This window comes from Pholcus phalangioides, unplaced genomic scaffold (genome assembly GCF_987345545.1).
Source record: "Pholcus phalangioides strain wild (caught in Gottingen) unplaced genomic scaffold, Ppha-v1.0 ptg000004l_1, whole genome shotgun sequence".
Taxonomy (NCBI): domain Eukaryota; kingdom Metazoa; phylum Arthropoda; class Arachnida; order Araneae; family Pholcidae; genus Pholcus; species Pholcus phalangioides.
Window position 1 is genome coordinate 47,112,167 of NW_028301597.1, and position 109,503 is coordinate 47,221,669.

Below are 109,503 nucleotides of genomic sequence, written 5' to 3' on the forward strand. Positions count from 1 at the left end.
GAGAATACTAATCTCCCACATTTGCCTTGGTGAACGTTTTCTTTTTCGTGGAATACATTTTAATCCACTGCAATTTGCAGTAATGTATCATTTCCCGCCATTGTGAATTATCCGTAATTTCAACAATATTTGCCAACTTTGTGTGGTTTTGGCGTCGTTTTTGGCGATAATTGGCGATGTCCCGTATTTTCCCGTATTTGGAATCCCAATGTCCCGTATTTCTCTCGAGGAAATATGGTCAGCCTAGTGTGCATACCCCTTTCTCCATAACCCTATTGTGATTTTTCCCTATTGCGGAGTGTAAAGTGTAAAGAAACCGGATTTTTCATTTCGCATGTAAACGGGGTTTAAAGAAGGGCTGAAAATCAAATTCTGAGAAGTCAAATCTTCGGATTGGGGCTCCCGGTGACGAGAAATAAGAAAAAAAACTTTGGATGATTCAAAAAAATATTCGTTTTTTCGAGGTTTTTTAATTGGTTAAGGGGCCGTTGAAGTATTACGTAAGCAAATTTTTAGCCATTTTTGCCCCCCCCCCCCCGTTTGTCAGCAGAAGTCAGCAGCAAAACTTTGATCCTCCCCCCCCCCCCGTCAGCAAATTTCCAGTTTCGTCATCAGCTCTGTCCCTCTGAATCCTAACGTATATAGGTGGGATCAGAGACGTACACTAGCGGGACATAAGGGGGGGGGGGGGCTCGTGTGACCCCTCTCCCACGATCAAAAATTTATTTTTTTATGCAAAAAAAATATTTTTTTTTAATCTGAAATTTCGGGATAGAATACCTTTATATGTTATTATAATCAATTTCTGTTAATTTAAATGCTATTTGAAGAACTTAAATTCCTTTTTAAGAAATTCATTGCAACCCACCCTCTAAGCCTCTCTGATGAGCCCTCTAATGATAAATCGCATAAATGCCCTTGGCCCACGGACCAAATATGGCCCTGGGGGGGTTATCTTATGCGGCCTGTCCTCCTCTCAAACCTAATTTTGTAAAAATTAACTAAGCGGCACATTTACAGATCGCTTAACAATCCCGTGGTACAATTCCAGAGCATTTAAGCAGCCTGTGGCACATTTTCAGGTCACTTAAATGGCCCTTACTCAAAACCATATTTGGAACAACAGACAGTAAAGACATGGCTTCAATTTCGAAAATTAAGAGAATCGGGAGTGGGGTGTAATCTTAGACTAAAGATATAAATAGACCGCGCACGCTATTCATAAAACTTGTCGAACGTGAAGAAAAGATGAGCAGTATTGTCGGGGGAAGAACAGGTTCTGCGCTATTACATTTGGCTCGTTTTCGCAGAACATAGTGATTTCGTGTTAATGCTAGGATGTTGCTGTAACGGAATTTGACTCGATCGAGTTGATGAAAACTTTCCTTCATTTGTTCAATGAATTTCATTCATTCTTTTGTAAAATGTTTAGGGAATGAGGGATTCGAAAAAAATCAATTCTATATAATATAAACAAATATTGAAAAAACGAATTTTTTTTATTTTCCGAAAGGGATAATTCCTAATAATTTAAGACTTTTGAGTTTTTAAATCTTATTATATAACCTATCTCTTATATATACAGCCAATTTCATTTATATTTTTAAATATTCTCTTCTCATTGACTTTGTCACTTTTAATTTCAAACATTTATTTTAACTAGGGATTATTAAAACATAAAAATTATCTTCCAAGAACATTAAAATTACTCTAATCGTACATTTATTTTGAGTATATAATTATAATGCATCATGTTATGTAATGTCACACATTCACACTCGTACCATATTCAGTCATGAAATATTTAAATAATAAGTAGAAGTTTCATTTCTAACATTTTCTTGAAAAACCTTTTATAACCTTATCACACAGAAATGTAAACACATAATATTTCAGGAATAAAATGAATTTTTCAAGAAAATTGCAAAACCTCATCATCAGTACTTTTCTAAATTATAAGAAATGAAATTTCGTGTAGCGTATAGATGTAATAATTTAGAGTACGTAAATGTATGTTACATGTCACATATGTGTAGCCTCTTCGCTCCAGAAGTATACATATGTGAATCTTCATTTTTTTTTAGGCATTAAGTAGTTTTTAGAATGATTCTTTCATTCAGTTAATATCTGAGGTACACATAGTGACTTCAGATCTTAACTCAGATGGTCCTAATGAAGATATTGACTGAAAATTAATTAATCAATTAATTAATTGATTTTTGTTATTTGAGGGCAATTTCACATACAACAAAAACAAATTAATCAATAAAAAAATTTCTTTTCTGTAATAGTTTTATCTCAGGTGTGAAGAGAGGTAAAAATACTATTTTTAGAGGTAGTTATACATGCCATTGCAAAACTGCCATTGTCTGGAGGGTGCGTTTTCATTACATTCTATTTAAATAAAATATTTGCCATAAATTCCTCATTCTGAAAAGCATATTTTTTCAAGTTGAGCGAAACTCGAATAAACTCACTAGCTCGCCAAATCTCGCAAAATCTTGCGGAAACGTATATTCAGTTAAAAGTTAATAAAACTCATTACTTCAGTCATTTATTGCCAAAAATGCTATTAAAACATTTAATAATGGCTCATGACATTTGAATTTTACCAAAACTTGGAACTTTAATTGAATTAAATCCAATAAGGAATCGTTAAAAACTGAGACTACGTCAGAAATCCATTGAATCGTCAATTTAGTATTCCAATTTTCAATTTATAAGAAGGGGAATCAGCAAAAATGTACCGTATATACTCGTGTATAAGCCGAGTTTTTTTGTGGAAAATTTCGTTCCTCAAGTGGGGGGGTCGGCTTATACTCGGGTCAGTTTTTGATAAGAAAATATCGATCCCCCGCAATCAGTAGTCATTTTTGTAGCAGTGTTTGAGAAACCGGTATTATTGGTATGGGGTATGTTCAAACTCCACAGAACCGATGATGTCAAAGCCAAGGCAAACAAATCGAAAACATCATTGACTTCGATACCAGGTGGGCTAACGTCAATTGTACAGCCTTTAGATGTGAGCATCAACAAGCCTTTAAAACAACGGTTCTCAACCTTTTTTGACTCGCGGAGCCCTTATAAGTAAAAAAATTCTATTGCGGAGCCCCGTAGGCCAATTTTGTAATTATTCATCAAAGTTACTCTGATTTATTTTTACTGTTTAAAAATATTTATAATTGTTTTTTTTTTAATTTCACTGTTTTTTTATATTTTCCTCGAGCGGCCGCGGAGCCCCTGGAGAGCACACAAGGAGACCCAAGGGCTCCGCGGAGCACCGGTTCAGAACCACTGCTCTAAAAGACTGTTTGAGGAATTTGTGGATCGAATGAATAAGTTCCGATGATAAAGAAACTACAAAAAAAAGTGGTGCCTTGAAGAAACCTGACATTGGGCTAGTGTGTCAATGGGTACATGAGGCGTAGAATTCGGTTTCCACCGAAATTATCATCAGATCCTTCAAAAAGTGTTGCATCAGCAATGCGATAGACGGATTTGAAGATGATATCCTCTTTGAAAGTGACAGTGGCGATGACAGCCCAGATGAAGATAAAAACGAAGATGCCGCACCCAGTGCCGTTTTAAGGCATGGGCCCGGAGGCCTCACAAAAATGGGATCTGGTTGAGATTTTCGAAAATTTGCCTGCTAGGGCCTCAGAAAAATCATTTGGCCCGTCGGCCCATGATGCTCTTAAGACGGCCCTGGACGCACCCCTATGATGATCTGATAGATTACGATGAGCTTGGAGACTCAGAAGAAACGGATTAAAAAGTGTAAATCATTTTCTATTGTAAATTTCCGTAAGCTATTCATATTGCATGAAAATATACGATTTTTTTTCCTCTGAAATGCACGGATTTTTTTGGGGTCGGCTTATACACGGGTTTCCAATTTATTGCGGTTTTGGTGGTCATGAAGTAGGGGGGTCGGCTTATATACGAGTCGGCTTATACACGAGTATATACGGTATTCCCTTGTGAAAGGATACTGGTCTCCCTTTCCTAAACCGTTCAGAACATCCGAAAGCTGCGGAAGTGTTGGCCATTCTAATCAAAAATAAGACAGCGCGTGTAGATCGTCATACGAATAGCCATAAGGAAAGCATTGAAAGCGAGATTCCCTGACCAGCCTTTTGACCGGAGTCACGTGACTCCGGATCTTTGCTTCACATTGTAACCCCTCGCGCGCTCTCTATATTATTCTTACTCTGTGGCCAATTCAGTGCTAATTTGGAAAACAAAAAACTTCATTTATTGTAGCATGTCGTCATTGATATATGTATTTTCGTAAAATCGCGCTATTAATTTGATCGCGCAATTAATTAATCACGCTATTAATTTGCTGCATTTTCGTTACCCTATAAACATAGGCATAGAACACATCAAGTCCTATTTCAATACATAACAATAAATAAATAAAAACAATAACTATTCTTTTTTTACTTTAATTTCTTAAATGAGCACTATCTCGAACTTTTTCAATTTATCGATGTATCGTATAAAAAAATATGAGTCTCACGCCTTATTGAATACAAGTAGTATTATGCTCCTGGAGGTGATCCGTTTGAGTTTTACTGTTAGATTTTGATTTCTGAATGAATTATGGGGGTGCTCACAGACTGGTGGCGCAGAATAACTTAGGTGCTCGAGCGACCCCACTGCACAGCCCCCCTCCCGGCTTCAACGCCACTGTCGATAGGCGTAAGCAGGATCAGGATACTCTCGGTGGGAGGAGGAGGGGGGAGGGGGCCTAATGTATTTTTCTCTCCAAGAGAGGATGGGGCTCATGGACTTATGCAAAGCAGTTTATTATGCAAGGGGCCAATGGAATGAGTTCTATCTCCCATCCTTATTTTTGCAAAAAAAGGCATTTTTTTAGGTGCCGACGTCACTTTACAAGTCTGAAAGCTGTCTAAGTGCTGTCAGTTCAATTATAACAACTTTATTGTTATATTTTCTCTTCAATGAAACATGAAAAAAATAATAACAATTTACAGCTATATGACGGAATAGTAGAAACACGCGATTGTAAGTGTCATTGTTGTTATTTCCTGAAGTAGGTCTCTTAAAGACATATTGAATGGAAAACAAAGATTTGCACTTTCTTTTGCCTTCTTTTTCTTTCTTCCTTCAAATTGCATTGAAATGAACAGAAATTGATTATAATAACATATAAAGGTATTTTCTTACGAATTGTTTTTAAATGTTTTTGCATCAAAAAAATAATTGTATGCCCCCCCCCCTCCGACGTACGTCTCTGATCCCAATATGCGCTAGGAGGTAGGAGGGCAGAACTGACGAAATTTTGCTGACAAGGGGGGAGGGGGATCCAAAAATGGCTAAAAATCTTCTGACGTAATACTTGAACGGCCCCTAAGAAGAGTGTTAGCGTAATTGGCGATTAAAAATTTTTTTCGACAATTCGATTTTGAATTTTGCCAATCTTTCAGCGCTTGTAGCTCGCCACTAAATCCTGATACTTCTATGAAAATGTTGTCTACTTATAGGTTTTGTTTCTGTTCTTTCCATACGAAAGCCTGAAACCAGTGTGTCTGAATGTGCTGTCAGTTCAATTATAACAACTTTATACTTTTCTCTTCAATGAAACATAAAAAAAATAATAACAATTTCCAGCTATAACGGAATAGTCGAAACACGCGATTGTAAGTGTCATTGTTGTTATTTCCTGAAGTAGGTGTCGTAACGACATATTGAATGGAAAACAAAGGCTTGCACTTTCTTTCGCCTTCTTTTTTCTTTCTTTTTCTTTCTTTCTTTTTTTGACACAACGTGGTGAAATAGAGTTTATTTTATCATTTCCTTCTCAAGATAAAAGATTAATGATGATGATGATGATACGGTCGGTTTAAGTTCTGATGTTTCTTTACCGGTTGTTTCACAATTACGAGCAAAACTCAATCGGACCGATTCCTTTTTGCGTCCGAAATGAGATTTTATTCATTATTTTCTCCACGCGGTAAAACTGAATATAATATAGTTGAATTACTTGAAGGAGATTTATATATATATATAAAAACAAGTTTTGTAATTGGAATTATTTGTGTATTATACAGTATAATTAATCAAAATGAATGAACGGTACGCTTTTTGCAAGGACGGCTTCTGGGTAAGTTTTTCTTCTCGTATTTTCAATTGCGAAAATTTCTTTTTTTTTAAGATTGCTGGGAAAAATGTTTGTCTTCTCTATTGAAGCGAATCACAGGGAATTATTATGTGCGAATTTTTAACTAGGCCGGATAGTACGGAGACCGGATAGTCGAGAGTCTATTGTTCCCTATTTGATTGTTATTCTCAAGGAGGAGGAGATTTTCAGTACAGAAAACAAAATTAGTTCAAATTTTAGTCGACAGAGGACGCTGCACGAAAGTCCGACAGGAGTGACTGAGCCTAAATCTTTTTGCAGTCTCTTCTTGCAAAACGTTCGTAAAGCTTTAGCAAATGATTCATGGCTGAGGTAAAACAACTTCACCTATAGTACTTTTTGCCCACTTATGTCAATATCGCAATGAAACCCTTACGTAAGGTTTTCCTAGGAGCAGGTTTTTCTGCGCCGCGTTAACCAAATAGGACCATTTCGCGTCGGCAGAAACGTATAACTTTATCACGCTACTTGTTTGTGTTTTCTTAGCAAGGTGCGTCTCAGCTGTTTTGTCTGCATAGGGAGACAAAAAAGAAGGGAAGGAAAAGAAAACACAACATATTAATGAAGAGAAGATCGACGAAACGCACGACGCATTTGACTCATCCAGAAGCAGTCGGTCAATCACGCCCGGTCTGAAGCATTTTGCACTCGGTAGGAGAACAGTCATGCTGCTTTTCCTGTTAGTGAGCGGACGGCGTGTCGCGCTGAACGATTCACCTTGCATGCGGTGCCAAAAAATCCTGCTTCTATAGGAAAACCCGGGTTAAACGTCAGTAACAAGAAAATTGCAATTGAGTGGCGCAGTGGTATGATGTAACCATAAAGGTTGCCGTCATGTCTGCGGATTCGATCCCGGGGAAGGACAACAAGAGATAATAATTTATTTCCCTATGGAACCTGAGGTGACCGCCCATAGATGGTGCCTTCATTGGCGCCACAACTTGATCGGTAGCAAATTGCTGTAGGGGAGGGTATATTGGTATATATATATATATAGGTCCGATATATGACACCGGAGTTCGTGCGCGGTAAATAGTAGTAGTAGTAACAGGAAAATTTTCCGGAATGAGCTGTTTTTAGGACTCTTATTTGTATATTTCCAGTGATTTGCTTAAAGATGAATATAACTGGTGTCATCTTTACTGAAGAAAAGTTGAACAAAATGAATTATTTCTACACAAAAAATACATATGTATATATATATATATATATATATATATATATATATATATACAGTGTGTTTCAAAGAGAATCACCCGATTTGAAATGCCTATATAACGAAAAATATTGAACACATAGACACTTGAGATTAATTGTATATTACACGGCTAATCATAAAATTTTTTTGCAAACCAAATTAAAGGTGCTCAATATGCCCACCTTGGGATGCACGGCATATCTCTATACGGTAGTCAAATTCGTCCCAAACGTTTGCGAGCATGTTTGCATCCACTGCTTCCACGGCTGCTGTTATGACTGTCTTCAGTTCGGCTAATGTAGCTGGAAGGGGGAAGCACATAAACGTAGTCTGTCATAAACCCCCTTAAGGAAAAATCGCACATTGTGAGATCCGGTGATCTTGGAGGCCAGTGATGTTTAACTGAATCGTCAGGTCCCGTACGACCGATCCATCGTTTAGGAATGCAATTGTTCAAAAATTGACAAATTTGACAAACACTGAAGTGGCGGCTGAAGGAAGAACGTTAGCGCCACCTGTCGGCAACTGCGTGAAAAACTCGAGATCCCCTCCCCCCCTCTTCCTATACATTAATCGAATAATCTATACATTATTAATAATAATAATAATAATCTATACATTATTCGATCAAAACGGATTAAAAGCTGAATAATTATGATTTTTTTTTAAATCGGATCATTATTTTTGAAACACCCTGTATATATCTCACTATTTATATATATTTTTTTCCAGGACAATGAGGTGACGTGGAATACGGATTTGCCAGATTTCACGAACTGTTTCCAGCAGAGCATTTTCGTTCTAGCTCCGTGTGGGGTCTTCGTCATAGCTGCTATAATATACGTCTTAGTCCGTTGGAAAAGTCCTAAAGAGCACCGTTTGCCGTGGTCGCTGCTGTGCATCTCCAAAATCGTAAAATTTTCAATCAAAAAATATATTATTTCTATTATTAACTACAATCAGATTTATTTATTTTACTTGATCGTAACGCTCTTGTTAAGCTGAAATATTTAAGATAAGATATGAGTCTGAAATTATCTATAATATTAATACTTCTAACTCATTATAGGATCTTTGAAATACTTGATATAATAGGCACGCATTGAAATGTACATGCATTTACTGTGTGAGTAATTTATTTATGTTTATGTTTTAAAATATTGCAGGTTACCGCTTCTGTTCTTCTTTCATGCAGTCTTCTGGAATTCGGTACAACTCTGTACGAAAGAAGGACGTACTCTTTGAGTGGAGAGATCGAAATTTATGCATCATGTGTCGAAAGCCTCGCTTATGTAAGTGTTACCACAATTTATTCTTTTTATATATATATATTCAAGACAGAATATATATTCAATTTATTCTGTCTTCAATTTTAAAGTTGTCTGTGTTTGTTCTTATAAAACACATGCTGAGTTCATAGTTTTAAGCCAGCGTTTCTCAACCTATGGTCCACGGACCAGAGGTGATCCGAGACAATGTCATAGGTGGTCAGCAGGCAGATTTGATAAAATTATTCATCCGTTGTAATTGATATTAATCACATCCAGCCGGGGCAAGCACGCATTCTGGCGTCTTATTGTAATGTTGAAGGAGAGGTTAAAGGGTGGAATTTGCGCCCTCCCTCCGGTTCGGTGCCCGGGGCACCAGATCCGACTGCTAACTCCAAGTTACGACCCTGGGTTCAAATAAAATTAAAACTTTCATATAAATAAATACAAAAGCCACAACACTTTCATCATACATCATCGAGAACAATGCACGACATCGTGATCCCAAATGAGGGCATATCACTAAATTTTGCCACAAAATTGCAATGTATTAAAAGCAACTTGCTAATTACTGCTAAAATTTCAGAAGGTTGTGGAAATGAAGGGGTGATAGAAATCGTTGTAAACGAAAATGTATTTCTGACGAAAAAATATTCCGATGATCGGATGACCATATTTCATTAAGAAAGATACGGTAAACTGAGATCTTAAATAGTAATTCGTAAGAGATACGGGACATCAAATTGAAGGACAAAACGTTAATCCTGACAAATATGTGAGATGAATATTTATAACTTTTGCCATAATTGACATAATTTTATTCATATTATGAATAAAATTATGTGTAAAAATTATAAAAATAATGAATCATTTAAAATAATAAAATTATAAGGCGCTATGTATTCAAGACTTTGGTAAATATTACAAATTCCAATGAGTATCGTTGAAAAAACGGGACAACGAAAATTAAAGGAATGTCCCGTAATACGAGACGCAAGTGATTCTTCAAATTCTTTCAGACATTTTACTGGCTCTTGTTCTCATAAAGGTTGGGAAACACGGTCTTGAGCGATTATAGAGCTTATAATTGAGTACCAATCAATAAATATTGTTATCCGCGGCATTGCGTGATATGATCGTAAGCATCGAATTTGTAGATTTCTTTCTTTTTTTATGTAGATAACTGTGATTTGCCTACTTATTTACGACCGTTCTCATGGAAGGAAATCCTCAAGTCTCATGTCAGTGTTCTGGTTCGTCTTGGTGGTTTGTGGCATCTTCACGTACAGGTCTGCACTCGTACGAGTGTTTATTAAGGTACGTCGTGAATAAACAATGAGAAAATATTGATGGAATGATTCAAATTATTATTTCTAAATGTTTTTAATCATGTTTATGCGACGGTAAATGTGGTAAATCCGGTCATTATGTGTAATAGCTGGGCTTTTATCACATTTAGAATATTATCATATTTTACAATATTACCGCATTTATCATACAAGAAGTCCGTAGAAAATTAAAAAATTCATAAAAACCGGAAAAATAACAGAAATAAAAAACGGTTTGCAGGGTTAGCATCACTAGGTCACGAGGATTTTTTCAAGACAGGAAAACAAGAAACTAAAAAAAGCAGCCGATAGGTGGCGCCGACGTACACCAGTCAAAGGAAAGATACGCAAATAACTAACAGAATGCATCCAAATCGTTTATTACAGCAGTGTGTGTTCCACATGACCACCACCACAGGGTAGAACACATTGCAGGCGAGTCACAAATCCAGCAAAGGCAGAGTGCAGCAGGTCCATATGCAGTCGAATCTCGTTTTAACGAACACTTTTCTAATTAAGTCCACTTTCTAATTTACACTTTTCTAATAACAAATAAGTTTACGTAGGAGAAATGCAAATACCTCGAATTCCTTTGTAACGAAATTTCGTTATAACGGAGTGAATTCTCCGGTCTCTTGGAGTTCTATTGTAGTATTGGAGTTCTCTAACGAGATTCTATTGTACATGGTTTACAACAGTGAATTGCTTTTGGATTAGGAGCGCAAGTTCTTATAACCCTCTCATTTGCATATTTCCACCGAAATCGCTCGTACCGATCTCCCTATTTGCTGGTTTTTTTTTAGTTATTTTTTCCTGTCAAAAAAATGCTAAACCTAGCAATGCTAACCCTGCAAACCGTTTTTTATTTCGGTTATTTTTCCGGTTTTTATTCATTTTTGAAGTTTCTACGGACTTTTTGCCCACCCTGTATTTTACCATATTACTACATTTGTCATATAATACATAATAACCGGTTATTATGCATAATCGCCGAGCATTTTGGTTTGGTCATTTCGTGATTTTTGTCGCACCACGGTCATTTTCTGCACCCGAGGGTAGGCCAGGACCTACAATTTATTGCCGATTCCGAACGGCATAATTTTTTATACTCATCGAGAGCTTAGTATGCTAACCCCTTGACGTGGGACTCCCTGCGGTAGCAATCTTTTTCTGTGGCCATGTCACCATTTCTGTTGTACCCCTGTGTCAGGAAAGTTTCTTACAAGGACGAACCGGGTATCGAACTCGCGACACCTCTAAACACCCTTTGGTACTTCAAGCGAGTATCTTATTGACTTAGGCTACCGCTCCCAGAAATTATTTATGACCGTGTGTCTGGGCTCGACGGGGGTTTGACCTCGGGACCTGTCGCACCCAAAGCAAGAATCATACCTTTAGACCACCAAGACCACCAGGGTGAGGTAGCCCAGGTCGATAAGATACTCGCCTAAAGTGCCAAGGGATGCCTAGAGGTGTCGCGAGTTCGATACCTGACTCATCCTCGTCAGAAACTTTCTTGACACAGGAGTACAACAGAAACGGCAACATGGCCACAGATAAAGCTTGCTACCGCAGGGAATCCCACCCCGGGGTGGGGTTAGCGCACCAACCTCTCGGTGAGTATAAAAAGCTGCAGTTCGGAATAGAAAATTAATTGTAGGTCCCGGTCTAATTAGCCTTCGTGGGCAGAAAATGACTGTGGTGCGACAAAAATGATAAAAAAAAGCATTTTGGTAAGTTTGATAAATTTCCCTAAATGTATCACTTTCACTGGCGATTATGCATAGTACGCAAGCGTAGAATTGGTGAATTTAATACGTACTAAGAATTATCACTTTTTCACACCGGTGATTATGCATAATACTCTAGTGTCGCACTACAGTATTATGCATAATCACAGATAGATAGGCGATAATTTTATAATATTTATCAAATTTACCAACGACACGCGGTCATTAGGCATAATCACCGGGAAAAAGGGTTAATGTATCCTGTATTTATCGAATTTACCGACGAGGCTTGGATAATAAAACGCTAATGAGAGTGATAAGTTTATCAAACTTACCAAGACGATTGGTAAGTATGCATAGTAACTGATTTATCGCATTTACCTTAACATCTACATGTTTTAACATTGCTTACAGGAACACTCAGGTTTGAGTTATCACAGGTACATTCTGGAATCGATCGGTTTTCCTCTAATACTTTGCCAGTTTTTCTTCACTTTGTTTTCCGAACCAGATGCTCTGAAGTCATCGGAGGTAATAGTCGATTTCAATTCATAACAAAACTGAATTTATAGCACCCTACAATTCTTTGCAAAACGAATTTTCCACGAATACAGGGATGAATAAATAAGTTTAGTCAGCGCATAATGCAATGGGGGGGGGGGGTGTCTTCAACCCATGGGGCCCCCGCCAAACATGTTTAAAAACAGTTACTTTACATAGAAAAACGATTGAATTCAATAAAGAAATGTTTAAAAAAAAAGCTATATAGACACTGAAATATCTGAACTGTGTGATATTTTCCAGACTCGATGGTAATGCTGTGCAGTTGATACATTAAAAGGGTCGTCGTAACGAATTCGGGGGGACCCTAAGCCAAAACAGTTTTTTGAGGCCTACGTGATTTCATATAGGGTACATATTTTAATAGAGGCCAAATCCAGTATCCAAAAGGTATATATAACTACAGAATTTACAGAAACGCTAAAAAACACCTTAATGAAAGAAATAAGTTCGGAATCATTGAAAAAAAATAATTTCAGAATCATTAAAAAAAATAATTTCAGAATCATTAAAAAAAATAATTTCAGAATCATTGAAAAAAAATAATTTCATAATTGATATGAAAATCTATAATTAATGAAAATTTAATTGCAGAATTACTGAAAGAAATTATTTCAGAATAATTGAGAGTTCTTTCAGAATTGCTAAAAGTATTTTCAGAATTGAAAAGTATTTTCAGAATTGAAAAGTATTTTCAGAATTGCTAAAAGTAATAGTTGATGAAAAAAATTGCAGATTTTTGAAAGAAATAATTTTATAATTAATGAAAGTTTGAAATTAATGAAAATATAACTTCAGAATTTTTTTTGGGCAAATTTTAGATTGAATAAAAGAAACAATTAATTAAAAAAATAATTAATGAACTAATGAAAGGAAGTTATTTGAAAAATGAATAAAAATTCAAATTTAATGAAAGAAATAGATTCAGAATAAATAAAAGTGTTCAATAATTTGGGAAACCCTGTTTATAACAACCGAGAATACCGCGGTGTGATATAGTGGTCCGCGGGCTCCCTGGAAAATTTTATTTTGTCCGCAGTGTCTGAAAGATCGAACACACCTGGCATGATGCAATTTCATGGCGTCATTGATTGAAAATGAAATTTGATTCAATTATTCTTTTGCATTAAAGCTTTTATACAGATAAATTATCGGCGAAAATCATGATTAGGATGCAAAAAACAGACTTAACTGGATTCGATCCGTTTGCAGAGCGGATTGCCTTTGCGAAATGTGGTTACCGCATTAGTTTATCTGGCCAGTTTGAAAAAAACAAACTTTCCTCAATTTTGATGATTTTTCTTCTTTTTTCTTTATTTTGTAAAGAATGAAAATATCATTGTCCGATTTTTTTTTCTCATTCGCAGGCGAAGAATCCAGTCGAAGAAGCACCATTTTTCTCTTTTGTGACATTTTCTTGGTTCAGTGGGTATGTTTCATCAAATTCGTTTCCATCAAGTTAAATTCTTATACGGGAGAATAACTCACAGGCAATTAAGTTCAGCATGTTTCTTTCCTAACATGGAGACAGAGATAGCTATATCTGCAACCGGGATGCAGAATTTTCATTTATTGTGAAATAGTATCTATCTTTCATTTATTGTGAAATAGCGTCTCTCATTTGTTTTCCGAAATAATGTCTTTCCCTTAGTCTAAAACAGTTTCTTTTTTTGTAAATTTTTGTTGGTCCTGAATAATAATAATTTCTTTCATTAATTCGTAAATTTTTATTTGTTCCGAAAAAGTTACTTTCATTAATTCGTTAGTTTCCATTATTTTTAGCCTGAGTTAATTTTTTACATAGATGTTTCTGAAGCATTTCTCTACATTCTGTATTAATCAGGGTTGGCAGGTTTTTGACACATGGCAGTTTTTGACGATTTAAACTGTCACGTCAAAAACCCTCCATCAAAAACCTAAAATATTGCTTTTCAATATAAAAATTCCCATTGGAAATGCACACGTTAATAGCGTGCAATGTTTAAAGTGACTATGTTATACAAAGAATAAATATTTAATACGATTCTAAAATAATGTTCTACGTTGTACAGAATTATTTTGGACAAAATATATATGGTTTTTTTTTTCTTATAAAATATACAATTTGAATAAAGCATAGCATAAACACTGGAAGGAAAACTATGGAATGATTTGACATTCTCTGATTCAAGATGATTCTTGACCTTCCAAAATTTCTTCAACTGCTTATATATGCGTGCATTGATATAAACCATCTGCTGTACTCTTTTTGCAGCAGATAAGTGTTTGAAAAAGTTTATTACATCATATATGTAATGTTGATTTCTGTTATTATAAAATTGTCTAGATATCCACTGATATACTTAAAACGATACTCATATTGTGCATAACATTGAAATATATCTAGCGATCAAATACTAAATTGTAGAACTAAAATGTCATTTAATTTGGCAATGCTAGCTTGTACATGATGCTTAAGAAACTCCTGTTACTTATCCTTAGTCAAACGTATTTATTCTTACTTCTACACTACGATATGGTATATTTACTAGCATTTATAATGCAATGGTTTTCGAATTGAAGCTGTATTTGATTTTAAATGTGCAAACAAATGCTTTGAGTATCAAGTCCTGTCGGCTTTGCTTTGGTTGAAAATACTCTTTAAAACTCTGTGAATTTATTCACCCTGAGCTCTAAGAAACTTTTAGATGAAAATAAATGAGTTTTTAATTAGTTTATTAACAGATTCTATGTGAGAATTTTTACATGGAATAAAATTTTGAGCAGATCAAGAAAATTTAAAATATCAAAATAGATTCTCAGTAATTATAATTCCGAATGTAAAACCCTTTAATCTGCATAAAAGTAAGGGTTTTTTATTGAGCATATCTATCAGTTTAAAAAATCTATTTGACAACATTGACAATAAGTTTTTGACTGTTTTAATACTGATTTATAGTTTCTGTAGTCTAAAACCTAACTCTGTGATGCCCCTATCATACATATTTTGAATAAGCAGCTCCATCCCACTTCGCAAATTGAATACAGGTAATCAGTAACTTAGATAAAATTAACCACAAAACTATATTTTATATGTTCTAGACTCATATGTTGAAAAATTCAAAATTACAAATTATAATTAATATTTTGCTTTAATTATTTCAATCAATCAATGTTAAAAAATAAAACTATGTAATATACAAAAAAGTACGTTTTTAATCATTTTATATACCTATTGTGTTCAAAACATTATCAAAAAGCATTCATTTTTGTTTTTGACGGTTTTTGACTGTTTAAAAGTTTTTGACGTGAAAAACCCAACCCTGGTATTATTGAATACCTTTTTAGATAAACTCCACTCCCATCAACGCCAAAAGAGTATTTTCCACATTTCAATTGAGAAATGGCATATGCATTGACTTTTTTTCTTGCGATTCTAATCATTTTCGTTGCGGTTGTGCCTGGCTTATGATGGTTTAGATCGTAAATTATTTGACAAAGCTAATTCTGATGCAAAAATATATAAACCAAAACGAAATTTAAGAAACATCAACTTTTTCCTTCATCCCTACATAAGGCATATTTCTTCGTTTCAAGTATTTTCTCCTTTACTAGATATAATTGAACTTATTTTGAAAATTTTTCTACAAAGTAGAAGTGCATAAAATTGAAACAACGCATCAATTAACTCTTATTTATTTCTCAGGCCTTTTAAAGATCCAATTTAGGTAATCCAACGTGTTATAAAAAAATAATCGTCAAATATTGATGAGACTACATAAATAAGACACTATAACTATTCATTAATCGATATTTAGCTAGTGTTGACCTTTTTTTCCCCATCCGTTAGATTCATGTATGAAGGAACGAAGACATTATTTACAATCAAAGACTTTCCACCGTTGCCGAATAAGTTGAAAGCACAGTACCTATGGAAAACGTTCCTGACTCAATGGCTGTGGTCAGATACCAGAGAAAGGTGATATAATCTTGCTTTTTTTCGTTTTGCAATCAACCAAATTTTATTACCGTTTTAATATATACGAATACAATACAACAACCGTATGTAATGGGACTCATATTCACAGTTCTGTCAATAGTCAAAAAAATGTCCAAATAGATCCTTCATCAAAAACAACTAGAAACCACACTTAAAACAACCAGAATTAATTTTAGTCATAATTTTGACGTCCAAACGTCCCGTATTTTGGCGAATACTGACACCGAAAATTTTTTGTAAAAGACCAGAAAAATAACTAGCAACTAGATGGTGGGTATTTTTTTCCAATTAAATCGTTGAAGAAAAAAAAAACCAGATCTAGTTGGAAAATAACCAAGTTGGTAACACTGCATATTGAGATAATATCGGGTAAGGTAAGGCTCGATAGGTCGCGCTGCGAGAAAATTTCCCAATTAACTGTCTTCGCCTTTGGCGACAGAAGCCCATTTCCTCTCTATTGTATTGTATCTCTTGTATTTTTACGTAACTGAAATCATAAAATAAGCAAGATCCCACCTATATTGACTATGGCATAATTTTCCATGAACCAATTTGTACTAGTAATAATTCGTGTGATTGTCAACCTTTAGAACAAATACCCTCTATAAAATACCTAGGCATTTATATTGATCAAAATCTAAAATGGATATCTCATTGTAATCATTTAAAATCAAATTTTATGATAAAGCACCCCCACCTGTGACCGTTGCATTATTGCTTTATATATATTTTACGTATTATATGTGTTTGTGTAATCGAATTTTTCCCCCTAACCCCCTCCCCCCCTCCTATTTTGATTTTTTTCATAATTTTCTGCTTTCACTCTCAAAAATTACTACAGTGACTTTTTATTTTACATTGTACGGTAATTGAAATGTTATTGAATTAACGTCGTTGTAACAACCAGTATGGTACCTTGTGCCCGAGTGGCATGGTGGTAAGATGCTCGTCTACCATCGTGAAGGTTGTTGTAAGGGTCCCGGGTTCGAACCCAAGGGAGGATATAGATAAGATATTTTCCCTAACGAACTCGAGGCGACCACCGATAGACAGCGCCTTCACTTCCAACCCATCTCACTAATGGCAGTAAATTGCAATATAGCGATATGGCCAGAGTTGGTGTTTGGTGAAGTAGTATAGTACCTTGGCGGTTTTCATTAACCTAATGTATTGTTATCATTCCCTTAACATATCAATTTAAAAAGTTAAGTTTTAAAAAACATGCCGAGTTTTTCGTGATACAGCGCCATCTGTGAGAGAAGTTTTGAACTATTTTTTAAATTCATTTAAAAAAAAACTCTACGCTATGATAAGTATTTCAGTGCAAACAGCTCATTTTTTGTCAACTGATTGGTTTTCTTTATTAATTTTTAAGACGCGTCATTGACTTCTAACTAACCCTGTATTTTATTGAGGAAACATGCTCGAGAAACTGAGGTCCATGGTGCAGTTAAATTTCTGATAAATTTTATTTAGGTTAGGTTGAGTTTTTGTTAAAAAAAAAAAACTTTTTGACAACAGAGGAAAAAGAATAATGAACGTGATTTTTATTGTATTAAATTCAAAGGTAATTTGCCGGAAACAAATTTCAAACTCTCAGAAGATCGTCAAATTACCGGAATTTTGAAGAGATTGTTAATATAAGAATCAGATTGATAGCATCATCTGCAGAAGTGATTATTTCTCCTCTGGTGTAAAGATCACAAAGATCACATTAATAAAATAGATAAAGGAAATTGTCCGAACACGGAGCACTGGTGAACACCTTGAAAAAATGTGTTTCAAAAACATATCCCACTTGTATAAATGAATTATAAATTTTTTTGCTCACAATTTAAACAAAATGCTAATTTAAAAATTCATTAGTTCATAAATCCAACTTTTTTGATATGGTTTTTAATTTCCGTTTTGATTGAAAACTGTCTCTCGTTGCAGTCGGTCTAAGGCCAATGATGGATTGATATCAGCAACTGGAGCCGAGAGTTCTCCGAAGTCTGAACAGAGCCTGACGAGAGCCCTGGTGAAATCGTTCTGGCCCTGGCTGGCATGGGCTGTTCTCTTGGGTCTGTACGATGTCTGTACTCTGTTCTTCCCAACTTTGCTGCTCGAGTGAGTTCTTGGTTTATACGTACCGATGATTATTGCGACATTAACATATTGGCCTAGTAGCCAGAAACGGATTTATGGTTTTGCCGCCCTTCCCCTATGATCTTGATCTATCGTCTTGATCACTAGTTCCTCGAATTCGCTGCCCTGGGCTATAGCTCACCTGCCCCACCCCATTCCTGTAAACACGCCGCTGTCTCTATGTCACTCTTTTGGTCACTCACATGATTGCGTACTTTTTTGGTAACACCCATGCTTGCGTACTTTTTTGGTAACACCCATGCTTGCGTACTCTTTTTCTCACTACTATGTTCACACACTCTTTCGGGTATTCACATGTTTGCGTACACTTTTGGTCACTCACATTCTTCGAACTTTTTTGCTCACTCTAATGTTCACACATTCTCTACGTCACTCTTTTGGTCATTCACATGCTTGCACACGCTCTGAGTCTCTCTTTTGCTCACTAACGTGTGCTCAAACGCTTTCTAGGTTTTAGTCCCTCGCTGACCTGTTGCCTTTCATTCACTGTTTTGGTCATTCACATGCTTGCACACGCTCTAGGTTACGCTTTTGATCGCTCACCGACCTGGTTCCTCACTCTCTAGGGATCCGTTTTACTAACACATATCGAATAAACATTTCTGCAAAAATTCAGAATTATTGGGGCAGTAGTTTTTTTTCTTTCTCAAATCTTACGGATGAGCTTAAAAACTGCAATCTGAGAAAATCGCGTTTAAAGTGTTTTTTCTTGTATACGTTAACTGATTGACACGAAATTTTTAGTATTTTATTTAAAATTCAATGAAATATTTTTTGGAGTCATTTTTGTGAAAATTAAACTTCAGGGGTCGTGACACCCCTTCTAGAAGACTTACTCGATTTGATTTTGTGCAGGTGGTGCTTCCCCTCCCCCAACCCCGAGAACAATAAACCCGTGAAGAGAAATACTCTAGCTCTCTATAGTTTTTCCATTATTTATTTATGCCAGTGTTTCTTAAAGTGTGCGTCGCAGTGAGCTGGAGATGTTGATTTGTGTGCCTATTCGTGCTTTGAAGTGGTATATAGGAAAATATGAGCCAAAATATTCTGAGAAGCAGCAGGTGAACCATGAATTGGGCAAGGGAGCCGCGGTTGACTAAAGTTTGAGAACCACTGATGATTTAGGCCGGTCGTCCACCGGAAGCGACAACATACTGCAAGCTACGCGAGCTACAACAGCCGATAGTGAGTCCGACGACGACTAAAGGCGTCTGCCCTCGTCCACTGAAAGCGGCCTTTATCAACACCATCTCTATAGTACATCCACTGTAGCTGGTGTTGTCTTTACGCACTACCTCAGTTCGCGACTTCACTCCATGCTGACGAATGTGTTCGTTAAATAATCTTGAAGAAATATTGAAAAACTAAAATTTTTGAGAAAATTTATCAAGTCCACACTCAATGAAATTCAACACACTCAATCTGACACAAACTTGGAGAGAGCGTCCGTGTTGTAAATAAATATTTTTAACAGATTACTAATACTTAACATCACAACCCATGAACGGAAATTATTAAATTACAGCTTCCATGTTCACGCATAGTCTTTAAAGCGAGGTTTTCTTAGCAGCAGGTTTCTACAGTGCGTGCAGCGTGAAAACTCTGATTGGTCAAAACCCTGAATTTCAAGTTTTTAACCAATCAGCATTTTCACGCTGCACACGGCGCAGAAATTCTACTCCTAGGAAAACCCGGCTTAAGGAGCTACTTTTGCTCAGTGCGTAGCGCATGCGCACTTCCTGTGAAATGGGATCAGTCATGCGAATAGACAGCTGCGCGGGATACCGACAACTGTTTATCGCTTCAAGTCGCTGCCAGTGGACGACCAGCTGTAAAGGGTGTATATACATTACTTCTAACACCGGCTTTCTCTTCTAATATCGAAATGAAAACAATAGCTAGCTTTGCCCATTGGCTGTTGATCGGCAGGTGGATTGTTGGAAAAACATGATTTTAGGGGAAGAGAACCTATAAAGTACGTGTTGTAATTAATTACAGCTGTAAATAATTCAAATTATTTGTATTTATTTGTCAGTCTCATCATCTCATTCATGTCAAATGATGATTACTTATGGAAGGGAATTCTGTACATATTGGCGCTTTGTGTCATCGTGACGCTCCGAATAGCAGCGCATGACATGTCGATGTTTTACGCAGAGTGCTTCTCTCTTCAGCTCAAGTCCACAATCATTTCAGCTATTTATCGAAAGGTAATTAAACAATTTTATGTCTATCGTTTACGAAAATAAGTGTATGTGATACTCCACAAAACTTGAATAGGTAAATATATATTCGGGCTTATACAGGATATCCCACAAAGGACTCCCTGGTTTTTTAAAATGAAATAACTCGGGAACGGTGATCGATAGAAGAATAAAGCAAATGGTATTCTTATTTTGAAAACAGTAAAAATCTGATACAGAAGTTTCAAAATTAGTTACAGATGTTGCCGATAGGTGGTGCTGTACGCTGTAGTTGCAGTACGGAGTTTGAGAAATTAGCAAAAAATGTACTTTGCAAATAGCCGTTGCAATCACATCATAATCGATTCAAAAATGTGCACCTTTGGCAGCACAGAGATGGCGCAAATGATCGCTACTGAACGGTACGTTGCAGTTTTGGAACAGTTTGTCTCCTGGGTTGGAGAATCGACAAGGCACTTTGTGATTCATTCAATATGGGGACCAACCGCAAATTTTTGAAAGATGGGGCCTTTCTTGAAGAACACTTCGGGAATAGTCATTGCATTGAACTGCTCCACATTTACTGGAACAGGCATGGATCCATATTCACCCGATCTTACCTCCTGGTACTACTTTCTGTAGGACAAATTGAAGAACACTGCTTTCCGGAACAGTCCTGTAAGGCTGGGACCTGACTACGGCGCGGTTGCACGCGGTTGAGGTTGGGGGGGGAGGCATCATCTATAGTTTTATTCTGTCAACGCACAGATACAACTGCAACCGCTGAGCGCGGTTTTTTCAACCGAGAAAATCCACATTTTTTGGGACGGTTGGGGTAACCGGAAAGCTGCCATCATGTATTGCAAAGGCTTGCGCTCCCTGATGACGGTTCGGCTGGACCTGCGGTTGCTCTCTTCCATTGTCTATTAAGTGGTTTGACAAGGAGGGTGATGCGATTTCGGATGCACTGGACAAAGGAATTGCTCTCCTTCTCAGGCTACCATAAAAAAATGAGAGGAGAAGACAAATTCGAGGAACTGTATGGTGAAGTTCCATGCGACGGAAACTAATTCTTTGTTTGGCGCTTTTGCACTGATAACAATAAAAAAAACCAATGAAGAAAAAATTAAATTTTTCTAACTAGTGAAATTTTTTTGCTTTCCTACATGAGCATACATTGAAACTCGGTTATAATGACATTCATAAACTAACGTGATTACGCTAAAACCGAGATGTATATTTTAGAACACTTGAATGAAATGCATTGGATCCCGATTATAACGTTTTAGCAAAAAACCAATTAGTTACCTCTTCCAAAAGAGTACAAATTACCACGGGGCCCAACCATTTATAATAAATTCATAAAAAATTAGAAGTAAAAATAATCAGACATCTGAAGGAAGATATTTTTATATTTGCAAATTCTCCATATCAAACTTTTGAAACATTTATTAAAAGCCTAAGTATGAACCGGGGATGAAATATGTCCCTAAGAGCTGCATTGTGTGTGTGTGTTTTGCTTTCATTATTGTCTTTTTGTTATTTACTTTTGTATCGTATATGAATGTGGCTGTCTATCTGTTGTTTTTGCAATGAAAAAAAAACCATCTAGTCCAGCGGTTCTCAACCGGTGCTCCGTGTGAACTCCCAAGGGCTCCGCGGCCCTCGAGGAAAATAAAAAAAGAACCAGTAAATTTGAAAAAAATAATTATTGATATTTTTGAATAAAAATAAATCGGTAACTTTGATGAATAAATAAAAAATAGGCCTACGGGGCTCCGCCATAGAAATTACATACTGGAAAGGGCTCCGTGGGTCAAAAAAGATTGAGAACCGCTGATTTAGACAAAACGTTGTATGCGGGTAATATCGAAGAGTGCACCAAGACAATTTTCACACCTACCGTTCTTTTCAAGCAGTTTTTAATTTACATACACACACAAAGCCACAACTAGGGAGAGCGGGTCCACTGTATCGAGTGCTGAACTAAAGGGGGCGCCGAATTGCCCCTTTAACACCACTCCTTCTAACCTTTCCTTACACGGGACGCCAAAAGCTTGCTAGCTCCAGTTAAAAAAGTATCCAGCTGCGGCCCTGTGTGCACCTTAAACCCTGCAACATACATACTGATGTACACGGCCACAACGACATGCGTGGTCAGCCGGGGCAAGCACGCATTTTGGCGCCCCCTTTTAATATTGAAGGAGAGATGAAAGGTTAACATTTGCGCTCCTGTCTGGCTCGGAGTTCGGGGCATCAGTCAGTGCCGTCTTAACGCATGGGCCCACCCGAGCACGGCCCGGGTGCCTCAAGAGAAGAGGGGCCTCCCAAAAATGAGATCCGATTGAAATTTTAAAGGATTTACCATGTAGGGCCTCCTAAAAACCACTTGGTCCGGGGGGCCCATAATACTCTTAAGACGACCCTTCATAATGTTGTATCATAATGTTTTTTAAAATGTGATTTTTTACAGTTTTTAAAACATTAAATTTTCAGAAATTTTATTTCGATTCCTATCTGAATTTTTTTTTCCTGACCATCAAAAGAAATATATATTTTTTTAAATAGGTGAAAATAATTTTTTTCTTGGTCATATGGGGTTTCCCAAAATTACAATTATTGTGCTTAATTTCCATTAATTAGAAATTTAATTAATTGGAAATTCACTTTAATTACAAAGAAAAACGTGCTAAATTCATGGCCAATTTTTTTAAACTTCAAAAATATGTTATTTAAATAGTTTTTAATATATGTTATTTAAATTAATTATGATGATTCCAGTCATGATATATAAAAAAATTTGAGCGATTTGGTCACGAATCGTAAAAGCATCAAAAATGGGTCAACTTGTAGGTTGTCTTTCTTCAACTTTGAATTAATTTCAAACGGCAAATATTGTTACAGAAAATTAAATTCCATTACATGAATATTTTTATTAGTATATACAGTAAAACCCCTCCTTCTTGTGAACACGGACAGGACAAAAAAATTAAATACATGTAAAATGGGTGACCGTTAAAAAGAGGTTTGAAATTCATACTTTTATATATTATACAACTAAATTATTATTTGTCCGTAAAAGAGGGAATATCCGTTAAGAGGGCGAGCACGAATTTGCATGCTAGCTGGAGCCAATTTCAGCTTGGCGAAAATAATTTAGCCAATCCCGAGATGTCACGTGACATTAAAAAATAAAAAAAACCCGGTTGCTAACAGCAGTGTGTGTTTCACGCGAAATTCCACGGTTGCTGATAAGATCAACCGCGCCAGCCGAACCGTAGTGTGCCGGCAGCCTAACACTGGGTTAGCTTCAAGATTAGATCTGTGAGGCATGTGCGTTCATTTCCGTTGATGTAATGCGGAGAGTAGGCTAACTGAAAATTTCATTCTTTGTTTGCACCTTCTCTGGGCTGCGAAAGGTGCACATTTTGGAATGAGTGAAATTGAATTGATTCAATTAAAGTGAATCTGTTATGATGCGATTGCAACGACTGCTAGCAAAACGACAGTTTATAACCTATTTCCCGGATTGCAAACTGCGATTACAGCATACAACGCTCCCTGTCAGAAATATTTGTAATTAATTTGAAACTACTGTATCAGGTTTTTACGACTTTCAGAATAAAAACATACCGCTTGTTTTACTCTTCTATCGATCAACGTTCCCGAATTATTTCATTTTAAAATCAGGGATTCGATTGTGGGACACGATGTACTATTATAGTCTATGAACTCTTCAGCTATGAAATCATTCGTTTCTGTGTGATACATCTAATATCTCCATGTTTACAGTCTCTGAAACTCGACAGTTCAACTCGCCAGGAATACACGAGTGGCGAGATCGTCAACTTGATGACTGCGGATACCGAGAAAGTGTGTATGTTCTTCTCGTTCTGCATAAATTTGGTCGGATCTCCGCTGAAGATCGTCATAGCGGTGTCATTGTTATGGTTGTACCTGGGTCCTTCATGCCTAGCCGGTTTCGTTGCTTTGTGCCTGCTTATCGGAATGAGTTCGTTCATAACCAAGAAGATTAATGCCATGCAGGTATGATTCATTCAGTGATATCGAGCTTGGATGAATAAACAAAAAATATTGTATTCCGAGGGAGAAAATACATATAAACTAAAAGGAAATGACACACTGACTTTCGTTTGTTTGCAGGTGAAGCAAATGGAAATGAAAGATAGCCGTTTGAAGTTTATAACCGAACTTTTGAATGGAATTAAGGTACACTATATGCACTCTAAGAACTATTTTGAGACTTTCTATATCATACACGCTCAACCAGTGGCCCTCGAAATCACTTGATGTGGCCCACGACCTCAGAACTGATTTTGTAAAAATGAACCAAGCGGCACGTAAACTTAAGTTATCCTAAAGTAAATATTTTCTCCTTTTTCTCAAGGTTTTGAAGCTGTACGCATGGGAAATACCGTTCATGAATAGGCTCAATGACATAAGGGATTCAGAAGTGTACTTCATAAGGACGTTCCAGTTATATTTCGCCACTGGTACTTTCGTTTGGGGCTTTGCACCCTTTCTGGTAATAAGAAAAATATCATTCTTGTTCAGACTTTTCATAAGGGTGATTAATAATCCTGTATACATAAGTGTTCTTCAACCGCTGGTCGGTGAAAAATTTCGCCGAATTCGTAAAGCCTCTACATCAGGCGTCTTCAACGCACGGGCCACATGCGGCCAAAGAAGCTTTTCGCCTGCTTCGATAAAAAAGACAAATATAACTTAGTTGCAGAATGTATAGCTATGATGTAAAAAATAGCCTCAATGAAAAAATTTAGTTTGCAAATTTTTAGTTTGCAAATTTAGTTTTACAAAACATTTCAGAACTAATAAGCGAAATAGTTTCAAAATTAATGAGAAATAATTTCAGAATCAATGAGAAGTAATTTCACAATCAAAGAAAAGTAATTTCACAATCAAAGAAAAGTAATTTCACAATCAAAGAAAAGTAATTTCACAATCAAAGAAAAGTAATTTCACAATCAAAGAAAAGTAATTTCACAATCAAAGAAAAGTAATTTCACAATCAAAGAAAAGTAATTTCACAATCAAAGAAAAGTAATTTCACAATCAAAGAAAAGTAATTTCACAATCAAAGAAAAGTAATTTCACAATCAAAGAAAAGTAATTTCACAATCAAAGAAAAGTAATTTCACAATCAAAGAAAAGTAATTTCACAATCAAAGAAAAGTAATTTCACAATCAAAGAAAAGTAATTTCACAATCAAAGAAAAGTAATTTCACAATCAAAGAAAAGTAATTTCACAATCAAAGAAAAGTAATTTCACAAGAAATCAGAAATAATTTCAAAATTAATGAGAAATAGTTTCAGAATCAATGAGAAATAGTTTCAGAATCAATGAGAAGTAATTTCAGAATCAATGAGAAGTAATTTCAGAATCAATGAGAAATAATTTCACAATCAAAGAAAAGTAATTTCACAATCAAAGAAAAGTAATTTCACAATCAAAGAAAAGTAATTTCACAATCAAAGAAAAGTAATTTCCCAATCAAAGAAAAGTAATTTCCGAATCAAAGAAAAGTAATTTCACAAGAAATGAGAAATAGTTTCAGAATTAATGAGAAATAGTTTCAGAATCAATGAGAAGTAATTTCAGAATCAATGACAAATATTTTCAGAATCAATGACAAATATTTTCAGAATCAATGACAAATATTTTCAGAATTAAAGGAAAGCAATTTCAGAATCAAAGAAAAGCAATTTCAGCATCAAAGAAAAGCAATTTCAGAATAAAAGAAAAGCAATTTCAGAATCAAACAAAAGCAATTTCAGAATCAAACAAAAGCAATTTCAGAATCAAACAAAAGCAATTTCAGAATCAAACAAAAGCAATTTCAGAATCAAACAAAAGCAATTTCAGAATCAAACAAAAGCAATTTCAAATAATTCAAATAATTTCAAAATTCATGAGAAATAGTTTCAAAATTCATGAGAAATAGTTTCAGAAATAATGAGAAGTAATTTCAGAAATAATGAGAAGTAATTTCAGAAATAATGAGAAGTAATTTCAGAAATAATGAGAAGTAATTTCAGAAATAATGAGAAGTAATTTCAGAAATAATGAGAAGTAATTTCAGAAATAATGAGAAGTAATTTCAGAAATAATGAGAAGTAATTTCAGAAATAATGAGAAGTAATTTCAGAAATAATGAGAAGTAATTTCAGAATCAATGAAAGAAAAATAATTTCATAACTAGTGAAAAAAAAAAGTATTTTGCAAACCATGAAAGTTAATAACAATTGAAAAATATTGAAAGAAATACTTTAAGAATTCATCAAGATTCATATTTTTAATGGAGATTCATATTAAATTTCCTAATTGATGGAAATAAATATTAAACAATGTATTTCAGGATTAATGAAAATTTATACATGCTGAGGAAATAAAACTTTAGAATTGATAAAAAAAATCTGAAAAAATAATCTCAGAATAAATGAAATGAAAATGGCGCACGAAATTTAAATCGATATACAGCGTGAAAATTAACAATCAATATATTGTTACTTTCATGCTACACACCGGTTTAAAAAAAAATTATAATAAATAGTTTTGTTCTTATTGGATAGATGGCAGCAGGTGGAGCCTAGCGTAAAGCTTCTTTTCTCTTGTGTATAATAACAGAGCATGTTATTGTTATGCAAGAACCCCTGCTACCATGTTAAATTTTAAAATAAAGATACACACCTTGGTTGTCGGCGACCAAATTCTTTCTTTCGTTTATGCCGGTCCGCAAAACTGTTCACCTAATTTCACCAGTTCCGCAAGAAGTATTAAAAAGGTTGAAGAACACTGCTCTATGTATTACTTTTAATTGATGGAATTTTGCATTCTAACAAAAGCATTGAATGAAATTGATTTATGAATTTTTATTCGACCCGCATAGATAGCCGTGGCCTGCTTCGTCACTTACATCCTAGTCGACCCGAAGAACATCCTGGATCCGAACACGGTATTCGTCTCCTTGAACCTCTTGAACATCCTCAGGTACGCCGTCATGCAAATGCCCGATATACTCGCTGTTTGTATTCAGGTAAGCGCAAGTGGAACAATTACCAATATTGTAGATTCGATAGCCATTATATTGTTTCCATTGTTTTACGGTACATTTTTGATTCATGAGGGAACGTTTTTGGTGTCTGCTTGCGGGATGTCCCTTAAGTTCGTAAACAGTAGAATTTCATGAAAATTGAAGTAATTGGTACATTTAAATTTGGTTGCCAAAAGTTATTCTCATGGAAGGGGGATTTTTTTGGTACAAAGAAAAAAAATTAGTTCAAATTTCTGTCTGTAGAGGGAGGAGTGATTTTGGACCTAAACCTTTCACCTTCTTTACGCCTGAAACGTTCATAAAGCTTCAGCCGGCACTTCGTGGCTGAGGTAATACAACTTTTCCAATAGTTAGAGATAGACAGCTTTTCTCAGCCCAATATATGGAGGAAACAGATATTTTCTGGATTTTATGACGAGGTGAACTCGGAAAGAAAAGTCATCTGGTGTCCACCGGGACTCGAACCCGGGCCCTCTTGCATTCCGGGGAAGCATGCTACCATCTGCACCTCTGGAGACACGACCTTGCTTTCCTTATTTCACGCGAAATAAGAAAGGCAAGGTCGTGTCTTGAGTGGTGTAGATGGTAGCATGCTTGCCAAGAATACTCTAGTCCCGGTGGAGACGAGGTGACTTTTCTTTCAGAGTTCACCTATGCATAAAATCCTGAAAATATCTGCTTCCTTCACCAATTATGCTTCATCCCCCAATGTCGACATTACAATGAAAACCTTATGCAAGCGCGAGGGAAATTGTGCCGTAGTGGTGCAATAGTAGGGGTGCTCCGTGCTCGTCTACCACCATGAAGGTTTCCGTCAGGTCCACGGGTTCGATCCTGGGAAACGACAGAAATAATAAGAGGGTTCATTTCCTAACTGAACCTGGCAAGACCACCGATAGATGGCGCCTTGATTTCCGACCAAACTCGATCGGTAGTAAACTGCTGTATGGGCGATATGACCGGTCGCGTATTAATAACAGGGAAAATGTGATATGAACTGATAATCCCACAACCTGCATTTTATAAAACTCTGATTTGCATATTTCCAGTGATGTTCTGTCGTGAAGCGCCCTCTGCGACAGAAATTGGAATCAATTTTTTTTTTCCTACAAATTTTTAGGAATTTTCTAAACTAGGGATTTATGGGATAACCTGTATTTCTCCCTCTCACATGTTTTCTTCTTCGAATTTAGGCTCTCGTATCACTGAAAAGACTGAGTGCCTTTTTGAATTCAGAAGAAAGAGACGAGGATCTTGTCGGAAATAACCCTGGTGAAGGTAGGTTAGCAATTATACACATTGTATCTAGAATGTTACGGGCAATAAATACCTTTCACGTGGTGAAACACTATGCTCTAATAGAAAAATCGTTAAAAATAGTATTTAACCATTGATTTATTTGAAAGTTTTTACACATATTCTTGATTGTATATACTGTCCTTTGCTGGTAAAAAGTTTTACATATCTTAGATACTTAGTGTTTTGTGAATTTAATAGAATGCTTGGTCTCATTTTCAAGAAGGTCACTTCGCGTTCTCCTAAAGTCATTCTTCCTCTTTTTCGAGGTTTAGTTCGTCCTGGACTGGAGTATGCTGTAAGGTTTTGGAGACCATACCTACAGAGGGACATAGACTTGGTTGTAGGGGTGCAGAGAAGAGCTACACGTGTCCTTATTGGAACACGGTGCTTGAGTTATGAAGAGAGACTTCATTTTTTGAATATGTTTAGATTGGATGAACGCAGATGTCGAGGAGATATGATCGAAGTGTTCAAAATTTTCAATGAGATGTATAGAATGGACCATGAACTTTTAGTACACCGCCAATCGACTGCTTTTACAAGGGGACGCCAGTATCGATTGTTAAGGGCCAATGCAAGGTTATGGTGTCGCAGGGAATTTTTCTCTAATAGGGTTGCCAATAAATGGAATAGCTCACCCCCGGAGGTTGTAAATTGTAACACAATTGACACGTTTAAAAAGAAATACGATAAACATGCTGGCGTAAATCGAGAAACTATCCATACTTAGAATAAGACAACCATAAGTATTCTTTATGAGCATTGTATAATATTTTGTCATGTGTATATATTGTTTATAATGTTTCTAATTACATTTTTAATTGGGTTGCTTTATTTTTGCAATACATGACATCCATATTTGTTATGGGCATCTTTTTCTCAGCCACCTCGCTGGGCATTTTGCCTGTTGTGGTGTTGTATTTGTATTTGTATAAAAAAAAGCATTAACAACAGCTTTTGCGCAGGATAAAATAGCATGACATCGCAATGTAATTGAATAAAAATTGATTCAAAATAAAGGCAACTCTTCAGTCCATGAAATGAAGCAAAAGAGTGATATTTTCATCGACTCAATCTTATTTCAGTTCATTTCATGGATTGAACAGTTGCCTTTATTTTGAATTAATTTTTATTCAATTATATTGATGTCATGCTATTTTTCCTGCACGCAAGCTGTTTTTAATGCATATTTTTAAAAATTTACAAAAAAATTAAGCATCCAAGTCATGTAAAACTTTCTACCAGCATAGGATAGCACATACAATCAAGAACATATGTAAAAAATTGCAAATAAATCAATGGTTAAATATTGTTTTTTTTAATGATTTTTCTATTACATCATAGTGTTAGTCCCCTTAAGGAAAAACATATGTTGGGGAAAATAATTGGGGGAAAACTCTGCAAACACATGTACATGTCTTGTGCGTTTCATAGATTTTATAAATGAAACGAATTATAAATATAGTGTATACAAGATTATTTTTGTCAAAAAATGCAATGATTTTTGACCGTCTCTCTTTTGTCCTTCGTGAGAGTGAGTGATTCACTTTTTGCAAGCAGAAAAATGAATCTGCTAAATTCTATTGCTAATTGCTAAATTCTATTACTAAATGTGGAATTCTATTACTGAATGCTAAATTATATCGCTAAATGCTATTTTTCAAATTCCTCTCATTCTCCAAAACTTCGATTTGAAGGAAGAAAACTTCGTGTTAGGGGAAAATTATAACACTAAAACACAGGAAAAGTTCTGGGGCCGAGTGAAAACTTCGACTTATACAGATATTCGAGATCTCGGTTTTCGACTTATCGCGAATTGATCGTACATGCTTGTCGACATGTTTTTTCTCAACATGAATAAAAAAAAATTCGTAGTAAGTTTTGTGGAAACATGTCTCTATCTTATCCTTTACGTGTCGAAATCGATTCAACCGTTTGTTTACATTTATTTAAACGGTGATACCTAGGGGCTAACGAAGACAATTCGTTCTGTACTTACGTTCGTTAGCCGAAATCTTCTAAGTCGAAAAGCGATTTCCCATAGCTTCCTATAGAAAGTCTTTTAGTTCGTTCGAGGTACTGCCCCAAATCTAAAGCTACGTTTTTGAAACACCAAGGAGCGTCACAGACTGACCGAAGTAATCAGAACTAACCGAGTAAAATGATCAGCTTCAAAATGAAATAAATGATAATTTACAGGAAGATGAAATAGTGAAGATCTTTTTATTTTACACACTACGATTTATTTTACACAACCCAGTCGAGTGCGATTCATTTGCGATTTGGTCAGCTCATTTCTGTGTCTGCTCATTCTGTCAGAGGAAAAATAATTAGCTCCTACAATGGCCAGACCATTCAGTTTGACGCTACGAAGTCTTGCACTGAAAGAACGCGTGTTTTGAAACACGGCTTTTTTTTAATGCATTTTTCATTAGCCGAATCTTTCATGAAATGATACAAAATCTTTCATAAAGAGAATCGGTACATCTTTAAAAAAGATTCCGAAGTGGGCATGGGTTAATCGGGTGCGTAACAGTAATTCAGATGATGATTGGAACTAAAATTCAGCTTACAGCGTTGCTTTTTATGTCAGCACATGCATCCATTATCAACGAAAATGTTCGTTAGCCGAACCCATATTCATTGTACAAGGCAGTAAAACTTTAAAAAAAAAAAATCTTCGTTAACCGAAAAATTCCTAAGCCAAGTCATTCGTTAGCCCAGGTATCACTGTGATTAGTTGGTTTTTTTTTTCCAACAGGGAAAGTAGTAAGTTTGAAACATGCGACATTCTCCTGGAGCTCTACGAAAGAAAATCCGATATTGAAAGACATAACAATGGATGTACCCAGAGGTAGCTTCGTAGCAATCATCGGTCCAGTTGGATCGGGAAAATCATCGCTGTTGTCGGCTATTCTTGGTGACATGTACAAGTCTTCGGGATCAGTTGACATTATGGTGATTTTCTTAGATTTTTTTCTTTGCCTTTCTCCTTAACTCTCCCTAACTTTACCCTACTTCTTCTAAAAGATACAAACCGCACTCGATGATTTTTCAATTTTCATTTTTATTTTAGCGATAAAGAGTTCTGTATAATTGTTGTTACAGTGCTAATACGGTATTGGTGAAATTGCAGTGCAGCGTTGAAAACATGTTTGTTCAAAAGCCAATTGGGATTAGCACATTTCAGCCCTCATCAGTCTGTTAAATCGAAAGTTTATTGTGCAATATAAAGTTTCCCGATGTACTTTTGTTTTACTATGACACAGGGATCGATGGCTTATGTACCCCAACAAGCTTGGATACTCAATCGTACAGTGAGGCAGAACATCCTCTTCGTTAAAAGTATGGAGAAAACGAAATACAACGCTGTGTTGGACAGTTGCTGTTTGAAACCCGATTTGGAAATTCTTCCTGGCGGAGATAACACCGAAATTGGCGAGAAGGTACGTCAATATAAATTGAAAATTAAATTATTAATTTCATTCTATCAAATAAGTTGATTTCTTAGACTAAAGAAACAAAACAAAAAAAAAGCCTAGAATGGCGTATATATTCAGTGGCGTAATCAATGTCTTTTTCATGTTGATCAGGGCGTGAATCTTAGTGGTGGTCAAAAGCAAAGAGTCAGTCTTGCACGAGCTGTCTACCACGACGCCGATGTCTATTTGCTCGACGATCCCCTGAGTGCCGTGGATGCTCACGTCGGTAAACATATATTCGAGCACATCATAGGAAAGAACGGGATGCTCCGAAACAAGGCAATCCTCACTCATTCATACTCGCTGTGACCATTTTTCTGAACATTCATCGTAAATCCCTCTTTCTTTCCTTTTCTTAATTGCCATTTCAAAATTTAAGTTGAAGCATAAACTGTGCCGCGTAATGAAAATTCTCACATTTGCCTTTTTTTTTTGCAGACTCGAATACTCGTCACTCACAGCATGTCCGTTCTACCAGAGGCGGATTGTATCTTCGTCATCAAAAACGGTGAAATCGCAGAGAGAGGAACTTACGAGGAATTGACGGCGAAGATCGGAGGAGTACTCGCAGAGATCATACAGGAGTATTCTAATCTTGCTGAGGCTGAAGTTGATGACGAATACATAGTGGCACCCATGCTGTACGTATTCAATTATGCATTGTGTTTCATGAAGGACTTCCTAACTTCTAAATTGCATAACTCGGGAACAGTGTCAGAAAGGAGAGATGGACAAGATATCATTTAATTAGCAGGCTTGTTGTTTCAAATAATGCGGATTTGTAAAAATTAATTACAAACTGGTTTTGGGGTGGGGGGACTACCATCTTCTAATGCTTATAAAGAATAATCGTAGAGACCGCCTCATCCGTGCTGCATAGGAAGAAAAGGATCATTTGATCACTTTTTTCGCACCAAATGTCATTTTTGTGTTTTCGCACGAAGGCTAATTAGACCGAGACCTACAATTTATTGCCGATTCCGAACAGCAGCGTTCGACATTTTGCTTTTTTTTCTATTCTCACTAAGGGGTTGATGCTCTAACCTCTCGGTGTGGGACTCCTTGCGGTAGCAATATTTTTCTGTGGCCATATCGTCACCGTATCTGTGGTACCGCCACGTCAGGAAAGTTTCCCACAAGGGCGAATTAAGTATCGAACTCGCGACACCTCTAAACATCCTTTGGTACTTCAGGGGAGGATCTTGTCAACCTGGGCGAGCGCCCGGGAGAAAAGGAAAATTTTGGTACCAGCTCTGTGCGTACGGAGAAAGACAAGGATTGAAGAGAACACCACTCCCTGAGATTCAGATTACGGTGTCGTATAATCGCCGTGGCGTTGCTTTTGTGAAAATGCGTTTCTTATTTTAAATAATCACAATACAATAACAACAATAAATGCTTTCATATTCTTCTACGAACAGTGATTTTTCTTACGAAAGAAACGGGGGATATTGACGCGTTTTCTCTCGCTGATTTTACAATCGATCGAACTCGATTTGAAATTCACAAATCTCTCAAAATGTACTCACATGAAAAACGTTATAAAACTGCTGCAGATGATTGTACGGCATATAGGTGTTAGGCAGGGTACACACGGGCACGATATGGCAAGCGATACTGCTCGACGCGGATTGGTTAAAATGCTCTTGCCTTATCGCGCCAGTGTAAACCCTGCCGGATCCTTCGCAGGACTTCTCTTCCGTTCAACTCTGCGCAAGCATGTCGATCATACAGGGTCGAAAATGATGAATTTTCAAAACTTTTGAGCGAAAAAACAAGGAAAAAAAGAATGTCATGTAAAACTTTTCATTGAAAAAACTCCCAAATGCTTTTTCTTTTGTTACAGTTCGGAAAATGAAGAAACGCCAATCAGTCCACGACCATTGGCCGAAAGATCGATCAGCGTTAGAGTTCTTAAGCGAAGGAATACGTCAGTATGTACCACGGCGAGCAGCGAACATGGGATGAGATTGATGGAAGAAGAGAGAATGGAAGTTGGCAAAGTAAGTGATGCGGAAAAAATATGTTAAATTTAAATAGTGCTTCCAGTGTTTCTCAACCACCGGGACGCGGGCTTTCAAAGGTTGAGAACCACTGTTCTAGAGAATACCTATTTTTATACTATGCTCCTTTAAAGACTCCTTACCCTTGAAGCCGAAAGTCCCTTTACCTCATAGCGCTACGCGGCGTCAACTCACGCAAAAACCGCTTTTTGAGGTGTGGCTAGTACGGCGCGCACTATTTAAATTTGCGATTCTGCGTAGTCAATCCCATAAAACTGGTTTTGCGAAACTGAGAATCGTGTAGCACGGTGGGTGTGTGGGTGTGTTTATCCAAAAATATAATCTTGAACAGTAATTCCACTCCTGCCCAAAATTTTAAGGGGTATTTTTTTTATCAGTGAGAAATAACTCTATTTGAAGTATTCAAATTTCAAGTGTCATTCCTTTACTTCACTTACACAGACGTGTTGTTTCTTTGTGCACAGAGTTTCGATATCTGTGCGGAATTACAAATAACATGCTACCTTATTTAATATAGGGAATTTTTTTTTCTGTGTACACAGAAGCATTCTCAGTCATTCTCCGGCTTTAAAACGGCCGCAGTTTGTAAACTCATTCTCCATGAAAAAAATGGTGCCTTCGCCAGTTACTTTTGTTCATAACCAATAAACGGGTGAAAATAAAATCTTATCAACAAAAATATGCCTTCCAGAAAATATTAAAAATAACTGTACAGTACAGTGTTCGTAGTGTTCGCTAATACGCCCTCTAGATGCGTGATTCACGAATTAAAGTTCAAGTTTACTCCTCCAAATTTCATTGAAGAATGAAAAAAGCTAAAGTCTGGGGTCATAGGCGGAGATAGACTTCGAAGTCTGGGGTGAGGACACGTTCATTATTGCTGGGAGGCACGATAATGATGATGTCAATTCATATATACATTAGATCAGTCGACTCCACCTTTGACGCTGAGGGGCTGGGGGGGGGGAGGGGCAATGTCCCATCCCGGTATCTCCGCTTATGAATCTGGTCAATCACCCGGAAATCACCTTGTCAATATGGAAAGTGGGAATATTCGGCTTATGGATTGGCCAACCAAATCTCCTGACCTAAACCCTATAGAACATGTCTGGGACGCTCTTGGGAGGGCAATTGCATCTCGCCATCCCCCTCCGAGAACCCATCCCGGAGCTGAAAACTGCGTTGCTGCAGGAGTGAGACCGATTGCCTCAGGGATTCCTCAACTGCCTCATGACCAGTATGCCGTCCGCGCTGTGCGACCTGTCTGACTGTGAGAGCGGACTATACCCCATATTAGACTCATTTTCTGTTCGATCTCGCAACGTGGATTTTGGACATTCCCACGGTGATGAACTTCACTCACAATTATGCGTGTGTACTATGACTTTGGTATGGTTTATCTCTTCTTGTTTTTTCTGTTATAACTGTATTCGTGCCAAGTTACATTAAAATCTGTCCATTTTGTCAGAAATTGGATATGATGTGCTAATTCCCTTAATTTTGCACACGAGTGTATTTTGACCCCCTTTGCGATCACGGGCGAAATATTTCGTCCAAACGCCAGTGCAATGAGTTTAGTCCAGTTCTCCGTGTTTTCTTTTTTTCTCTCCTCATCATCGCGAAGCTTTATCGTAACAATATGAACCGAGGTTTTTTTTTTTTCTGGCACGCCCACGATCTCACGATCAATGAGCTTATATCGCAAAAACGACAGAGCCTGGGAGTGCTCGGTTCTATACTATACTATATGAACCGAGGTTGCTTTTCCCCCCCTGTTCTTTTTATACTACTGTTAATGATTTTTTCCGTATCTTTCTACTTTGTACTTGTAAGAGCAATAGGTAGCACGTAGGGAGGGGTGAAAAGAGAAATCTACTGTGTACTCTCTCTCTCTCTCTCTCTCTCTCTCTCTCTCTCTCTCTCTTTTATCTATTTAACTTATTGTACTGGTTTTTCCTCTTTTCTATTCATTTTTTTCTTCCTTTTCGTCTATTTTCTTTCCTTTCCCCTATTCTTCCTTTTTTCCTAACGTTCGATTAGGTTAGAACAAGGTTACCAGATTTATTGCCGATAAGTCAAATAGAGATCATCCAATTTGTTGCCAAAATCCTGTACGTGAAGGGATTAATTTTTTTTTAATTTTTACTGCAAAACGAAGCACTGACTTCGAGAACATGTACATCGGTGAACGGTTTTCAACTTCTACAACCTTGATCGAAGATTTCCTGCGGGAAGCACTTCTTTTGCATATCGTTCATAATAGTATTATTATTATTGGTATATATAAGTAATTCTGTCTGCAATACTTACGTGACTCTATTACTTTTTCTCACGATTTATAGGTGAAGAAAGAGGCTTACCTCAGTTATGCAAAACACACTACTTATCCGATTCTTTTCTGCGCCATAATCGGGTATTTTGGATATCAGGCTTTAGAGGTATGTGTCCGAATCATGTTATACGACAGAATTTGAAAACATATTCTATGACGTGAATATAAGTTTCTATCTAAAACAGTGGTTCTTAATCAGGGGGGTCCACGGACCTCTTGCAGGTCCTTGAAGAGGTTTCGAGGGATCCGTGATCTTGAATGAGAAAAAAATTAACTTATTGTTTTTACATTGTTGTGCCTGCTTAATATTATTCCAAAAAGGGGTCCGTGGTCTTCATCTTATTCGCAACGAGAAGGGATCCCGGTTCCAAAGGATTTCTACACCCATAGCGTGCCGAAATGCATAAAAAGTTTTCGTAATTTCCTTTTATTAATTTTTCGTGGGTAACTTTTTTCGGAGTATTATTATCAGGCAAAGTTTACCTACTCTTCCATATATTCATCTTCGCATACACTTTTTTCCAGAATTTTATTGCCAAATTTATGTAATAAATCACACTTTTCCTGGAAGCACTTTTCCCCGGAAGCCACCTCAAAAAATCCTCTGAGTGTTCAACTTTAAGTGCTGCCCTCTAATAAAAGCCACCAAAGTTCATGTGCACCATTATTTCCAACTCAAAGCTTACACGATCCTTTAAGTCAGGGCTCAACTCCCCGAGGTCAAAAGAAAAAAAATTCTACAGCGAGAAAAAGCAACCCACACATTTGTGGTAAAAAAACTAAAATAGGTCTATTACCCTTATATCAGGGTCTGAAAACTTTTCAATGAAAAGGCTAAAGCATCAATACGTCTTGAATTTTTGTTTCTTAATCTTTGTAAACCAGAGTGTATGAACGTCCCACCAAGAACACCGTCACTAAAATAAACGTTGCGAAGGTGCTGGGTCATCACAAATTATTATTCATCTAACTCTGAGGCACGTGATACCCATGCTACTGAGTAGCACGAAAGCATGCCACTTCGGTTAGACCACCAAGGATATTATTGGTAACATTTGCACGAATGTTACCCTTATATCATGGTAGATAGATTATTGGTAACATTTGCACGAATGTTACCAATAATTTGGTTGCATATGCTCGAAAGTGGCATGTTTTCGTGTTGCTTAGTATCATGTGTGTCACCATCCTGATGAATCATTCGTTATCCAACCGAAAATCATTGTTCTTCAGCCACCTTTTTATTGTGCTTTTGCTCTACTCATCTTTTCTTTTCGCTTTGTTTAATGATTAATTAATAAACTAATAATTAATACTAACACTAGTATTAATTAATAGTATAATAATAAGCTGCCCATAAGAAAGGTTATGGTTGCCTTATCTAAGTACGGATAGCTTCACGATCTATCCCACTATGTTTATCATACTTCATTTTAAACATGTAAATTCACGATCCCCGGAAGTGAGCTATTCCATTTATTGATAACTCTTTAGAGGAAAAACTCCCTGCGACAGGAGGGAGGAATAACAACGTAACGATCAATACTAGCGTCTCCTGGTCAAAGCAGTTGATCGATGGTGTATTTTATCCATCCCGTTGAAAATTTTGACAGCTTCGATCATACCCCCCTCCCCCCGCGACACCTGTGTTCTTCCAATGTAAATATATTGAAGAAATCAAGTTTCTCTCCATAGCTCAAGTCTTGTGTGCACGCGTAGCTCTTCTCTGCACCCCCCTGAACCAAGTCTATGCCCCTCTGTAGGTATGACCTCCAAAACCTCACAGCATACTCCAGGCCAGGACGAACTAAGTCCCGAAAAAACGGAAGAATAACTTTGGGCGAACAACGACACCGCTTCTGAGATGTATCGCTGGCAGATCAAACTACATTAAAATTTGTACCCGGACGTAAAAACGTTGAGGAAACTTCATAAACAGTATGTTTCTGTCATTTCAGGTTGGTGGGAATATCTGGCTCAGCAAATGGAGCACCGATCCAGTTTTGCCGGATGGGACTCAGGACGTCCATCTACGAAACAAGAGGATTGGCGTATATACCACTTTTGGTTTTTGTCAAGGTAAGATTGATTGGTTTGTTTCAGACTTTCGATTCACCAAATTCAATTCATAAACGTTTTAGGTTTAATTTTTCAATTCGTTTTTAGTAGTAAAACCTTAGTGAAAAAAAATGTCCTGGTGTCCTAAGTCAGTGTTTCTTAACATTTTTAAGCCCATGCCCCCCCCGCCCTGGATCATATTTTATTCTCGTGCATCAGCACCTTCCCCCTCCCCACCCTCATCTGAGACTTTCCCCTACTTATTGAATTGAATTCAGTCAGAACTGAATTTATAATGAACGAAATTTCATAAGTATGGTCAATCTCTGGAACCCTAGGCCAAGCATGGATCTACTTTTCATTCCACTCAATAGGCGAATTATATGGGAAAAATAGACCTCTGTGTAAAATACGATCCAATAAACCTATGCAATAAATCAATCCTGCTTACCCGATGGGACCTCACCCTGGATCTGTGGCTACCCTGGGCTGGAGCTCAGTGAGTTTCCTTCATGCGGAGTTCTATGCATGGCAGTCTCAACATCATGGGTCCCCCCTATGCAGAGTGATGTTCTGGGGAAGCCCATACTTACACTAGAAAATCACAGCAACACCCATCATGTAGGTCCTATGAAGCCCCGGGCTCCGGTGGACACATATGTTGAGGTACCATGGACAGCTGTACTAGATTCTAAAAGTAGTAATATTTTTACCCATCATGTTTCAATTGACATCTTTATTTCTTCACACAGTTCTCCGTGGCCTTCTTCACCACTTACCGTGGATCCCCTTTCATCTGATTTGTACCCGTGCCCCCCCCCCCCCCAGAATATCCTAGGACTGCAAGGGAGGACATATGGCCCGAGGTTGAGAAACACTGTCCGAAAATCGATGGTAATTTTATTATTATTTTTTTCTTTTTGTTTCAAAAGGTTTGGCAATCCTATTCGGTGCCTTGGCTATTGCTATCGGCACATCAAAAGCGTCGACATTGTTTCACAAGCAGATGGTGCATTCCGTCATGAGAGCGCCGACGTCTTTTTTCGACACTACGCCACTTGGAAGAATTATAAATAGGTGAATGTGTCCCTATTTTATGAGAGTACAATGGATCCCGCTTATAATGGTTTTCAAAATACTCAGGAAAATACTCTGAAAGCGGGAAAATGCTTCAAACGGGAAATCTCGATGAGTATTAGCAAAAGTTAGGACCACGGAAATGAGTCGTATTCGTCGCGGCAAAATGTTCTAAGTGGGAACGTTATAAACGGGATCCACTGCATGTATAAACTTCCAAAAATCAGTACTTTCCTTAATGAAATGCATGTGTAGTTTAGTAACAGCACTATATTAACTTGGGGGCGAGGGGGGGGGTAAGTCCATATTTGCAAACGAACCTCCTCTGCAGTTCACACGTCACATGGGTCTTAAACAATTCCCAGCTTGAATTTTAACAACTAGAAAGGGGGGAATGTACGTGTGTTGATAGAGATCGAGGGTGCTCAACCTTTAGGAGAGTGTGTGGGCCACTTCATTGATTTAAAGACGTGTTGCGGGCCACTTAAGTGATCTGTAAATGTGCCACGGATCACTGAAGTGGTCTAGGAAGGTGTTGCTAGCCGCTTAAATGCTCTGGAACTGTGACGCGGGTCACTTGAATTATCTGGGAATGCGTCGCGGGCCACTTAGGTCGTATGGAAATGTGCCACGGGCAACTTGAGTGATCTATAACTGTGCCACGGGTCACTCAAGTGCTCTGTAAATGTAAATGCACCGATTAGTTCATTTTTACAAAATTAAGTTTGAGGTCGCGGACTACATCAGATGACTCCGAGGGCCACATTTGGCCCGAAGGCTGAGCATGCGTATGTTAGATCTTAATCTGATAGATTATGCACTGCTTCATTCTATGTGACATTTTACAGGCGCCAAGGCAAGCCTTAACTACGACTTCGGTATCTCATAGCACCATGTCACGCTCACGATCTCAACAGAAGGTAATACGGTGAAACCTGCCGAAGAACGGACACTATGAGACGGATCACTACCTCAAACAGAATAAAAAAAATAATCCCATCGATTATTAATGCTTTGGATGTACGCCTTTTAGCCCCTTAATTATCAGGGACGAGACATCTCTGCCCTGTGTAAATGAAAGGAATACATTTGAACTCTCTCTCCTTTCTTTCGTGACTCTCTTCATTTATCACCCTGTAAAAGAACAATTGTCTTTTTTCCTCTTCCTTAGCGCCTCAGCATTACATTTTTACCGTACAGTTTTTTTTTTTAGTACAGTCGAATCCCGTTATAACGAATGCCAAGAGACTGCAGGAATCACTTCGTTAAAACGAAATTTCGTTATAAAGGAATTCCAGGTTATTCCTTTGTTTCTATGTAAACTTATTTGGGGGATTAGAAAAAGTGTTCGTTAAAACGAGATTTTCGCTATAACAGCATTCGTTAAAACGAGATTTTCGCTATAACGGCATTTGTTAAAACGGGATTCGACTGCATAACATACATAGGGAAATAGTAGCTGGGAGAAGGAGAAAGAACGGGAAAAAGCATTTGCTTCCTCTCCTCTCATATTCTTTCTCATTTCCCACGTATAAACAATAATACTAGTTTTTGATATTTATATCAGTCTGTTCCTATCTTTATTACTAGTTCAACTGCAAATCGTTCATATTAGTTGCCAAAAAAGCCTATGCTACATAAAAGAGGATGGAAACGGGAAACCTGTCTCTAAAAATGAAATATTATTTCGGTCTCTTAACGTTCCGCGCTTCACGTAGGTTCCACTGTAACATAAAGTTAAGTGAACGTTTCGAATCTTTTGTCTCGTATCCCAATGCTATTCCCCACTAGAAATGCGAACTAATCATTTTCTACCATTACTTTTAGGTTCGGGAAAGACATAGATGATATAGACACTGGAATTCCAATGAATATCAAAGGTTTTTTTGCCTGCTTATGTTCCACTTTGGGGACTTTCGTGGTCATTGGAATGAGCACGCCGATTTTCCTCGCATGTCTCGTTCCTATGGGAATTCCCTACTACCTTATTCAGGTAAAATTAATTTAATACCACCCCTTACAGCTTCGAGTAAGGAAAACTATACACCGAATGGTCACTTTATTATGACCACCTGAAAGTTTTAAACAGCGTTCACACTGTTCTGTAATTTTGGGCATGTAAACATAATACTTTCACTCACACTTTCCAATGAAGATTACGTCACAATTTTTTTTTTTGGGGGGGGGGGGGGTGACAACAAATTTAAAAAAAATTATTTTGATAAACCTTATAAATTTCACGCTCTTTATAAAGACCTACCGTCATAGTGACTATTCCATTACAACGACCGGTAAGATAACTTATAGATGCACCACCAATAAGGTGCACGGGAAATTAGCAAATATGACTCTACAGCCTTGCTCAGCACGCAGGCTGGAAGGGCAAGACGGGATAAATCCCCAGTCGAGTGCCATAAAGGTCAGGTTCGAGTGAGGTTCCCCTCTCTTATGTCCGTCGTCTGGTTTCTAGCTATGGATACAGATATACAGCTTTGGACCAAGCACTGCATAACGGCAGCTCTATAGGCCAAATCTCGCCCTACAACGGTAGGGTAAAACTAATCTATCTCACGACGTTCACGATGGTGTTACGACCGGTAGGATAAGTCCCAAATGCTATATAATCCACCTTTGACGGAACAGTAGAGGGCGTTATAACGAGCGTTGATTAGTGTTCATCGTAAACTCTTGATATCATTATATCGTAAAAAGCTGAGAATGATTTGTAGCTTTCACAAAACATTTCACTTGTTTTGTGCAATACAAAATGTACCAATTCAGTATTCGATGAGGTATGAGCATTTTTTAAATAAATGATTTTTAACTACGCATGCATAGGTAATATCAGTTCCCTTTTTTTCATAATTTAGTCCCCAGACATGTAGTGGAACTTCGTATAAAAACTCCTGTTGAATGTCACGAAAATTCAGAAAAATGACAGCGATACAGTCAATAGTAATTTCAGTTACTTGCTGAAAGTTGCTTGATGATAAGTGATTTTTCACAGATCGATATCTTGATTATTTTTTCATTTGATTATTTCAAGAATAGGCCTGCAGCATTATGGGCATCGTGCTGGACTCTCGTCCTGGAGATTCAGGTTCGAACCAGGTTGACGGGTCGAGCGGTTTTCCAGATTCGAGGTGTGAATGCAAGCCGGTCTCCCATTTCAAAAAGTCTCTCCGCAGAGAGCAGGCAGACCTACAGCACGATACTGACATAACATGAAAATACAAACACTTCCATCTTTACTTCAGAAAATGGAAGGCAGATGGCAGCATGAACATTAATAAGCGCAACTCAACAACGTAAATACGTTAGGGGCCACGCATACGCGCATTCCGGCATGTGCCGATTCGTTAGAAATTCCGCAGAGGAATGTGTGCGAGGTACATGTACGGTTAAGAAGAAGCATTGTGCGTATGTGCGGAAACGCGTTTCTCATGCTATCTAACGCTAGAGCAAAACACATGCCAAAATGAAAAGAAATAATCTAATGACAGAAAATAATGTAAATATCAATTTGTGGCAAATCCCTTACCACCCAGCTACTTTCAGCAAGTAACTTAAATTGCTACTCACTGCATCGCTGACATCTTTCTGAATTTTCGTGACATTCAACAGTAATTTTTGCATAAAATTCCACTACATGTCTGAGAACCAAGTTATGAAAAAATTAAATTCATATTCCCTGCGCATACTTGACTAAAAACATATCTCACCGAATATTGAATCGTTATATTTTAAAAAAAAATTACGGTATATTTCATGTACAATGTCAAATTTTCTGTAAATTTCGTAAAAATTGGTTGAGCATTCGGTATGTTTTAACAAAAAACACGCGATGAAAATTTGGTTTTTTATAAGAAACATTTACATCTTGGTGCTGCATATACGTGTTATTTTCACGAAAATGCATACACAATATTGCACAAAAGCAAGTAAAACATTCTGTGAAAGTCACAAATCATTTATGGCTTTTTATGATACAGGGTTGATCAAAAACGTTTTTTCTTTTCTAATTTTTTGACGGTCCCTTAAAACATTAGTGACCGAATCTGTACTGAAAGTGTGAGTTCAAGCATCATGCTTACATGCCCGAAAAACAGAAATAAATTACAGCGTGACACCATAGCCCATTTGCTTAAAACTATCAGAGGATGATAATAAAGTGGCCACTCACAATCTGTGTAAATCTTTATAAGAAATTTTTTTTCACGTTAGAATTTCTTATCTCAATGTTCCTGTCGGGAAACTAGATGAAATACAAGATATATTTTATCAATGTGAATTCCCATTTATCTCCCAATTATTTTCCAGAAATTATACTTGATGACGTCACGTCAGTTGAAAAGATTGGTCTCGGTGACTCGTTCACCCATATACAGCCATTTGACGGAGACATTGCAGGGTTTATCATCAATTAAGGCTTACAGGGTATCCAGGGAATTCATATCGAAAGCCGAAGAAAAACTTGACCAGCATATCCTCTGCGAATTCTTCTGGAACATTAGCAGCAGGTGAGGTTCAAACGCCATTGAAATTCGAATCAAGTTCATCATTAAAACACTCAAATTTTGTGGATAATGTTTTTTTTTGTGTGTGGCTTTCTTCTTTTATTCTTTTATGGAAGATGGTTAGAGATACGTCTGAATTTCTTTGGTGTTCTGATTATATTGATTGCTGGCTTGCTGGCTGTTACGTCTAGAGGTACGGTATCAGGGGCCGTTGCTGGTCTGTCGCTGACCTACGCGTTAACCGTGAGTACGACATCGCTTGTTTTTTCAGCACAGCTTTATACTTCAACGTTCAAGACATTTAATGTTCCACAGAGTTCGAGATGTTAATTTTCACCGCATACTTTCAGGTTAACGATATTTTGAATTGGCTTGTCAGGACAGTTACTGAGCTAGAAAACAAATCAGTGGCTGTGGAAAGAGTGGACGAATACTCCAAACTTCCATCAGAAGTAAAATAAAATAGTTATTTACAATTTTAATTTATGAATTTTTAATCCTTTGTTGTCCTTTTGACGTGAATATGTCTTTTCAGGAAGTTTGGTACAAGCAAATCTGCCCAAAAGTACATTTTTGCATTTTTAAATGCTGTAAAATTTTCTTCATGTAACTGCGTTCGAGTTTTTTGTCCTACTGCGCTAGAAGTATTTTTACAGTATTTCAATATAAACCGCTGGCCGGCATTATATATACTGTTCTCCATTAAAATGCTTTCTCAAAAACTATGTTTTATTGTCAGATAAGGAACATTTTTTCAAACACCACTTGTTTAAATGTCTTGAAACTTTGTGTGTGTGTCTCAGCGCTGAATTGTTATGCACTCGAACGAGAGAATTTCTCGTTAAAACGATTTTTTAAAATTTTTATGGCACAAAATATGGGGGAACTTTGGTGATTTTTGAAAAAGTTGCATGATGTTGAAGTTAAAATTCAAAAAATAATATAAAAGTAATCTCAGCATCTAAAATCCCAAGAGCTCTCGTTGTATCAAAATATCCACAGAATTCGTGGAAAAAAATTGAGGAGCCCAAAGTGAACATAAAATTTTTATAAAGGTTCCTTAAAGGCATAAATTCTTCCCATATGAAAGCACAAGAAGCTAAAAGATCGTGTATGCCAACCTTATTAAATAAACTTTCAGATCAAACCCAGTGCATCTCCGAAAATTCGGCGTAACGAACATAACGAAACTACTTTAAACGCCCATACCTCAAGAAGTATATAAAGTACGCGAGCGTTTTTGGTGACTACGGAGGGATATCGCGGGTAAGAATCCAACGATGTCTTATTAATGGTAATGAAATAGTTAAAACTACTTTTGTAACGAAATTGTTTAACCCCTTCCTTCGCTTAGAAGGTATTGGTGAGAAATTCGGATGCTCCCTATTTGGCGAATGGGCAATAAATATGGTAACCTTGTCCTAACTTAACCGCACGTTAGAAAAAGGGAAAGAAGTTAAAGAGTAAAAACAAAAAAGAAAAGGAAGGAAGAAAAATAAATGAAAGGAAAACAGTATAATAGGTAAGTACAGAGAAGATAGAGCAGGTATACGATGTACATTTCTTTTTTCCCCCTCACCCAACCTCTTCTCTTTTGCTGTTACATGTATATTATATAGTGGAAGGATACATCGTATGTGGGGGTAAAAGTCACTAATTCAGTAATAATTGTATAGAAGTAAAAGGAAGGGGAAAAAAACAACTTCGTAGGGCTACAACAAAGCCTCGCGATGTAAAGGAAAGAAAACAGAGAGAGAGAGAACTTGTCTCTGAGTTTATTCCACAGGCGTTTGGACGCAATATTACGTCCTTGATCGTAAAGTGGTTAAGTGATACCTAGAAAAATAGGAAATGCAAACAGATGACAATGATGTCAGAAAGTAGATTTCATTAAGCGAAACGTTACGGTACCTTATTGGTATTCATACGCATCCTGGTTTTCGTACCAGGTGCGCGATACACTTCCATAACGAAATTGTTTCATACAGGAAGTATGTACAAGATGAAAATGAATCTCGTTGAGACATATCCCACAATACTCCACATTTAAGTAATAAAACCAACTCCATTTAGTCATGGCCACACTCGTGTCAAAGCTGGCCCAATAGTCATTCGCAAATATTTGGTTCCAATATTTTCCTTCCCCTGATGCAAAAAAACAGCAGCGGCATAGGCTGGCTACGCACTGGTCTAACTTGGCCCAATATTCCTTGGCGAATATTTGCCAAGAACAACAGAACCGATTTTTCCAGAACACTCTTCGTGTTGTGACTGTTGGCGTTCTTCGATTAATGTATGTGGCCAGACGAATTGGAAGATGGGGGAAGGAAGGCGGCTCCTTTGACTTATATTGGAAAGTACCAGACCAACCTTCCAATACCTTCTAGGCTCCAACATTTGACGATCATTGCCAACGGTGGAGCGGACACACTATTTGCCCGTGTAACGTATTGGGTCAGCTTTGAAACGAGTGTGGCCATGGCTTTATATGAAGTCTTCTCAAAACTCACTTGGTAGACCAAACAAATTGTATTGCAGCGTATTCACGTCAAAAACTGCGGCCATGTCGATGACACAGCCTCCATCCATTTTCTTTTTAATTAACGAGTTTGAAAACTCTGTCTTGTTTTTAGTTTTGATAAATGTCTATTTCAGCGAAAAAATTCCTGCGGTTAATATTTTAATACTCTCCACCCACAGGCAGAATGGGTGGTATCAGATCTTTATCCTTCAAAATCATGGCCCAACAAAGGAGTGATTAATTTCAAAGATTACAGCACCAGATATCGAGAAGGTTTGAATCTTGTTTTAAAGGACGTAAACGTTACGATTAAAGAAGGAGAAAAGGTGAGAGAGTTTTTTAGAATATTTTGCTGTTTTTTGGTTTTTTATAGAGTTCTAAAGAGAATGTTCCATGGTGAATATTCGAATTTAATTTCATTTTTTATAAACTCAGATGATGTGCACACCTAAAAAAGTGAATGTATGTTCTTTTTCGTTTCGTGCGTTTCTAATTAGGTTGGTATCGTTGGACGCACAGGTGCCGGTAAATCCTCATTCACCTTGGCTTTGTTCCGTATAATAGAGCCGGTGTCCGGTACTATAGACATCGATAGCGTCGATATTTCACAAATAGGTCTCCATCAGCTGAGATCAAAATTGACTATCATTCCTCAGGTAAGAGAAATAAAAAAGTTTCTCACTTATAATTCGCTATATAAACTCTTTGTATAGCAATGTGTGGAAAACGCTCATAATTATTTCTTAGAGATAAATAAAACTTTAAACAATATATGACAGTAGGATTGAAATGATCTTTGTATTATTGTTACTCTCAGCATTCCGTTCTATTCACTGATCCGTTGAGAATCAATCTGGATCCGAACGAAGAGTACACGGAGTTGTACCTCAGTATTCGAGTTTTGTACCTCGGTACATATACTGCCCCCCCCCTCCCCCAGTAATGAATAACATATCTGAAATGGGAACGTTATTTGGCTAATTTTTCCCCAATTGAAAGCCTGTTTCTTTCACCAGTGATTCAAAAGATAAATACTGTATAAAGCTACACCCTTACAATATATTGCCAATGGAATTTAAATAGTATTTGCGACATTGTTACTTCCAGGATCCTGTTCTGTTCACTGGCTTGTTGAGAACTAATCTGGATCCGAACGAAGAGTACACGGATGATGCGCTGTGGTGCAGCCTCGAACAAGCCAGCCTGAAGAGTTACGTGTCTTCGTTGCCCGATAAACTAGATCATGAAGTTGCGGAAGGAGGATCAAACTTGAGGTGAGGATCATTCAGTTCAGAAAATTATATCGAAAAAATCTGAATGATACATGTTGTCTGATTTTCGCCAAGTTCTAACGTACCTTATTGGAATCTCTGGTAGTGTTGGGCAGAGGCAACTCGTATGTCTGGCTCGTGCTCTCTTGAAGAAGACCAGGATTCTGGTGCTAGATGAGGCGACTGCGGCTGTGGACGTCGAGACCGATTCGTTTATACAGAATACTATCCGGGAGGAATTTAAAGCGAACACCGTCATCACGATCGCTCACAGGCTCAACACCATAATGGACTACGACACGTGAGTTTGATAAGTTTTTCTCTAGTTGTGACGTATAATTAATGACATTAATACATTTACCCTCATAACTTTTGCTTGAATGTTGTACTAGTAATACTTTCAGTTAGGCTGCAAACCTCCAGTCATTTCTAAAATTTTAGATGATTAAGTCCTATGAGTTCTTATTTTTTAAAGTTCGATTTAAAATAAAACCATTCAAGTGAATTTATTAGGAACAAAATGTTCAATGGTGAGGCAGAATATAACAGAGCAATTAGAATATATATATTTTTTTGTATTCTACAAATTTTTTTCGCTGAAAACCAATTTGGTTTACAAAAGGACGAGGTAATGAAAATGCCTTTAGCCTTTTCAAAATTTATTTATAAACTTGACAAGAGCAAATTTACTGTTGCAATGTTTTTAGATATTTCGAAGGCTTTTGACAATGTAAATCATTATATGTTCATTCAAAAACCAAAGTCAGCTGGTATTCGAGGTCGTATATTAGATTGGTTCACCTCATATTTATCAAATTAAAAACAAAGTCAAAATACAGGACGATTTGAGTAACTACATCCAAATAAATGGAGAAGTCCCATAAGGATCTATAATGGGTCCTTTGGTCTTTGTGATTTTCATAAATGATCTGCGTAATTTGGAATTTTACGGTTCAATGAGCACTTATGCCGAGGATTCTGTATTAATGTATTATTCATGTGTGATGATCTTGACGGTCTTAAGAATTATATTAACCACGATTTATATGAATTCAAAAAAATGGCTCTTAAAATTAAATTTATATACAAAAAAACAAAATATATTAATTTTAATCTTATACAAACTGATTGATAGCTTAATCTTAAATTTCACACCCTTGCTTAGGATTTGAGCCCTCCTTGGTTTATTTGCCAGTCAATTCAAGAAGTAAATAGTATTCGTTTTGTTTTATATATAATTTTTTATTATATAAGTAAGAAAGTTTCCGCAAAGGACCTGTACTATGCATGGTTTCATTCACCTATAAATTACGGTACAATTATATATGGGGTTGTGATTATAAAACTAATTTATTGCCTTTATTTTCAATCCGAAAAAAAAAGAGTTTTCAAAATTTTGAGTCTTGGCCAGTTTCATTCCTCAACAATTTTTTTGAAATCTTAATCTAATTCCTTTGCTCTCTTTTCTGTGCATTATTCTTTACTTATATCGTGATAAAGGCTTATGCGATTGAAAATATAATGTATCCGAGTGAAGACCTCATGTAATTTACCGAATTTCTACTTTTAGAAAAGAAATTTTCCGTAAACATTTTTATTATTTAGCTCCGAAATTATAGAAGAATTATATTCGTAGAAATACAGAATATACCCACACGCGCAGCATTTAAAAAATCATTATTTAAATTATTAATTTCAATAGACCTTATTATTTTGATCTTTAGAAGGAGCAATAACATTTATCAACTATAGCTTTGCCACTTTAATTGTATATATATATATTTTTAATAAATAACATATTTTCTCTTGTTTACTAATGTTTTGTTTATTTTACATTTCTCGTCATGCATTAAGAATTTTGTCTTTTTAGTGATTTTGTTTTTGTGTCTCTTTTGTGTGTATGTTTTTTCATTTTTTTTTTTAATCATTACGTTTTCATTTGCCGTTCATAATTTTGTCTTGTTTATGTTTTTTAAGTGTCTTCTTTTTATGTCTCTGTTCATGTCCTATTTTTTTATTTTACTTTATTATTAAGTTTTCGATCATCCGGCATCAGGGGCATCATAGCCTCTGGATGGTAAATATGTTATACGAAAATTAACTTTAATTCTTTCTGTATATGTGAAAATGAATAAATTTGATTTGAATTTATTAGAAGGCATGGTTCTTTTCTCAAGTTTCCTCATCTAATAAATTCACTGAAACTGGCTTTATTAGATATGCATTCATCCTTTAAATGTGATCATCATACTTACGATTTTAAAATTTTGCAGGGTTGTCGTAATGGAGTCCGGAACAGTTGTAGAAAGTGGCAACCCATCTGAGCTGCTGAAAAACCCCGGTTCAAAGTTCTATGAGATGGCGAAAGATGCTGGATATGTGAATTAGACGAACATTGTACATTATTCGTCCAAACTTGTGAAAATAAAAATCAGACTCTGATCTTTCTGCTGTCAAGTTGCAGGTGCCAACTCAGTACAAAAAGATCACTCATGCGCCAGGAACGATCAAATGCGATTGCATCATGTCAATCGCAATAAACTGCTGTAAAGATTAGTGTTTTGTATTCTCGTGCTGTATGTTTTACGATAAAAAAATGCAATAAAGTAACAAAAAATAGTGCCAACTTCATCTCTGTACAAAATTGTTGATTCGATAATTAGGAGAAATAATTTTTGTGGACCAAAAAAAAAATTAGTTTTAAAAATATCTCACCCAAAATGGAGCCCCTGAACTCCTCAGGGATCTTTTTCTTCCTGTAGTTACAAAAATATTATGAATAAAGTACATCGCAAAAAAATAAAAAGTGCGTCGTAAGTAAGGCATTGGACATGGATGAAATAAAGTGTGACCACACGGTTACATGCAGTACATATTGACTCAATAGTAACTTACTCTGACTTCAAAATCGATAGCATATCATTTCATATTGTGTCCTCACAATCGGCACTTCGGAGGAAGTATGAAAAAAGTGTTGCGTGTGTGAGAACACGTGTAGCCTTAACTTATTCATGATGTCAAAGTTATGCTTTTTCGTGTTTGAGAAGTGCTGTCATGTGTCTAATACATGGGAAGTAAAAATGGCAGATGCCTTAGTGTTTCGTGTTAATGTAAATACGCATCATATTGAACGTCTGCCTGCTCTCGAAGCAGACACCTTTTTTGTTAATTGAACACCGGCGAGCAATAGCACCACACAGTTACAAAATCAAAAGCGCCTGAGTGGTGCAGTGGTAAGATCTTCCACCATAGAGGTTGCCGTCAATGTCCACAGGTTCGAATCCGGGGGAAGAGCATTCGAATATAAATTCTCTACCCACCGAGCCTAGAGTGGCTACCTATAGATGGCGCCTTCATTTTTCACCCAACTCCACTTGTTGGAAATTACCGTATGGCGGGCGATGTATGACAGGAGTTTGTGCACGGCAAAGTAGTTGAAGAACCGCAAAAAAAGCTGCTCCAGCAGATCACCATCGTACCCACCTCCATCTCACGATTCGAGTCTATAATGATGACTAAGTGACCGCGTGGTGGCCAAAAATGAATATTGCAATCATCATAAACATCGAAGGAAGAGAGAGAATAGCATTTTTTTTTCCATTCAGAGAACTTCGTTACGGGCACTGGAGGAAAACGTGATCTTTCACACAGCCATGAATGATTGACCTTTGAGAGCAGAGTCATATTCAATAAACCCGCTTTGCGCAACAGGCTTAACACAAATGGTTTTTCCTTGAACCAAAAGAGATAAAAACTGCTTTTTGTTAAAGGTTATTTAAAAATTCAACTTTTTCATTTTGAAGTTTTTCGTCTTTATAACGTAGTCTTCTATTTGTCGGACGTAAGACGCCAGGAATTCTGAGCTTGCCCGAGTAAGATGCTCGTCTACCTCCGTGAAGGCTGCCGTCACGGGTCCCAGGTTCAAACCCGGGGGAAAATATAGATGAGATATTTAAATATCTTATTCTTTCACTAAATATCTTTATTTTTAGTTATTTATTTTATTTAAATAACTTATTCAAGCTCACTAAAGAGTTTGACGCGACCACCGATAGATGGCGCCTTCGTTTCCAAATCAATTCAGTAATGACAGTAAATTGCAATATATGGCCGGAGTTGATGTTTGGTGTAATAGGAATACCGAGCGGACTCATCGCCCTCCATCTAAGCTTCACAAAATCAGTCTAGCGTTCAAAGTGACGTCTAGCCATTAAAAAAAAAGAGCGGCATAAGTAATAGCAATTGGCTTCAGCGACAGTACTGACGTCACACGTCCCACAAATATGGTGGATAAGCCAGCCTAGTGTTTCCAGCAGCTCAACCATCCGCAGAAAGCAGGCAGACCTTCAACATGACACTTAAATAACCTGAAAACTCAAGCATTTATCATCTTCACTACAAAATATGAAAGACAGACGGTATCGCGAGCAGACACGAAACAATCGCAACTCTGACAGCATAAATGCGTTAAGGCCACGCTTATACAAACACAACACACGTTCATAGATGTACCAATTCGTGAGAAATTTCGCAGACGGATGATCACGAGATGCATGTACGGGTTAAGTAGTAGTAGTAGTGCTCCACCATAAAGCGGCAAGCGGTTCCCACAAACGATTTGTGACACAATTTCAGTCTAGAATGTCTCTTTTTTTTTTCTATAATTACTAGGCTGAGCATATTTGACCAATAAAAATACGGGAAATTGGGCTTTGAAATACGGGACCTAGCCAATTATCGCCAAAAGTAAACAAAGTAAAAAAACTCCCGCTAATATCACAGAAAAGTCGCCAATCGCGGAAAATGAAGTGCCACTTCTAATAGCAGTGAATTGAAAGAAAAACATGTCAAAAATATGTGAGATAAATATTATTATTTGCAGTCAGTTGTAGTTGGGAAAATAATTTTTTTTATTTATTTATTTATTTATACAATATTGATTGGCCGAGGCCTATACAAGAGGATGCTGAATTATATATGGCAAAAGTGTCGATTGATGGTACGAGAAAATTCGGAAATCGTAGTGCAATCTACAATATTTGATGTTAGGTTGTTCCAGTCGATAATAGGGAAAAAGCTAAATTTGTGACAATCGGAAGAGGCAAAAATGGGCTGTAATTTTTTGGAATGATTGAGTCTAACAGAGAAATGTGAAGGTTGGATTAGAATATTGGTTGTGTCAATATTAAAAACCCCATGAAGGAGTTTGTAAAGAAAAGTTAAACGAGAGATAAGTCGAAGAGAGGAGAGCGGTTGGATATTGAGTTGTCGCTTGAGTTCCGTTATGGAGACAGATGAAGACCAACAGTTAAGAATGAAACGAGTGGACTTATTTTGGATAGATTCTAATAATCGTTGATTTGAAGAATAAAAAAATCAAGTTGTCTTTTTAGAAAATACGTGAAAAACCGGGACATTCTAGCAAAAAAAAAAAGTCGGGACAGCCAGAAAAACAGAAAGAAATCGGGAAAATACCAGACGTATGGTCACCTCAACTATTACCGACGATGCAGGGAGAAAAGAAAAGAAAAAATAGGTATATTTTTTCTCCTTTTTTTTTCTCCTCTTTACTCTTTTTGTTTCCTTGCTCCCGCCCTTTTGCATTTCACAACCTTCGCAACCGAAGGAAATGCTTGCATAACATGTTGATAAGTGCCTTTGACAACACGTCTCTTCTGTACAATGAGAATCGAATTCTCTTGTTTTCTTTCTTTCCATGTGATTCCAAGATTATATTCCCCCCTCAAAGTCTTAGTCCATTCAAGTAGAAAGACAACTAATCAAATAGTATATATATTTTTCTCCTTCAAACCACTTGAATGCTGCAGTAGAATCGCTATCGTGGACGCCATTATTAGAATTATTATTTACTGAAGCATATTAACGAGATTTCCTATCGAGTTGAAGCGAATAATCAGGAAGAAAACTTGGTTTTTGGCACAAAAAAGACAAATTATACATGAAAATATAACATCCCCCTTTATCATGTATCTACTCCTACTGGGTAGCGTCGAATGTTTCTTCGGCTGCTTCACCCGTTGTTTTTCGTAATTGTAGGAAAGACGTAATCCGACCGAGTCCATTTTTTTCAGCGTGAGAGAATGAGATATTTCTCCCCCCCCCCTCGAGTGACGAAATGATATAATCTAGTCGAATTATATATACATTGACCAACAGGATATTCGGTGTATTCTGGGAAAAAAGAATTCGGATACTAACCAGGAAATGAAAGACCGCTACGGTTTTTGCAAGGACAGCTTCTGGGTGAGTTTTTTTTTACAAAAAATTGATATATTTGAGTGTAGTAGATCAATATTAAGGCAATAAAACGATTATGCAAGATATACGTACAGAAAACAGGATGTTGTGTGAAGATGCTGATCTTTTTTTGGAAAGATGTTTTTTTTTTCATCTCTGCTTCCACCAGAACGTGAACCCGGACTCCTCGTGGAATAGAGACATGGGCGGTGATACCCCAGAGTCAAACGTGGAGTCGACTGATCTAATGTATATATGTATAGAATAAATTGACATCATCATCAACGTGCCCCCCCCCCCAGACTTCCAAGTCAATCTCCGCCTATGAATAGAGATGAATTTTTCTTTCCGAAAAAAGATCAAAATTTTTGCCAAAAAAATCGGCACTTTCACACAGCATCCATTTTTCTGTGCGTATATCTTGCATAAACACGTGGAGAGCGACATCATGTCCCGTATACAATGACGGTTAGTTATTCAGGGTCGGCACAGTAGTGGTCGGCTGAAGTTGGTTTTCTGCTGTTTTCCAGCTTCGAGGTGCGAATGCGAGCCGACCTCCCATTTGGAAAAGTCTCTCCGCAGACCAAGAACTCGATACTGACATAACATGAAAATTCTAGAATTTTCATCTTTACTCCAGAAAGTGGAAGACGGATGGTAGCACGAACGCGAAACAAGCGCAGCTCGACAACATGAAAACGTTAGGGTAGGATCATGGCCCTCACATCCTGTAGCGGGGCCCCTAGGCTGGGATCTTTTGCGGGCCCCTCGGTCAGACTTTTAACGAGCCCCTTCTGCAGTTAATTTATAGCGTGAAAAAAGCAAAAAAAAATATGATAACCGTCCCGGGCCCCAGGGCTAGAGCCCTCTTACCCCTCCCCTATGGGGAGGCCATGGGTAGGGTTACCAACCGTCCTCTTTTTTGATGTCATTTCAATCGGCCTCCTACGTTTCGGTTAAATTCGTCCTTTTGTGTACTTTTTCATGTTTCCGGAGTTATTTTTCATTTTTTTCCCGTGGAAATTTTTTTTCCCTCCACTTTGAAACATGTAATTCTTCATTGATATGAGGGTTTTTGTATCCCCCCCCCCCACACGCATCCACAATAACCGTCAGAATTCCCAGAATTTTTTTCTGTTTCTGCTTGTTTTTAGTGGTTCTGTTTTAGAGTTCAGAAAATTACTGTTGCGGCCACCGAGCTTATATTACTGGAAGGGGCATCCAGCCGCCGCGACGGCATAGACATCAAATGCAAGGAAATCACGTGACTCGGTGAAAACAAAGTTCGTTTGCCCATAGAAATGTACAGTTCGATCTCTAAATAATTCGTTTTAAAGATTAGAAAAAGGATTGGGAACTCATCTAAAGATGAAAAAGATTAAATTATTTATTTCATTAATACTGAAATCCTTTCCTTCATTAATTCTGGAATTATTTCCTTTATCAATTATTATTTCTTTCATTACTTCTGGAGTAATTGCTTTCATCAATTCTGGATTTGTTTCTTTCATTAATGCTGAAATTATTTCTTTCATTGATTCTGAAATTATATCTTTCATTGATTCTGAAATTATATCTCATTAATTATGGAATTATCTTTCATTAATTTCGGAATTATCACTTTCATTAATTTTGAAATTATCACTTTCATTAATTTCGGAATTATCACTTTCATTAATTTCGGAATTATCACTTTCATTAATTTCGGAATTATCACTTTCATTAATTTCGGAATTATCACTTTCATTAATTTCGGAATTATCACTTTCATTAATTTCGGAATTATCACTTTCATTAATTTCGGAATTATCACTTTCATTAATTTCGGAATTATCACTTTCATTAATTTCGAAATTATCAATTTCGTCAATGCTGAAAGTTCCCATTTCGTTAATTCTGGAATTGTCTTTAATTAATTCTGGAATTATCTTTCGCTAATGCTGAAATTATCACTTTCATTTATTTTGGAACTGAAATTATTTCTTTCATTAATATTGGAATTATCTTTTATTAATTCTGAAACTATCACTTTCATTAATTTCGGAATTATCACTTTCATTAATTTCGGAATTATCACTTTCATTAATTTCGGAATTATCACTTTCATTAATTTCGGAATTATCACTTTCATTAATTTCGGAATTATCACTTTCATTAATTTCGGAATTATCACTTTCATTAATTTCGAAATTATCAATTTCGTCAATGCTGAAAGTTCCCATTTCGTTAATTCTGGAATTGTCTTTAATTAATTCTGGAATTATCTTTCGCTAATGCTGAAATTATCACTTTCATTTATTTTGGAACTGAAATTATTTCTTTCATTAATATTGGAATTATCTTTTATTAATTCTGAAACTATCACTTTCATTAATTTTGAAATTATCAATTCCGTCAATGCTGAAAGAGTATCTCTTTGCATTTTATTTTTACCTTTACCTTTAATTACTCTCATGAAAGGAATGCCACATGCGACTCATGAAAGGGACAAATCCAAATGAAAGAAACATAGAAATGAATCGATCTGCCCCTGTTTTTGCTTCAAAAAATGCTCGATTAAAGCTGCGGAATTTAATTTATATAGGCACATAATTAATTTCAAAACATCCTAAACTATATGGATTGATGCAATTGGATAGTATCAGACGCTTACGGAGACATTAGTTCTACTTTTCGTGCTCGAGAACATATAAATAAAAAGTTGAAATCAATGTTATTCCCTGGATATCCACCTCAAAAGTGGGTCTGGCTCATTATTTTATATTTAATTTTCTGGGCTTCGTATCTCTAGCGAATTCAATATTTCGAAAATCAAAAATTTAATTCAATTTTTAAAATTATTGATGTGGCGGGAAACCCCACTAAATTTTCGCTTTTCTGTACTAAAATCGGCAATTTTAACATTGATCTCTATGGGAATCGTGTTTGTTTTCACCGAGTCACGTGATTTTTCGACGGAGATGTTAGGGAACACCGTTCTCAGCACTGCCAAAGCAGAGACCGCTGACGTCATACTACCTCCAGTAATATAAGCTCGATATAAGCCGATTTTATTTATCAGAATAGTGACGCCATCTATTGGTAAAATTAGGGTAAGTGACGTCATTAAGCGCGCCTCCTTTCTCAGTTTTCGAATCTGATAACCGTACGTTAGGGCCACAAATATAGTCAGAACACTCGTTCCGGCATGTGCCGATTCGTTAGAAATTCCGTAGAGCAGCGGTTCTCAACCTTTTTTGACTCACAGAGCCCTTTTTAATAAAAAAATTCTATGACGGAGCCCCGTAGACCCATTTCTTAATTATTCATCAAAAGTTACTGATTTATTTTTACTATTTAAAAATATTTATAATTATTTTTTTAAATTTCCACTGGCTTTTTTTTATTTTCCTCGAGCGGTCGCGGAGCCCATGGACAGTGCACATGGAGCCCCAAGAGCTCCGCGGAGCACTGGTTGAGAACCTCTGCCGTAGAGGAATGTGTTCTAGGTGCATGTACGGTTAAGTAGTAGTAGTTACTCAGGGTGATTCAAATTGTTTGTCCGTAAGACAAACTCTGCAACCGTTGACTTTGGGTATAGTACTTCCAATTGCAAAAAGTTTTCAAATGACATGCGGTTTCTTTGAATGACGTAATTTCTTTGAGGGGTCGTACACATAATGGTTGGGGACACAGCACAGTAATGAAGGCGGATGGCTCGGAATGTTTTCGTTGGCCTCTTGCGGGCGATCCGCCCGGGCTCCTTGGCGGGGGTTTCCGGGGGGGTTTGATTTTTAGGGATGTGATTGCCGTGATTCGGAGGCGATGGGGGCCTCGGCGGGGTTGGGCCCTGTGGCTTATGGTGGTTTTTTTTTTTTTCTTTTCTTTTTCCAGCATGGCCCAGCCGCAAGGTAGCCAGCTTATATCCCACAAGGAACAGAGCGGGGGCCATTTTTGGTGTTTGCAGTACACATAATGCATGTTGAATGCGGTTTTCGACAGCCTGTCGACATTCCTCCTTGTTGCTTGATGCGTGCGTCGACAGAATGTTGGCATAGCAGTTATTGTTCTAAAACAGTCCGCACTCTTTAAGCACAGCTGAAGCAGGTTGTTCTTATTCTTACGCATAGAAGAAAGGTTTGTGAAAGAGTTTTCGCCGCCATCACCCCATTATTCCATTCTTTTTATTTTATCACTATTTATGACAATTATTAATAACTTTTACACGTGTCCTAAAGAATAGGTGCGACACAGTGTCGACATCACGAAAATATCGCCTTCTCTGTGGCGGCTGTCGACAACGTGTCGAAAGTTCCTATTTGCACGGAACGGACGTAAAAATAGATAAAATGCGTCGTAATACAATCGAATTAGTGAAAAAATGAGACGATTTTTCAAGTAAGTCGATTCAGCACATGGCAACGACCCGCAGTCAACGTGTTCACTTTTTATCACTTATTAAGTTGTTGTCCTCTCTCTCCTAAGGGTATAAAAAAGAATTCGACGTCTCTATATTCGCTGATATATTTGAATTCTAAAATGGATGAAAATCGCGAAAGGAGGAAAAAAAAACCTTAAATTGGGGGAAGGGGGCATTTTTTCCGTCAGTGATCATTGCCGCTGCGAGTGTTAAGGAAGGACATTACTTCTGGATATTAATGCCGAGATTACCTTAGAAAAGAAAAATTGTTCGTCTCCATCGGGAATCAAACCCGGATCCTCTCACAATCCGGGTAATCGCGCTGTCCAATACACCAGAGACACAACTGCTGCCGAATGAGCAAGCGTAGTAGCTTTATGCACTGAATAGAGACGTTGCAGCATGCCTTTCAACTTCAGAGAATACGTCCCAGATGGCGACAGTAGAGAAAGATGTTAATTTTTCGGCCTATAACATATCAAAGAAAGCGATTTTCTGTATAATATTTCTAAGATGAATTTCGGGAGAGAAAAAAAAGTATTTTGTCTTCACCGGGACTCGAACCCGGACCCTTTTCCACCATAAGAGATTGTTTTAATTATTCATAGCTTTTTTTAGTGATTTTTTTTCTCTTCGTTTCCTAGAACAATGACTTGACATGGAATACGGATTTGCCAGATTTCACGAACTGTTTCCAGCAGAGCATTTTCGTTCTATCTCCGTGTGGGATTTTCGTCATAGCTGCTGTAATATACGTTTTTGTCTATTGGAAAAGTCCCGCAGAAAACCGTTTGCCGTGGTCGTTGCTGTGCATCTCCAAAATTGTAAAATTTCTATTCACAATCTATTCTTATAATAACTTATATAGTGACATTTTTTATTCATTTTACTAGATGTAGTAACTCTGTTGTTAATCTGAAATATCAAGGGTGTGTTTGGAAGGATGTGCAGGGTGATTCCATAGTTCCTCTTGCCGCATTTTACTGGTCGAACCGTTAATCCTAGATGCATAATTCCAATTCGAAAAAGTATCCAAATAACGTGTATACCTCAGATATGTCATTAATGTTGATCATTTTTGTCTCCCCACGGTCTCAGCTGCACACGAGGGCGAATTAGACCGGGACCTACAATTTATTGACGATTCCGAATGGCAGCTTTTTTTGTTATGCTCATGGAGAGGTTGTTGCACTAACCCCTCGATGTGGAACTCTCTGCTGTAGTACCCTTTTCTTCTGGCCATGTCGCCGTTTCTGTTGTACCCCTGTGTCAGGAAAGTTTCTGACAAGGACGAACCGGGTATGACATTTATGTTGAAAGGGGCTGTGTAATTATTAAAATGAAAAATTAATTAATTTTTTTTTATACGGACACCCTGTTCTCAAAAACACAATTAGAAAATTACCCTGTCTCTCCTCAGTCCACCAAGAAAAAGTTCCATGTTTCTCAGAGAAATATTCACTGAGATATTTGAATTCAAAAAATCGGAGAAAAATTGGAAAATAACAGTAAAAAACGAAGAAATGAAGTACTGGTCGTTAGTTTATGCCATTCTTTAAGAATTTTTAATTCAAACGTCTTGGCGAATATTGCTCTTAGAAACGTGGGACTTTGTTTGTTGGACTCAGAAGAAACAAGACGACAACTTTCTAATTGGGCTTTTAAGGACAGAGTGCCAGTATAGAAAGTTATTTTTTATATTTCAATAACTATGTAACCCCTTGAAACTGCAACCATTCGTTTGGATAAAGGAAAAGCAAAGACTAAACTTGGGAAAGGAGTCAGACAGAGTGATGCTACCTCACCAAAACTCTTTACCGCTGTTTTAGAAGATGTATTCTGGAAACTGGATTGGGATAAGAAATTAATTAAAATAAATGGGAAATTTCTCAGCCATTTGCGTTTTGCCGACAGCATTCTTATTATCAGCAATAATCCAGATGAACTAAAAGAAATGATACAAGAACTGGCGAAGGCAAGTATTCAGGAGGGCTTGAAAATGAATCTGCAAAAGACTAAAGTTATGTTCAACTGCTCTGCGTTAAAGAGAACGATCTTGCTCAACACCACAGAGATAGAAGAAGCAGAAAGCTATGTATACCTGGGACAAGAAATTACTATTGACAACAGAATCATTAATGAAATAAACAGAAGGATCAGGATCGGAGATGGAGCACTTTTGGCCACAACCTGTGTAATTCTGAAGAGCCACATGCCATTATACTTGGGAAGAAAAGTGTTCAGCCAGTGTGTGCTACCAGCACCGACTTAAGGAGTTTAAACATGGATACTTACAAACAAGAAGATACAAAGACTACAGGCAACACAAAGGAGCCTGGAAAGATTCATGTTAGCCATCAAAAGGAGGGACAAATCACTTGGATAAGAAGCCACGCGTACGTATATGATACCATGGAAATAATTAAACGTTTAAAATGGAAACGGGCTGGACATATTGCAAGAAGACAGGACAACAGATGGACCACAAGTATCCTCCCCCTCCCTCCCGTGGTGATAAACGTCCGAGAAGGCGTCCCCACGCAAGATGGATCGAAAAGATCCCGAGAAGTGGCTGAAGAAGTGGATGGAAAAAGCATTAGACAGGGTAAAATGACAAAAATTTGGAGGAGACTTTCATCCAGCAGTGGATTGAGAATGGTTGATGATGATGGTGGTGATTGTGATGATAATGACGACGACGACGACAACATGAACCCTTTCCAACATGAATGACGTATCTGAGGTGCACGCGTTATTTGGATAATTTTTATAACTCGAAGTACGCTTTTAGGATCAACGATTCGCCAGTAAAATGCGGCAAGGCGAATTAAGTATCCAGCCTGTATATCCCCCTACTGAGATATTTCCGAATCCTTTGTATCCCCTATTCCGAATCTTTGAATTCTTGCATTTAGTGCATGCGTAATTTATTTATGTTCTAAAAATACTTTAGGCCATCACTTCAGTTCTCCTCTCGTGCAGTCTTCTAGAATTCGGTACAACCCTGTACGAAGGATGGACGTACTCCGTGAGTGGAGAGATCGATATTTATACATCTTGTGTCAGAAACCTTGCCTACGTAAGTGTTTGCGGGTGGATTTGAGCTCTCTTCAATTTTGAATCCCTCCGAATTTGTTTTCTCTACAACACGCTGAGTTTGCAGTTTTAAGAAATTTTAGAGTTATAATTGAATACGTATCAATCATTAATTCGCATAATATTATCATATATATGCAGCTAATATGTAAATTTGTTTTTCACCTAGATAACGGTGATTTGCCTACTCATTTATGACCGTTCTCACGGAAACAAATCCTCCAGTCTCATGTCAGTATTTTGGTTCGTTTTGATGGTTTGCGGTATCTTCACCTACAGCTCAACACTCATACGTGCCTTTAGTGAGGTATGTAGTAAATCACAGAAATGAATATATTAGGGGGTTATTTCCAAAAAAAGGAAGCATTTTCACAATTACTAAACTTACTGTAGAAGTAAAAAACTTTTTTTTTCTCAGGGATGGGCGGCTTTGAAGAAGAGGAAAATAGCCCAACAGGTACGATACGGAAGTGGTATAAGAGTATTTAAACACAGTCGACGCCGCTTATTATAATCGCGGATAATGTTGTCATTTGGGTATTGTTATCATTTTTGTAATGAACGGAACGGACAAATTTCATAACGTGGGAAAATTCGTTTATAATTATCAGGAGTTTGGATAATGTTATCATTTTTTGTCGTGTTTTTTAAGTATTCTGATTAAATCAAGCTTTTTTCCCCCTTGTCGACATCAGGCTGTGCAAGACTATGTAGGAGGCTAGAGAGTGCCTTCTTCTCCTTTGTTGACAAGCATTTAAGTACTTATACTTAATATCGTAATCGGTCCGTCGTATCCGCTGTGATCCATGTACGTGGGGAGCTGCTTTAGTAATAGGTATGTTATAGTGAAGGCAAGCGCGTGACTATAAAAAAAGTTCTTTCCCTCAGATCCGGATCAGTTTCTTTCAGTTGACCAGATTCAAATTTCTTTTCAGATTCAAAGAACTATCGTAATTCGAGATATACATTAGGCAGTTTCGTTCTAACGCCTCACAATGGCTACTACTAGTACTAAACAACACACATGCACCTCGTCCATAGAACGGGGAAAAGAATATAACGATTCATCATTTTGCAACCAATTACGCAGGAAAGAAAAACAAAGATGTGCGTTTTGTTAATACCCATTTACCATTAAGTCTCGTTCGATCAAACGGGATGTTCGGTCACCGTACTTGCAAAGGGGACTTTTCGGATATAGTTATCATTTGGTTTTTTGTTATCAGAAACCCCGAGTCCTGGTGTGATCACATTAAATGATGTTGGGTACATTAAATGATGTGTATAATGTTTCTTGATCCACATTCAAGGGAGTTATGTGCATTTAAATTTTGGAAATGTTCCGTTTTGAAAGGAAATAAGTGAAAATGTTGCCTTTTGATTAGAATTGGAGCTGGTCAAGTCTGGAAAATTGGAAATTTCTCCTCCACCTGTTCACTCCAGAAGGTTTCACCTAGTTAAGAAGATGGTACCCTTGCCACTCTTTCGCGAGTAACATGAGTAAAAGTATCATTCTACAGTGGAACATCCAAACACGGACACTTTTTCTGAAGTACGTCGATGGGAGTCAGTGTATTTTACTACCTATCAACGGACACTCCTCGTTAGCGGATATAATTTTCGGTCCCATGGATGTCCGTTATCGAGAGGTTCCATTGTAATTTGCGACTTTGAAAGCGGTCCTGAAAATGTGTCGTTTTTTGAAAAAAAAAAAAAATACACTCTTAACGCAAATAGGAAAACTGCATTGTTATGTTCCCTTTTGAATGAAAAATACCGAAGTGAATGAACAAGGTGGATATGTCCTCCTTTTGGTGGAAACCACACAACATTGTAATTTCTACCAAAAAATATTCCACTTCGAAAAAAATCCTGTTCCACAGCTCATCCCACAAACCATTGGGAAGTGAATAATTGAGTTACTCCTCAAATAGTGATGCAATAAATGATTGTGATTAAATAGTCCTAATGTTTTCTCCGTGTTTATTACGTTGCTTATAGGAACACTCGGATCTCAGTCACCACAAGTACATTCTGGAATCGATCTGTTTTCCTCTAATACTTTGCCAGTTTTTCTTCGCTTTGTTTTCTGAACCAGCCGCTCCGGGATCGACGGAGGTAAGGCTCAAGATGAATTCATTATAGCACTGAATTTTTGTAATATTTTAAACCAGTGTCTTTTAACCGCTGGTCCGCGAATCGGTGCCGATACTTGGTGTTTTCCTACACGTCCGCAAAAATTTTCGCCCAATCTATGTAGCCGCTACATAATTAATGATTTTAAAAAATAAAATATTGTTCCTAAATTTGTTTCAATTTCTGCTTTTGTCATCAGCCGGTCTGCCAAATATTTTTTTTTTAATTTTTATTTATTTATTTTTTGATGTCCGCAAATATTTCCAATTTATTTATTTATTTTTATTTATTTGTTTTTTGTTTTTTTTTGCCCCGAAAATTATTTTTATATTAATTGGGTTTTTTCTGGTTTGTAAAAATTATTCCTCCAATTTATTTTTCTCAACGTTGTCCGCAAATTAATTTTTCTTTCAAATAAAATTGTTTATTATTGGAGAGGAAAAATTTTTTTTTTCTCTATTTCAAGAAGAGAGTGATTATATGTACAGTCAAGATAATTACCTATTTTTAGGGAAACTTAAATTTTAATGAAATTAGTATGGACAACAAAATAATGAATGGATATAACTTAATATGAAGATTTTTAACAGCTGGCTGATGCGAAGATATATTTTGAAAAGGGAGAAGATTCAACTGCCCCTGCGGGGAATCGAACCCACGCCCTAGAGCCTAGACCACTAGACTACAATGAAAACGAATATCTGTCGTTGGAGCTCGTGAGTACTGAACGGGACCGTACATGGACAGTGCCGTCTTAAGGCATGGGCCCACCCGAACACGGCCCGGGGTCTTCAAGAGAAAAAAGGTCTTAAAAAAATGAGATCGGGTTGAAATTTTCGAGAATTAGCCTTGTTGGGCCTCAGAAAAATCATTTGGCCCGGGGGCCCACAATGCTCTTAAGACAACCCTGTATATGGACGGTCGGACCTAACCCATGCTAAAGCTCACAAATTTCTGACAATGCCACCAGCAGGGCAGTTGAATTTTCTCTCTTTTCAACATATATCTTCGCACCAACCAGCTGTTAAAAAGCTTCGTATGGATAGCGGAGAGTGACATCATCCTCGGATAAAACTTAAAAATATATAATTCTGGATCCATAAAAAATTTATGGCAACAGAGGAGCACAATTTCTAGAAACAAATTCACACGTTGCATCAAATGAAATTTTAAACATTTTATATGTTAGGAAAAAGAAACAAGATGCAGTATGTAAATAAAGTCAACTATTACGTTATATAAGAGTTACATGAGCAACACGGGAATATGTAATGTTTGATACGTTTTTTAAGAGATGCTAAATTAGTATTGTGAGTGACTTCTGGGAGTAATGTATTGTAAAATTTTTGAATAAGATAAGAGTAGGTAAAATGTTTCTTCAAAAGTGTTCTATGAGGTAATGTAAGTGAATATACATATTATACAGTCGACGTTTGTTATAATGATGCCCCCCGTTCCGTCGAACGGACGTTATATCGATCTATATAAAGCGTGATTCAGGAAAGACGGGAAAAACTCTTTAAGAGGTGATAGCACACACCGATACAATATATACAGTCAAGCCTCCTTAGTGCGTCACCCGGTTATCACGTCACTCCGCTTACCAGATCACTTTTTGGAAGTCCCGATTATCCTCATGCAGGAATTCGCACAGCTATGGCTTACTCCGTTTAACGAGTCACTCCGCTTATCAAGTCATATTTTTGCTCTCCCAAGAGTGACTCATTAACGAGGTTTGACTGTATATACTGTCATCAAGGAATGCATGGTCTAACATGAAGTGCTAACACGTTTCGAAACGGCCGCTCAGCAAACGTTAAAACGGCATTCCTGAAAAATTTAAATTCCTGTTAACATTCCTGTTGAAATTTATCGGGAGAAAAAGAACACCATGAATGCAAATGTAACCTGGGAAAGGAGAAGAAACCGTATGCAAATCTGCACCACAGTGAATAAAAGGCGCAGACGCCAGCCCTGTGAAGTTATGCCAGTGTGCAACCTCGTTCTAACAGTTGTAACGTACGAGATAATGGCATACTTTAGTATTACTGAAAAAACCAGACACCCATTTCATTTACGGAGCTTCAAACGGAAGTACCACAGTGGCAGCACGAATGTACGTTGAGTGTTTTCCCCACAGGCGGAAAATGCCCAATTCAGAAACATTTGCGTGCTTGCATCGGCAGCTGTGCGAAACGGGTCCTTTCTTCCTTCCCGGTCTGATGCACTGTGACGCAGATTTGCATACGGTTTCTTCTTCTTCTCCAGGTTACATTTTCATGCATGTGGTGTTCCTTTTCTCCCGATAAATTTCAACAGGAATGCCGTTTTAACGTATGCGGAGCGGCGGCCATTTCGAAACGCGCTGGTGCGTTTGCGTTTCATGTTAGACCATGCATTATTTGATGACAATTGTTTGTATTAATGTGTCCTCTTAAAGTTTTTCCCATGTTTTCCGAATCACCCTGTATATCACACTTGATAAAATGAACCACAATGCCCATAAAAAAACATTCATGGTTTTCTCATTCTAAGTATGCCAAGCAATTTCATTCTCTCAACCATTCAGAGGTTGTCGTACCTAGCTATATCCATGCAGGGATACAAAGGATTCCTGGTTTATTTAACAATTAATAATTCGACAAGGATTTGTAACAGCCTAAATTCTAGTCTGAACGACTCATTAACAATCACAGGGAGAAACTAATTAGTGAAATCACTGCATGACGTAATTATTAGCATAAAATCGTTTAAATTACTTAGTTGATTTTTATCTTCTTTCAGAAAAAAGTTATTTCCTAGTGTTATATAATATCTCTTTGTTTCGAACAATACGAGCAGAACTAGTACTAATTTGACAACTAGTGTTAATATACACAGAGTATAAAGAGTATTTGAATTATTTTTGTCGTATTTTCAGGTAAAGAACCCAGTCGAAGAAACACCATTTTTCTCTTTTGTAACGTTCACTTGGTTCAGTGCGTAAGTTATCAACTCAATTTTATTTTGTGACACTGTATTTTCTCTCTCAAAACTGATACAGGGTGATTTTTGAACACATTTTGAGCATTTTTTAAATTGGAATCATGCCTCTACGACGAATGGTTGATGAAATAAAGGCCGCATTAGGATTTACAGGACACCCTGTTTATCTTATTTGGCACTTTTATAAACAGTGAAGTACAGTGTCCTGTATACAGTGCATGGTGGATATATGTTACGGTTAATGTGATATGCATATTAGCCAGTTATTATGATTACTATACATAATAACCAATTATTATGCATACGTACCAATCGTCTTGGTAAGTTTGACAAATTTATCACTTTTACCGGCGAATTTGCATAATACTGAAGCGTCGTTGGTAAATTTGATAAATACCTGAAATTCATCGTCTTTATCTGTGATTATGCATAATACCCTAGTGTAATAGTGAATTTGATAAATATGAAAAAAAATTCCAAATGTGTATGGATGATGAATACAGTCGGATCCCAATATATGGCAACAAATTTTATAGTTCGTACCCCGATATAATGGTACATTACTATCATGTACAGTATATCATATACTACGATTTATTATGCTTGCCAACGACGCGACATTTTATATTATGCATAATCAACCGGTAAGAGTGATAATTTTTTTTAGTACCTAGTCAATTTACCAATAACGCTTGGGTGCTATACATAATCGCTAGTAACAGTGATTAATTTTGGGAAATTTATCAAACTTACTAACGCCGCTTGGGTAACTACGCATAATCACCGGTAAAAGTGGTCAATTTAGAGAGAATTCGTCAAACTTACCAAAATGCTTGGCGATTACGCATAATAACGGGCTATTATGTACAATAACGGGATTTATCGCATTTTCCGTTACATATACACTGAAGAGCCAAAAAAACTGGTACACCTACCTAATATCGTGTAGGGCCCCCGCGAGCACGCAGAAGGGCCGCAACACGACGTGGCATGGACTCGACTAATGTCTGAAGTAGTGCTGGAGGTAATTGACACCATGAATCCTGCAGGGCTGTCCATAAATCCGTAGGAGTAAGAGGGGAGTGGAGATCTCTTCTGAACAGCACGTTTCAAGGCATCCCAGATATGTTCAATAATGTTCATGTCTGGGGATTTTGGTGGCCAGCGGAAGTGTCTAAAGTCAGAAGAGTGTTTCTGGAGCCACTTTGTAGCAATTCTGGACGTTTGGGGTGTCGCATTGTCCTGCTGAAATTGTCCAAGTCCGTCGGAATGCACAATGGACATGAATGGGTGCAGGTGATCAGACAGGATGCTTACGTACCTGTCACCTGTCAGAGTCGTATCTAGACGTATCAGGGGTCCCATATCACGCCAACTGCACACGCCCCATACCATCACAGAGCCTCCACCAGCTTGAACAGTCCCCTGTTGACATGTAGGGTCCATGGATTCATGAGGTTGTCTCCATACCCGTACACGTCCATCAGCTCGAAGCAATTGGAACCGAGACTTGTCAGACCAGGCAACGTGTTTCCAGTCCTCAACAGTCCAATGCCGTTCTTGCATGATCTTTTTCCGGCCGCAGCGATGTCGTAGATTTAATTTTTTACCGGATTCCCGATATTCACGGTACACTCGTGAAATGGTCGTACGTGAAAATCCAAATTTCATCGCTACCTCGGAGTTGCTATGTCCCATCTCTCGTGCGCCGACTATAACACCACGTTCAAACTCCCTTAAATCTCGATAACCTGCCATTGTAGCAGCAGTAACCGATCTAACAATTATGCCAGACACTTGTGTTATATAGGCGTTGCCGACCGCAGCGCCGTACTCTGACTGGTTCCATATCTCTTTATTTGCATACGCATGCCTGTACCAGTTTTTTTTGGCTCTTCAGTTTACATAGTGTGTGCTATACAATAGGACAAGAACATCGGAACTTATCTGCTAATAAGCAAAAAAAAAGGAAAACGAGATGACGTTGAGGATGTGGTAAAGAATAATCTTGTCCTCGACAAGGTTGGATATTGTTCGCAACACTGGTGCAACATTGCACCTGTGATGAAAAGGTAAGGATTATGGCGGATTATGTCGGTCGAGGCCCGGGTTGCAAAAGAAAATATTAGGCCCCCTAAATTAGAAAAAAGTATGAAATTTGTGTTTTTAAAAGTCGTCCCTTTTCGAAGTCGGGGCCCCGGGCGTGCGCCCGGTGCGCCCTCCGTTAAATCCGCCTCTGATTACAGCTGAAATTCTCTCGTACAAGCCAAGCATACAACTTTTTTCTCTCGGATGTATCTCCCAAAACCTAGCAAATCACAGACGAAAACATTGAAAAATGATCAATTCCACAATTAGTTGAAGAAACGATTTGAAAACCGAATTGATGAAAGAAATAATTCCGGACACAAAACTGATGAAAACTCAAAATTAATCAAAGAAATAATTCCAGAATTCATGAGAAAATTCAGAATTACTGAAATATATAATTTTAGAATTTTTAAACAATTAATTTCAGAAATATTTTAAAAAAATGACTTGATAAATCAATGAGGGAAATAATGGCACGCTAAATAACTTCTACCAGAAATTATGAATTATTATTGCAATCGACAGAAATGACTTAGATGCGGTATTTCCCCCTCCCCCGAATTAGCCGGCATCCTGGAAAACTTGAATAGCACCAGCTTTTCGAATGGTCATTTCCGCTCCGAAGATATTTAAGAATTATCCGGAATTTGACTTTAATACCCTTTCATGCCGGAAAAAACGGGCTTTCAAAGTACGATAGACTCCATCGCTGTTTCCCGGCATGCCGGCTAAAAATGCGGAGGTAGAAGGTAACTATATCAATCGATGGATATTTTATTGAGAATGATTTATTTTTATTACAATTGACCCATTAGGTTCGTGTATAAAGGAGCGAGGACATTATTCACGGTCGAGGACTTCCCACCGTTGCCGAAGAAGATAAAAGCCCGATACCTATGGAAAAAGTTCCTGATTCAATGGCCGTGGTCAGACACCAGAGAAAGGTTATATACATTATTATACTTTGCATGTAATAATCTCATAAACGGCGATTCTTCATAATCTGAAAACATTCTTAGTTGAAAATAGAGGCTATTTATTTGATGTGAGGTATCATTCCTATATTATCATAATTAGAAGCCGGAGGGTTTAAGCACTAAAAATTATAAAAATAGGCAGGCAAAAAAGGACTAAAAATGCTTAAAATGGCACTAAAGAAAGGCATTTATAATTTGTGTAAAAAAGGAAAAATGAGTGAAAATCAAGATAATAAGAGTCCGAAAAATCACTAAAATGGCTAAAAAAATTACTCCGTCTGTATTTCCATATTAGTTTATAATAACTACATTATTAGCCTAACCAGGTTGATACTATCATGCCAGAAAGAGGTTATTGTGGTCCTTCAAGCTTAGGTCGGAGGCGATTTTATTCAACTAAGATATTTAATTAGCTTTCATGCAAAATATTGTTGGCTAGAAAATTGAAGAACAATAATTAATGAATAATTATAATAATTATGTTTTAATTGAAATCCGCTCCTACAATCGCGATGTGAATTTGATGGTATGTTGATTTCTATCTGAAAACTGTGTATAGCAGAGATGAAAATTCTTTGTCTCTCTTATGACTGGCGATATCGCAGGCATTTTTAGTCCTCTTTGCGTTTAAATGGGACTAGGGGGGGGAGCATTTCCTGATAAGAATTGATGCTAAGAATTTTAAAATTTTTATGAACAACAATTTCTTTGCGATTCGCGAAATCTAAAATATCCGAGTTTTACAAAAATTACCCCAAGATTCAGGACAAACATAAAACAATGTCGAAATAGGCATTTACGGCAGGAAAAATTCAAAAAAGCCACTTTTACAAAAAAAAACCTTCAAAAATAGGAAAAAATGCATTTCTAGCATTTTGCTTCCATTTCTAGCATTGAACTTCCGGGCTCCAGTCATAACTCGGTTTTTTCAACATCTGGTAAGTATATCCCGGTGAGTATGTGGCGACTGGTCATTCAAGGGTTCGCGAAAAATAATTATCAACGGCGTGAGAAACCAGTAAGGTTTTTGAAAAAATTCAGAGAAATAATCATGTGACAATATACGAGAGAATATGCATGATGAAGATTAACAGGCCTCCTACGCATTTCTATGAGTAAATAAGCATTCAACTCATTCCTAGGTGCGGGAGGTTCACAGGCATATCTGTTCTTTCAAGGGGGTATTTAAGCAAGCGACCTTCCCATATCTCTAGTGGTACGCAAGCATTCTAGGTATTTCTGAAGGATCCGGAAATTTTGCCTCCGACATTTCGCCCCCGACGTTCCGTTCCCCCTACATGTCGATCCAGACCTTTTTCCTGCCCTGCCTCTATGAGTGACCGAGTGAGAGAGAGACCAAGTTAGTGACCAAGTGAGTGTGCGACTCTCGGTGTTAGTGAGTTATGGTGAGTTAGTGAGTTACTCGGTTATCCAGTGAGTAGCCGTATGACTGATCAAGGTCACTCACCCATTCACTTGTCCACTCATACGGTCACCTACCCTTTCAACTGGCCACTCACGATTTCTCTTGGTCACTCACCCACTCATATCTCATATAGTCACTTACTTGGTCAATCACCCGCTCACTTGGTCACTCATATAGTCATTTGCTTGGTCACTCACCCACTTACTTTGTCACTCACACTGCCAGGGCAGATGAATTATGTGCGGAGCAAAATTTCTGGAGTGAAGTGTCAGGGGCCAAATATCAGAAGGGAAATGTGTGGGACGAAATGCCAGGAGTGAAATGTGTGGGGCGGAATGTCAGGAAAGAAATTTGTGGGGCGAAATGTGCGGGGACGAAATGTCAGAGGCGAAATTTCTGTAAACCATTTCTGAGTATATGAAGGCCTCCCTTGAAAAATTGAAGTTATGTCCAGGGCCTCCTCGTGTCCTACAGTAGGCTTCGGGGCCGAATTTTTTTGAAGGATATAAGAGACTTTCGAAAACTCCCCTTTTCACGAACTTTGAAAATATTTACACCCTCTTCTCTATGAAGAATTTTGCGGTGCATACTCCATTTCCCATCATCCTCTGCGATTTTTCCCTATTGCAGAGTGAAGGAAACCGGATTTTTCATTTCCAATGTAAACGGGGCTTAAGAGATTTATCCCATGTCCCCACGATTATGACTTCGTAATAACATACATTCGAAGATTTTTTTTAACTTTATCCGAGTCGATATATGTAATGACGAAAAGTTACTGGTTTTCATTTTAGTTTGTGCATAAATCGTCTTTTCTTTGCAGCCAGTCTAAAGCTAAGGATGCAACACCACCTTCCGGAGACGACAAGCCGCCGAAGTCGCAACAGAGCCTAACGAGAGCTCTGGTAAAATCATTCTGGCCCTGGTTGGCATGGGCCGTTCTATGGAATCTGTTCAGTGTCGCTACACAGTTTATTCCGCCTTTGCTACTCGAGTAAGTTTCGTTATTAAAGAGCCAATTGTGTAATCAACTGAAATCAAGCGCAGATCCATAAAGCCCCCCCCCCCCCTCTCAAGAGCCGAATAATTATAAGAGAAATTTGTCTGTCCCGTAAAACAATAAGTTGCTTCTCCGACACATCGCCTTGGATCCGTCCCATTCGCAGCTAAATATATCTGTCCCCGCTACATTCGCAGCTGAATATGACTGGGCTTCATTCACAGCTGAAAATATCTGCCTCGACTTCATTAGCAGTTGAAGAGGTCTGCAACCGTTTCATTAGCAGTTGAAGAGGTCTGCAACCGTTTCATTAGCAGTTGAAGAGGTCTGCAACCGTTTCATTCGCAGGTGAATATGTCTGCCTAGGCTCTCATTCGCAGCTTAAGATATGTATGCCCTTGCTCCATTCAAATCTAAAAAAAATTGTCTGCCTCCGCTCCATTCACAGCTAAAGAAATCTGCCTCAGCTTCATTCGCAGCTGAAGATGCCTGCCTTCTCTCAGGCATGGATCCAGAGGGAGAAACGATAGGAATGATCGCCACTCCCAAGACCAGAATAATATGGGAATAAACTTGTCTGTTCCGTATTATACACTGAATCCAATGCCCCTACACAATAAGTTGCTTCTCCGACACCGCCCTGGATCCGAGCCTGACTTAAATATCGGTATTTACCCCGTGCACGAATATGATTTTTTCTTTTCTTTTTTTAAACCAATTAGTAAAACAAAATCCTAATACACTTATTACGTGATAATTATCGGGTATTACCATAATAAATGATAAATAATCACTATTTGTGTAATTTTCCGTAACAGCATTTATTTCAATTCCCGTGTCTCCTTTTCAGTCTCATCATATCCTTCATGTCTAGTGATGATTATTTGTGGAAGGGAATTCTGTACGTATTGGTGCTTTGTATCGTCGTGATAGTCCAAATAATATCGTATAATGTGGCGATTTTTTACTCAGAGAGCTTGGCTCTTCAGTTGAAGTCAACCGTCATTTCAGCCGTTTATCGAAAAGTAATGTATGCATAGCATATCATTTATTTTAATCAGTACATAATTCCCCCCATTTGCAGCACCGTATCTCTTCGACGGTTAAACAAGTATACTGAAGCAGTTGCCACACTCATACATGTCCAGCTTGGTCCTATAGTCATTCGTAAATGTTTGTTTCTAATATTTGCCTCTCCCTGCTGCAATGAAGCACCAGCGGCTTAAGCTTAATGTTCCCTGGTCCAATTTTCATTGGCGAATATTGCTTCCAGAACACTCTCCGTGTTGTGGCTTTGCGCTCTTCGGCCAATGTGTGGCCAGACGAATTTAAGGATCGGGAAGAAAGGTGGCTCCGTTGACTTGGGATGAAGACTGGAAGGTCGCGGCCATTCTCTTCGACCAGCCGTCCAATACCTTCTAGTCCCCCACTACACTCCCACGACCAACCTTGGAACTTGCTGGGTGGGACAGGCTGGACATGAGTGTGGCCTCAGCCTTACATTAGCTTTATATCCATGCAAATAGATGTCTCAAATACAGTCCCCACCGCTTAATGTGATCACATCGGGACTCTGGATTTCTGATAAAAATGGCTGAGTGATAACTATATCCGAAAAAGTCCTGTTCGTAAGTGTAGTGACCATGCATCCCGTTTGGTAGAACGGGATGTATGGTAAACGAAGGTTGGTAAGACGGGACAACCGTTTTTCTTTCCCACATAATTGGTTGCAAAATGTTCAATCGTTCCATTTTTTTGTAAAACGGAACCATTTTTAGCTTCTTGATACGCAAAAAACAAAATGATACAATTATCCGAAGTTCCGATAATTATAAACGAGCTTTTTCCCATGTTATGGTATCGGTCGATTCCGTTACTTGAAAAGGTGCTAACAATACCCAAATGACCCAAACGACACTATCCGTGATACTAACAAGTGGCATCGACTGTATTAACTCCTGAAACCTGCCACAAGTACCAAGTGTTTAAGACTAACCTAGAAACATTAGTGTTTCCAAACAAATTGACCTTCACTACAAGGGATGTTAGGAAACACTGCTGTAGAGAAATAGGTGAATCGCCCTCCTATCAGATACTAGGCAACCATACAATATTTGATGCCTCATCTTATTTGATCGAGAAAAGTGATAGTACTACTCTTATATATATATATAAGAGTAGTACTCTATATATATATAAAGCTTCAATTCTACACATTCTTGCTCGATTCGAGTCGATATCTATGTTCAATCCATAGGCACCGGAATTTAGGAGCTGATGCCATTTGAGCCTTTCCCCCGCCCCCCCCCCTTCAATAAATTTTGAAGGGGGCTGAGCCCCACCCAACAATTTCTGAAAAAACAACGCAATGCACCCTTACTCTCTTGCATACGCAAGTCGTACTCAAGTACGTACTGAAGTGTGTCCCGTACGGGACGACCAGCAACTATCAGCACCCGTCCCCTTAATGTTTTATCCGTGTCCCCGTCTCTGGTTCAATCATTGAATTTCCGTCTATTTTCCATGTTTGCAGTCTCTGAAGCTGGGCAGTTCAGCCCGTCAGGACTACACGAGTGGCGAGATCGTCAACTTGATGGCTGTCGATGCCGAGAAAGTGTACACGTTCTTCTCTTTCTGCATAAATTTGGTCGGTGCCCCGCTGAAGATCATCATAGCGGTGTCTCTCTTGTGGTCGTACCTGGGCCCCTCTTGCTTGGCTGGTTTCGTGGTCTTGAGCCTGATGATCGCTCTGAGCATGTACATCTCCAAGAAGACTAACTCAGTTCAGGTATGATATCCTTGGTGTTATACCACACAAGATCAATAATCACGGTATTTTTAAGAAAGAAATGTAGGTATAAACAAAGGACGCTGTTCTGTTTACAGATAAAGCAAATGGAAATGAAAGATGCCCGTTTGAAGTTTATAACCGAGGTCTTGGATGGAATTAAGGTACGATGCATTAGGTCAGCATTACACTATAAAAGTTTGATAAAAATTAATTTATCAAACTTGAAAAATGCAACCAATTGGTTAATCAGTTAAGTTCGCTCGAATGTAACAAATGTGCTTATTAGTTACATTTTTCAAGTTTTATAAAAGAATTTTATCAAACTTTTATAGTGTAATACCGGCTTTAAAGTTAATTTAGCAATTTGTTAGTCCGTTTCGATTAATTAATTATCATCTTACTTAATAATCACCATGTAATTGATATAGTTATTAATTGCTCGTTGATTTATGAAATACTTCGGTAAATGTGTGATACATATTATACATAATAGCAGGTTATCATGTATGTTTACCAATCGTTTCGGTAAGTTTGTTAAATTTACTAAGCACATCGTTGGTAAATTTGGCAAATACTGGAAAACACTATCTCTTTTACCGGCGATTATGCATGATAACCAATTGCTGCTGATAAATTTGATAAATACTTGAAATTTATCACCTTTATCTGTGATAATGCATAATACCCTATTGTAATTGGTGTGAAGTTTTGATAAATATAAAAAAAATTCCAAAAGATTCTAGTGTGTGTGAGATGGATATATTCGGACCCCGATATAACGATAACAAGTTTTACGATCGTACCCCCCGATACCCTATATAATGATACAATACATGTATGAACTATCATGTATAGTATGTATCATATAGTACGATTATCATGTTTACCAACGATTCAAAGCTTGGATATTATGCATAACAGCCGTTAAAATAATTTTTTTAGTACTTATTAAATTTACCAACGACGCTTGGGTAACATGCATAATCGCAGGTGAAAGTGATAAATTAAGAGAAATTCATCAGACTTTCCAAAATGCTCGACGATATGGCATATGATTATAGCCGGATTTATCACATTTACAGTAGCTTATATACTCATTTGTGTGTACGAGCATTATAGAGAAGAGAAGAGAGTACTCGGGCTCTCGACTCGTAGAAATTTAATTTACCGGACCGCTGCGCTGTTTCAAAAGGATCGAGAACCACTGACTGGCATAAGGAGCCAATATTTGAGCTGTATAAATATTTGCTGTGTACCAATATTCATTTAAGTTTGCTTTATTCTTGCCCAGTATTGTTCAACCTCTAGTCCGCCGCGAAACATTTCGACCGATTCATGTGTAGCCACTACATAGTTTTAGATATTAAACTGAATATTATACTGGGTTTCTATTTCTGTTTAACGGCCGTATTCACCTTCACGCTCTATGAGTTGAGGAAAAACTCATAGTTTAAAAAGCTGAATGCAGAGGTCAGCACTACACATAACAAGCATTACACAGAAACAAACTTCACGGAAGGATCACTATACATACACCCACATTCCAACATCCAACATGTATCAATTCGTTAGAGGTTCCGCAGAGGAATATGGACGAGGTGCATGTCTGGTTTAGTAGTAGGCCGTATTCACCGACACAGTTTAAACTACATGTAGGTTAAAGGATTAGAAATCGACAAAGATTGGTTAAAATGCTGAATTTAACCAATCTGTTTCGATCTCACCTCCTTTCACTTGCGATTTGTATTATATACCCACGCTTAAGGCGCCTTGAAAAGGACCTTATTCTAGTGGCTATACCCACGCTATATACCTCAGATTCTTGAATAGGGCTTATAGCCTCCTTATCGAGTCGCCTTGCCCACGCTGAGATGGCTTCTGGCAACGGCATGAAACGTCACGATGGACGATTCCATTTATCTCCTTTCGGTAAAGGTCGCAGGGTAAAGGAGCAGGTTGGTATTTCCATTGGCGTCTTTTGTGCTATTTAAGTGAGTTTTCCCCCCTTTTCCCCCCGTTTTCCCTCCTTGGAAAATGAACTCTGCCTTCGCGCGTCAAGGTCAGAGGCCAACTCAGTATGGGCATACAATAGTTTAAACCAGTGATTCCCAACGTGGGCGTTAACGCCCCCAGGGGGTGATGGAATGTTACAGGGGGGCGGTAGAAGCTACGGGTATAATATAAGATTCTATGGGTTAAATTATGTTGGGGCGATGCTAGAAAAAAAATTCTGAAGAAGGGGCGAGATGGGACAAAAAAGGTTGGGAAACTATGGTTTAAACTGTGTCAGAGTAAAATACGACCGTTAGCCTGTCAGTTCAGTTTCGTCGTTTAATCTTTCATACTAAAGACGGTTGTGTTTATAGATTCTGATGGATTCTGATGACTGTAAAAACTGAAACTACAGTTGTATTCAAATAACACAGCTAATTTTGTTTCCTTTGAATTTTTCAAGGTTTTGAAGCTGTACGCATGGGAAATACCGTTCATGAATAAGCTTAATAACATTAGAGCTTCAGAAGTTCGCTTCATAAGGACGTTTCAGTTTTGTTTTGGTGCTGGTACTTTCGTTTGGAGCTGCGCACCCTTTATGGTAAAAATAACTAAGTATACGTACAGGCTTTTCATAAATTCGTAAATGTTTTAAAATCCATAAAAATTGAAGGAATTTGCATATTTGATTGTGGTTTGCGAAGAAGTTATTCTCACAAAGGAGGATTTTTTTAGTTCAGATTTTTTACGTGAATACGTCTTTTAAATACGAAATTCTTCAAACGCTCCTATATCATGAAGTACCTTCCAAACGCGCGTCAAAAGCAATGGTACCGTCTGATATACATGGCAAAGGTGCATCACTCCGGTTTCAATGCCTCTTCTCATCTGGGCACCACACCCATTGCCTTGATTCGTAACAAATTTTTTTTCACCATATCTCAAGCAGTTCACAACGAAAATAGACGACATTTGTATCGTTTGTTAGCTATTCCAAATATAAAGCCGATGGTGCTAACATAATTTCATTATGCCAGTACTTAACTCGGGATTAAAGCACGAAAAACGCATTCACGTCAGAACTTGTGGCCCTTATCTATGACACGGCCTACCCCAATTTTTTTCTATAGAAAGCGCTGCACGAAAGCAAACCACTGGAAATATGCAAATCAGTGTCCTATAAAATGCATTTCGGAATTTTTCTGTTACTAGCGCTTACACAAGATTTGCATTGGGGTGAGTAAAGCACTGTTGGTGAAGCTGAGTTGCCTCAGCCACGAATCACCGGCTGAAACTTTACGAACGTTTCGAAAACAGAAGAGATTCAAGAAAGGTTCGGGTACAATCACCTCTGTCTGATTACTTTACCTGCGTCCTCTATCGACAAAAATTTGAACTGGAATTTTTTGTACCGAAAAAATCCTTCGCGAGAATAACTTTTTTTTGCAAACGCATTCAAATATACCAATTCCTTCACATTTCATGAATTTAAAACTGTTTACGAATTTATGGGACACGCTATATATTATTCTTGACCCATTCACAACATTGATTAGTAAATCTTGACAAAAAAAACAATGAGTAGTAGTTTATGCATCTTAATTTTTCGTGTCTAATTTACACAGATCGCCGTGGCCTGCTTCGTCACTTACATATTAGTCGATCAGAGGAACATTTTGGATCCGAACACGGTATTCGTCTCCTTGAACCTCTTAAACATCCTCAGATATTCTGTCCTGGAGATGCCCGAAATAATCGCCGATTATATTCAGGTGATAACGTAACCTAATTTATTAGTCTCTATATAATAATTAAATTAATATTAAAACCTTTTACAAAAGCGATGAAAAATTACCCAACCACTTTATTTATGTAACGAATTCGAATCCTCATGCGCTCCATGTTTCAATGTAGGTCCACGTGTCTTTGAAGAGACTGCAAACCTTCTTGAATGCTGAAGAGAGAGATCAACACCTTGTTGGAAGTAACCCGAGTAAAGGTGAGGCTATAATAATCTCTCCCATTATTCTTAACAATCGATTCAATCGATACTGAATTTACATTCAGTAGGTTATTGCCGCATGAAATGTTAGATTTCCGGTTCTAGGAAGTTCGCATGTTCAACCCGCTACCATCATCCATGCTGATGAGCGTAGTAGCCTGCTCAATCATTCTGTGATGATTAGAATTTTTTTTAAGATGAATTTCTTTAAATGACTTATAGATGGCGTTTGCATATATATATATTAGTTTTTTTTTCTTTTTTTTTATTATATACTGTATATATATTTATTTATTTACTAATTTTTTATTATTTCTATATTCTCTTCTTTTTATTTTTTTCCCGCAGTGAAAGAACCATTTTTTCGGGTATTTCCGAAGACAAAGGGTTAACAACACCGCCAGATGGTGCTAGTGTTTTTGATAGGGAAAGTTGAATGTTCCTACCGATCGGCTTTTTATTATACAGGGTGTCCTGTAAGTGCTAGCCCTGCGTTTATCTCATCAACCGTCCGCCGTATGATTCCAATTTAAAAAATGTGCAACGGGTGTTCAAAAATTACTCTGTACCAGATTTGAGAGTGAAAACACAGTGTGTTAATTTTTATACGATCCTCCGTGCTCTAACTCCCGATTAGAAAGTTGTTGCCTTGTCTCTCCTCAGGCCAACAAAGAAAATTCCAAGTTTCTAAGTGCAATATTCATAGAGAAATTCGAATTCTAAAAACGGAGGAAATTTGGGAAAGAACAGCATTAAATACGGAAAACCTTTCTATATGCATTTAACGCTCTTCCTTTGGATTTTACGCAGAAATTCTATCGGATAATCAGCATAGGTCATCAGGAAGGAGAAGTCATGTGTAACTAACCTCCTGTGCCTCTATGATCACGTGACTAAGGCTTTGGGTAAGAATGTAGATGTTGTTTACCTTGATTTCCAGAGGGCCTTTGATTTGGTCCAACATGGTGAACTCTTATTGCGTTTACATGAGATTGGGATTGGAGGCAACTTGTTGTATTGGATAGAATGGAGGTTGAGAGATAGGTCACAACGGGTTATGGTGAACGGGACATTTTTGTATTGCACAGGTGTGAAAGTAGAGTCCCTCAAGGAAGCGTCCTCGGGACAATACTTTTTCACTTTTTATCGATAAACTCGATCAGGGTATCGATGGGATTATTAGCAGATTCACAGATGACGTGAAACTTATGGGTCTGGTTAGGAATCCAAGCGATAGCTATCGATTGTATCTGGGTGACTATCTAGATGTTACACACAAATTTGAATCTGATTGCAGGTGTTGATAATCGATGGTTCAAACAACCCACGTTTCACTCTTACGAATTTAATGGTATTACTACATCCAGAATGCAACTAGGGTCGCTGATTTGGGAATTGATGAGCGGTTTAGGTTTTCTAAACATTTTTCAGCGGTGATCAAAAATCAAATATATAATGCTCGGTTTCCTTCTTAAAAAGGTCTCTTCGAGTTCTCCCAAAGTCATTTTTTTGCTTTTCCGAGGCTTAGTTCGTCCTGCACTGGAGTATACCGTTAGGCTTTGGAGACCGTAACCTACAGAGTAACATAGACTTGATTTCCGGGGGTGCAGAGAAGAGCTATACGGGCTCTTGTTGGCACACAAGGCTTGAGCTATGGAGAAAGACTTGATTACTTGTATATATATTTACATTGTAAAAGCGCAGATGTCGGGTGGATATGATTGAAGTATTTAAAATTTTCAACGGAGTGGACGAGGTGGACCGTCAATCAACTGTTTCGACAAGGGGACACCAGTATCGTAAGGGACAATTCTAGGTTCGAAGAATATTTCTCACTAATAGCATTGCTGATACATCGAATAGCTGACTTCCGGGGGTAGTAAATTTTACACAATTGACAAGTTCAAAAAAGAAATACGATAAACATGGGGTAAATCGAGAAGCTAACCATATTTATTTATTTATGTAAATAATCATGTATAAATTTAACCATAATCTTTTTCATGGGCAGTGTATTATTATATATATTATCAATTATTATTTTATTTTTTATTTATTTTTTTTTGGTTGATATATGCTTTTATCTTTGGTATTTCGGTATATTTGGCATCCATTTTTTCATGTTCATAGTTTTTCAGCCACCTCATTCGGCAATTTGCCTGTTGTGGCCTTTGTATTTGTATAGTACAACCAGGAACGTACGCAGGGGGGTCAACCTTTCCTTTGGGGGAGGGGCACAATGAATTCTTTCCAGCGAATTACCAATCTTCAACTTTAAATCAATAGGAATTGATTAACACAGAATATGAAGGAATTTTCTTTCAATGCAGTATTTTTTAATTTTTTTACAAAAATATTAGAAAAAAGAATTAAATTTCTATTTCTTCCTGCGTACGATTCTGGCTACAACCTTGATGATTTACCAATGTGTTGAAATCTATTCAATCTATATATATGGAGGGATTATATTTATATTTATAATAATGTTTTCTTTTTTAGACGATGCAGTGAGTTTGAAAAACGCGACTTTCTCTTGGGATCCTACGAAAAGCAACCCGATATTGAAAGACATAACCATGAATGTGCCCAGAGGTAGCCTCGTAGCAATTATCGGTCCAGTTGGATCGGGAAAATCGTCATTGCTGTCGGCCATTCTTGGTGATATGTACAAGTCTTCGGGATCAGTTGATGTTGCGGTAATTTTCTTACCGGTTCTTCTTTGTCGTTAGGCGTCTTCTATTAACGCAATTTATAAATGAATCATTTAGAATGATTTTCAGTTTGTTTTGTTTTTTAAATGATGCAGTGCATTTTACTTTTGTACCGTGATCCAGTCATCTGGGCATGCGTGATGAGGTAGTGACAAGTCAACCTTCTACGTACTATATTTGTTTGTGTATTTTTTACTCGTAAATTATCACTTCAATATTATTCCTATATATATTACGGTTAAATTCACGAATTTTTCAAAAAAAGAAAGCACGGTGCTAAAACATACTCAATTCAGCCCTCTACACTCAAGTTAAACCTGTTTCCGACATGCTTCTGAAATTCCATGCAAGAGCATTTGTTACTTTTTTTTATTACTCGTGATTGCTTTTCTAATAACATCGTTATATATTAAGAATACAGTCAGAGTTAGGTTTTTGTTTTCAAAAATCGATTCAGAGCAATTGGTCAACTGACAACGGAAGGGTTTCAAGGTGTCGTCCTCAAAAAACTATGAAAAATTTGAGTGCATTCATCTCACCTACAAACACACGGGAAAAAAAAAAATTAGCGGCGGAGTGGTTATTAAAGCCAACAAGGAATTATTAAAAATCACAAAAGTTGGCTACTTATTACTTCTTGGCGACATCTATTAAAAAAAACTTCTTTTCACTCTCCCACACACTCTTTCACATTTTTGTTTTCTGTTCAACTAGTTGCACAGTATCTCTCTTCTTTTCACTGCCTTTTTGTATGTGCTGTACCTGATCCTGATTGTGTTGTTTGAATGACGTCACTCTAAGGTTCTAGGATTGCGAGATATTTTTACATTCAAATTCTTGATCTCTCTATTGAAGTTCAAAATATTAATATTTACATTTTTTTGGCTGATCCATAGTAAAATTCCGCTGGATTTTTAAAAATATTTTTGTGCATATTTAAATGAGTAGAATCAGTCTAAAGTTTACGTAACTTTTTGAAGACGTCACCTTGGGACCCTTTCCTTGTGAGATCTTCCCTATTTCAATTGGGTTCATCCGATCTTACGATAAACTACATAACAAAATTCTGCCATTCTGAAGCATCAAATTAGCATCATGACAACTGAAGAGCATTCTTCGTTATTCAACTATAGAGGACATTTGCATTGCTTCTACAATATATTTTGAAATTTTGAAATTTATTACACACACACACATATTACAACATATAATACAGACGCAATATACAAAAAAAACAAACAAAAAAAAAAAAACATATATATTACCATTTATATATTAGCCCAAGGGATTACATAATCCGTCCAGGGCATATTGATAGTGTAGTATATATTGGGGTTGACAACAGACCAATGGTGTATATAATTAAAATATAATATTGTCTTCACATTACATTCGTAAAGAGAGAAAAAAAGATGCATGTATTTGGGATTAATATTCAATTGTGTTGATTTTGTTTATGAGTAGTTTTCTGAATTTGTGCAGTGATTTTTCCGTCTTTATATGAAATCTTCAATTATAATTTTTAACAGTCGTGGCAATGAACCGAGGATCTGCGTGGTGTTAGGAAATTACACATGCCCCTTCTATCAAATAAGTTCTAACTGTATTTTATTAATGTCTCAGGGATCGATTGCTTACGTACCCCAACAAGCTTGGATACTTAATCGCACAATAAGGCAGAACATCCTCTTCGTTAAAAGCATGGACAAGACGAAATACAACGCTGTGTTGGACAGTTCTTGCTTGAAACCTGATTTGGAAATTCTTCCTGGCGGAGATAACACCGAAATTGGCGAAAAGGTAGGTCGATATGAATTGAAAATGAAATTATTGATTACATTCTGAAATCGATAATTTGACTTTTAAACTTAGACGAAACGAGAAAACTTTAAATATCGGATATTAATGACAGTATTCAGTGGCGTAATCCATCTGTTTGCATGCTTTATCAGGGTGTCAATCTCAGTGGCGGACAAAAACAAAGAGTCAGTCTGGCACGAGCTGTCTACCACGACGCCGATGTCTATTTGCTCGACGATCCCCTGAGTGCCGTTGATGCGCACGTCGGTAAACATATATTCGAGCACATCATAGGAAAGAACGGAATGCTCCGAAACAAGGCAATCCTCACTCATTAATATTTGCTTTAACCATTTCTGAACATTCATCCACGTTTGCGATTCGGATTTTTGAATTCAAAGCATGAACATTATCATGTACAGGATGTCCCACAAAGGACTTCCTGATTTCAAAATGAAATTACCCTGAAACGCTGATCGATTGAAGAATAAAACAAGTGTTATTCTTATTTTGGAAGCCGTAAAAATATGATGAAGTTTCAAAAATATTACAGATGTCGCGGATAGATGGTACGCTCTAGTCGCAGGATAGAGTCCTCCTCGTAACCATATCATGGCCCGCCGCTCTGTCTGAATAAAGAGATTTGAGCAGGTGATTAAAGGCTTGGGCCATGCTGAAAGCTGTGCGTGTATGTGTTTGAACCTTACGTGAAGTTTGTTTCTGCGTAAGGATTGTTATGTGTAGTGCTGCCATCTGCCGTCAATTTTTAAAACTATGAGTGAAGATTAATGATTGAATAATTGTACCGTTGTAGGTCTGTTGCTCTCTGCGGCGAGCCTTTTTAACGGGAAGATCGGCTCGTATTTAGGAACCACAGAAAACCCCCTTCAGCCCACTACCACTGTGGCAACGGAGGAGTTCGAATCCGGATCACTTTGCAAGATGTCGTTGTAATCACATCACGATCGATTCTAAATGCACACCTTTCATAGCGCAGAGAGAGAGCAAACGAACAATGGAACTTTCTGTTACCATCAATAATGTCTCAACGGAAATGGGTTCACATTCCTCACAGATCAAATATTGAAGCTTGCCCAATGTTGCGGGACTGTTCCGGGAAAACTGCGCCTTCAATTTTCCCCTACATAAAATAGTGTCGAAGAGTGAAAGATCGGGTGAGTATGGAGGCCAACCCACACACATGCCTATTCTAATAAATGTCGAATAGTTCAATGCACAATGACTTTATTCCCGAAGTGTTCCTCAAGAAAGTCGAAAACCGTTGCGGTACTATGTAGTTAGGTCTCATCTTACATGAACCACGTAGTGCCCCGTCGATCCTCCGTCCCGGGCGACAAACCGTTCCCTGGACGGATCATGCTGATCCCTTGGGAATACGTGAGGATCACGTTATTATTATATAAAAAAAAAAAAAAACTGCAACGTATCGTTCAGTATAGTGATCGTTTGCGCCCTCTCTGTGCTGCGAAAGGTGCACATTTTAAATCGATTATGAGATGGGATTGCAACGACTACTTGCGAAGTACAGTAAATATTCGATTGGCCGTCACTCGTTCAACCGTCAGTTTCTGTTATCCGTCATCATCCAAAAAAAAAAAAAATACGGAAAGAACAGTCCCAGGTTTTAATGTCCAAAAACATCGGATCACTGCTATGGTCTGTGCAAATACCACCGGCAATCATAGAGAACCTTTGCTTGTACTTGGTAAATCAAAAAACTCCGTGCTTGCAAATATGAACGCATTGCGTGTGAACTATCATGTGCTTGGATTGGACCAAACAATTTTTTTCAGAATGATCCACAACGCTTTCGTGCCTGAAGTTGGAGCTCATATGGCCGGAAAGCAGTTGCCACAGGAAGAACTGCTGTTAATGGACAATGCCCCTGACATACCCCACACAAAAGAACTCTTGCGAACTGAAAAGTGATGATGGCGAAATAACATGCCTCTTTCTTCAGTGAATACAACACTTATCCAGCCTATGGACCAGGTGCATGTCTGGTTTAGTAGTAATAGTAGTAGTACTAGTCTATGGACCAGAGCTTAATTGAAAATATGAAGCGACGTTTCAGAAAAGCTTTCATCTGATGATACCGTCACTGTCAAAGAATTTTGTAAGAGATAAAACAAAGGACGCTATTGTCAATGTGTCACCACTGCCTAGGCTGACCTTATATTGAAGTTTATATTGATCGTTTTGTGTAAAATTAAATACAATATGTATGTATTATTCACTTTTAATGGATTTTCATTTTCGTCCCAAGCACGGAGTGAAATCACGTTACTGTACGTGAATCACGGTACCTATTGAGAGATTTCTGTTATCGGTCTATTAGGTTATCCGTCGCAGCCATGGTTCGGACGGTGACGGTTATATGTACTGTACAATCGAAGTTTTACTGTACTTTTTTTACCTATTTCTCGAGCTCGGCACAGTGCCACCTATTGGCAACTGAACTGAACCTTTAATGATTTGCATAATCGTGCCTATCAATACACCAGTGGATGGCAAGTACAAATATTAGTAATTAGATTATTGGAGATACACACACAAAACAGAAACAAATGCATAAGGTTTAAACACAAAGATATGCATGCATAATATAGTCTCGAATCCAGATAAATAGATTGAAAAATAAAATAAAAATAAATAAAATGTGTTACCTGGGCGCATAGGCAGAGATGGGGAGCAAACGAAAATAGAAAGGGGGAGGGCATCAAAACTGCTGCCCCAAGAAAAATACAATTTTTGATTTATCCTCGATAAATCGAAAAAATGTAGACACATAGAAGGAGAGGGGTTGCTAAAAATTAGATAAAAGGTTGACCTATGGGCAACATCTGTAAGTAATTATTGAAACTTGTGTGAATCAGATTTTTGTGGCTTTCACATAATAAACATACCGCTTGCTTTATTGTTCTTCAATCACCGTTCCCGAGTAATTTCATTTCAAAAATTGCTGTCCTTTGTGGGGCATCCTGTATTAAAAATTCTCGCACATTTGTATTATGTTTATCGCAGACTCGAATACTCGTCACTCACAGCATGTCCGTTCTGCCCGAGGCTGACTGTATCTATGTCTTAAAAAACGGCGGTATCGCAGAGAGAGGAACTTACGAGAAATTGATGGCAAAAATCGGAGGAGTACTTGCAGAGATTGTTCAGGAGTACTCCAATGTCGCAGAGGCCGAAGTCGAAGATGAAGACATCCTGGCATCTGTGCTGTATGTGATCTATTATATTATTTAGCTTGGAATTATGGGAGGTAATGTGAATAGGCAGATACTAACGACAATGATCGAAAAGATAATATTGGAAATACTTCAGTAGAATGGGCAGAGATTGCAAACCATCGAAATTAACAGGGTAGCAAAGCGAGCGGAGTCGGTTCTGTTTGAGCAATGACGTCCCGCATGTTGTCAGCTTGTATGGTAAATTGATAAGGGGTCATTCAAGTATGAAGTCAGCATCGATGGGGAGGGGGGGTTTCCCATTTGCTGACTTTTGATGACAAGGGGGAGGGGGTTTGGATGATGCTTACGTCATCAACCACCCTTTATAAAAACATGAAATATTCTTAACTGCATCTTACTCGGTGCGCCAAAAACGAAAAACCTTTCGCTAGTTTGTTAAGCACCTGAACTTATATTCTCCCTATTAATAAGTCACCTACAGATCCTCTTTAGTGATCTCTAAATGTTTGGCGGATCCTTCAAGTGCTCTGGAACTGTGCCACACATCACTCAAATGATCCGTAATTATGCCACGGATCACTCAAGTAATTAGGGAATGTACCTTAGGGGTTAACTTCAGTGATGTAGAACTACATTGGGGGCCGCTTAAGTGATCTAAAACTATGCCACATGTCACTAAATGTGCCACGGATCGTTTAAGTGTTCTGGAACTGTATCGCGGGTTACTTCAGTGATCTGAAAATGCGCCACGCGCCGCTAAATGCTCAGGAATTGTGCCATGGGTCATTTAAGCGATCTGTAAATGCGCCGCTTAGTTCATTTTCACAAAATTAGTTTTTTGAGGGGGGGCAGACCACATCAGGTAACCTTTAGGGTCACATTTGGTCCGCCGGCTAAGGGTTTACCATATATGTATTAAAGGGTGGGCCACAATGAATTTCTTAAAAAGAAATTTCGAGTTGTTGGCCTACAAATAGCATTGAAATTAACAGAAATTGATTATAAGATTATGATTATACATACATATAAAGGTATATTTTCTTTCGAAATTTTAATTTTTTTTAAATAGTTTTTACATTAACATAAATTTTCGTCTGGGGGGTGCACAAGCTCCCCATGCACCCTCCCGCGTACTTCTCTGATCCCACCAATATGCTTTAGGAGGTAGGGGGCAGTGCTGACGAATTTTTACTGACGGGAAGATAGGGTCAAAAATGGCTAAAAATTTGCTGACGTAATATTTTAACGGCCCCTAAGACTATTTCTAGAGGCTATATCAGCGTGCGGAGGCCTTCTATATGTAGGAGGTGCTGTGCTGCTCCAGTGCGCCATGAAACAGCCCTTTATATATTGAAACAGCCTTGAGTTTTCCTCCCTTTAACTCTACGGTATGTCGACGATACAAGGCCGGTAATTGGCAGGTTTTCGAAATTTCGGGTGAAAAAATCCCAATGAAACCTTGAATTAATATTAGAGAATACAAATGTTCCCTAATTTTTTTTTTCCGTCATAGCTCGGAAAGTGAAGAAGTACCAACGAGCCCACGACCATCGACTGACAGGTAAGGATACGCTATTTTCGTATTTACGAAATTGATGTGATGTCAGGCGCGGATCTTTGGGCGGGCTGATCATCCCGATTACCCCCTCCTTAAGCGAAATGTGATTACCATAATATTGCATTTAATAAATCCATTGAAAATTACTTGTATCAATATTTTTCACTGAATAACAAATTTAAAAAAAATGAACTAAAAAACGGAAAAAACAGGCATTTTTTTCAAAAAAAAGTCGAAAAAAAAAGGAAACCGTGACTGTCCCGGAAAATACGGGACAATGTACCTGATTTTTACTACTTTTTGTAAATTATGATAATTTACACTTTTTGAAGCGAAAACAGGTAATAACTTTGTTAAGCGCTTTTGAATTTTAGAACTTTCAACTAAAAACTTAATAATAATGCAAAATAATGCAAAATTTTTCATTTGAAAAATATTTTTGCGGATGAAAACAAAACTTTCGATTAGAAAAATATTTTTGCGGATGAATGCCAAATTTTTAATTTGAAAATATTTTTGCGGATAAATGCAAAATTTTTAATTTGAAAATATTTTTGCCGATGAATGCAAAATTTTTGATTTTAAAATTTTTTTTGCAAATGAATGCAAAATTTTTAATTTGAAAATATTTTTGCGGATAAATGCAAAATTTTTAATTTGAAAATATTTTTGCCGATGAATGCAAAATTTTTTATTTTAAAATTTTTTTTGCAAATGAATGCAAAATTTTTAATTTGAAAATATTTTTGCGGATAAATGCAAAATTTTTAATTTGAAAATATTTTTGTGGATAAATGCAAAATTTTTTATTCGAAGATATTTGTGCCGATGAATGCAAAATTTTTGATTTTAAAATTCTTTTTGCAAATGAATGCAAGGTTTTTATTTAATTTTCTTTGCAATGAATAGAAAATGTTTTAATATGAAAAATATTCTTACGGATGAATGCCAAACTTTTGATCAAAAAATTGAAGATAAAATTCTTAACTTGAAAATTTTTATTTATTTTTTAATTTTTGCTAATGAATGCGAAATTTTTGATGTGGAATTTCTTTTTTTTTATGAAATTCGCGTATCTCTACCAATAGGTCTATCAGCGTGAAAGCCTTAAAAAGGAGGACTACGTCGGTATGCACTTCAGCGAGCAGCGAACCTGGAACCAAGTTGATGGAGGATGAGAAAATGCAAGTTGGAAAAGTAAGCAATTCCAGAACAAATAACTTTTTCTGTTACGTCAACATGCTGCTATCTTGAAGAGAATCAATGTTTTACATCTGTTTACTGTTTTATTTGTTTCACTTACGATTACAGGTGAAAAGAGAAGCTTACATAAATTATGCAAGACACATGACGTATCCCATTATTTTCTGTGTTGTAATCGGATTTTTTGCACATCAGGCTTTGGAGGTATGTGTTCGATACGTATTATCATAAGAAATGTTCTAGAATCTATAGGCAATTACTTCTTAAAGGGATGCTTTTTGTAGTAATTTTGGATAATTTTTGTAGTAGTTTGCTTTTAATAATGCTAAACAATGGTTCCAGAAACAGTGACTTTTGTCAATTTATTTTTTCAGAAACAATAACTTTTCTCAACATTTTTTTTCAGAAACGATGATTTTTCTCAGCAATTCTGTCGGAAACTATGGCTTCTCTCTACAACGTTTCTGAACAATACAAATACAAATATACAAATACAAATACAACGCCACAACAGACAAAATGCCCAACGAGGTGGCTGATAAAAAAATTCCCATAAAAAATATGGTTGTCATAATATGTTTACGGAAACAAATACTTTTCTCAACAATGCTTTCAGAAACAATAACTTTTCTCAACAATTTTTTCAGAGACACACACACAATGACTTCTCAAACATTTTTTCAGAAACAATGATTTTTCTCAACAATGCTTTCGGAAACAATGACTTTTCTCAAGACCGTTTAGAAAAATGACTTTTCTCAACATTGTTTTCAACAATAATGATTTCTTTCTGCAACGTTTGAAAAAAATGACTTTAACAATGGTTTTGGAAACAATGACTTTAACAATGGTTTTGGAAACAATGACTTTAACAATGGTTCTGGAAACAATGACTTTTCGGAACAATATTTTTGGAAACAATGACTTTTCTCAACAATGCTTTCGGAAACAATGACTTTTCTCAAGACCGTTTAGAAAAATGACTTTTCTCAACAATTTTTTCAGAAAAAAACGACTTTTCTCAACATTGTTTTCAACAATAATGATTTCTTTCTGCAACGTTTGAAAAAAATGACTTTAACAATGGTTTTGGAAACAATGACTTTAACAATGGTTTTGGAAACAATGACTTTAACAATGGTTTTGGAAACAATGACTTTAACAATGGTTTTGGAAACAATGACTTTAACAATGGTTTTGGAAACAATGACTTTAACAATGGTTTTGGAAACAATGACTTTAACAATGGTTTTGGAAACAATGACTTTAACAATGGTTTTGGAAACAATGACTTTAACAATGGTTTTGGAAACAATGACTTTTCGGAACAATATTTTTGGAAACAATGACTTTTCGAAACAATATTTCTGGAAACAATGACTATTCCCAATAATGCTCGTGGTAACAAAAACTATTTAAAAACCGCTCTCAGTCCGGCATAACACTATAAACGTTTTATAAAAGTTCTATTATAAAACTTGAAGAATGCAACCAATAAGCGCGTCGACCTCACCAATAAGGTTACATATTGGGTTTTTTTTTCCCCCCCAAATTTTGTAAAACATCTTTTATTACACTTTTATAGTGTAATCCCGGCATTAGTAACGATGACTTTATCAACACTTCTCTTCGTAACAACGTTGGTCGCGGTAACACAAATACCATCCAATACTTTTCTTCTGGTGGAAAATAACAAATGCATCTATCAACGTCATCCTGGTACCAAAACCTTTTTGTAAAACAAGATGCTCTTGATAGCACTGACTCTTTATCAATACTTCTTTCTCTTTGTAGGAATGTCTGTATCAGAATGATATAAAACAAACTATGTACTTTCATATATTATGCATAAATTCTACAAGGAGTCCTGTAAGTCCTAATTCGGCATTTATCTCATCAACTGTTTGTCAAAGAGGTATGGTTTTCGTTTAAAAAATTTTCAAAATGTGTTTAGGAATCACTCTGTTCCAGTTTCGAGAGTGAAAATACAGTGTTTCATAAAATACAAAATCTAAAACTTTTTTATGGTTCCCCCTGTTTTCTATGTTGCAGCTGTAAAGACGCTGCCCTGTCTTCTCCTGAGGCCAACAAAGAAAATTCCACTTTTCTAAGTGCTGAGATATTTGGATTCAAAAATCTGATAAAATTTCCAACAGCATAAATGAGGGAAAGAAGCATTGTCTGTTTACTTATGCTGTTCTTTCCAAATAATTTCTGCTTTTTTGAAATATCTCAGCAAATATTGCACTTAGAAACGTGGAATTTCCTTTGTTGGCCTCGGGAGAGACTGGGTAACAACTTTCTAACTAAGGGTTAGAGAACAGAAGGGCCGTATAGAAGTTTAGATTTTTTTTTCCTTTTTATAACACTATTTTTTCACTCTCAAAACTGGTACAGAGTGATTCCTAAACATATTTTGAGAATTTTTTTGAAATTAGAACAATACCTCTCTACGAAGAACGGTTGACGAGATAATGGCCTAATTAGGACTTGCAGGACACCCTGCATATTCACGCAAATCATGTTGCCAATTTCATTTTATCGTTAACTTTTTTTTATTAAAAAATCAAAATCGAAGTAACTGCTCACAAACACATTTAAATATATTTCACATATTATAAATTATAACTTATATAAAGGGTGATTCAAAACTCAACGTACAAACTTTTTGCGGAGGTAGAAAACACACAAAACAGAATCACATAGGAATGTATGATCGAAAACCCCAACCTGATCAGCTGGACGGTAAATGAAGACGCCGTCCGCGAAATGACGGGTATTTTTGAAAGGGTTCGGCAATCAATGCCTCGCCGTTGTGAAGCGTGCATAACTGTGAATGGTGAGAACTTTGAGCACTTATCGCGAAACTTAACGTGTACGCGTACTGTCCTCCGCGTCAAAATATCGCTAAATAAAGATTTTTGCCCACCCATTATTGGCTTGTCATTTCGGCATCTTCGTTCACCCTGCATTTGATCAGGTTGGGGTTTTCGGTCATACATTCCTATGTGTTTCTGTTTTGTTTTTGTGTTTTCTACCTTCCCTAAAAGTTTGTACGTTGACTTTTGAATCACCCTGTGTAAATGCTATACTATAAAGTGAATATTATTATTATTTTCTTTTTTCTTACCTGATTGCAAGATTTAAACCTATTTCACACATGCGTTTTTACCGCCTTTAGGTCGGTGGGAACATATGGCTCAGTAAATGGAGCAGCGATCCAGTTCTGCCGGATGGAACACAAGACGTTGATCTGCGGAACGAGAGGATCGGAGTATATGCAACTTTGGGTTTTTGTCAAGGTAAGAGTGTGTGTGTGTGTGCGTGTGCGTGCGTTCGCTTCATTATGTTTAATTCAGCAGGTCATTAAAAAGCTTGGTAGAAACCATACTGTTGCTAAATCATTCGTCGTTTTTGTCGTTTCCGAAGGTTTCGCAATCGTATTCGGTTCGCTGTGTGTTGCCGTCGGTGCGTCAAAAGCGTCGACGTCATTCCACAAGCAGATGCTACATTCCGTCATGAGAGCGCCAACTTGTTTCTTCGAGACTACACCACTGGGTAGAATTATAAATAGGTAGATTTATATCTCGCTAAAAATGCTATTAGAAGAATGAATAGTTTATAAGTGGTTACTCAGTTACTTAAATTAGCTACTAGTTAAACTGCTAAATAATTACCGTATTCCCTCCCATTAGCCGACATGTCGGAAAACAGCGAGGGAAACCAGCGTGCGTAGGATACACGTATTTTCCGCCATGCCAACGGATTTTCCGTAAAATTCTTAAATACTGTACTATATCTAGACTCAAAGAATTGATTGAACAGGTTGGTTTGAATCTGATGTGTTTCGCGCATTTTAGGATACTTTGTGTTTTACTAACTACGCGTTGGAAAAATTTGCTTTTTGGAACCAATTTGGAAACGATTTTTTGACTTATTTCCTTCTTAAAACAGACAATTCATTCGCTCTCTTTGAGCGAATTTTCCCATTTAACTCGAATGGAGCGCGCTCCATTCCCCCCCCCCTCCCCAACTTTGAAATTCGATAATTTTGTAATAATGCTCCGACCTAAAACTGCCGCCCCCTAAATTTTGGTGTCGGGGCAGTTGCCTCCGCCCCCTCTAGTTACTGCTCTGCGGAACGTGAAGTTTGTTTCTATGTGTAATGCTTGTTATGTATAGTGCTGCCATCAAATTTTCTAACTATCAGTAAAGTGTGATAATTGAATATTTATACCGTTGTAGAGAGGCCTGTTGCTCTCTGTTGCGAGACTTTTTAACAAGGATATCTGTTCGTATTTGCACCTCGAAGTCAGGAAAAGCAGAAAACCAATTTCAGCCGGTCACCACACTACTTTACCGCACACCAACTCCGGTCATATATCGTCATATTGCAATTTCCAACCATTGCAGTTGGGTGGGAAGTGAAGGTGCCATCTATATATCGGTGGTCACTCCATGCTCGGTAGGTAAAGAACTTGTATCCGATGTTCTTTTGGCTCGATTCGAACCCATAGGGCCTCTACGGTAACCTTCATAGTGGAAAACGATCATCTTACCACTGCGCCACTCGGGCGCTGGTCGTCACCCTGGAACTGAACTATAAAACATGATATTATAATATTTCTAAAAAAAAAAGACAGCATATTTCTCTTCAATCTCTCAACATGCAAAAAAAAGTGTACCCGTATTTCATATATCAGGCTGGCGATAGTTAAATTAGGGCCATAATTAAATGCTAAATTTCCATTGTCGCTATTGTCGCTATTAAATTCCCGCGACAAAACACGTTTGCTGCAAGAGAAAACTATCATTTTAGTCCGATTCACGTATTTATTCACTATTTAATATAGATTTATAGCGGTGTTCTGAAAGTAGATTATTTAACCTCGCTTTTCCCGGCATACCGAGAATGTGGACAATATCCAAAAAGCTTGTATCCCCTTCTTTAATGCGAATGGGGGGGGGGGGGGTTAGGGATTCGATACTAGTCTTTATTATATTATCAGTTATTATTACAGTTTATCCTATTATCAGTTCCGCTGAAAACGAAATTATGAAATCGCATGGCTATTTTCAGGTTTGGAAGGGACACAGATGATATTGACATCGGAATTCCCATGAATATCGAAGGCTTCATTACCTGCTTCTTCTCTACTGCGGGAACTTTTGTGGTCATTGGAATGAGCACGCCCATTTTCCTCGCATTTCTTGTTCCCGTCGGAATCTTATACTACCTTATTCAGGTAAGAACAATACACATTCCCCGCTTCCGTGCTTTTTCAACCCCCCTTTCACGGTCACGGACGTAATATTGCGTTCAAACGCCAGTCAATGTTAAAAGAAAATAAAGAGTCTAACAAATTTTTTTTCTCCCTTTCTCTCCGTGTTTTCTTTCCTCTCTCCTGCAATTCTTTCTATACTCCTGTTGAGGATTTCTTTTCCTCGCATATAACGTATCTTTCTAATACAGTCGAATCCCGTTATAGCGAACTCCAAGAGATCGGAGAAATCACTTCCTTTTATAAAGGAATTCCAGGTTTTCCGCATTGTTTCTATGTAAACTTATCTGGGGGATTAGAAAAGCGTTCGTTATATAAAACGAGATTTTTTTTTCGCTATATCGGTATTCGTTAAAACGGAACTCGACTGTATATACATGTAAGAGCAAAATTTATACCTAGGGTGAAGGGGAAAAGAGACTCTAAAAAAAGATCTCTTCTGTTTCCCCTTCCTTTTTCTAACGTGCGGTTAGCTTAGGACAAGGTTCCAGATTTATAGACGATTCGTCAAATGGAGATAATCCACATTGGTTGCCAAAAGCTTTTACGTGAAGTGGAAACAAAATGCTAATACATATTTATATCAATATTAAGTGCAGTCGAATTCGGTTATGACGGCACCCCAGCTATAACGTCAATAGTTGGTAGGGCGGCTGGTTCCCGTCAAGAATAATGCCAATGAATCTTTCTTATAACGTCTATGAAAACGCGGAGGCCTCGGATATAACGGCTAATTTCTCGTCGGTCTAGCATAAAATTTTGCCAAGAAAATATTGGAATGCTAAATCAGCACATTGAGGCGATATGTTTGTCTGTTGATTTTGTTCATATTTTGCTTTCGAAAAAAGGACTTTTTACATGTGTGTACCATTGATATTCAAACTCAAACTGTTTGAATATCATTGATATGACCTTTATACGGGACATTCCCATATTTTACTCTTCCTCACTTTTTTTTTTTACAAAAATGTCCCGTTTTTTGCCTTTTTTTTTCAACGAAAAGCTTACTTTAATGAATAATCTTTATTCGAATCTGGGATGCGCCGCTGATAGTAAAAATAAACTCTTTCATCCATTTTATCATGATATGCCATAACAACAGTGTCACACGTAACTGTCACGTACAGTCAAACTCGTTTGCAACGACACCTTGGCTATAACGTCAATAGTTTATGGTTTGAACAATATTCCCGTACAGAATAATATTAATGAACCTTGCATATAACGTCGAGGAAAATGCAACGACCTTATAACGACAAATTTTCGTCGTTTTTGATTACGTTTTTACGAAGTTTTTTCCAAGAATTTTACGGAATGGAAATGTTTGTCTGTAGTTGTGTTGATACTTAACGTTAAAAAGATATATATTAAATGTGTAACGCGCTCTCACATGCTTATTGGCATTACCCATTCGTATATTTCCCCCGTAATATTGTATTCCAGACTTTGTTTTGTAAAAAAATGCTTCGGTTCTCAAACGAAGCTTATTTTAATTGCGATAAAGCAAATTTGCATAATTTATAAATTGTGTTATAATAAATAAGACCATAAATATTCATCTCACACGTTTGTCATGTTTCACTTTTTCCCAGTGAAATGAATTTTAACAGACTTGCTGTATCATTGCATTTCTCGACATAGGTTCGAGCGATATTTGGCAATTTCGCCGACTATTGGCATAATTTTTGGTGAAAATCGGTGTCCTGTATTTTATGATTCCCATATTTCCCCCGCCCAATGTGGTCACCATGATCTTAATGAAATAGCAATTTCATGTGTCAACGTATTTGATAGCATCTAATTAAATTTTTCATAAATTAAAGTCTTAAAAACGTCAACCTCGTTTATAACGACAAAATTTCATAAATTTTTTTCCAATATCATTGTAACCTAGTTTGACTGTACTGTATTCATCTCAATCATTTTCCAGAAATTGTACTTGATGACGTCACGTCAGTTGAAAAGATTGGTCTCGGTAACCCGTTCGCCCATATACAGCCATTTGACGGAGACATTGCAGGGTTTATCATCTATAAAGGCTTACAGGGTATCCAAGAAATTCATATCGAAAGCAGAAGAAACAATAGACAAGCATATCCTCTGCGAATTCTTCTGGAACATTAGCAGCAGGTGAGGTTCAAACACAAACTAAACACGTTAGTTGAAAATCAAAATTTTCATCATGATGATGGTCCTGAAATTTGGCGAAATACACTGTATTTCTCTCCCTTTTTTTTCGATAAGAAAGATGGCTAGAGGTACGAACGAATTTCTTCGGTGATCTCATTATATTGATCGCTGGCTTGTTGGCTGTCATGTCTAGGGGTACGATAGCAGGAGCTGTTGCAGGTCTATCGTTGACTTATGCTCTCTCCGTGAGTATGATTCTCATCGCAGATATGTACTTTAATACAGGCTGTCCCAAATAGCTCCCACAGCAGATATGGAGCCATTCAAGTGTTACGTAAGCAGATTTTCAGCAATTTTTGACACCCTTCCCCCCTCCCCCCCCCGTCGTCAGAAAAGGTCAGCAAAACACTGACCCCCTCCCTCCCTCCCCCCTGTCAGCAAAATTTCGTCAGCAGCTTAGAATATTTCATATCTTCCAAAAGGGGTGGTTGATGACGTAAGCAACCTCCAAACCCCCCCCCCACCTTGTCATCAAAAGTCAGCAAATCCGAAACCCCCCCCCCCTCGATGCTGACGTAATACTTAAATGACCCTTATCTCTCTGCAACCGTTGACTTTAGACACGTACTTTCAATTACGAAAAGTTTTCAAATGGAGGTGTGGTTACTCAAAATCTAAAAATTTGTTTGGGAGGTCGCATACAAAGAAAGAAATTAGCATCATATACACCCCCCCCCCCTCCCATATGCTAAAACTTCTAATTATTGAAATGTAGATCTCGCTCCAAAAAGTCATTTGCAAAATGTTTCGCAATTTTAAATGCAATATTTATCGAAATATTAAATATATAAAATCACTGTTTTTTTTTTGCTACTTATCACTGTGTTGGCGAGTTTTCATTGACTCAGCGGTTACCAAATGGTTTTTTGCGGAACTGTATAGAAAATCAGTCCACGCCACTTAATGCGATCATATTGAGACTAGAGGGTTTCTGATAACAATAGTCAAACGACAACTATACCCGAAAAAAGTTCCGTGTGTAAGAACGGTGACCATAGATCCCGTTTGGTCAAACGAGACATAAACACTAAACAGGTCCTGGTATAATGAACGGTACAACTCCGTTTTTTTTTGTTTTTTTTTGCATAGTTGGTTTCAAAATGTTAACTTTTTTTTCTTTTAAATTATATTCCAAAACGGGATTTTTTTTCCTTCTAGCTAAAATCCTGCATTTGTGCAATACGTTTCATGGATTCCTTGAGGAAAGTCTCTCGGAAAATAAATTTTGAATCTGGTCAACTAAAAGAAACTGATCAAGAATTGAAGGAAAGTGCTTTTTTGTGATAACATTTGCCTTCCCTGTAAGGAAGGCCATTGCAGAAGCAGCTTCTCACGTACATGGATAACAGCGAATAGTACGGACTGATTACGACGTTAGAACGGAAATGTTTGGTTTTTCAGCATGGGAGGGAGAGAGAACGCTTTCTAGCCTCCTACATAGTCTTGCAACCTGATGGCGATGATTTACAGGAAGAAAATAGATTCAGTTAAATCTTGGCTGCAGAATGAGAAAAAAAACTGATAACATTATCAGAGGAGTTTCGATTAACTTTGAACGAATTTTTTCCCATATTATGATATTGTTCATCCGTTCCGTTCTTCACAAAAGTGATAACAATACTCGAATGATAACTTTAACAGTGATTTTAATGAGCGGCGTCGACTGTAGAATGACTCAACCATTTCATTTTTTTTTTATCCACAGTAACTAGCAAGTATAGTAAAACCTCTCTTTTACAGACACCAACGGGACAAAAAAATTCGTCCGTGAAAAAGGGGGTGAGCGATAATCACGGGTTTGAAATGCATTCTTTTGCTATACAACGGAGAAATTATTATTTTACCGAAAAAATCGGGGTGATTTTTTTGCATTTCTTGACAATTATTTTTGATAGAATTTCTACAACTTTGAATGTCATTCACGTTTCGCAATTTATGAACCACACCTTCAGTCATTGGCGGCAAATGCTGAAAAGCAGATATCTCCGTTAATATCGAATTTAAAAACATGCAATTTTTTGAAAATGTCATCTCAGAGCCGCATTTACATTTCACTGATTGGAAGTTTCATGGGCGGAGATACGCCCCCCCCCCCCCCAGCGTCAAAAGTGGAGTCGACTGATCTAATGTATATATGTATATATTAATTGACATCATCATCGTGCCCCCCCCCCCACATTTCGAGGTACATCACCGCCTATGGGAAGTTTTAATACACAGGGTCTACATAAAAAGTCAATTTTCCTTTTTTTTCCCTTCTTTTATGTATAGGACTCCTTAGAAAATTTAGAACATTTTGAGTAATCGCACGTCATTTGAAAGCTTTTTGTGATCGAAAGTATGTGTTCTAAAGTCAATGTTTACAGAGATATCCACTGGGCAAACGATTTAAGACAGCCTGTATTGAAGACACGTCTCATAAAGCTTAAGGCATTCGATGTTGTAGATAGCTCTGAAGGTATTTATTTTCAACCTTTAGGTGAATGATATTTTGAACTGGCTCATCAAGACGGGTACCGAACTCGAAAACAAATCAGTGGCCGTTGAAAGAGTGGACGAGTACTCAAATCTTCCATCAGAAGTAAAATTTTGCTCATTGGTCGATGAGAGTTTTGCAATACCTCACTTTACAATAAAAGCTACTTTTTTGTATGAGAATGAAATTTACACGGTGAAGTAATTTGATTCCTCTTCGTAGGCCGAATGGGTTTTATCGGATCTGTACCCACCAAAATCATGGCCGAACCGAGGAGCGATCAACTTCAAGGATTACAGCACCAGGTATCGTGAAGGTTTGGATCTGGTTTTAAGGAACGTAAATGTGAAGATTAGAGAAGGAGAAAAGGTGAGTGAAAGAACTTTTTTTTTTATATTTTCCTACAGATTTTCGAAGAATTATAAAAATATTCGAAAAAGGAAAAATTAATGAATATATTAATTTCACTTTTTTTTTTTTTTTTGAATATTGAGGTCTATTGAATTCTCGACTTTACTCTATTTCCTAAATTCTTGTAGGTTGGTGTCGTCGGACGTACAGGTGCCGGTAAATCCTCCTTCACTTTGGCTTTGTTCCGTATAATAGAGCCGGTGACCGGCAATATAGACATCGATAACGTCGATATTTCGCAAATAGGTCTTCATCAGCTGAGATCAAAACTCACTATCATTCCTCAGGTATGGGAAAATGGAAAAAGTTTCCAATTTGTGATTTACACCAAATTTCCGTGCATAATATTGTGGGTAATTTTCATCACTCTTACTGAAGGATTTACAGGGTGTTCCATCAAGACCGTTCAAACTCTGCACAGCCAGATTCCTCACCTGGAATACATAAAAAAAAATGCCCAAAGAGCTGTACCTTTACGACCCATAAGTTTCATCATATGTATGGCATCATATCCCGTGCAGAGGAAAAACTTTCCATCATTCCACGGCGCGCGCATGCATGCCTCGATATGTGCGGTGGATATTTTGTGAACATCCTCCTATGCAAACATATGCAAATACCGATGTTCATATTTCCAATAAAGTTTTTTTTTCCCCCTGCACCGGATATGGCGTCATACTTTCGCATTTTTCTCAAAAACTATGGGTCGTACAGTTCTTTAAGCAATTTATATAAGTTTCATTTATTTAAGATTTTTAAACACAACTACAAAACATTAGGGGTTAAGCCAGCTTGTGTGTATATTAAGAATAAAATAGGTCCAAGTACTGATCCTTGAGGTACACCAGATGTAATTTGTCTTTTAGAACTCAAAACAGAATTTAGTTTCACACTTTGAACTCTGTTAATAAGATATGTTTTGAAAAATTTAAGTGGCAAACCCCGAATTCCTGCATATTCTAGTTTGGTTAGAAGAATACTATGATTCACGGTATCAAAAGCTTTGCTGATATCTAAAAATAATGACGCAACTTTACAATTATTGTTATCTGCTATATACACATTTGAAAGAAAATTAAAAAGAGCGTTCTCTGTATTTTTTCCTTTCTGAATCCAAATTGGTTCTCACTAAAAAAATTAATCCTGTCAAGAAATTTAATCATTCTGGATTTAATTATTTTTTCTATGACCTTTGAGAAGACCGATAGTAAAGAAATCGGTCTGTAATTATTAACACTTTTTTTGTCCCCTTTCTTTTCGAATTTTATGTATTCCAAGCGAGGAATCCGGCTGTGCAGAGTTTGGGCGGTCTTGATAAGACACCCTGTATAATGTGATGAAGTCATATCCTCTTATACACCAGGGGTCTTCAACGCATTTTCCGCGGGTCACATTTGGCCCTCGGAGCTTTTTGTCGTGGCCCACCGATCATTTTCAGAAAATGAAAACATTGAAAAACTATTATTCTAGAATTAATGAAAGAAATCATTCCGGAACAAATTGATGAAAACTAATGAAAGAAATAATTTTTGAAACAACTAATTTCAGAATTAGTGAAAAAAAAAACTTATAAATGAATGAAATAATTTTGTAATTTCTGATAAAAAAATCGCAATATATTCACAATCAATGAAAGATTAATTGCATATTTATTGATAGAAGTGATTTCAAGATATATTGGGAGATAAACTAAGCTCAGAATTAATTAATTTAAACAGTAATTAATCGGAGAAATTTTCCGAATCGGTGGGAAAAAAATCATTTCGGAACTAATCAAAAATTGCTAATTAATAAAAGAAGTAATGTCAGAATAAACAAAATTCTTTAATTATATTTTCCCCTGTTTTACTCGGGGACCCATTCTATTGAGATGCCACTAAATTAAATGAGTTGGTGACCCGCGTTCTTCGTGGGAAGTTTCACATTCCCAGAGTGCCCTCAGAGTGAAGCCATATATAGAACTGTGCCTAACCCAGACCACCTGATTCCACCAACTAACAGCAACTATGAGATCAATAGTCAACTATTCAGTCAACAGTCGGATAGGCGGTCTTCTCTTGACGCCGCTGGCATACTGGTTGAAACACCTATTCATCCCGCAGTGCTAGTGTGAAAGGTTTAAGACCCCTGTTATACACCTTTATCTTTTGAGACACGTTTATGACAAAACCCTACTTTCAATTAAAAACAGTGTATTCGAACAACGTTCCCAGTATAGATATATATATTATTTCTCCTAATAAAAGCCATATATGTTGCGAGATACAGAATTTAAATTTTTATGTAGTTCCCTTGTCCCCTAAGTTCTAGTTAGAGGAGGCATAGCAACAACTTTCTGAGTCCAACAAGAACAAATTCCATATTTCCAAGTGAAATATTAGTCGAGATATTGGAGTTCGAAAATAGCTGAAAACGAGGGAAGAAAGAACAGCAAATATTGAGGGACAAACTCGAGAAAAAATTCGAAATACTCTTCTACATTTGTTGCTCGTTAAGATTTTTCTAAAATTCTGAAGTATCCCCTTAACCAGGCATCTTCAATTTTCAACCCATTGCTCGCGAGCACCACGGTGCTCTCTGAAGTACCCAGGGTGCTCAGATCTCAATTTCGTGCTCGTGAGCACTTGTTCAACGTTCCAATTAAACACCTTGTAGAAATTCCATTGAAGGCATGCATTCGAATGTCGAACTTGACGTATGTGTGCTCTTCTTTTGATGATGGGTTCAGGCAGTGCTCGCGACTAGAAGAAAGTTGAAGATCTCTGCCCTAAACTTTCAATCAGCAATATTTCACTTTAAAGCATGGAATTTTTTTTTTCTTTGGGCTCAGAAGAGACAGGGCAATAACTTTCTAATTGGAAACTACAAGACAGCCGGACCATATAAAAATTTAAATTTTGTACCTTAGTCTTAGGGACAGTACTCTGTCCCTAGTAATGAATAACATATCTGAATTGGGCACGTTATTTGGATACTTTTTGTAATTGAAAGGGTGTTTCTTTCAGCAGTGATTCAAAAGATAAAGGCCCGTGATACACATGCAACTAAGTAGCACAAAAGCATGCCACTCTCGAGTATATGTATCACGGGCCAAAGAATGTATAAAGATATGTGACTCTTTACACCCTTTGTTAACTCTAAACAATATATTGGCAACGGAAATCAAATAGTTTTTGTGGTATTGTTGCTTTCAGGATCCCGTTCTGTTCACGGGTCCGTTGAGAACTAACCTGGATCCGAACGAAGAGTACACAGATGACGCGCTGTGGTGCAGCCTTGAACAGGCCAGCCTGAAGAGTTACGTGTCTTCGTTGCCCGATAAACTGGATCATGAAGTTGCAGAAGGAGGATCAAACTTGAGGTAAGGACCATTCAGTGGGAATTCACCCGATCTTACACGTTGTCTGAGTATCATCAAGTTCTAACGCACCTTATTGGAATCCCCGGTAGCGTTGGGCAAAGGCAACTCGTATGTCTGGCTCGTGCTCTATTGAAAAAGACCAGGATTCTGGTGCTAGATGAGGCGACTGCGGCTGTGGACGTCGAGACGGATTCGTTTATACAGAATACCATCCGAGAGGAATTCAAAACGAACACAGTCATCACGATCGCTCACAGGCTCAACACTATAATGGATTACGACACGTGAGCTCTACATATTTCTCTTTACTCATGACGTGATAGTGAACTTAACGCATTTTTTTTCTCACAACTTGCTTTTGCATTTTTTTACACAACTTTTTTTTACTTTTGAAATGGTATTCCTGTAATACTGTGACTAGCACACTGCAGTGTTCAAGTCATTTTCGAAAACGCTAGATTATTCAAAAACAAAAGCTTTAATTTTATCATCAAATTTCATCAAATGAAACCCGTTCGAATGGATTTTTTGGGCACAAAGGTATACTTGATGGTGGGGTATTTGAACAGAAGCAATTCACATAAGAATGGCAGAACAGAGCCGTCTTAAGAGCATCATGGGGCCCCAAGCAAAGCGTTGGTCTTGGGTGCTGCCTTACATCCCCGTAGAAGAACGAGTCAAGCCCAATATAAAATTTTGGTCATTATATAGGGTGTCCTGTAGGTACTAATGCGGCATCCGTCGTAGAGGTATGAATCCAATTTAAAAAATGCTCAAAAGGAGTTCAAAAAATCACCCTGTACCAGTTTTGAGAGTGAAAATACAGTTTGTCACAAAATAAAAAATGTTAATTTGTATACGGTCCCACTGGTCCTCTAACTTCTAATCAGAAAGTTGTTGTCCTGTCTCTCTTAAAGCGAACAAAAAAAAACATTTCCAAGTTTCCAAGTGCAATATTCGCTGAGATATTCGAATTCAAAAGTTAGATTAAAACAGTTATGAAAGAACAGCAAAACTAAGGGACAGCGCTCCTTTCCCAACTTTTCTCCGTTTTTTTAATTCGAATATGCCAATGACAATTTAAGCAGTTTTCAGTTAAGTGACCAAGAATAAATGATCCAGCATACTCTCAGAGCCGCCCTTAGGCTGGTCGTCCACTGGAAGCGACTTGAAGTGATAAACCAATCACGCGCAGTTGGCTGTTTTCGCAATACTGATTCCATTGCACGGAAAGCAGGAGTAAGTCGTTCACTAGAAACGATCTTAAGTGAGTGACTTCCAGTAAATAAAGCAGACGAGCGACCAATCCCACCGAAATGGGATTTTACGCGTCTTGCCACTTATGCGCAGGTGCACTGTGGTTGTTTACTTTTTTTCACTCCAATTGTGTTTTTTTTGGGTGGGGGGGTTTTCCTTTGGTCTTTATTTCTCCTTTTCCGGTTACCATGGAAGCTAAAAAATTCGGTAATTACCGTTCATGAGAAATCCTCTTGGTTACCCGAAAGATAAGCGGTATCATTTTCGATGTATAAGGCGAAAACAGGCCGAAATTTGCAGATGAAATGGGTTGTGATGTCACTTTTATCACTAAATTAACCGAATAAATATTATTTATTTATTCACAACACGAATGCCTTTTCCGAGTTTCTTTCAAACGGATGTCTTATCAAGTATGGACTTGATAAGTACAGATCCTTAGGATTCATTTCTCAAAAACTCGAGTTTTTCAATGTTTGTTCAAGAGGTTATTAACGAACACACTGGCCTGCATAGAGCGCAGCCGCGAACCGAGTAGTGTATAAGGGCAGCACCTCTTAGAGATAGACCTACGCACTATTTGCCATAAACTCATTCAGACTACCTAGCAAGTTTGTCACATTTTGAAACACAGCATCCTATTTCGTTTCTTCTTATTTTGGAGTAGAATCTTCCTGATTGGTTCACAAATACCGCATAGTGACTGGGCGTGGGACATAGAAATCGGCAATTCTGAGCCCGATCATTTCTTTTCCCTCACAACGATGATACTGGCACAAGCAGGGAATTTTTTTCTAATGAATATTCTGAGTGAAGATGGACTACTTACTGACGTCACAAGCAGAAGGCGGAGGCCTTCTATCTCTAGGAGGTGCTAATAAGGGTGGCTTTCAGTGAATGACGTCATACGCCTGTAATCGTCTGACAAAATATCGGCTGGTGTCACCCACGTTGCTTACCGCGTGTTGTCGCTTACAGTGGACGACCCGCCTTAAAGGGGCTGCGACAGGTGAAGAAGCGGTGCCTATACTCGCAGTAATATTACTTTTTTTCTTTACTTTCAATCGCACACGATCCGGGCTATATGGACTTACTAATAAATTATCACTATTAATGAACTATATGAACTATTAATGAACTATTTGAACTATTAATGAACTATTGTTTCGAGTATGAAAATATTTATGGAAAATCTAAATACATAATACATAGAGTTATTTTTGTCTCACGAAAGCGTACCGCGATTTGTTTTCCCTCGTCTGGTAAGAACGGCAGGAGCCATGAGGTAGCCATGAGGCTTTGTGAGAGTCATGGCAAAACATCAAAATGAACGGTGTCTGCGACTTGCGGGAATACTCTTCCAAATCCTTCATAAATAACCCCCCCCCCATCACATTCAAAGACGGTTTTCCGTGACATCGATGATTTAAAGTCGTATTGAATGTTAAACATTTTTTGCAGTCAGTGTACACATTCTGAGTAAACTGTGTGTATATATTATCATCTCATTAAACAGACTTTCACAAATTTAAGCCGTATTTTTGTTGAATGCCTGCTTATTTGTCCGGACAAGATAAAAAAGTTGATGAATTTTCCATCAGGAGGCGTTTTGGCTGGTAGTATCGTAGCGAATGTTCAGTTCAGTATACTTAGATGCTTTTTCCATCGTCCTATCTTCATCCGTTCGAAAGTTATGACCACTTGAAGATCCCGTATACAGTGACATATGCGCAGACTCTTACAATCATTTCCTACCTCTAAGAATCATTTTGGGATGCCCGGGAGCAAAAAGGACAAATGAAGAACATTGGAAATTTCACATGATCTCGAATAACTCCTGAAATCCAGTAGATAGAATCATTGAAGTGGCGTAGTGGTATAATAATACGAGTACGCACGAAATGATAAGTAAGGTAAGAACGCCACCTAGTGGGAAATTTAGGAACTTTTATGCTAGTTTGAAATCTAAGCAAGATAGACAAAAATTTCAAAAACCAGGTCGTAGAAAGGCATTCCATTAATAAAAACCATACTTAGGTATGACCTATATGTAAAAACCTCCCACACCAGGAAAGCTTACGAAGTCTATTTTTTTTGTATTGTGTACAGAGCCGCAACTTGGGGAGAAGCAAAAGGGCCTAGTGCCCCGGGCGCCAGATCAGAAGAGGTGCTGAATTCACCCTTTAACTACAGGCAAGAGGTGACGAAATTCCGGCTTGCCCTTGGTGACAAAGTATCTAGTAGCGGCCTTGATTGTGTGCGATACAATAATTTTACTATACCATCAGGTATACCTTTGCATCCGTCTTACAAATCCACTCGAATAGTTTGGATTGGAATCATCGTTATTCAATAATAAATAAATTATTTTAAAATTTTTCAGGGTTGTCGTAATGGAGTCTGGAAAAGTTGTAGAAAGTGGCAACCCGTCTGAGTTGCTGAAGAACCCCAGTTCTAAGTTCTACGAGATGGCTAAAGATGCTGGATATGTCAATTAAGAACACATTTCGCTCGCAATTCCAAGTGAAATCAGAACTTTTCCGTTCGTCCTTCTGGTGCCTACTTACTGCTGGTTCCAATCAATCAAGAGAACTCGTCGATGGGGAAAATGAAGGCAGGTACAACATCATCATGTAAAATGGAATGAATCGCTGCAAAGACTTGAAAGAAAGTACCTTGTCTCTGGTACTCCAGTGCTGTATTTAACCAGCAAAATAAAGAAGTTAAAAAAGACCGATTTCATATTTTTGTATCCAAAATTACCTCTATGCACATCTTTAACCACGTCGAAGCGGGATCAACACGTGTTTCTCGAGTGCCCACAATATTTTGTGGAACGGGGCAAAGGCGCATATATCGTTTTGCCGCCTATGGGCTTCGCAAATTTTGCCGCTGTTCTCCTAATGTAGTCTAATTTTCTTGAATCACTCATTCCTCAAATTCGCCCCCCGTGCTATAAATCTCTTGCCCCGACCCCTGTAAATACGCCTGTGCCCCTGAAACTCTTTTGGTCACGCACATAATTGCGCACTCTTTTGGTCACGCACATAATTGCGCACTCTTTAGGTCACGCACATAATTGCGCACTCTTTAGGTCATTCTCATGATCACACACTCTCTAGGTCATTCTCATGATCACACACTCTCTAGGTCACTGTTTTGGTCACTCACATGCTTGCGCACTGTTTTGGTCACTCACATGCTTGCGCACTGTTTTGGTCACTCACATGCCTGCGCACTGTTTTGATCACTCAAATGTTCGTACATTGTTTCGGGGTCTTGCTCTCTAAGTCACTCTTTTGGTTATTCCCATGCTCACTCACTCTTTAGGCCACCACTCTTTTCGTTATTCCCATGCTTGCACACACACTCTAAGTCAGTCATCCCCGACCTGTTGCTCGTGAGCATCATGGTAGTCCTAGAAGCACCAAAAGGGTTCATTCTCGTGTCCGATTTTGTGCTCTCGAACACTTAATCAACGCTTCAATTTGAACACCTGTAAAAATTGCATTCAAGGATTAAAATTATGTAGCTTTCAGGCATAAGTATGGCGAAGTAGCCGTTAGGGGGTGCTCTTCGTTTGATGATTGGTATAGGTAGCACTCGAGTCACGAGCGCTACCACTCTTTTAGTTGCTCACTGACTGGATCCTTTGCTCTATAGGTCACTTTTTTTATCATTCCCCTGTTTAGGTCATTCGTTTTCTCACTCAATTGCCCAGTCTGTCGTCCTCTGGGCAGAGGATCATTTATTGTAAACACTAACAAAATTTTGCTGCCCTTCTGCAATTCTACTAATTTTCTTGGCCACTCATTCCTCAAATTTGCCACCCAACCAAACTTGCCGCACTGGGTTATATCCCGCTAAGCCCCTCTGTAAATATGAAACTGGAACGGGATCGAGAACCCTGAAAATTAATTCACACACAAATCAGAATTGCCTATATGAAGTTCAAGATAAGCACTCACACGTGCAAAGAACACTTCCAAAACATTTCCGATGCCCATGCACAAATTCATAGTAATATTGTCATGAATAGTAGTGCGATTCGTCTTTATGATCCAGAAATCATGTTTCGTCCAAAATTCGTCATGTTTCAGGAGGAGGAAACAAAACTATAAAAGCATTTTAATACGCTCTTTTGAATTCGTTATCGGTATTTGTGGATTGGAAGATTAGCCACAATTTTTTGGGCCATCATAGCCTTTCCAAGGCAAGCAGAACTCATAAAGCTAGGACCACACTCGCAATATTTGCTTCCAGTGTTTGTCTTCCCCTGCTGCAATGAAGCACCAGCGGCATAGGCTGGCTACACACTAGCCCAGCCTGGCCAATGTTTCTTGGTGAATATTTGCTTACAGAACAATCTAATACGCAAAGCATGTTGTGACTGTTGGCGTTATTCGTCCAGTGTGTGGTCAGACAGATTAAAAGATCAGGCGGGCACGGAATTGGGTGTCTCACGTGTCTAAGGAACCTCCACCAAAATGCAAAGCATCAAGTTAGGTGAGGCGAGATATCTTGTAATTGCCGAAATGCATCAAGCTGGGAGAGATTTTTCGTAATTGCCATAATGCAAAGCATAAAATTAAGCTACATATTCTGTAATTGCGGAAATGCAAAGCATCAAACTGGAGGAGATATCT

The 109,503-nt window shown here is 37.5% G+C and overlaps 2 protein-coding genes across 3 annotated transcripts; both read left to right on the forward strand.

Moving 5' to 3' along the window:
- The first annotated feature begins 5,863 nt into the window (after positions 1-5,863).
- On the forward strand, positions 5,864-50,867 carry LOC149087727 (multidrug resistance-associated protein 1-like). The gene is made up of 31 exons (XM_089231607.1): positions 5,864-6,130; positions 8,097-8,276; positions 8,531-8,656; positions 9,812-9,949; positions 12,105-12,221; positions 13,619-13,680; positions 16,081-16,209; positions 18,166-18,339; positions 20,414-20,588; positions 24,354-24,608; positions 24,726-24,791; positions 24,970-25,107; positions 27,492-27,638; positions 28,850-28,934; positions 31,717-31,913; positions 32,225-32,401; positions 32,549-32,716; positions 32,876-33,078; positions 34,284-34,440; positions 36,804-36,899; positions 38,752-38,872; positions 39,784-39,928; positions 41,756-41,921; positions 44,249-44,448; positions 44,562-44,688; positions 44,796-44,897; positions 47,146-47,292; positions 47,464-47,622; positions 48,074-48,240; positions 48,344-48,538; positions 50,511-50,867. The coding sequence occupies exons 1-31, from the start codon at positions 6,092-6,094 to the stop codon at positions 50,623-50,625; spliced, it is 4,473 nt and encodes a 1,490-aa protein (XP_089087733.1). The 5' UTR covers positions 5,864-6,091; the 3' UTR covers positions 50,626-50,867.
- A 3,088-nt stretch (positions 50,868-53,955) lies between these two features.
- LOC149087728 (ATP-binding cassette sub-family C member 1-like) lies at positions 53,956-107,590 on the forward strand. Of its 2 annotated transcripts, XM_089231608.1 has the most exons (32): positions 53,956-54,501; positions 59,539-59,718; positions 61,848-61,973; positions 62,160-62,297; positions 63,992-64,108; positions 67,047-67,108; positions 70,018-70,146; positions 72,429-72,599; positions 73,456-73,630; positions 75,139-75,393; positions 75,492-75,557; positions 77,852-77,989; positions 79,014-79,160; positions 79,303-79,387; positions 81,890-82,086; positions 83,725-83,901; positions 84,054-84,221; positions 86,947-87,149; positions 88,633-88,680; positions 89,766-89,874; positions 89,989-90,084; positions 93,062-93,182; positions 93,310-93,454; positions 94,961-95,126; positions 97,093-97,292; positions 97,411-97,537; positions 99,832-99,933; positions 100,051-100,197; positions 100,368-100,526; positions 103,434-103,600; positions 103,690-103,884; positions 107,241-107,590. In XM_089231608.1, exons 1-32 carry the CDS (start codon positions 54,463-54,465, stop codon positions 107,353-107,355), a joined length of 4,470 nt encoding a protein of 1,489 aa, XP_089087734.1. In that variant the 5' UTR covers positions 53,956-54,462; the 3' UTR covers positions 107,356-107,590. The 2 variants fall into 2 exon arrangements, with proteins under 2 accessions (XP_089087734.1, XP_089087735.1); XM_089231609.1 differs by lacking the exon at positions 103,690-103,884 and having other exon boundaries at positions 54,364-54,501.
- The last annotated feature ends 1,913 nt before the right edge of the window (positions 107,591-109,503 follow it).

Coding starts and splice junctions, on each gene's coding strand:
- LOC149087728 (XM_089231608.1), top strand. CDS start 54,463: ATGAAAGACCGCTACGGTTTTTGCAAGGACAGCTTCTGG. Junction 77,990..79,013: donor GGAGCTGCGCACCCTTTATG/GTAAAAATAACT, acceptor TAATTTACACAG/ATCGCCGTGGCCTGCTTCGT. Junction 88,681..89,765: donor CCACGACCATCGACTGACAG/GTAAGGATACGC, acceptor CTCTACCAATAG/GTCTATCAGCGTGAAAGCCT.
- LOC149087727 (XM_089231607.1), top strand. CDS start 6,092: ATGAATGAACGGTACGCTTTTTGCAAGGACGGCTTCTGG. Junction 16,210..18,165: donor TGGTCAGATACCAGAGAAAG/GTGATATAATCT, acceptor CTCTCGTTGCAG/TCGGTCTAAGGCCAATGATG. Junction 27,639..28,849: donor TACTCGCTGTTTGTATTCAG/GTAAGCGCAAGT, acceptor CTTCGAATTTAG/GCTCTCGTATCACTGAAAAG.